Below are 144,179 nucleotides of genomic sequence, written 5' to 3' on the forward strand. Positions count from 1 at the left end.
AACGGCAGTTTCAGGATAGCTGGACCGGAAAATATGGTTTTGTGCAGTCGTTTAACAATATCGTGTGCTTGTTTGCAAAAGTGCTGTAGCCATAATAAAAGAAGAATACATTATAAGGAGACACTATGAAAGTCTGCATTCTACATTTTCAAATCTACCCGAAGAACTACGTAAAGAAAAATATCATTTTTGAAACGAGAATTGACAGGTGAGCAAGTAATGTTTACAAAACCTATTCAAGATTCGGAAATCGCAACAGAAATAAGTTTTTAAATATCTCGCCTTATAGCAAAAAAGTGCCGACCATTTACAGACGGAGATTTCGTTAAAGTTGCCTTGAGATAGCTGCTAAAAGAATTTGTCCTGAATCAGCCAAAAATGTTGAGAAAATTCAGTTAAACAGGATGACTGTGCCAAGAAGGATTACTGCAATGTCGGAAAATGTAAAGGACCAATTGACATCTTATTCAAAGAAATTTGCCTATTTTTCATTAGCTATTGATGAATCAACTGACATTACTTCCACAGCCCAGTTCTTAATATTTGCACGTGGAATAACGCAAGAGTTTGAGGTAGGTGAGGAGGTGATTGGAATGAGTTCACTGTCAGATCAAAAGAAAGGTAATAACATGTTCACTGGGCTTTTGGAACAGTGTCCCAAAATTGATTTAGATCTGACAAAATTATCAGGTATCACGACCGACGGAGCTACTTCCATGATAGGAGCAAATTCTTGATTAGTAACATTATTGAAATAGCATTTGGGACGGCACGACGATGAGTTGATACAATTCCACTGTATAATCCACCAGGAGAGCTTGTGCCCTAAGAAATTTGGATTTGAACATGTCATGATAATTGTGGTTTCAACGATTAATTTTATAAAATCCCGTGGCCTTAATCACCGACAATTTAAAAAGTTTCTTGAAGACATCGAAAGTGAATGTGGTGACTTAATTTTTTACACAGAAGTGAGGTGGCTAAGTCGTGGACAAACATTGGAGCGGTTCCTAAATTTAATTGATAAAATCGAAATCTTCATGACTGAAAAAAACAAAGACGTCTCTGACATAAAAAATCCGGATTGGTTATGCGACTTAGTCTTTCTGGTTGACATTACTAATCATTTAAATACGTTAAATACGCGACTTCAGAGCAAAGATCAATTGGTTACTCAACTTTACGGCCACATTTTGTCTTTTCAGTGCAAGTTAAATCTATTTCAAATCCAACTGAAGTCAGGGAATTACATCCATTCTCCTAATTATAAGAAAGTTTCTGAAAAGTTCAATGTCAACTTCAAAACTGTGTATGTTGAAAACATTGATAACTTGATATCACCCTTCAAGGATCGGTTTTCTGATTTTAAAAAAGTGAAACCGTTGCTAGATTTATTTAGCAATCCTTTTGCCATTTTGCCCGTAAATGCATCCGAATCAGCACAGCTTGAACTCATCGACATTCAAAACGATGAGAGCCTGCGAAATAAATTTAACGAAGTCAATTTATTGAACTTCTATCGTTGTGTCGATAAAAACAATTATAAATGGTTGCTAGATAATGCATTAAAATGCGCAAGCCTCTTTGGCTCAACATATATTTGTGAACAAACTTTTTCAGTCATGAATATTAACAAATCGAAAAATAGGAACCGCTTGACTGATGAAAATTTAGAATCAGTTTTGCGGTTGGCTACTACAAAACTCGAACCAAATATCAAAACAATTGTCAAATCAATGCAATGTCACGCATCAAATTAAATTCACTTAATTTTTATTACCTTTTTTGTAACAATTATGATAGGTATGAATAAAATAAACAATTTATGGTAGATAACTTTCAAGTTTTTTTTTTTTGGTGACCCTCCCATAAGTAACAGTGGAACTATGCGGCCCTCGGCCTTAACAAGTTTGTGCATCCCTGCTTCAGAACAATTAAAATAAAAAGTAATGCGAAACCAAAAGTAGAGTAGATATATGTTTGACGAGGAGCTGGAAAGATCGAAAAAAAATGCTACAAACTACAAAAGTTTGCAGTCTATTAAAGAAGAAAATATTAAAAAATATCTTCCATATTGTCCACAACTAATCTCTCGTAGTCATATATAAATATATCTCCATATACACGGTGCCTGTTACTTATCCAAAAGAATATTCTCCAAAGTCTCCAAAAGTTAGATTGAACTAAAACGGCCTTGTCTTATACGGGAATAAAACAAAAAATACTTTAGTTGATTCTTTTTTTTTGTTTATGATTTTGCAAATGGGAATAGATATGAAGATAATCTCATGAATAGTGGCGGCTGAGAGACAGACTTCAGGCAGTAGTATAAGATGAAGTGGAATCTAAGAGAATCAGGGTGACTGTTGAAGTATCTCATTTCACGGGTCTGTAGTAAGGCCACTACTCTTTAATAATAAATAATCTATGTCATTGATACACAGTGATTATATCTCCCCTCCCTTATCCGCGGGGGATACATTCCGAGGCACCCCGCGGATAGTACCGAACCTTCTATATACTATGCTTTTTCTATACATATACAAAGGTGGTCTGAAAAGCTCACAGCCTAACAATGATAAAACGAATTTATAATTTCAAAATTATTTTTATTTTTCAACATAATAAGACTAATATGACTAATACATTTATTCTAGCGATGCTCCAGCGCAATCAGCCCGTCCCTGTAGTGATTTTCAGGAAGATCTGCAAAATACCCTCTTCAGCTGTAATCACCTCTTGATTCGAAGTAAAACGCTGACCAGCGAGGAAAAGTTTTAGTTTTGGGAAGAGATAGAAGTCAGAGGGAGCCAAATCTTGGAGGAATAGGGTGATGTTCCAATATTTCATAGTGCAGATCCCTTAATTTTCACATTGCGAAACATTTGTGGACAGGTGCATTGCCCTGATGAAAGATGATTTTTTTTTCTTCTGCACACCGGGTCTTTACTCACGAATTTTTCATCTAGTCTGGTTAAAAGATCGTAATAACATACTCCCGTTATTGTTTTACCCTTTTCAAGATAATTAATAAACAAAATGCCTTTAGCATCCCAAAACACCGATGCCATGACCTTTCTTGCTGATGGAACCGACTTTGTCTTCTTCGGCGCTGAACAACCGGCTTCTCTACACTGTGTTGACTACTGTTTGGATTCTGGTGTGCAATGGTGAATCCAAATCTCATCCATAGTAATAAATCAACGCACAAAATCAATTTTATTCTTGTTAAAACGCTCCAAGTACTGTTCAGAGATTTTCATGTGAGTGCGTTCTTGATCTGCTGTGAGCAAGTGCGGATCCCATCTTGAGCAAAGCTTTTTCATTTGCAATTCTTCATGCAAAATATATCGCGTTCTTTTCAAATGCCTATAGGCTCACATTCTTTTGAAATGCTAATAGTCTCAGTAATTTCATATGCTTTGATTCGCCTGTCATCCAATACCATATCGTGCTGCTGATCAATGATTTCTGGTGTTGTTACACTTTTTGGACGTCCTTCACGTGGATCATCTTCAAGGCTGGTACAGCCAACGTTTAAATTCGGTAGCCCATTTATTAATTGTCGAAAACGAAGGAGAAGAGTGCCATAAACTTTGAATGAATTTCTGTTGGCGTTAAACTTTTTTTTTACAAAGAATTTTATAACCGCACGATACTCAAGTTTATCCATTTCAAGGGATACAAACAACACTTTTGCTTCAGGTAGCTGTATAAAACAAACTACTTGATAGAATGACTTGCAATTTCACATGGACGCTTACGACAGATGTATCAACTTAAAAAAAAATCGTGCCGATAGTGTTGCCATGTATGGTCGTCGTAAAGTTTAATTTACAAATTATTCACAGTAAGAGATTAACAACAATAACTAACAATAAAATGAATCAATTATAACCATATACTGTAATAAAAGTTATCTGAATGTGAGCGTACGTTTCTTTTATTTATTTTTATTTAAAATGTCCAGAACTTTGCCCTTTTTCACTTAAAAGGATGCACTTTACTGCTTCTCTTTGATATCACTACTCATGCGCTTTGGGGTCATTATTAAGTAAAATAAGGGTTACTTATATGACAGTCAATCTGATATACCGACAACTGCTCAGAACGGCGCTCATTTTTTAAAAACTTATGAATTCTCAAAGAATACTAAAAGAAAGAGCAATACGGTTTCTCTTCGGCGATGTAAAATTACATCGGCAAAGTGCATGTTAGATCCAACATTATTTCAAAGCCGAATGTTTGTCGAAACTATGAAAGTTGACCTGAGAGCTTACGAGAATATAATCCTCTGCTTCCCAGTTGCCTTAGCTTGCACTACTTGACTTAAGTAATTAAAACAACTGAGGAATGCTGAGGATTGTATTATCGAGAGCTCTCAGGTCAACTTACGATATTTTCATAGTTTCGGCAAACATTCGGCTTTGAAATAATGTTGGATCTGATATCTACGTTGCCGATGTAATTATATATTTTTTAATTTCTATAATTTCCTATTTAATACTTTCGGACCGGGGTTGACCGCGGTTAACTGAAACCACTGATCGGTGGGGGTGGGGAGTGGACGACGGTAAAGATTTAAGAAGAGATATTCCATGGTTTGCTGATAACGCAAAGCTGTAGAGATCATAGTTGATAAAGGTGATGTAGATATCGTGCAAGGTGATATCAATACATTAACATTCTGTGGAAAAGAATGATGATTCTCAATTTAGATTTGCAAATTTAAAGGTTATGCACTTCAGTAGCAAGGCAGGCACTTCTGACCAGATCAAGATCAAGTTAAGATAAGGAATCGTGACATGATTGGTTGTTCAGATGATGATGTCATTGTGTGAGTGACGTCATGGATTTGGAATGTCTGGAATTTTTCTGGGGAATATCTGTGACGTCACGTTGTTTGTTTTGTTCGCGTATGGAATTAGGGTTGATGGTTAGAGATAAGGATTCGTGTCGTGATTGGTGGGGCATTTTAAACCAAATAAGGATAGGGTGAATGAGAAAAGTGATGTTAGTGTCATGGATGTGTGTTGTTATCAGATGAAGATAAGTGACATCATTTGTTAGTTGTAAATAAGTGACATTGTTTTAAATGGAAAAAGAAGATATATTAGTGGATAAGGATTCGTGTCGTGATTGGTGGGACACTTTAAGCCAAATAGGGGTAGGGTGAATGGGGGAAGCATTATGAGTTGTAGATAAGTAAATGGTTTGCGTATGGCATTATGTGTGATTGTTAGTGACAAGACAATGTTTGGAATTTTGCTGGGGTCCGTCTTCTGTCAGAGACATTACGTGGTGTGTTTGGTGCGCATCGCATTGTTGGTGATGTTTAGAGATAAGGAATTGTGCGTTACGTGTTTGGAAATTTCTGGGTAACATATGTCTCTGACATAATGTGATGTTTTGCCTATGGAATTGTGAGCGATGTTTTTGAGATAAGATATCTTGGAATCTTCCCAGGGTGACACACACACACACACACACACACACACACACACACACACACACACACACACACACACACACACACACACACACACACACACACACACACACACACACACACACACACACACACACGTTTTATTGTCAATAGATGAGTATGGGTATTCTTAGTTTAGAGGCAAGATAGCACCAGATTTTAGGCATTCCTGAATAATTTAATTATATGCAGGGGTCCCCTCAAACACACACTTTTTTTTTCTCATATTCATAATTCATCCGAATATTTTGATTTGTCTACATTTAAGATATTAATTTTCATTATTTTCTAATCCTTTTTTACAAAATGTATGGCTAATTGTGTTTTTAATTTACAGTCAAGAGAAAAACCAAATGGCATTTAAAAAAAATTAATTAAAATAATCGAAAAGACTTAAATTGATTATAATCAGTTATTCTGATTAGAATTTGATATTTAAATCCATAACTATATACCTTAATGCAATTCTGTTTAATTATTGTAAAAAAATCACTACTGTGAAATTAATGCCAGGAATGGGGAAAAAGTGGTGAAAACTGATATCCATGTAATTAATTATTTTAGAAATTGTCTAATGCTACCTATTGACATTGTTTGAGTTATCTGAAAACAATTCGTTCACATAATCGAAAATCTGAACTCTTAGAATTTGGTGATTTTATAGAGAGACAGCAGATAATTTAACCCAAAAACGTGACTTAAACTCTTAAAGTTTGGCATAGAAAAAATATTTGTACTCTCCAGATAACACAAATACAAATTTTACCTTTCCCCACACAAAGTAAGATAAAAACACATCAACAGTATATCCAGCAGCATGCAAAAATGCAAATGGTTCATTTTTGAAGGAACGATCAGGATAGGGTTAGGTAAGGTAAAGAGTACTATAAGGAAAAACAATCAAGTTGAATGACTTTGGACTTAAGGTAATCATTCATCCACTGCAGCTGCTCTATTGTGTTGTGGTGTTTTGTGTCTGGTAATGTAAAAATAATGGGTGAGCCACAAAATTCTTTGAAAGTTTCTTTGGGAAAAGTTCTAATTGTTTAGAATTTTGTAACAGAAAATTAACATAAAATATAAGATCAGAGCTAATAAGCAGTGAAATAATAATAATAATAAATACCTATTTATTTGTGGTACTATATGAAGTAATTTAAGAAGAATGAAGGAAAACGAATATGAAAAATCAACAGCAGTGAAAAATACCACTTTTCAGTTATCATTGGTATAATTGATTGTCAAATTCTTTTGAATAAGACTTCAAATTTATTTCCTAAAGAAATTTGTTTATTTATTTATTTATATTTATCAAATTTATTTCCTAAAGAAATTTGTATTTCTGGTGGAATTAATTTAAGATATGCATTGACAAAATCACCTTGTAGTTGGAATGAATTACCTGAAAGAGTTAAAAACAAAATTCTTGGTTAATAAAATCTAACTATCAACTGAAGTGGGAAATTGGTTCACTATCTCTGGACAAACTGAGAAATTGGATGATAGAATCAACATGCAAATATCAAATATTACTTACCAAAGGAAGAGAAAAAATCAAAAACATTAATGAGGTTAATAGGGAGGCCTGTTCTTGATTTCAATGAAATTGGATGCCCAAAACGTGAAAACATAACGTGTACTTTTAAATGCTTTTGGAAACATAATGCAAGATTCTGTGCTTTTAATAATGCTCAGAAATACATGTATTGGTGTAAAAAAATAAATATGCAACCCTTAATTTTACTACAGTAACAAATTCCCAATGATCACCAAATGAAAGTAAACTTTCAGATGACAGTCACATTGTCAAAAACCACATGATGGCAATTCCACAAGCATGGGAAGAAGCTTTGAACAAAAGTGCAAATTTAACAATAAGAAGATTAAGGAACAAAAAAACAGATTGTATTTTTCACTTTATTTATTTCTATATGTTAGATTCAGTAAATACAATTTGTAAATAATATTTCATTCAAATAAAATATGTAAATTTAAATGAACAAATTGGGTGTCATTGATATATTATACAATTTAAGTAAGACCATTTTTTTCCTTGTGAAATTTCATGGCACAAACTAACCAGAGACTTCCTTTTTTTTGAAAATCCACTCAGTGAATTAAAAGTCTTATTTGTTCATGGAAGCTCTCAAATATTTCAAGAAACTGTGTCAACTCTGGGAAGCAAAAGGAATCGGGTATTAAATTAATAGCCAGAATTTTAGTGGAGAATATTTCACCTGAAAAGTGACAATTTTGTTACTATATCTGTAGATACCTCCAATAGACTAGAAAAAACTCTCATACTTAAAGTATGACTGTTTGAATATCGTTATTTTACAGAGAGACATTAGATATTTTAATCCACCACGTTACTAAAACTCTTAAAAAGATTGCTGTAGAAAAAAGGTATCATAGTTTGCAGATAAAATCAAGTGACTTGAGTGTGAGTCGAAACTTATTTCACAACTTTACCACCCATACATTCTAGTGTTGGGGAAATTAAAAACAGAGACCAAAGCAAACAATGAAATTGTAGTTTTGTGAATAAAGTACAAATGAACTGAAAAGTGACAACTTTGTTAATATATCTATAGACACCTTCACCAGACTAGGAAAAAACAGTCGTACCAAATTCCAACAATACGACTGTTAGAATTTGGTTATTTACAGAGACACATTATATATTTTAACCCATCAAGTTACTAAACTCTTAAAAAGTTTGTTGTAGAAAATAAAAAGGTATCGTAGCATGCAGATAACAAGTGAATCGACATGCATGTATCAAATAATACTCGCCATTGGAAGAGAAAAATCAAAAAACATTAACAAACTTAATAGCCAGACACGTTCTTCATTTAAATGATACCAAATGGTGAAAACAATATGTGCATGAATTTCAAAATTTTGAAAAGCTGATGAATTTCTTGCTTGCTGTGATCATAAATATTTATTTGAAGGTAAACATTTTATTTTTCTTTCTTTGTTTTTTCTTTTCTTTTCTTTTTTTTTGATGGTTGACATTGTTGCATATTGTTTGCAAGAAATATTGTAACCCTGCTTTCAGACACTTGTTAAGTTTAATGTCTTTATTTTTGTTTAGTTAGGAATGCGAAAAAACCTTGTTTGTCTCATTTTCATTACTTAACTTACTAATGCTAAAGAAAGAAAGATAAAAAAAATTCGGTTACATAAGTAAGTAAGTTCAGAGCTTTGGAATTAAAGTGTGACTGTTAGCATTTGGTGATTTAATATTTGAGCAATATAAAATATAAAATATGCATTTGTAACTTAATGAACAAAGATGTGTGCTGTTGTTGCATTGATTCACGTAAAATTTATTTATTTATTAATTTTCCTCAGTTATTCTGTTAGAATATGTAGGGAACTGAATTTAAAAGTAAAATAGAGGAAATACAACCAACCAGCATAGCGAATGTTAATGACACAGTTTAAGATAACACATTTGAAAAATCTACAATCAAGAAATTCACACAATTTATTTATTGATTAGAATTATATGCATTGGTTTAAAAAAAGAAAAAAAATTGTGTAGTGTAATAGAAATTAACAAACTATATTACAGAGCTAATATTCATTTGAAATAATAAGAAATAACTATTTATTTATTTGTGGTGGCAATAAGAAAATGCTAACAGAGAATTCCAAACCTAATCAGAGGATGTCACATGTATAGACAACAAAATTGACAGGAAATGAGTCAGGTTAAGATAACACATGAAATATCTACAATTGGGGAAAATAAATTCACACACACACATTTTATTTATTTATTTTACTCAGTTATTCTGGTTATAATATGTAGTTAACTGAATTTTAAAAGTAAAATAGAAAAAACAACCAATCATTTGAAAAAAAAGAATCATATAAAAAAATCCACATTGACAGATGCAAAATTACTGATCGCTGGTGGATATCAGTCAGGAAAAGACAGTTTGAGCTTACACTCACCACTGTGGGAATAAAAACATAGTATGACCTCAGTGTGAAGGAATTAATAGACTACCTAATGGACAGAAAATCTAAGGGAATAAAAGATAAATAGCTTTTCAGGTTATTTACAAAAATTTTCGTTCTTTCAAGCTTGTGTGTGTTGTGCTGTGCTGTGGATATATGCTTTAATTCAACTAAGTTTGGAATATCTATTCGCATTAAGAAGAGTCATTCTGGAAAGACTGTAAGTAATTTAAATTATCATTAGAATTTCTAGACTACATACAAAAGTTGTTATAATCCATTTAAATCTTAATTTATTTTAATTAATTAATTTTTTTTAAATGCCGTTTGGTTTTTCTCTTGACTGTAAACTAAAAACACCATTAGCCATACATTTTGTAAAAAAACATAACATTAATTAGAAAAGTAATGAAATTTAAGATCTTAAATGTAGATAAATCAAAATATTCGGGGATACCAGCATATAATTAAATTATTCAGAAAAGCCTAAAAACTGGCACCATCTCACCTCTAAACTAAGAATACCTATACTCATTTATTGACAAGAAAAACACATGTGTGTGTGTGTGTCAACCTGGGAAAATTCCCAGAGATCTTATCTCAAAAGCATCACCCACAATTCCATAGGGAAACCAAAACATCACGTTATGTCAGAGAGACATATTTTACCCAGAAATTTCCAAACACATAACGTCACGATTCCTTATCTCTAAACATCACCCACAACGCTTTATGCAAATCAAACACACAACATGATGTCCCAGACAGAAGAGGTGCCACCAGCGAAATTCCAAACATTCCAAACTCTTTTTTATCACTAAGAATCAACCATAATGCCATACACAAACCATTTACTTGTCTACAACTCATAACAACACACATCCAAGACAGTGACATTGCTTCTCCCATTCATCCTACCCCTGTTTGGTTTAAAGTGTCTCACCAATCATGACACGAATCCTTATCCACTAATATATCTTCCTTTTCCATTTAAAACAATAACGTCACTTATTTACAACTAACAAATGATGTCACTTATCTTCATCTGATAACAACACACATCCATGACATTAACATCACTTCCCCCCTTCATCCTACCTTATTTGGTTTAAAATGCCCCACCAATCAAGACACAAATACTTATCTCTAACCATCAACCATAATTCCATATGCGAACAAAAACGATGTCTTATCTTATCTTGATAAGATAAGACATCGTTTTATTTGTGTCGTGATTGGTGGGGCACCAATCACGACACAAATCCTTATCTCTAACCGTTTTCTCTAACCGAAATCCTTATCTCTCACCCATAATTCCATACGCAAACAAAACAAACAATGTGATGTCACACACACAAATGTTCCCCAGAAAAATTCCAACCATTCCAAACCCATGACGTCACTCACACAATGACGTTATAATCTTAACAACCAATCACGTCACGATTCCTTATCTTATCTCGATCTTGATCAGGTCGGAAGTGCCTGCCATACTACCCACTTCGGGTTGAATAGGTTGCAACATTAAAATGACCAGGCATTTCATGCTAATGGTGAAGAGAAATGGAGTTCACAGGGAATATTACAAAATTTCGTAAATTGGCTCAGAGGATTACTTGGATATTAAAAATCATGTTAACAAGTAAAGACTGGATGTTGTTTACCCTCTTCTTAAGGCTACAATTTCACATTTTGACTATCAGTGTATATATTTAGTCACATGAGTTTAGTAGGGATCAGGAGGTGGTAGAGGGTATTCAGCCACGAATGACTCAGCTGGTGAAAGGTTCGTGGACTGCCCCGACGAGGACAGATTGCAGATAAAAAGTTTAGTTGATACGTGAAAAAGAGGGGACATGATAGAATCTTACAAGATATTAAAGAGGATTTCAAAGACTGATGTCAAATATATATGATTTAAAAAAAAAAAAAAATATATATATATATATATATATATATATATATATATATGTATATATATATATATATATATATGTATATATATATATGTATATATATATATATATATATGAAGATGCACTTTGGGGAGAAAGATCTTGATTCGAATCGGTGTAGGAAATCAAAAATCTTTATAAGAGTTTTCTCATTAGAATTTGAGTTAGTGAGGTTCTTCTTCAGAAATTCATCCTGCAGAAAGGAAAAAAATACCTCTGACACGGTTGCAGTATATTCAGATGCGGAAAGAATTAAATTATTAACTGTCCTATCACAAGCATTAAGCAGCTTCCAAAGAATTGGAATTACTTCACCGTAACAGGACAAAAAGATAAGTTGTTGAAGTGGTAAAGGAAAATTTGGGAGAAAACATACAATGCTTGGTAGGAAGTCAGCAAAAAAAAAACTATGGCTCCCAACATAGTAAGATGCAGTGCCTGCTTAGACTGTGATCACTGCAGAAATCCTACGGGGCATAATTTCCACAATCGACACGATTGTGGAAATTATGCCCCATAGGGTAGCGAAGAATGTTGAGCCATTCTTCCTGTAGTTATGTAAAGAGGTCCAGGACTGTTGTTGGGCAGATATCCTTGGACCCCACTCGATGTCTACAGGTGTAAACATCCCACAAATGTTTAACAGGTTTGAGATTAAGGCAATGTTGGAAGCAAGTAAAATGTGATGATGTTCAAGCAGCATTACGACACAGTACATTATCTTGTTGAAATAGAGAATGGTCATTTCCATAAAATTGCCACCAAGTAGGATGGATTTCATTATACAGGAAGTTCAGATTCCTCGCGGAGTTCAAATTTGTGGAACCACAAACAGAGGTCCTAGTCCAAACCAGGAAAATAGGACCATTCCATCACACAGCCACCTCCGGATTTCATAGTTCGGGTTTCATAGTTTAACATTCTGAAATCCCAACTTTGCACAAACTATGGTGTGTAAAAGTTTTACACCTTTACACAGAAGTGATCTGCCACACCCACATAAATTGTTGACATGGGAAAGAAAAGTTGAGAGCCTCTTCGACCATTCTCAGTTTCTCGTTGTTCTCCTGGTTTCCTAGTGAAAAGAACTAGATCGTTGTTTACTCAAATAAAGATGCAGCTGACATTAAATATTACCATGCTGTACCATCATATTATTTGAATTTAAGCCAAAAATACAATTTAATCAGATAAATTCCAAATTGCTAACCCATCTGTGCAAAATGAGCAATCGACCATAATATTTGTCACTATTCACCATTTTCTATTGCTTCATAAACAGAGGTTTTCAGAAAAGCAAGACAAGATTGGCTTCATAAATGAATAAATAATTTAATTTAAAAAAATAAAAATGTTTACATTTTTCAAAAGATTTCTGTGATTTGATAAGACGGATATGGTCTTGATGTCCCAAAATGCGTCTTACTATGGACAGACAGATAGATCTGTAGATTCATAAACGCATTTCTAAATATTAAGACCATATCCGTCTTATCAAGCCGCAGAAATCTGGCCTCGCGCAACACGGAGTTGAAAACCCTAGGGAAAGGTTTTCAACTAGGTGACATGGGAAAGGAGAGCCATGGACAGACAGTTCTGTAAAATCTTGGAAAGGCCTTCGTACAGCAGTGGATCGACAATGGCTGATAATGATGACGATGAATGTTTAGTTTATATATGTAAATATGTAGATATAAAATTATATCAATGGATATACAGTTCATGTAAATATGGATGTTAACTTGTAAATATATACATATAGCTGTCAAAATATAAACTTAAATATGAATGTTTATATAAAAATGTAAACGTTAATCAGTTATTTACAAGCGCCATGTAAAATGTACATTGTATGCAAACGGGTGCGTGTACACACACCAATTTCAGATAAATCAACAAAAGTTCAACAGGCTTTAACGCCTAATAGCCATATGAATAATTAATGGCAATAGGACAATATCTTTAGAAACAGATTGCGTTGTCTAACGGCAATCTATCTATAAATGGAACAATTCTGTCGTATATGTGAAGTCACTTCCAGAAGATAGAAGGGAAATGCTACATTGATCCAAACCGCATTGACCCATTGCACGCAATAAGTGACCTCCAACACTTAAGGAAAGGCAACGCTTTGAAAGTAAAGAGTACCGGATATACACGTAGTACACACGCAGAAGGAAAGTTTATTATTATTTCATAGGTTGTGTAAGCATGATTTGCATTTAATATAAGATAGCATGGGATGAGGATTGCAGTATGTACAAATTTAGTATACTGTGTAGAAACGAAATTTCCCGCAAAGGGTTTACGCAATTATATGGCAAAATGTAGCTGAACTTAATAATAATAAGCATCGCTTGAACTTTTACAATCTGCACTTGCCACACAGTTTCATGAAACTCAAATTATTTAAATACGCAAACATTATTTAAGATTCTTATATCTTTCTTTCATAAGAATAATTTTAATCAGAACACAGCATCCACATTATTAATTATACATTTGCTTGCCAAATCTGATTGCACTCTTATTGTAAATATAAAAAATACATCAAAAATCCCGGGTTTTTCAGAAAAGTTCACCTACCTCTTGCATCATCAATAATTCTCCCACATCTCTCAAACCCCACTTTCCAGACCCTCTTCCGTTCATCCATACTTCCTTCTTTCAACAACGAATGTATTCGTCATACGGCGGGATGCCACAGAAAAAAAAAAAAAAAAAAGACAGCCATCAACATGCCACAAAGGGATGTCCGGTTTTTTCTTCCTATATATTCTTCATATATCTGTCCATATAAAACATCAGTAATTCCCTACAATTTGTGTAAAAAGCCAATGACATTATAAAAAAAAGGGGTACTCCTAAACAAAAATAGGCTAAAATAGCCATAAAAATAATATTTACTTAGAGGAGTAACATGAGAATTTTCCCCCAAAATAATATCTATAAATTTTAACATTTAATGGGATGATATATAATTTTAATGCGTGATGTAGTGCTGCTAAATTGAACATCCACTTTCTTCAAAAGTGGATTTAATTATCCGTTAAAAATCAGAAACAAAATGCTTTTATTTAAAAGTCCCATTGGAAGGCACTGTTCTTGATTTTTTTTTTTTTTTTTTTTTAGAACAGTGTGTTTTTCCAGCAGATACCACTAGAGGTCGCACGGTATACAAATAATTTCTACCAAATCTGGAATGCACTTGTTTTGTACGTGGTTTCAGATTCCTTTAACAATTAAACCACGTGGAGAAGGGAATTCTAAAATAGACGGAAGAATAAAAATGAATCTGCAGGTTACTGAAAAGTTGGATATTGCTTATTTCTACAAAAACTTGTTGGAAATTATGTTGAAACTATGAATCCTGTCATAGTTTCATTCCCATTTTTGGTGCAGGTGTACTGAAGAATGCTTTAAATCACAATGATGTGGCGTGTGTGTCATGGATATTTGAGGAATGTTCCTAAAAGAAGGCAGAAGAGTTTGTCCTACATATTTTTTATGTTTCAATATGATTTATTATAATTTCCTACAAAAATCTAAAGATTATTTGTGCCTATGGTCCCACAGAAGGTTCTACTAAGCTAGAGGTGGAGGAATTTTTTAAGGCTTTAGAAAAAGCAACTGACACAATGAAAAAGGAAAAGTTGGTCCTTGTTGGGGATCTAAATAGCAGAGTAGGAAATGATTGTCAGACATACAAAAATATTTTGGGAAAATTTGGAGAAAAGAGCAAAGCTGATAATAATGGCGAATACTTGTTGGATTTCTGCTGAGGACATGGACTGGTTATTACTAACACCATATTCCAACATAAAAATGTGCACAAATTCACATGGAGGGAAGAGGCAATGAATAAGAAAAGTCTCATTGACTATGTTATTGTTGATAGTGATGTTTTCTCCCTGGCGCAGGACACCAGAGTGTACAGAGGATTTGAAATTGGAAGTGATCACTATCTAGTTTTGAGCAAGATAAAATTGAATTTCATATTGAAAAGAAGAACATGTAAGAAAGTTTTAAAGCAAATCAAAGTTGAGCAGCTCTCAGATGTGAACTGTAGACTAAAATACACAAAGATTATTGAAGAAAAAATGAAAGAGTTTGAGAACAGGAATCAAACCTTGGAGATTCAGTGGCAAGCCTTGAAGAAAACCCTGATTGATTCAGCCAGAGAGGCATGTGGTGAGGTTGTTTGCAAGGATAGAAAAATTAGAACTCCATGGTGAACACAGGAAGTTAAAGAGGCAGTGAAGGAAAACGAAGAAAGCATATCAAAAGTTCCTTTAAATAAGTCAGCTTGTGCTCTTAGAGAATATAGACAAATGCAAGAAAGCTAAACACTGTGTAAAACTAGCTAAACAAAAGTCATTGGAGAACTTTGGCAAGAATATAGAAAATAAATATCAAGAAGGTAGCAAAATATTCTGGAGGTTGTTGAAGAAGCTTAGGAATGGAGGAAAGAGTGCTGTTAAAGGAGTCAGAGATGATAAAGGTGACATGAAAACGGGAGAAAAAGATATCCTTGAAGTATGGAGTAATTACTTTGAAAAACTGCTAAATGAAACAAGCAGTGATGACAGCACAGTAGTAAAAAACACTGACCTGGCATGCAGTCAGGAATATATATCCATACTTGAAGTAGAAAAAGCCATCAAAGGCTTGAAATGTGGAAAGGCAGCAGGAGTAGATGATATTCGACCAGAAATGCTGAAGTATGGTGGTATAAGGGTCTTACAGTGGCTGCACGGCATAGTTCAGAAAGCCTGGACAGAGGGACGAATTCCCGATGAATGGAGTAGAGCTCTCATAGTACCCATATATAAAAAGGGAAATAAAACTGAATGTGAGAATTACAGAGGTATTTCCCTACTGAGTGTTCCTGGCAAGATCTGTGCAAGTATACTTGAGAAACGGTTGAGAAGAATTGTGGAAGAAAAGCTTGGTGAAGAACAAGCTGGATTCAGGCCAAATAGAGGCTGTCAGGATCTGGAAAAGGCATATGACAAGGTGCCAAGAGAGAATCTATTCAATATACTGCAGATATATGGTGTCAATGGGGCATTATATCAAGCAATACGTAGTCTTTTTTTGAGTTGTAAGTCAGCAGTTAGAATTGAAGGAAGTATATAAAGATGGTTTAATGTTAAATCTGGTGTGAGACAAGGATGTACATTATCCCCTCTGTTATTCATTATCTATATGGATCACATTATGAAGGAAAGTGGTATTAAACATGATATCAAAATTGGAGATATTAATGTCAGCTCTTTGCTTTATGCGGATGATGTTATACTTCTAAATAAATCCGCTACAAGTCTGCAAGATTCTCTGACTAAATTGAATAGCTGTTGTAATAGATATGGTATGAAGGTCAGCAATAAAAAGACAAAGACAATGAAAATAGGCAGAATCATTGAAAATGTCAACTGTGTTGTGAATGGAGAACCTGTGGAACAAGTAAATCATTTCACCTACTTTGGCACGATTTTTACTGAAGATGGTAAATTCAATATAGAAATAGACAACAGAATCAGCAAAGCTGGTATGGTAGGAAGTCAATTGAATAAATATATATGGAATAAGAGAGAAATCAGTCGGAACACTAAATTAGGCTGTATACAAGACCAGTTCTAACTTATGGATCTGAGAGCTGGGTCTGAAGTAAAGCACTTAACCAAAGACTAGAGACTGCAGATATGAGAGTCCTGAGAAAGATTAGAGGCATGAACAGATGGCATCAATGGAAATATCATATTAAAAACAAGGATATTAGGAAAGAACTTGACATTGTCAGCATCCAGGAATGTGTTAGCAGAGCTAATCTCAGGTGGTATGGTCACTTAAACAGAATGGGCAAAGAAAGATTATCAAAACAAGTGTTCTCTGCCAGGTTGGCAGGGAAAAGACCCAGAGTAAGACCAAGATATAGGTGGATTGATATAGAAGACAGAACTATAAGATCTGATAATGTTGGAGTCTTGACAGATAACAGACTGATTTGGAGGAAAATTGTAGATAGGAAGTTAGTAATGATGTAATTTTTTTCATGTAGTACTATCATATCCTGTACACCCCTCGAGGGTACATGGCAGGAATTTGATGATGATGATGATGATGATGAAAATCTAAAGAAAATTAAATAAATCTGAACAAAATTATATTATTAAATAATATTACTGAACTGTCTTCAATGGAAAGAGGATTATTTGTTCCTAGTACTACAAAAACTTTTTTATTGTATTGATGTTTTAATCCTGTACCTAAAGGGTGAGTAAAAAGTTTGCTCGAAGTATCTTCATGACTGGTCTACTTGTAGGCTGTCTGAGGCAATTGATGTGGCGTCAGCAGCTTCCATGACCAAACACAACAATCGTAAAGATGCTTCACGTGCCAAATCTGCTTGCTTACGTAAATGACTATACGGGAAATGCTTATTTCATATTATGCACCTCGACATTCACGTGCAGTACCTGTAACTTTGATCCATCGTAACAAAGGGTATAGTCTAATCACATAAGCGAGAGCTGTCGTTGGAAGACTGCCAAGAGGAGTCAATTCATGTTGAAGGGGAAAAAGAAATAAGACGATGTACGATTTGGTCACCAACACGCGAAATCACGTGCATTATACGTAAAATCTTCCAACTGTTATACAAGCAAAATAGTTACCATTTTAAAAACTACAATGATTAGAAAAGAGAAGTTAATTTTCCGACGTGTAATAATAAACAACTCATCCCAGAAGACGGGTAATCAATCCGTCTTCTGGGATGAAGACAGGTAATCAATCGGAATGGATTCTCCTTCTTTTGACATGCGCACAAGTGTCGAAGGGTCTCGTATCTGTGGGCGCTATAACATTTGTTACCAAAATATTCTAAAGAATTATGGTGGGGTGACACTTAATAGCAAATCCGCGATTAGTTTGTAAAACACTACATTCAGCACGAGCCATTAAGTCAGACGGGTTGAAATAACCCTTTAAACGGGATCGTGGACAGTGAAGACACAAGAGTACACTTTTCCATATCACCTTTGAGTGGTATCCCCATTTGGCCTAATCCACGATGTGATAAAATCAATTTGATATTGGTAGAAAAGAAGTAAAGGTAGGTTTCATATATTCGAAACTTATAAATACCCATCTCTTTAGGGTTTTTTTTTTTTTTCAATCCTCAGTTTGAGTTTTCCTGTTCTAAATAAGCTAGATGTGGTATCGCGACAGCTATGTCGTTCGTACGCGACAGCGTACGAACATACAGGTTCTTATAAGCTCTCCTGATATTGAGATGACTTACGCAAAAGTGCAGTATACAGTGTATGCGTATCTTGAATGCTTCTTGACTTTGTTGTAAGAAATGAATTTCCTTGTGTATTGTAGCTAATGCTGTTAGTCAGTCGAGTGTGGTGATTTGGTTGTCAACAACTTCGTTTTCATTATTATCAACGGTCAGAAAATCCTGATCACGTACTTCAGTGTCCACAATGAAGGAATTAGGAGTCCGTTGGTCAGTGCAGCAATGAAATTTTCTTCGTCAAATGTTCCTCTCCATGAGATAAACGTGCCTTTTAGGACCTACGAACTATGGCAATTGGATTATATATTCTTCTTTAGGAGTTTACATGAAACTCGAATTTACAGGAGAAAGTCCTTCACTTTTTTTACAACCTCAAAATCACCGAAAAATAAGAAACCGGTTTATTGCAGATTATTGTTCAATTCATTTAGAAGTTACTTTTTAGAGAAATTAATTGAATTACTGAGCTCGTGTTTGATCATTTTACTTCCCGAAAATCATCGTCCACTATTCCTTCTATGGTTTTCTCACCGAATTTCACTGCATCAAGTATTTCGTTCCGCTATCCTTCACTGAAAGTATGCTGTTACATCAGGAAATGGTTTATTAAATTCCTTTTCATTTAAAAAAAAGTGCCTCTTCGAAGATGCTGTTCCATTCATAAACGAATAATAAAATGGTACCATTCTGCAAACAATTTTAAACGCTTTTCTGAACTGTCATCAATATTCCCTAATACTCTTTACAGTAAGTGTTTATTTGCTGCGATATCAGCTGTTGGTCTGAAGTTAAACTTCTCAGTTCGATTCAGTCACGTTATAGCAGAGTAGGCGGCAGTATTACTCGAACAGCACTCAACTTCGCCATGAAGAGGATTCACATCGTTTCACTATTTGCTTTCATTCGACTTTCTATAACGTCCGTCTTTGATTGAGATGTTCGCCACTGTTTTCTAGGTAGGAATAAATTCTTTCCTTCAACGAATGTGCGCAGCGAACTTCCACTCGTTTCGTTTTCCCCTGGTGTCCATATTTTAATTCAGATGCGTTCGCAGGACTTGTAGCATATTTCGTTTTCGGCAGAAGAGTCAGAAGCATTTTAATACTATTGACATTCAGAGATGTTGTTGTTCATTAAACGGTCGTCTTATTTCTTCCTATTTGCAAACCTTTTCTTTGGTTTCTTTCATGTAAAGTGCTTCCATCTATCTGCTTCACTTTCACGCAATCACAGAATTACTTTCTCCTTATATTAAGCAATTTTCATGGTTAAAACTTTTGACCACTTAATCAGTTCTTTCTCTTTTCCAGGAAATGCTAGTATAGACCTCCCGTCCACTAGTAAATGCCTCCTGTTGCTATATTAAATCTAAACCTGGCGCATCTAATTTCAGTATAATTTAAATGCTATTAAGAATAAGGCAACTTTAAAAAAAATTCATAAGCAAGGCGGAGAGAGAGAGAAAGAGATATTAGTTATTATTTGTCTGTTATTATTATTAGAGATATTTCTCTCCGATGAGAGAAATAGCCTCTCATCGGAGGTTTCTCTTACTAAGACTTTAGTTGCTTCGAAGGTAGAATTCAGAAATGATAAAATCTTTCAGGAATGGAGAACAGGAATTGGGAATTTTTTGGGGGTGATTGAGTTGAACATGAAATATTTGAGTAATGAATCCAGATAAGACGCATGCATCCTTAGCTCTACCTGAACAGTAATCGCATTTTATTTTCACAGTCAATCCGATCTACCCCTAATGTCACAAAGAATGCTAACGACTTTTACTTCCTCCTTTGTCTGTGTCCTTTATGACGTGTAACGTTCCAAACCCTTCGAATTGTAAATATTTTCATTTTCATATGAAAAATTATTTACAGAATAGAAGAGAGAGAGAGAGAGAGAGAGAGAGAGAGAGAGAGAGAGAGAGAGAGAGAGAGAGAGAGAGAGAGAGATCACGTTGGTGAGTGAAGTATATGGAAGAAGACAGGCAGAAATAAGGCCCCCGTGTGGCGAGCGCACACAATCAGGAATTGTGTTCCCATTTTATCCGTGATTATTGAATAATGAAAATACAAAGTTAATCATATATTGTAGAATAAATAAATGATTCTTGGAATCTACTGATTTGAATATGAAAGAGAAAGCAACTGAGAAGTATACGAAAAACATGTGTGCGCGTTTCTGGACCAATTTTAACAGCAATTACTTTGTTTGTTTGTTTTTTTTTTCACCGGCAGGATGATGTGCTGGCAAGATTCCATCGAGAACAAATGTTTTTAATCCTCCGATGTCTCTCTACACGTACAGAATATGTTGACTGTTGAATGTATGCTGTTAGTAAACAAGCTATTTTGAAAGTAAATAATGAATGAATAAATAATAACCAGAAGTCTACAAAGTCATGTACGAGTATGATGTATCAAAAAATGAATATGGTAGAAAGAAAATGACAAAAATTGGATACTCGTGACCAGTAACACATCGAGTTGATTTGTGTCCGACCGTCTCTTGCTGAGAATTCATGAAACCACTGCCATAAAGACAGAAGGGAAACACACGGAAATGAGTATTTGAGAATTGGATATTAAAATAAAAATAAAACATTCTGAAATATATTCAAGATGCTTAATAAAGCATCTTTGGATTTCTCTATACAGAAATCACTTTAAAATTAATAGCTCTTTGATCTGCTGGTAAGAATCCATCTAGGAGTACTTCTCAGAGGTTTGTATTCTTGATTAATAGAATTGAATAACTGAGAAGATGTCAGATGGAACAAGAAAGAGATTTTTTTTTTGAAAGAAGGGAATGCACTTCGAATAGAAATATCTTTGAAAATAAAAAGAAACAACAAAATGGAATATTAAGGAAGATCCGTACCGTTTACTCGAAATGGAAGATAGAAGGATTGTAACTTGCTGTAATGGTTTAATATTGCTGTTGTACTCGTATGTAGAGCACCCGATCTGAGTTTATGAGTATCTCTCAGGTGAGTGAATCCAATTTTTGAAATTGACTAGCTTTTTGCATCCACACGAAACTGACAGATTGATGCAAAATAAAATCGAAGAAGAAATGATGATGAAGAACGGTAGTGGAATTGAAGAATCTTTTTTTTTTCTCCTCCTAAGAAGAAGAAGAAATTCATTCATTTCATTCATGAGCTTTTTCTTTCTTCTTTCTCTCCTTCACCTGTTTGGTTAATATTGGGGACAAAACGTTTATCTAAAATGAGCACATCGGGATAAAAACACGAATGAATAAAGTTGATTGTATGATGAATGCAGAATTTCAAAGAGATTTCCGAGTGATAAGAGGAATTAAAGGTCATTGTCTTTCTTAATATCTTAGTCAGTTCCTTTAAGAAAGATGGGAGCCATTGCTCAATGCTTTTATGTTTTCGGTTAATAACTTGCTGATTTTAAGATGAAGGTTACTCAAAGTCGCTCTTACAAAAGAACCTCAATTCTGCAGGGAAAACATCACCCTCATCATATTTGTTAATTATATACCGTAAATAATTTTATATTTATTATTCCTAATGAATATTAACTGCATTACCACTTACGATGTTGTTCATTCCAATTTTGAATTTTCAGAACGGGGCTAAAACGATTTACGCACCAAAAGGCGATTTGAAGAATCTTTAAATGTGTTAAAATATCTTCTGTTTGTAATCTAACCTACTGTCGAATTTATATAACAGACTTAAGCAAATATTTTTTTCGTATAAAAATGACAACATATTTTACTAAAATACTTCCCAGAAGATTTTTTTATTTGGATTTACTTTTAATATAATTACAGCCATTTACCACTTACAAAACAAAACATGTTTATTTGAAATTTTAACGCTGAAAGTTAAGGTGATACGTTTTCTTTATTTCTTTAAATATTTTCAATTTGAAGATTTAGGTGACATTCATTCCTCTCCCTAAAACACAAGCCTGTCTTTTAACACGTTCATTGCCAAGCTGAAAATTGGAATTTCGTGTGGTTGGTGGCCAAATTTTTTTTATTTTTTTATTTAGTTAGCGACGCCCACGCGATAACACGCGACCGGCCGCCCGGTGAGAACTTGCATCACGCGATATCGCGTGATTGACAATGAACGTGTTAACACGTGAAGTTAAGAATTAATTGCCTTTGTTCAATGATTGGTTAATTACTTCATTAATGAAACAGCAATAGCAGACACAAATTAATAATAATAATTTTAATAAATTTAAAGATTTTTTAGGCGTAGACTTCTGTGGCTTATTTGTTCAAAACATATATTTCGGTGATTACACCACATTTTTTATTATTCAGTTATACAAAATACTGAAATAATAGTTCCCGACAAGTGTCGTAAATCGTAGGATTTACATCTTCAGGGGTAAATAGTAAAACTTAAAGTTTAAACAAGAGAATTAATAAATCCAAATCATAACCGTCTGGCTATTCATAAACTCAAATAACAGAATGCAGATATATAACGTTATTGACGTTGAACAATACTGGACGATGTCACGTGTTCTTGTTCTCGTTCTTACAGTCCGAGCTCAGATTGAGATAGATTTTTTATTAGAGCTGACCACACCTGATGGAGAATTAAACCTTGATTTTTATTGCATTGGGTTGGGTTTTTCAGCATATTAGCAGCTTCTTTAAATTTTCTTATATAACTGTTGTTTTCTATGTATGACATCGTCGTTTTTTGCCAGAGTACATCGTGTCCAGTGGAAGTGGTATTGAAAGCAAATCTGGGAACAAAAAGAAGGATTGGCCATTGGTTCATCATTATCACCGGTATTAGAAAACCTATTTATAGAAAAATTTGAAAACAATGCTCTTAAGAATTACCATAAAAAACCAAAAATATGGCTACGCTATGTGGACGATATTTTCATCATATTCAGTGGAACAACAGATGAACTTATCAATTTCAAATATTGCCTCAACAATTTGCACAACACCATAAAATTCACTTTAGAACAAGAAAAAAAATAAAAATCTTCCTTTTCTGGATATTCTATTAGAAATTAATGAAGAAAGTAAACTATCCTTCTCAGTATATAGGAAGCCGACAAACACTGGAAGATTTCTAAATGCAACCTCACACCACCATCCCTCACAAAAAATAAGCTTAATTAAAACTCTTCGAGACAGAGCATACAATATCTCCAGCACACAAGAAAGATGTAATGAAGAACTAAAATACTTAACACAAATCCTCCAACAGAATGGATATGAAACAAAAAACCATCAAGAGAATCCTTAAAATGCCTCCAGCTAACAACACAATAAAACAGGATTACAAAAATGCAATCTCGCTTCCTTATATCAAAAATGTTACAGATAAGCTAGTCAAATTATTGAACAAACACAACGTAAAAGTAGCCTTCCTTCCTATGGAAAAAATCTCAAGATTCCTACATCCACGAAAACCACCTCATCATCCTCTTAAAAAACCAGGAGTCTACAAAATCCATTGCTCTTGCGGGATTTGTTACGTAGGACAGACAGGAAGATCTGAAGAAATACGCATGGCTAAACACCAAAAAGACGTACAATACAAAAGAGAACAAAAAACGGATCTTGCTTTCCATACCACTTCCACTGGACACGATGTACTCTGGCAAAAAACGACGACGTCATACATAGAAAACAACAGTTATATAAGAAAATTTAAAGAAGCTGCTAATATGCTGAAAAACCCAACCCAATGCAATAAAAATCAAGGTTTAATTCTCCATCAAGGGTGGTCATCTCTAATAAAAAAATCTATCTCAATCTGAACTCGGACTGTATGAACGAGAACAAGAACACGTGACATCGTCCAGTATTGTTCAACGTCAATAACGTTTTACATCTGAATTCTGTGATTTGAGTTTATGAATAGCCAGACGGTTATGATTTGGATTTATTAATTCTCCTGTTTAAACTTTAAGTTATACTATTTACCCCCTGAAGATGTAAATCCTACGATTTACGAAACTTGTCGGGAACTATTATTTCAGTATTTTGTATAACTGAATAATAAAAAATGTGGTGTAATCACCGAAATATATGTTTTGATATTTTTGCTGTCATTAGAGGAAATCAATTCATCACTAGAAGAATCCTTTATGCTCTACAATGTACTATCCTTCCCAGTATCATTAATGTACAGATTGAATAACATTGGACCAAAGACTGATCCTTGAGGTACACCACTGGTTATCTTGAATCCTGCAGATTCACTCCTCCACATATACACTTTGATATCTGTCAGTTATCCATCCATCCTCTTATCCATCCACCCCCCCCCCCCCCCACCCCCCCCCCCCCCCACCCCCCCCCCCCCCCACCCCCCCCCCCCCCCACCCCCCCCCCCCCCCACCCCCCCCCCCCCCCACCCCCCCCCCCCCCCACCCCCCCCCCCCCCCACCCCCCCCCCCCCCCACCCCCCCCCCCCCCCACCCCCCCCCCCCCCCACCCCCCCCCCCCCCCACCCCCCCCCCCCCCCACCCCCCCCCCCCCCCACCCCCCCCCCCCCCCACCCCCCCCCCCCCCCACCCCCCCCCCCCCCCACCCCCCCCCCCCCCCACCCCCCCCCCCCCCCACCCCCCCCCCCCCCCACCCCCCCCCCCCCCCACCCCCCCCCCCCCCCACCCCCCCCCCCCCCCACCCCCCCCCCCCCCCACCCCCCCCCCCCCCCACCCCCCCCCCCCCCCACCCCCCCCCCCCCCCACCCCCCCCCCCCCCCACCCCCCCCCCCCCCCACCCCCCCCCCCCCCCACCCCCCCCCCCCCCCAATGAAGTGAAAAATATAAAATTCATATATATATATATATATGGATTTTTCGGACGATAAGACGCATCCCAATTTTAAGTCGATTTTTCTATGTAGAAAGGTGCGTCTTATGGTCCGAAAAATAAGGTGATTTATTTATTTATTAGTCCAATTGTAACAACCTAGCAAAAGAGTTGGACACATTGTATATAACAATTTCACTTGTGAAAGAAGTAATTCAGATTCTATCCAAGAATCTTGGAATAATCTGTCAGGTCGTTGCACCTAATAGCCTTTTCAAAAAATTGTACAGGGACTAATATTCAAAATAAAAATCATGACAGCTGAAAAATAAGTTTTTCATAAAATAAAACAATATTCCCAATTTTGTTAATAAAACGTTTGTATTAGAATACATTTCCTTTCAGCATATCACAATACACCCAAAAACGTTCTTTCAATATGTTTCAAGCAACACAAGTTGTGAGTAGTTACCCATATACGTTACATGTAATCAGAAGTACAGAAGTAATCAGAAGTACATATACGTTACATGTAATCTGAGTACTTCTGATTACATGTAATGTATATGTACTTCTGATTACATATACGTTACATGTAATTAGAAGTACTCAATTTAGCAATAAACGTATTTATTTACTGTTCTATTATTAAACGCAGAAGGTAATTCCATTGCAAAGAAGTGAGCAATGAAACTTTACATTCGATAATAGCAAGCACTCAAAGCAAAAAGATTCAAAGCTTGTTTTATACTAAGGGATGTCAAAATTTTCTTCTCTTGGAAACTCGATTTTATGCGAAACAGGCATTCGGCCAAACACATACTTAAAATTAACAACCATGAGGCACGGTCTCATGGCCTTAGTTTCCTGTTCTATAAATCCAAACAACCACTCTCTCTCTCTCTCTCTCTCTCTCTCTCTCTCACCAGTCAGTATAAATTTATGTGGAGCACAATCAACACTGATATAATTCAAAAAAAAAGTTTCTCTGTTTTTTTCCTAAGATCATAAAAAGGCAGAATTATCTTAACTACCTCTCCATAATCAAACCACGCTGTGCTGTTCTTCTAAACTTTGGCTATTTTTACGTATTTTTTTATTACTTTGTTATTAACATCTTAATAATTTAACTATTAGTCTGTTATAGACAAAGTAAAATAAAAAATTTTAGAAATCGTATTCAGGAATAGGAATACATATTAATTTTTATATATGCTTTACTTTATATGATGCACAATATTTGAATTGAAATAATTCTTATAAAATTATATTCGTTGGGAGCTGCTCTCAATTTTAGTAAACCTGTGATGAAAAGGGTGTTCATTAACGCACTTTTCATCACAGGTTTTAAAAAAAAATGTGTTCATTAATACCGATATTCGTCTGTTTATAGCAAAGGAGAGAAATCATCCAAACTCCAACACTTTCTATTTCTACTTATGTGAAGATATCGGATATTTACTTTCCCTGTTTTATATCATTCGTTACATCTTCCCTATTAAGCAATATTTTCTCTCCTGTCTGATCAGTGCTCACACTTTCGCTTGAAAAATGCTCATCAAATTCTTCTGCATAACAGCTAGATCCTAAAATAATGGACGGAAAAGAACTTTGATTTATCTATTCGTATAAAAGCCTCTCGGATAGTCATGTATAATGTTAGCATTCTACGCAGTTTGGAACGGATTCCACAAGATGATAAATTCATCTACGTACGAAAAACAACCGATCAACAACAGTCCTTTAACTGGATTTTACTGAGGACATTGCTCCTTGGTCCGTTATTGCAACATATCCCCAACATTTTCAATATTTTTCAGTTATAGGCTTTATCAACGTTTAAATACTCCTTGGATGACATCCAACTTCCAGCAATATCGGGGAGCCTTCTCGTACCAAAATAATATGCCCCGCACATGACACCACTTCCAGAATTTTCAGCTGCTGTCTGTAAAGAACAAGGTTTATCTAATCCTCAGCTACATAACTATTTTCCAGTATCCAGTGACGGTGTTCCTGACACCACTGTAGACGAAGTTTCCACTTCATTGCAAAACTCAGTGGTTTCGTATACGCATCCGACTGACAGTAGCTATCCTCTTCTCCCTGCGCTTAGTTCGGTGACATATGGATCTGAATAGTCTTCATTAAATGCTTCGGCCCTTTATCGTGTTCCTGAGAGACTTCATTATAGCCACAGTTGCGTGTTTTAGAAAAGCAATGTGTTTTTTTTTCGACTGATTTAACATTCGGATTATCTTATGTTTTGTGAAGCAAGTCAGCTCAGTTGTAATTGAAATCATAGTTCCAGCAGACGGGCTGCCACAATAAGTCCTTTATCGAAGTCCGAAAGAACCTTTGTTTTTCCCTTTGTGATCAAGATAATTGAAGATTAATCACCAGCAGAATTTTTAAATACTCTCCTAGCACGTGCTGATGCAATTGACTAAGTAAATTGCATAGTCGCTGCGTAAGTGACCTTTACGTAAATCTGCATAAAGGATCCAAGTTCTCTGACTGGTATGTTTATTTTACCTAATAATGATTATGTAAGATCGATGACCCTTCCTTTCCTATTTCGTATGATATATTTATAAGAACCTTGAATTCATCCCCTTTACTACAAAGTTATGGTGATTAAATCTAGAATAACACGACATTATTCTAGAAAGATCCTGCCGATTGTGTTGTCAGTTCTTTCATTTTTCCATTCAGTATCTCCAGTGTTAAAATCCCACGTTAATGATACAATAGTTCCCCTCTTCCCTTATCCACGGTTCCGCTTTCATTTAACCGCGATCAACCCTGATCGGAAAATGTTAAATAGAAAATTGGTCAAAAATAGATACCGTATTTTTTGGACCATAAGAACCACCTTTTTTACATAGAAAAATCGACTTAAAATTGGGGTGCGTTAAAATTTTTATCTTAAAATTAGAAAAAATGAGTGTAAAACAAAAACGACTTTCATATATCGTGAGACATAAATTAAATGTGATAAATTATGCAAAAAAATATGGAAAGAGCAGCAGAAAGACATTTCGGTCCACCACCAACAGACAAAATGGTTGGTGAGTGGAGAAAACAAGAGGAACAATCAAAACTGCTATGTAAACACAAGAAAACATTCCGTTCGCACCTAGAAAAATGGCCAGAATTAGAAGTACAAATGAAAAATTGGGTAACAAATCATTGAAACATGGGAATATCTGTTTCTATGAAAATGATAATTTTTGAAGCGAAACGATGGGCAACTGCTAATGGAATTTTAGATTTTACCGGATCACCGTCTTGGTGCTTTAGATTTATGAAAAGACACGGGTTATACATGCATACAAAAACCACTCTAGCCCAAAAAATGCTGGCTAACTATGAAGCTAAAATTATAGAATTCCATAGATTTGTGATATCAGCGAGAGGGAAATTTAACTTTGAGCTTAATCAAATTGCGAACATGGATGAGGTGCCTGTAACTTTTGATGTTCCTTCAAATCGGACAGTAGATTCAAAAGGCACCAAATCAATAGTGATCAAAACAACAGGTCACGAAAAAACTCACTACGCTGTAGTATTAGCTTGTTGCGCGGAAACAAAACTACCCCCATGTTAATCTTCAAGGGAAAAACGTTACCGAGAGATGAAATTTCTTGTGGCATTATTATCCACGTTCAAGATAAAGGCTGGATGGACGAAACAGGAATGAAATTATGGATACAAAAGATATGGGCAAAACGGCCTGGTGCGTTTTTTAAAAAGCCTGCGATGTTAGTGTGGGATCCATTCAGAGCGCATAAAACAGAATCAACAAAGAAGCTTCTAAAAGAAATGAACACAGAATTAGCTGTCATTCCTGGAGGCGTTACAAGTCAATTACAACCCTTGGACGGATCTATTAATAAACCATTTAAAAATTATGTTACAGCAACGGCCAGCAATTTCAGAAGTGTGTACCTGGGTGAAAAATTCATGGGAAGCTGTAAAAGAAGAGAATTATAAAGTCATTTAAGAAATGTGGGATAAGTAATGCGATGGATGGTACCGAAGATGACGCAGTTTTTGAAGGGAGTGACAACAATAGTTCAGACGAAAGTAATACGAACGGTGACATTAACGAGACCAGTGATAGTACCGAGAGTGAAGATGAACCGAATATTGCTAATACAAATGATTGTAACAATTAATAAAAATTTGGAATTTGTAAATATCTTTATTTAATAAAATATTTTTTCCTAAAAATCGTCTCATAAATTTGGGGTGCGTCTTATCGTCCGAAAAATACGGTAATTCATATTTTAAATCTCGCGCCGTTCCATCCTTAACGTGCATCATGCGTTTGTGATGCGTAATCACACTGCACGCTACCCGCCCTTTGGTCACAAAGTCTCGATTATAAAACAGATTGTCTCGGTATTGCAGTGCTTGTGTTCAATAATCCCTTAATTTACTTAATATGGCTCAAAGCGCAAGAAAAGTGATGGTGACAGTTCGGTGATGCCAAAAAGAAGCCGAAATTTGCTTGCCTTTAAATGAAAAGGTGAAAGTTCTTGATTTTATAAGGTATTTCGTATTCCGAGGTTGCTAAGATATTCGGTAGGAACGAATCTTCTTCTGCCCATGAAATTGTGATGAAGGAAGAATAAATTCGTCCTACTTTTTTTTGTCGCACTTCAAACCGCAAAAGTTGCTGCCACAGTGTGCGTGAAAAATACTTAGTTAAGACGGCAAAAGCCATGAAATTTTTGGGAGGAAGTATTGAACAGAAAAGTGTTGCGCAAAACTTCACAAAGGATCACCTGAAACGAGTGACACCAAGCCAATTAGTGCAAGTAAGGGCCTTTTTCATTTGTTTTTCTTTCTTTCTTTCTGTCCAGCTTATTCTATTGATTTTTCTTAGGAATTTCATTTCAAAAGCATTGAGTTTATCCATTTCTGTATTCCTTAAGATCCAGCATTCTGAGCAGTAGAGTACTGTGGGAATTTTCACTGCTTTATGTATCTTTAATTTGAGTTCTTCTTTGCTTAATCTTTTATTGTTCCACGTTTTTTGTAGTCTGCCCATTGTTATACGTCCATTATTGATTCTGTATTTCATGGTTTCGAAATAGTTTAGATCTTCAGTGATTATTGATCTTAAGTAATTGAATTTCTTTACTGGAGGTCCCCGGGTCACAGACGACCAGAAGTACGGCTTTCCGTGCTTACGAACGGGCTTCCAAAGCTCCCCATAAGGATAATTAATAATTAAATTAATAATTCGGGAACTAGATTCTACCGCGCATGTAAACAAACCCGCATTGCGTAAGCGGTTCGTTGGAGCAGCATCTTTATGCTAGCGGCTAGTCTCGTTGTTTATACGGTCACTTATGCACAGCATCACTTTCGTCTTAACTTTTGTATTCGATTTTGTGAGTCGGTGATTACTAATTACCATGCCTCCAAAGCAGAATTCCACTGCAAGTCCAGGTGAGCCTGCAGCAACGAGAAAGGTGATTACAATGGAAACTAAAGTATTAATAATTAAGCGTAACTTCGGACAGGCCAGACGCCATCATTTATTCGGAAAGCATTAGGCTTCAGTCGCTCGACTATTGAAACATTTATAAAAGGTACCATCAAAAACATTGCTGATTCTTGGGAGGAAGTGAAGTAATCAACAATGAAAGGGAGTGTGGAACAAATTGTGCACTCAATTCTGTGATGATTTTCGTGTCTCAGTAGTATACCAGGCACTCTGAACCAGATCAAGATCAAGATAAGATAAGGAATTGTGACGTCATTGGTTGTTCATTTGATGACGTCATTGTGGGCGTGACGTCATGAGATTGGAATGTTAGGAATTTCCCTGGGGGGCATATGTGTCAGTGACGTGAGTTCTTGTGTTTTGGTTCGCGTATGGAATTATGGGTGATGGTAGAGATAAGGATTCGTGTTGTGATTGGTAGTGCACTTCTAAAAAGATCAAGATCAAGATAAGATATGGAATTGTGTCGTGGGTGTGTGTGTGTGTGTTGTTTTCAGATGTAGAAAAGCGACGTCATTTGTAAATAAGTAACGTCATTTGTTAGTTGTAAATAAGCGACGTTGTTTTGAATGGAAAGGGAGATATATTAGTGTATAATGAATCGTGTCGTGATTGGTGGGACACTTTTAACCAGATCAAGATCAAGATAAGATAAGGAATCGTGACGTGAATGTTTGTTGTTATTGAGTTTGGAATGTTTGGAATTTCGCTGGGGCCCTCGTCTGTCAGGGACATCACCTGGTGTTTTCGCTTATTGCATTGTAGTTGTATTTAGAGATAAAAATCGTGACGTTAAGTGTTTGGAAATTTCTGGGGAACACATGTCTCTCTGTGATATCACATGGTATTTTAGTTTGGCTATGGAATTGTGGGCTATGTTTTTGAGATAAGATATCTTGGAATTTTCCCAGGGTGACACACATCCGTCATTGTCGTCATGTTTTGTTTGGTTGTCTATAGATGGGTGTACTAATTTTCCAATACATTATGGGGTAGGTATTTCTTTCCTGATAAAGGGTGCGAATTCTTAGAGTAGAGTCGTGATGGCGGCAGTCTTTCGAGCTTTTCTGAATAATTTAATTATATGCTAATATCACTCAAACATACAGTTTTTTTTCTTTTCTATAGATGGCTGTACTAATTTTCCAATACATTTTTGGGTATTTCTTTCCTGTTAATTGGTGGAAATTATTAGAGAAAGTCGTGATGGCTGCCGTGTTTCGAGTTTCTGAATAATTTAATTATATACTGGTGTCCCTTAAACACAAACTTTTTTTTATTTTCCCATAGCTCATCCGTATTTTCTTCTATATTCATATTCTAATTCAAGTTCATATTTTATTCATAATTCATCCAAATATTTTGAGGATCGTGTTTGGAAATATTTGTATGGAACCCAATAGGAGACTACTAAACCAAAATTTCAAGTAGGTGATAGTGTGGTTTTAAGTGATGATACCCAAAAATTTAGAAAAGGGTATTGGGGTAACTGGACACAAGAATTGTTCACTATTTCTCAGATTATTAATAGGAACCCTGTAGTATATCGAGTTCGCAGTCGGAACGGAGAGAGATAGTGGAGGGAACTTTCTATGAACCTCAACTGCAAAAGGCTGATATACCCAATGAACTTCCGGAAGACATGTATCTAATCGAACAAGTACTTAAACACCTCAAACAGAAAGGAAAGCTTCAGTATTTTGTTAAATGGCTCGGTTATCCCTCATCGTATAATTCTTGGGTTGGTAGTGAAGATGTTTTACTTAACCCTTCCCAGTAACGCCAGTATGAAAATGTTTTCTACTAACACGCAAACGAAATTTCAAGTGGAATTACCACACGAGATCAGACTTAAAGGTAAATGGGAAGTGGCTCTTGCCGAAATTCATTTTCCGGGAGAATTTAATAACATCGATTCCGGTTTCGATCAGTTTCATATGATACGTGCAGTTGGAGGAGGAGTCAACACTATCGAAAACAACAACAACAACATCACAGGAAATAAAGTTTTCGAAAAGTCTGAAGAAGGATTTTACAAAGTGTACAAGATTCCCCATGGCAGTTACAATTGACCCTCTGAACTTCTTCAAGCTGTGTTTGATGTGAGTTCTGTGATTACTGGAAAAAATAATCCAAACAACATTATTTCTCTGACAGTCCCAAAAGATTACAATCTGTTGTTTCCCAAGGAGGCCTCGGGTTTGGGCCTTCTACAGGGTTTTAATCAGATTGGTGTTAAACTGAAAGGTACAATCACAGGGAAATATCCAATTGATATAAAGAGGGGTGTAGCCGTATATTTTGTTTATTCTGATTTAATCCTAAAACAGTTAGTGGGTGATATATGCACCATTGTTACGAGTTGTTCAGTGGAGCACCAAGTGTTCCTTCATTTTTGCTCAACCTGATTATTATCCGTTACGAAAACAAACATTTCAGTCAATTAGCATTGAAATTCGTTCTGACAGCCGCGAGTTGTCCCACTTTCGTTGCGGCAAGACAATTGTTAAATTACACTTCCGAGAAATGAAGGATGACTGATTATCTCAGATATTACACATTGCAGGCAGGTGGGGCTCAAATGTTTACGGGGCCCCTAATACAGCGTGGGTACGGATTAGGTAGCATTTTCAGAAGTGCCTTCTCCTTTCCACTTTTCAAGTCCACTTTTAAAACCTGCAGCTCAATTTGTCAGCCGTCAAGCCTTAAAAGCCGGTCAGCATATGATAGGAGATGTATTGGAAGGGGTACCTGTACGTCGAGCCTTTATAAACAGAGCATCACAAGCTGGGAAAAAGATTGCTGAAAAGGCTCAGAGCCGATTACTTCAGAGGTCAAGGAAGCAAGAAGAAAAAAACGAATACTAAAAAACGCAAGCGAGATGACATCTTTTGCTGAGGATACGATGTCAGAGTTAGATCTTTTTTCCCACCCTCGTGTCAACATGTGTGTGGAAAGAAGTTCTTATGTCACCTACCAACCAATATCCAGTACTGACAGTGGAGGTCCTGTCGAATTTTGCATACCAGGTACATCTGAAGAATACTTGGATTTGGGAAAATCATACCTACGCGTTCGTGTGCGCATCACTGACAATGATATCGAAGATTCTTCTGTTGGTGTTGTGAATAATTTTTTCCATTCCCTATTCAGTCAAATTGACTTTTTTCTCGAAGATAAACTAGTGAACGTGGCATCAGACACGTATCCTTATAGGGCTTATATTGAAAACCTACTAAATTATGACAGAGATGCTAAAAACAGCCAACTGCAAATGAACTATTTGTTAAAGAAGATGTGGTTAATGTTAGTGATATGTTTACAAAAAGTGAATGTGGGATGCGTAGACGACAAACTCGAATTAACCAATCGAAAAGTATCGAGATGCTTGGGCGAATACACGCTGACATCATGCATCAAGACAGGTACTTGATAAACAACGTTTCTGTTCGTGTTCGTATGGTTTGCAGTCCTCCCGAATTTTGTTTACTGACTGCAAATGCTGATGCTAAGGCTAAAGTGCAAATTGAAGAGGCTACACTTTTTGTCCGCAAAGTCAAATAAATCCAAAGATTCAACTGGCTCACCTTACTGTGTTAGAGAAGTCAAACATGGTATATCCCATCAATCGTGAGCGAGTGTGTTATTATTCGATTCCCAAGGGTATGTCAGATGCCACACGAGACAATCTGTATCTAGGTGAAATACCATCTAGATTAATTATTGGACTGGTTGTGATGGAGTTAATGGCATTTTCAACAGAAATCCATTTAATTTTCATCATTTCAATCTGAAGTTTCTTGTGGTGACAGCTGACGGTATTTAGTATCCCTCACAACCGTTGACTCCGAACTTCAAAGAAAGGCATTACAACAGATGTTACATGTCACTGTTCACATCGTTAGGCAAATGGAGCAGAGACTGTGGTAATGACATTCTTATGAGGAATACGTAAAGGGAAACGTTCTCCATGGATTTGACTTATCGCCAGATCAAAATGCCGTTGCCCCCCCATGTGACCCTATTAAGAAGAGGAAGTGTGCAACTCGTAGTCAAATTTGCTCAACCTCTTCCTGAAAACATCACAGTGGTTCTTTATGCAGAATTTGAGTGTACGTTATCCGTAACAAAGTATCGTTCTGTGTTACTGGACTATGAACACTGAACAATTAGTAAGCATACTAGAGTTAGAACCCACCACGAGAAAAGTGGGTTTAGGAGTTTGTGCTCGTGATGAATTGCCACAACATCTGATCAGAAAACAACAATCGATGTTCGTCGTGAACAAAGATCCGACCTGGTTGCCAGGACAACATTGGTCAAGCTATCTATATTAAAGACAAACACGGTGATTTTTTCGATAGCTTCGGTCGTCCACCCGAAAACTATATTGTTAACTTTCTGAATATCAAGACTAATAAATGGCATTATAATCCTGTAGCTGTACAAGCTAAGGAATCTTTCGCGTGTGGTTTGCATTGTGTATATTTTTTAATATTGAGATGTCGTGGTCTTTCTATGCAAAATATTATTAGCAAATGTTATTCTAAGGATTTGTGGTTAAATGATATTGTAGTAACTTATGCTGCTACAGATCATTTGCTGAAAATAAAAAATAATTTTAAAAAAATTGTTTTTTTCACTTACCATTTTTCCACACCAGTTTGTTATTCCCGCGCAGCTTTCGGGGAGATAGAGAGATGAATTTGGTACTCCTTCTTCGAGCTCTCTTGCGGGGAGGGATTGGAGTGGAAGCATTTTCCTCACTGGGACTGCCTGGTGTTGATGGTTGATGGGAATGGTTCTAGGTATTCGGTTTGTTCAGTGAAGGTTCTGGATGTGACAGTCTATGTTCCTGTTGCTCTCCTTCTGTGTGAGCCAATTGGTTTTTCAAACGTAAATACTTTTGCAGAACATTTAAATATGTTTTTACGTTTTCATCTGCGTGTTTATTTCTTATTTTTAAAATGGCACTCATTTCATCATCTAGTGTGTACAGTTCACGCTCCTCTAGTGATCAGAGTAGTGTAAACTTTTTAAACATATTCATTTTCTAATAAGTGGACCCAATAAAGGAACAATGATACTGCCTAATAATGGGAACAGTGCTCCCCCGTGCTGTAAAACCAGTTTTCTTCTAGTAATGAAGGGAAGCGATTTGTTACTTAGTGCTCTTATAATTTTTTTTTCTTCGTAGGCGTGACTTCTATTTGTTTTTTAGTGGAATATTTCCACAAAAAACATTTTTGCAGATTTCACAGAGTGTGGTGATTTGGCTGGAAGTGCAGTGTTTTAAAGCATCATTTGCTTGTTTGGGAGAGGAATGGGATAAGTACTTGATGAGATATTCTTAGCGTTTGAGTCTATCAGCCATTCAGGGATAAATACTGTGTTGGGTTCTCCTGGCAAAATCCGTGACCTTAAGCGTAAAATATCAGGTGTTTCCTGTCTAAAGTCTAAAACTAAATATGAATGGGGGTTCCCGTGTTGCATCTTTATAAATTTGAACTAATACCTTCGTTTGTCCTGGAAATACTTGGGAAGCTAAATGAGAAAACTGTAAAGAGTCTCGGGGATTTTTAAAAGCAATAACATAATGGCTATTGAGAGAAATTGTACGAAAATGTGTACCTTTACAAAATAAATTTTGTGTCAGTAGAATGACACTGAGTTACGGTGATGTGAACCCTTTATGAAAACATCTGCTATTTCCGTGCTGTCCTTAGCCTGGTGAACCAAATCATCGATTATGAATAAATTTCTCACATTAGAATCAAATTCAGGTAACTTCAAACCATTCAGGAATTCTATATTGGTAAATTTCTTAAATTTATCTTGATTTTCACTGTGTTACAGTGAAACGATTCACTCTCCGGTGGTGGATTGATTAGTTGATTACAATGTTTTATGGGAGACAACACGAATGTTGTTTTTCCTGACTGAATAGCTCCCGAAATAATGCATGTATGAACATATCGAAAACGATAACATAATTAGACTGTGATTATTTTTATATAATCAGAGATCATTTAAAACAAATAGATACTTGCTTTTAATATCAAAAAATCTCCCTATTAAGATTTTTTTTTATCACAGTCACCATGTAATCATGCCAAGACGAATTTTTTCTTTTTAAATTCTAAGAAAGAAAAAAATGCTATTGTGGAACAATAGTAACAATAACAGTGATGTGAAAACTGTACAAGAGAAGGGCGACACTGCAAATTATCGTGTTGGGAATCAACCATGGATTTTTACCTACCAGGTAGAATGTTGTTTAGTTTTCTGTTCCATAGATGGCATCTTTTGCTTATGGGGGTATGTGAGTGTAAGGAATTATCCTTTAAAATACCCATAGAGAAAAGTGCATGTGTCTGTTGACACTATACGCTTCGCAAAATTGTATCCAAATCTTTTGTTACGGAGGTCGTTTTGAGTTGACAGCTCCATTTGTCTCTATGGACAGAAAATGGTACAGGAATTTGGATGTTTTGTGGCTCACCCCTTACTGCTGCTATCATAGATTCCAGATTAATCTCTGTGGCCGCGCGAGAATTTAAGGTAATGCCTTTGCATTTGGTCACAATCTTACCCCCCCCCCCCCGCGTTCTGTAGGAATAAGATTTGGGGGCCTGTGGTAACAAACTCAACTATAAAGTCACCGTTGAGTTTGTCGTCTAGCTCTCCAAGGTGACCACTGGACGGTGAGTAATCGTCCGGTTTTTCACTGAAAATGACAGAATCAGTATCTGTGTATAAAAGCCGTCTTTGCAAAGGTTCCATGACCTCATATAACTTTATCCTACCGTAAGCAGCTACAAATGAGTAGATGACAGCATTCCCTTTCCTATTTTCAGGCTCAGTGCCTTCAATAGGAGAGTAGGCAACCATCATCTGCTCTTCTGAAACTAACCTGGCATCTTGGATAACTTTACTGTTATCTAAAAAAGTTCTACGAGGTCTTCATAAGAGGAAATCACCTGGGTCTCAGTTCTTATCATTCTCATGCCAAGCCTTACCCATAGAGAATTCAAACGAAGCTTAGCAATTGAACGTTTACCAGGGTTTTTACTAATGTGTTCAATATTTAACATAACACCTTCCCTTAGCAAAAACTCGTCCAGATAAGCCTGTCGGTTTTGACCTTCAGACCATCCAGATACTTCCTGTTTCAGCTTCAGAAAGGTATCAATGTAGTGAGCAAAGAAGTTTTCTTCCAATTCAAATTTTTGAGGAAAATGCCGCCCCTAGTAAAATTCTATAACTTTTTAACCGCGAGCACGTGCTAAATCTAATTCTGGAGTGCATCAATAACCTGTAAATGAACGGTCCATATGAGAGCATAATGGGACCATTTCGGAAGCACACTTTCCACACAGGGGGAAGATTAATTTTTCGTTAACTGTAATGGGCAAAACTGGTGAAAAGAGATCAGTAGGTGCTTCCACTTTTGCATGCCAAATACCAAAGTATACTCCAGGAGAATAGTCGAAATTATCGATAATAACTTCGGGATTCCCCATAGGAAATACCTGGTATTTCATTACCCATGGATAAAGGCTATTGAAGTCCAAATAGCGAATAACTTCCCCTTCTGACTGAATTTTGTGATACATTTTGTAGCACTCGGTTTTGCCACCATGCAGAGAACTACGAGGTAAAACGGGACCTGGAATATTAAGAGCAGCAATAAAGTATTTCAAGGCTGTGTTTTCAGAAATTTCTGCATTAAACTGACTTTCCCAAATTGAGATCACATTGAATCTTTGGCTACGAAAATAGTTTTCGCGATCCTTTGTTTGCTCAAAAAGGGTGATCATGTTTGTATTTCTGTATGGTTGGTAAGTATTTGCTCTATAGCAAATTTGACACCCTTCAAATTTTTGAAAGCTTCGAAGAAGAAATCAGAAATGCCTCCCCAAATATTATTATTATATTAGGTATTCACTAAAAAAAATCTGTATAATCGTCACTGTTAATATTGGAACATGTGTTGTAAATGCACAATACGAGGCAGAGTGTTATTAAAATTATTAACTGAAATTCAATGTAGAAAGATTTTGTAAAATTATACTCAAGATAACTATTATATATATATGTGTAAATATTTTAGCAATGAATAAAAATATTTTTTATATAAAATAAATAAATAAAAATATTATTATTATTTACTTTGAAAAAAAATAGTAAACTACAACATTTAATATTATATAACTTGTATAACTCTGAACTATATAATTGTAAATTATTACAGTAATTGTTATTTTAAAAAAATAGCATCAAAAGCTATGTTATCATCATTATTATTGAAATCTCATTATATGTAGCACTTAGTGCTGAACCTTGTCAAATAATATACTGAATGTTACTCAAGATGATCATTGTATATATGTAAATATTTGAGAGATCAAAAAAAATATATTATTATTATTATTATTACCGCATATGTGCTGTTCACCAAGGATCCGAGTTACATACAAATCCGACTTAAAGACGTCCTCTGGAACGTATCTCGTCCGTAACCAGGGGACTGTTTCCCTATTTTCGTTTGGATTGCTTCCCTTTTCCTTTCTATTACCATTAGTTTTGTTTTACTAAAACTAGTTTTCATATCATATTTGTTACTCGTTTGATGCAGCTTGGTCAGGTTATTTTCTACTTTTTCTTGGCTATCTGTAGTGATTACTATATCGTCTGCATACTTTAAATGTATTTAAGCGCTGTAACTACAGCACTTAAATGTAATTTATGGATTTTTTAAAATTTTTTGTTGATCTTGATTGAGATGTAATTTCTCAGCTTTCATCCTGGAAGCTTTTTTTTATTAAGCTTATCTGAGGATAACACTAGTTAGTTATTATTCATTGGTTTGATTGCTGTGTTGGGAAGTAGTCTGATGTTTGCTCGGTTTAATATCCACTACAGCCTTAGGTTGAGAAATTCATTCACACACGCGCGCACACACACACACACACACACACACACACACACACACACACACACACACACACACACACACACACACATGATAATTTTGAATGTCTTGATGAGTCGCTGAACTGGAAAGCCTGGGTAGGATTCGTGTTTCTTGTTCATAGTATGTCCTTAGGGCTCTTCTCAGGCTATTTAGTTTGTAAGGTTCCTGTGTTCAAAAGGTAGTTTATTTAGTCTGGGATGTAGAAGCTTCATTCGTCGTGTCCTTAGTGATTATTATATTTATATGTGATATAAAGAGTTCTGTGAGGTTTTCTTATAAGGTACATATTTCTGGCTGTCCTGGTTGGGGGGGGGGTTGAGACAGCTTTCCCGTGCCCCCCAGCCAGTAGTGTTATCCTGTGGCACATTGCTGGTGCTTCAGACAAAAGAACCAGCAAGATGTCCAACGGCACCAAGCCTCCTGGACCACTTACAGTAACTATTATGAATACAAAACTTAAAAGCTCCATGCCGGCTGGATCGTCGCCCGGAATAACAAAGATCGCGTTGCTTGTTAGGGTGGAGGGCAAACTTCAAAAAATAAGTTACATTCCCCTAAACAACAGTCTCTCAAGATATGTTCCTTTAACATAGAAGGACTATCTAAATCCAAAGCCGAATCATCGGCAAAATAGCCAAAGACAAAGCAATTGAGGTCTTGGCTCTCCAGGTAACCCGTAAAACTGACCGTAAAACCTCAATAGACTAAAGATCCTAGACTTAATTCTGGTGTCCTATAACTGCTGTCCCAAACTTTTCTTATACTAAGGAAAATCAAAATTTTCCACTGTCTAAAACTGGAATTTTTCCGAAACAGGAATCCGGCAAAACACAAACTTGAAATTAACAGCCTTAGTTTCCTTGTCTGTAAATCGAAACAATAACCATTCTCTCTCTTTCTCTTTGTCTCTCTCACCAGTGAGCATGCTCTTATGTGGAGCACAATTAACACTTTGTTATAATTCCAACAGACCATTATGTTGGTCTATTTTCGTCGTAAATTCTTCATAAAAAATCAGTTTATCTTAACTGACTTCCCCATAATGGAACCACGTTGTGGTTTGATTAAGGGGAGGTCGTTCCTATCATCTGTTGCTATTTCTAAGTACGTTTTGTATTACTTTGCTCATAACATCTTAATAATTTCATTATTACTCTGTTATAGACAAAGTAAGATAAAATTAATTAGAAATCGTGTTAAGAATATTATTAACAGGAATTCATATAATCGCTTTACTTTATATCATGACACAACATTTGAGTTGTAATAATTCTTACAAATTTCCATTCACTAGGAACTTTTCTCAACTTTAGTAAACCTCGGATGAAAAGTTCGTTCATTAACACTGACATTCGTCTGTTTCTAGTGAGGAGAGAAATCATCCGAACTCCAGCTCTGTCAATTTCTACTTACGTTATGGTATCGAATATTTACTTGACGTGTATTTTATCATTCGTTACATCTTCTCTTTTAAGCAGTATTTTCTCTCCTGTCAGATCAGTGTCCACACATTCACTTGAAAATTGCTCATCAAATTCCTCTGCATAACAGATAGATCATCCAAAATGGGGGAGAAAGAACATTAAATCGTATCAATTATCCTTACCCCCCTTCCTTCCTATTTATAAAGGTTTCTCGGATACTAATATCTAAAGTTGACATTTTAAGCAGTTTTATTCGAAATTGTTCGTTTATTCTATAATTAGCAGTTCAGTTCTCGTTTTGCATCTACACATACCTGAAACGTTAGAACCAGCCTGGACGCTGGACCTCCTTCAGTTCGAACTGTAGCAAATATATAGTTCGGTAGAGATTCCCCAAGGTCGACGAATTTCATGAATGTATGAAAAATAAGAAACGTTCAATAAACAGTCCTTTAAATGGTTTTTAACGAGGATATTTCTGTTTGTTCCCTTTTTGTAACATATCCCCTCCATTCTCAATAGTGTTCAGATATGGGCTTTATGTCAGGGAAGATGGTGGTGTGTTGTGGCCCATTAAACTACCGACACTTGCTGGATAAACAAACAAGATTGCATGATGGACTTGATGGATAACAACGTTCAGATATTCCTTGGATGCACCGAGCCCACCAGCAATAACCGGGAAGCCGTCTCGTACCAAAATAATATGCGCGACACCATTTCTGAATCTTCATTTATGTTTACAAGGTGTCCTGTTTTTTTTTTTTTTGCTTCATGAGGTTCCCACCAAACTCACTGTCGGTACAGAACAAGGTGTGTCTACTTCTAGGACTGTATAATTCTTTTCCACTATCCAGTGATCCAGTGACGGTGTTCCTAGCAACACCGTAGACGAACTTTCCACTTTGCAAAACTCAGTGGTTTTCGTAGGCATCCTACTGCCAATACCGATCCTCTTCAATTCACAGTGCTTAGTTCGGTGATTTATGGATCATAATAGTTTTCATTAAATGCTTCAACCCTTCATCTTGTTCCTGAAAGACTGCTTTATGACCACAGTTACGCCTTCTGGAAAAGCAAAGTGCTTTATTTTTCTACTGATTGAACATCCTGATTATCTTACTTTTTGAGAGGCACGTCAGCTTTGCTGTATTGAAATCAGGGTACTAGCACACAGGAAGCCACAATAAAGTCTTTATCCAACCCTGATAGATCCTTTTCTGCCTTTGTGATCAACATTATTTATGATTAATCTCCGGCAGTGTTCTTAAATAGTCGTCTAGTACTTGGCGACGCACGTGACCAAGTATTCTGCATATTCGCTGCGTAAGCGACCTTTACATAAATCTGCATAAGGTTTCCTAGTTCTGTGACTGGTATGTTTATTTTACCTAATAATGATATGCAAGATCGATAAACGTTTCTTTACCTTTTTCATACAATATTTTTAACAACCTTATTATTCATCTCTTTAATTCCAAAGTTATTGCGATTAAATCTAGAAAAACACGACGTTATTCTAGAGAGTTCGTAGCGATTGTATTATTAGTTCTTTCATTTTTCCATTTCATATCTCCAATGTTAAAATCCGACCTTAATAATACAGTAGTTCCCCCTCTCCCCTTATCAGCAGTTTCGATTTCTTCGGGTTCAGTTACCCGCGGTCAACTCCGATTGGAAAATATTAAATGGAAACGTTTCCAGGAACGTGTACAGTGCGTCATTCCTCTGTTTTTGTTTCTGTCTAGTTTTTTCTATTGATTTTTCTTAGGAATTTCATTTCAAAAGTTTATTTGAAATGAAATTTTTGAGTTTATTAATTTCTTTTTTTTTTTTAAGTTCAATCATTCTGAGCCATAGAGTACTGTGGCAATTATCATTGTTTTATATATCTTTAATTTGAGTTCTTTGCTTAATCTTTTATTGTTCCATATTTTTTGTCTGCCTATTCTTATCCATCCATTATTGATTCGTATTTTATGGTTTCGAAATAGTCTAGAATCTAGACTCTAGATCTTCAGTGATTATTGATCCATGTTAACTAAATTGCTTTACTTGTTCTATACTACGGTTTCCTATTTTCATTTGGATTACTTCCCTTTTCTTCCTATTACCATTAGTTTTGTTTTACTAAAATTGATTTTCATATCTTATTTGGTACTTGTTTGATGCAGCTTGGTCAGGATATTTTCTAATTTTTCTTGTTGTCTGTTACTATGTCGTCAGCATACTTTAAATGTGTTCTGTTTCTTCCATTTACATTTATGCCTTCACACATCTGTAGTTCTTCGTCTACTACTTCATTTCGGTACAGGTTGAATACATATGGTGACAATGGACAGCCTTGCATTTCTCCTTTTTTAATTGCTGCTTGATCTTCTTCTATGTTTTTGTACTTCACTACTGGATGTATTTCTGAATAGTAATTCTTGACACGATTTAATAGGTATTTGTCAAACCCTCAGTTTTCTAGTATTTTCATGAGTTTGCTTCTGTTTATTAAGCCAAAAGCTTGTTTGAAGTCAAAAAAAACAGAAATAAAGTTTTTTTTGTTTGTTTTTTTGTCTCTCATAAGAGAAACAATATAAATTCGAAAAAGTTGGAAGTGAGAAGATTAAACGTTCTTTAATATTTGGTACCTTTTCTCCTAATCCATTTTATTCCAGGTTTGTAAAAATTAATATTTTAACTACAGAACCTGCAGTATCTAAGCAAGAAAGCATATTAAGAACTTTATAAGAAGAAACAGAAATTAGGAAAATCACCGATCAATAAAATATTACTTTCAGTTTATACCAATAAACATATTGTGACAATTAATATCTAAACATCAATTAAAAGCTAAATAAATAATACATAAGGAAACTATATTTTGATTACGACCCTACAAACAGGTCTTAAATTATTCATTAGCCTATCAGAGAATATGAAATATATAACTATATAAACTTTGCAGTACTATTAATTTCCTAACGGCAACTTTCTTCCCAATTAACTGGTTATTTGAATTATTTTCTGAGATACCAAATAACGAATGAAATGTGTGATTTGTTATAATATATATATAACCCAACGATGAAATTTGCTAAAATCTCAGGTTAATTATAATTTCGAGAATGTATTTTTTTATATTTGTTACGTTCTTTTTTTTAATAAGATATACACCTGCTTCGCAAGTTGACTGCTGTTGCTGCGTATGTTACTGATAACTCTTCAAACACGCTCAGGTCGTGTACATGATATTTGAATTCATTTGGCTTTAATTATTCAGTAGCGCACGTTCGCTATTTCAACATTAACAGAGAGCAAATTTAAGTTTCAGGTTCTGCTCATAGCGCAGTTGAAAGAATGTTGAGACAATGCGGAATTGAATTTCGATGAAATCTCAGCAATATTCTCGTTATGATGGGGAATGTTTACATGAACTTCTTAAACTGAGTTTCGTGTGGAATTTCTTTCCGAAACTCGGGTTTTTCTGAAATAAACGAAACGCGACCACTGAAACCATATAATTAGGAGACAAGGAAATCGATGTGAACTATTGGGTTAAAAATATGTAGTGATGGTTTTAGTGTATACTATGCAGATAATGGATTATAAAGTGTTTGCATGGTAATATTAACAGTGGCTTACTAGTTCAGCACACACTTATGTATCACAGCGGAAATGGCATTTGCAGTGCTTCTGTGCAAGGCTGACAGAAGAAAGACTTAAAGTCATCCTAATCTAATCGCCGGCCAAATTAACTACGTGCGGTTCCCGATTTATTTGATCCGCGGCATGGGCGTGTGGGTTTTGGCCACTAGAAACTCTAGTTTTCCTTCCGTAATCTCAAGAAAATGGACATTAGAACGCAGAATGTTTCAGACAATAACATTTTGTGTTATGTTTCAGGAACACAGAAGACAACATATGCCGATTATAATTAATGAGAGAGTTGGGCCTCTCTCTGATTAATGCCGATGTAGATTGAACGAATGTAAACCTTAGTTATGAATTGTTTGCATTTGATATCCACAGAAGTCTATGGAATACCTTAAAATTACTCCAGGTTAGTTATTTCGACCAATGAACAACAGTAATTTTACTTCAGAAACTTGAATGTATAAAACTGTGGTATATAATAATAATAATTTTTTTTTTTAAAATTGTTCTTTCCAATATTTACATATGTACAATGATCATCTATTCAGTATATTATTTTACAGGGTTCAGCACTTTGTGCTACATATAATGATATTTAAATAGTAATGATGATAACAGTTTTTTTTATATAACAATCATAATAATAATTTACAATTATATTGTTCAGAGTTACATAAGTTGTATAATATTACATGTTGTGGTTTACTATTTTTTTTTTTTTTCAAGTTTGAAAATGTGTGATTATACAACAGTATTTACACATATGCAATCTGAATATTATGTGTCCTTATTTTCACAAACATACGGTGTAAACTCATGGTTTACTTTTAAATAATTTTTTTTTTACATTGCATACATTTGTTACAGTTATTATATACATTACATTCATTTGTTTACATATCATACATTACTTACATTTGTTTACATGTGATATTTACATTACGTACATTGGTTTACATATAATACATACATTGGTTTTCTTGTGATACGTACATTATGATACATCTTGGATGAGAACTAATTTTTTTTTCCTTTTATCCTCGAAGCTTAAATATAAGCTTATCTGAGGATGACACCAGTTGGTTATTATGTATTGTGTTTTTTTTTTTTTTTTGCTATGTTAGGATGCTACGGAATCTATGATTGAGAAATTTGCGCGCGCGCACTCACACACACACACGCGCACCCCCCCCCCCCCACAATAAATTGGAATGTACTGATGCGTCGCTGACTGGAAGCCTGAGCAAATATATTGTGTTTCATTAAGTTTGTAAGGTATTTTGGGTGCGTGTTTCTTGTTCGTAGTATGTCCTTAGAGCTCTTTTCAGGCTATTGTAGTTTGTAAGGTTTCTGTATTCAAAAGGTAATTTGTTTATCATGTCTGGGATGTAGAAGTTTCGCGTGGCCTTTCCGTAGTGATTATTGTATTTATATGTGATATAATTAGTAGTCTGAGGTCTTGTTATAAGGTATGTATTTCTAACTGTCCTGTAGTTGGCATCGAAATAATGTTTTAGCAAGGCTGCATAGTGGCATAAATGTTTTGCTGTCAGTATTTTGTGTTCTGACATTGCAATGTTTATAAGGTGGTGATTTTCTCTTTGTTCCCAAAAGATCAGGTTTGTCATTTTGTACTGTAGCGACATTAATCTATTTAATTTGTAGGGTGCACAGAAAGCATACGTTGTTATAGCGTATCTTAGTATATTTTGGCATAGCGCTTTGTATATTAGTGTTTTTAGGCGTATGGGAACTATGTCTTTTAATCTGTAGAGTTTGCCACTTATTGTTCGGAGTTTGTTGTGTAGATGTTTTATATGGCTATTCCAGTTCATATCTGCATCGAAGTAAATTCCAAGGTATCGTATTGTTTCAACCTGAGTGATTGTAGTGGTTTTGCTGTTCTGTGTGTTTTTTGTGTTGGAAAGTGGATGTTGGATGGTTATATATTTGTTATCAACTGGTTTAGTGAGTGGATTTCTGAATATCATTAATTTTGTCTTTTCTGAGTTTAGGTGTATGGAGTTTTTCGTGAGCCAGTCTATGATCAGATTTATGTCATGTTGCATATTTGTTTGGGCTATGCTTGCGTTATTATGGATGGATATTATTGCTGTATCGTCTGCGTATTGGAATATTTTACCTTTGAGTGGTAACTGATTAATATCGTGCGTGTAAATGTTGAACAGAGTTGGGGAGAGTACAGCTCCCTGTGGCACTCCACAGGTTACTGGTAGCTCTCTGCTTCGGTTTGATCCGATACGTGTGATATACTTTCTATTTTGAAGGTAGTTTGTAAACCACCTGTGAAGAGGCCCGTCTATTCCAACATGCCTCAGCTTTTCTAACAAGGTTTGATGTGTGAGGGTATCGAATGCTTTGGTTAGATCTATAAAGACTACAATGGCTATTTTGTTTTTGTCTAAGGCGGTATTAATTACGTCTGTAAAGTCTTCCAAGAGAGATGTTGTTCCCTTATTTTTCTGAAAACCATATTGTGTTTTGGGGATAATATTAAAGATCTCAGTGTATACTGTGAGTTTCTTCAGTATGATCCGCTCCATAATTTGATTGATAATTGGTAATGTTGTTATGGGTTTGTAATTGCTGATTAAATTTCTTTTTCCTTGTTTGTATATGGGTGTAATTATGGCGGTCTTTAGCATACTTGGTATCTGTCCTGTTTTAAATATTTTATTTATTAGTTTTAGTAGGATAGGACTTAAACTAGTTGCGTGTTGCTTTATATCTTTAGGTCTGATACCATCTATTCCTGGGCCCTTGTTTGGTTCGATTTGATGTATTGCTGAGAGAAGTTCTGCTTCTTTTATGGTTCGGAACCATAATGTCTGTTTTGATCGCGGTCCAAGTGGAGGGTCTCGTTTTGTGATTGGGGGAATATTTCTGTGAAATTCTTGGATGGAGTCTGCAAAGTATTGGTTAAAGTCATTTGCTAGCTGTTGGATAGGTTTTGCGTCTTTCATGAAGCTGTGTTTTATGGTTTCGGAGGCAGTGGTGTTGGGAACAGAATCTAGCATCTCATTAATCAGATGCCAGGTTTGTTTCATGTTGTTTTGTGCGGAGGTTAGTTTGTCTCTATAGTAGCTTCTTTTTGCATTTCTGATTTGTGTTGTAAGGCGATTCCTTGTTATCTTATATTCAGTTTTTAAAGTTGTGTTATTTGGATATCGCTTTAATTCTTTCCATAAAGCGTCCTTTCTGTGTATTTCTAGGATTAAGTTTTGTGTTATCGAAGGATTTTGTGTTGTTTTTGATCGAATTCGGACCTTCTTTGTAGCTTTCTTATATATTTCCTCCAGTGTGAGTTTAATGTTGTTGTATAAGATATCTGCTGAATATGATGCCAGGTGTTCCCAGTCTGTTTTTCTTATTTCGTGGTTGACTATTTCTTCGTCTATTATTTGTGAATACACTTGAACTGAAGGCTATCTTAGGGCACCCTAGCAGCACAGAAGATGCCAGCTTTACTTCCAATGATCTACACAGGCCTTCCTAATTATTATTATAATAATTTTATTATTATACCTAATAATCATAATAATAATGACCTTTCTTCATAATTAAAGTAATCATACTTACAACGGAGTGTAGTTTCGTCATGAGAGTAAATTGTAATGGATGCGTTTTGTGCAGTTCGAGCATTTGGTCAATTGGTTTAATTTTTTTCCTTAATTGGCGGACGTAGTAAGCAAGGCGATAAGCTTTCTGTTATAAACAAGACAACCATACCATGAGATGTCACATAACAATCATAATAAAATAATAACAATAATAAAATATAAAATGACATTGTTACTGTTATTATTAGTGCGCCTAAAGCTCAAGTTTGTTTTACCGAAAACTGCACCCCTGAAATCAGTGAGTTCCACTCTTTATCCTTTAAAATATATTTGATTTATTAGCATTCAATTTTAAGAACAAATCGATGCGTCTTTACGGTATATGAGAAGGGTTGGCAGTTGAAGTAACTGCCATATTGCTGCAACAAGAATATGACGTGGACAGCGACAAGGAGAACTTTCTGCTGATGAAGTCCCGTCCAAAGTTAACGGAGACAGTCAAATTCACTCAAGGAGATGCCCCTCTCCAGTAAGAAACTGAGAACAAAGCTTGTGAACCAATACATTCAAAAGGCACTATCGCACATACTGACTGTAGAGCCAGGTCACCAAACCTTATTCCCATTGAGCGTGTTTATTATTTTCGAAGTATATGTGTTGCTGCACTCAATCTCTTCCCCAAAATCTTGAGGGAGTCAGGAGAACTTTGAAAATCGAAAGATTTTATTACCAGCTGAGATGCTCCTGAATAGGTTTATGAAGTGTGAAACATCGGTGTGAGAGTCGTATTGCTATGGTGGTCAACACTCCTTATTGTAGGCTTTCAGGATGTCATTTTAATCTCTTGTTTTTGAATCTTGTCTTCGTATAGCCATTTGTTACTGAACTAAAATAATTATTTACAGTTTTTGAATATTTTCTTCGAATTACATAAGAGGTTATCCTACAGATTTCTGAGTTATCCTGGTTTTTGTCTTTATCCCTTAATTTTAGGGAAACCACTGTATTGAAAATAGCATTAAACGATCATATCTCATGAAGATATTGTAATATTAGTTATTCCTCCAAGAAAATTCATTAGAATGATTTTAGAAGAATAGAGTAAGACAAGTGTTACTTTATATAATCAAATTGTGCATGGGTCCTCGTGGTTGAGCAAATTACTTTTCATGAACATATACAGGTTCGAATCCATTTCACGCAGGTGCATAATTTGAAAGAGCGCGCCACATGGACAAGACGTTCTTGCTGTATGAGACATGGTTTGACTTTTAACCTCTTATATGGAGTACTGATTAATCATTATCATTATTATTATAGACATTAGTTTTATACATTCGAGTTTCTGAAGTAAAAATACTGGTGTTGGTTGGTTGAAATAACTAACCTTGGGGAGATTTTTTACAGTATTCCACAGACTACTGTGGATATCAAAAAGCAAACAATTCATGTATTTCACAAGTAAGGTTTACATTCGTTCAATCTACATTTGTAGTTAATCAGAGAGAGGCCCAACTCTCTCATTAATTACAATCGGCATGTATTGTCTTCTTGTATTCCAGAAACATAACACAAAATGTTATTGTCTGAAACAGTCGGCGTTCTAATGACCATTTTATTGATATTACGGAAGGAAAACCAGAGTTTCCAGGAGTGAAAACACACTTGCCCATGCCACTGATCAACTAAATCGGGAACCGCATGTAGAAAGGCTTAGGGGTACTTAATCTGGCCAGCGATTAGATTAGATTAGAATCACTTTAAGTCTTTCTTCTGACCTTGCACAGAAATGCTGCATATTCCAATTCCACTGTGATATATAAGTGTGTGCTGGATTAGCAAGCCACTGTTAATCTTAGCATGTAAACACTTCCTAATCCATCATCCACATAATATACACGAAACCTATCACTACACATTATTCCTCCAATAGTTCACACCGATTTCCTTGTCTCCTAATTATATGGGTTCAGTGGTCGATTTTCATTTATTTCGGAAAAACCCTAGTTCCGGAAAGAAATTCCACACGAAACTTTGGTTAAGAAGTTCATATAAACATTCAACTTCATAACGAGAATATATCTAGGATTTTATCCAAATTCAATTCAGCATTGTCTCATCGTTCTGTCAACTGCGCTATTAGCAGAACATGAAACTTAAATTTATTCTTAGTTAGGGATGAAATCGCGAATGTGCGCTTCTGAATAATTAAAGATAACTGAATTCAAATATCACGCACACTCACTATGCGTATTTGAAGAGGTATCAGTAACGTACGCAGCAACAGCAGTTAACTTGCGTAGCAGGTGTATATCTTATATAAAAAAAAATATAAAAAAAAAGAACGCAACAAATATAAAAAAATACATTCCCGAAATTATAATTAACCTGAGACTTTAGCAAATTTCATCGTTGTGTTATAACAAATGCTACATTTCACTGATTATTCGGTATCTCAAAAAATGCACCCAATAACCAGTTAATTGGGAAGAAAAGTTATCGTGAGGAAATTAGTAGTACTGCAAAGTTTATCTACTCTATAATATAAAATAATAAGCTTTTTTGTGTCACGTTTTTTGTCAAGTTATTTGAAACGTTTTGAAATTGAAACTCAGGGGCTACCCTGAGTGTCGAGTCATCAGAATTCAAGGAGAACTAGCTTACCAGTCCGGAACTCAGGGGGGGGGGAGCGCTGTAGTCGTCAGGGAGGGAGCTCCCCAGTATAGTTATATATTTGTTATTCTCTGATAGGCTAATGAATAATTGCAAACCTGTTTGTAGGGTCGTAATCAAAATATAGTTTCCTTATGTATTATTTATTTAGATTTTAATTGATATTTAGATATTAATTTTCACAATATTTTTATTGTTATAAACTGAAAGTAATGTTTTATTGTTCGGTGAGTTTCCTAATTTCTGTTTCTTCTTATAAGTTCTTAATATGCTTTCTTGCTTAGATACTACCGGTTCTGTAGTTAAAATATTAATTTTTACAAACGGAAATATGATGGATAGGGAGAAAAGGAACGAAATATTAAAGAACATTTATTATTCTAACTAACTTCTAACTTTTTCTAATTCATGTTGTTTCTCTTATGAGAGACAAAAAAAAAAAACTCTACTGCTGTTTTATTGACTTCAAGCTTTTGGCTTAATAAACAGAAGCAAACTCATTAAAATTATAGAAAACTGAGGGTTTGACAAATATCTATTAAATCGTGTCAAGAATTGCTATTCAGAAACACAACCAGTAGTGAAGTACAAAAACATAGAAACAGTTGAAATAGCAATTAAAAAAGGAGTTATGCAAGGCTGTCCATTCTCACCATATTTATTCAACCTTCACTACAGACAGCCAAGTAAAATTAGAAAATAACCTGAGCATGCTGCATCAAACAAGTTCCAAATAAGATATGAAAATTAATTTTAGTAAAACACAACTAATGTTAATAGCATGAAAATGGAAGTAATCCAAATGAAAATATGAAATAGTAGTATAGAACATGTAAAGCAATTTAATTAACTTGGATCAATGATCACTGAAGATCGAGACTATTTCGAAACTATAAAATGCAGAATCAATAACAACCACTAATGGAATTGATGTTACGCATCCATTCCATTAATGGATAGGTAACAATGGGCAAACTACAGAAAATATGAATCGATAAAAGATTAAGATAAGAACTCAAATTAACGATATATAAAACAATGATAATTGCCACAGTGGCTCAGAATGCTTGAACTTAATAAAAAAAAAGAAAGAAATTAGTAAACTCGATGCTTTCGAAATGAAATTCCTAAGAAAAATCAACAGAACAAACTGGATAGAAACAAAAACAGAGGGATGATGCACTGTACACGTTTCTGGAAAATTTTCCATTTAATATTCTGCAATCGGGCTTGACCGTGCGTAACTGAACCCGAAGAAATCGAAACCCCGGTAAAGAGGGGGAGGGGGGGGCTACTGTTTTATTAACGTCCGATTTTAATGTTGGAGATATTAAATAGAAAAATGAAAGAACTAATAATACAACCGGTAGGAACTTTCTAGAATAACGTCATGTTATTCTGGACTTAATCGCCATAACTTTGGAGTAAAAGAGATGAATAATAAGGTTCTTAAAAATATATCGCACGAAAAAAGGTAAGGAAAGGTTATTGATCTTACATATCATTATTAGGTAAAATAAACATACCAATCACAGAACTAGAAAATTTTATAGATATTTACATAAAGGTCGCTTACGCAGCGAATATGCAGAATACTTGATCACGTGGGTCACCAGTGCTAGGCGACTATTTAAGAATAGTGCTGGTGATTAATCTTCAATAATGATCACAAAGGCAGAAATAAAGGATCTATCGGAGTTCAATAAAGAATTTTTTGTGGCTGCCCGTCTATCGGTACCGTGATTTCAATACAGCAAAGCTGACGTGCCTCTCAAAACGTAAAATAATCAGGATGTTCAATCAGTGGAAAAATAACTTTGCTTTTCTAAAAGGCGTAACTGTGGTCATAAGGAAGTCTTTCAGGCACAAGATCAAGGGTCGAAGATTTAATGAAAACTATTCTGATCCATAAATCACCGAACTAAGCGCAGGGAATTAAAGAGGATTGGTATTGGCAGTCGGATTACTATATTAAAAACACTGAGTTTTGCAAAGAAGTGGAAAATTCGTCTATGGTGTTGCTAGGAACACCATCACTGGATAGAGGAAAAGATCTATACAGCCCTAGGAGTAGACACACCTTGTTCTGTACCGACAGAGAGTTTGGTGGGAACCTCACGAAGCAATAAACCCAGGTCATCTTGTAAACATAAATAAAAATTCAGAATTGGTGTCGGGCATATTCGTTTGGTACGAGACGACTTCCCGGTTATTGCTAGTGGGCTCGGTGCATCCAAGGAATATCTGAACGTTGTTATCCATCAAGTCCATTATGCAATGTTATTTTTTTATCCAGCACGTGACGGTTGTTTAATGGGCAACAACGCTACCACCATCTTCCCTGACATAAGCCCATATCTCAACACTATTGAGAATGCAGGGAATATGTTAAGAAAATGGATCCAAGAGCAATGTTCTCGTTTCAGTTAAAGGAGTTTTTGTTGAACGTTTCGTATTTTTCATGAAATTCACCGACCTTGTGGAATCTCTGGCGAACTATATATTTACTACAATTCGGACTAAAGGAGGTCTGGTCTGTACTAATGTTCCAGGTATGTGTAGATGGAAAGGTAGAACTTAACTGCTAATTACAGATTATACTACAATTTTGATTAAAACTGCACAAAATATTAACTTTATACATTAGTATCCGAGAAACTTTTATAAATACATGAGAAGAAATTGATGAGCATTTTCCAAGCGAAAGTGCGAACACTCATCTGAGGAGAGAAAATACTGCTTAAAACAGAAGATATAACGAATGATATAATACAGGGGAGTAACTATTTGATACCTTAACATACGTAGGAAATTAAAGTGTTCGAGTTAGGATGATTTCTCTCATTTCTATGAAGAGAGGAATGTCGGGGTTAATGAATACAGTTTTTATCAGAGGTTTACTAAAATTAAGCAATGTTCCTAGTAAATGGAAGTTTGTAAGAGTTATTGCAATTCAAATGTTATGTCATCAGAGAATGTAAGATATTTATATGAGTTCCTGTTAAGAATATCATGAAAGCGATTTCTAATTAATTTTTATTTTAGTTTGTCTATAACAGAGTAATAATGAAATTATTAAGATGTTGTGAGCAAAGTTATACACAAATTACGTAGAAATAGCCACATATGACAAGAACGACCTCCCACACAATGGAACCCCAACGTGGTTCCATTTTAGGGAGGTCGGTTAAGATAATTCTGCTTTTTTATGAAGAATTTGCGACGAAAATAGACCAACATAATGGTTTGTTGGAAATATAACCAAGTGTTGATTTTGTCTCACATAAGTGCATGCTCACTGGTGAGAGAGACAGAGAGCGGTTTGCTGTTTGGATTTATAGACAAGGAAACTAAGGCCATGAGACATTGTTTCATGGTTGTTAATTTTAAGTGTGTGTTTTTCCTGATGCCGATTTTGTAGAAATTCTAGTTTCCGAGAAAAGGAAATTTTGACTTCCCACAGCATAAGACAAGTTTGGAATCTCCTTGCTTTGAATACTTGCTACTACTGAATGTAAAATTTCATTGCTCACTTCTTTGCAATGGAATTACCTTCTGCGTTTAATAATAGAACAGTAAATAAAAAGTTTATTGTTAAAATCAGGAGTTTTGAATAGTGGAACACCATATCAGGATTTATTTGAAACATATTGAAAGAACTTTTTAGGTGTATAGTGATATGCATGAGATTAAATGTATTCCAATACAAACATTTGAATGACAAACTACCTATATTGGCTAACTGATTCTTCAGCTGTCATCATTCTTGTTTTGAATATCAGCCGCTGTACGATTTTTTGAAAAGGCTATTAAGACAGACTATTACAAGATTCTTGGGTAAAATCTGAATTACTTCTTTCAGAAGAGAAATTGCTATAAACAATGTCTCTCGTTTATTATTTTATGATTGGGCTAATAAATCAATAATAATAATAATAATAATAATAATAATAACAGTAACATTCCAATAAAAATTAAATTGATATATATATATATATATATATATATATATATATATATATATATATATTGTTGTGTCCCCTTTTTACCATTCTATAATTGTTAATTACTCTTACAAGCTTAATTTTTTTTCTTGTTTGTAGCAAATATTTTACAATACGTGATATCACCCAAATACAAGGTATCTAAGCTTTGCTCCCCTTAGTGTTCCTAAGACATTTATATTTTTAGCTGCGCCATTTAGGACATTTAGTTTATAAAAAGAATCAAAACAAGAAGCAATTTCTTAAATGTGTTTAGGTGTGAAACAATTACCAAATTTTTCTAAGAATTGACACAAACTTATAATCCCTTGTTTCAAAATTATAATCCTTTGTATAACAACGAGTCTTTACATGCAAAATTCTTATGACCAATATTCTGTAAGTTAATTATCTTATTTTCATCATATTACAACAAATTTTCTTATATGAGTTAACAAATATTCTCAGTTGTATTTCACACTTAGATGCAATTATATTTTTCCTTTTCGTTAAAGGTTCTACTTGTGAAATTGTGATCAAAATAAATTCCTTTATTAACTTTATTCATGACAAACTTTACCAATATATATATATATATATATATATATATATATGTGTGTGAATTTTACATATTTCAATTGATTAGAATTGCTAAATTAAATCTCAGTTCTTTTAATTTCAAGCAAATGTAATCGTCAATTTGGATGTGGTAATAATTTATATGTAAAAGTTATTAATTATATAATTCTGTTATTATCTGGTTATTGTTATTATTATTATTATGAATAGACTCCTCCAGATAGTCAGGAACGTTTCGAGGGACACCACATATTACACGCACCACCCATCATATTCATTGAATTCATTCGCACTGATACACTCACATCATCCAAAGACAATCAATTCCAATAACCAACCACCTTATGAGAGAAAAATATAGTGCTCACCCTTTCTTAGCTTTATTCATTCTCAGCTTGCAAGGTTGACCTCTAGTCGTTTTCTCACCCTCCATCAACTGAAATCCTGTATGACTCTTTCAGAAGTTTGTAAGTCTCGATCATATCACCCTCTTTCCCCCGTTCGTTAGTGTCTGCAGTCTACAATTTCTCAATCTGTCTCCATAATTAGTATTCCACAATGCTGATATCATTTTAACACTCTCCAGGCGTATATCAGATCAGAATCACAATGGAAACCACACCTGTGCCCAATAGTCCAAGTGAGGTCTTATGAAGGTCTCGTAAAGATGCAAAATTGGTATCCTTATCTTTACATGTGAATGTTTGTTTCAGCATTGGGACCATGTTTTGAATTCTATTTTCAGTCTTTGCTACGTTGCCCCCTGAACTTCAACATCCTAATTACTAACACTCCAAGATCCCTAACCTCATCAGCATGTAGCATAATCCAACCAATATAATTCGACATTGGATATCTAGTCAGGCAGTAGTTAATGACTTTTATGTCCTTTATTTATGTCAGTAGTGTATGAATTTATTGACAGCCATATTCCCATGCCACAATTCCAGCCTATTCAAATCATTCTGCAAGTACTGCATATCAGCAGCATTTGTGATTACCCGCCCTATCTTTGCATTATTAGCATATAGCTGTATATCGCTTGTCAAACCGTTCCCAATATAATTAATGTACAGATTGAATAACACTGAACCAAACAATGATTTGGTTCACCACTTGTTACCTTAACTCTTGAAATGCACATTTCCCGTGTAATACTTGATATCTGTCAGTCAGCCATCCTCTTATCCTAATATCCTATAACCTAAACCCTCTTCTCCTCACTACTACGTATTAAGCCTACTGACCTGTTACAGAGCTATCTTTAGTCCTAAGTCGTATTCTTCCCGAATATAAGGTGACTAGCCCTATGCCACACGGTATTGTTTATGGCTCCAGCTGTGTGTGATCACGGGGTCTGTTTGCCTGCTTGTGAGAGGAAAAACCCTAGATAAACTGGGAAGAAAAACCCTGCTGTCCACGTCAACTAACCTCACACGACCGGCTAACTTAGCTATGTTTGAGAATGATCCTTAAGCTCCTCACGTCGGCGACTGGAATCGAACCTAGGACACTCCTTTCCCAGGCATATGGTTGGGAAGCGCATAGCCACTAGGCTAACCTCTCGGACAACCCTAACCCATATTCTCCAATTTATCCAACAGTCTGCCATAGTGTATTCTATCAAAAGCCTTAGTAAAATGCAAACGTACTATGATATATCCATTCCCCTTGTCTCGTTCAACGTATAAAATGTGAGCAAGTTGCTAAAACATGACATTCCTAAACCCATGTTTCACATTACAAAGTAGAGACACACTCTCAACCCATTTCTGAATGCGATTCGTGACCAGTTTTCCAAGACCACAAACACCAATCATGAGATACTATTTGGACGATAGTTGGATAAATCGGTCTTTGCACCACCCTTATACAATGGAACTACCATACATTCTTTCATTCCTGCAGAACCTTCCCTATTCTGAGACTCATATTAAACAGCCACATTTAAGGAATAGCCAGTTCAAGTGTGCAATAGTTTAGCACACGTGCTGATATCCCATTAGTTTCTATTGCTGAATTCTTCTTCAATTTCTGAAACAGCTTTAATACCTCGTCCTCATACACCTAAGCTTCTTCACCCAGTGAAAAGATAGTTTTAACAAAATTGTACGCATTAGTTGAACAACCTCTTCTGGACTGTAACCTTCATGCCATCCGCATTTAAAATATTTATTTTTCCATATTCACTTTTTCTTTTCTTGCAGAATATCGATAGAATTCTTGTGAGTTGTCTTTAGCACGCACAGCCAGTTCCTTCTCATACTCAGACTTTGCTTTCTGTACAACAGTTGTGACTATTCTAGCCTGCTGCTTATACTTTTCAGAACGGACATCATCCTTATGCAGACGCTATTCCTTCCTCATCATACTTTTATTACGAATCTCTTTCTTGACAATAGAGGAACATCTTCCAAGCCTATCTTCTACCGGTTCCCCAGTTAGTCGATGTCTGGAACAGGAAAGCGGGTTTTTTCTCCCTAAAACTGTGGTCTTTCGTTCCGTAAACTCAAGAAATACGACTTTACAGCCCACATTATTTCAGACAGCAACATATCCTCTTAGGGTTAGGTACCAAAAGATGGCAGCACTTGTTTGCTCGTCTCTTCATCCGTGCACCTATAATTAGTGATAGACATGAGCCAGCTATCTCTGATTGGCCAATGGTGGAGATTAAACTGGCCACTCAATCTCGAAAGTTTTAAAAGGCATCGCCTACTTCCTATAAAGTAACAAAATGTGTTAGCTTCTTATTATCATTAGAATACGACTGCAAAGATCCCAAGAACTCATTGTGGGAGATAATTCTACTCCTGTCGCAGTCTCTCCTCTACTTAATCTGCCATCTGTGCAAAACACCATCTACTAAAGAACAACAGTAATATAACTTTTCTGTTTGAAAATTGGATGATTTTTCTCATATGATTTTATTAAGCATAGAATTATCCTCCAGGTATCAGAGCAATTTTCAATATAACTAAAATTTCATCAGTAGAACAGAAACCAAAAGTCTCATCAATTAAAATGCACGACTCACAAGTATGAGACAGAGAGTAGAAGTGTAATATATGTAATGTCAATCTTATTTCTGTTCAGAATAGCACAACTTTCATTGTATATAAGGTATTTGTTTTGCTGAAGGATCTTATTCTTCTCAAAGATTCCGCGTTCGTTTGTTTGAGATAGCGTGTTCCACAAGTCCTGTGTGTTTGGACAATAGAAAATGCGGATAATGAAGGGGCGCGTTATCTATTTCTTGAGGATAATATTATGTATTTTGAACTGTGATATTTTGTTAATATTTGGTAGGATAATGATATGTACTGGTAAGTTATCCCATCAAAACATCCATTCTTTTTAAAATCGATAAGATTTTCTTCATACACTTAACTCTAATTATATATCTGTGAGCAATATAGAGCTGTAAGGACAAGATAATATTATAAACATATACTTAGAATATTTCTTTCTAATTCTGGTTGATTTGAACACCAGCATAAATAGTACATTTAGTGAACACTTACTTTTATCACATACTCTTATTATTATTATGTCTCCACGAAAACAGAAGGAATATTGAACTAAAATAACCAATCTAAACACATCTATCGTATTTTGCTTTCAACTAATTCACTGTCAAGACAGTGGCCGTTGTCCATCCATAAAGGTCTCCGCCATATCGCTTCTTTTCTTACTGTGAATCATACGTTGTAACACCTTGGGTCAATCCTCATAGGGGAGAGACGACCGTCAGTTTTTCTCAGGATCCTCTTCGCGTCCTTCCAATCTTGAAGCAAACAGGTGACAAAATATGAGCTCAGTATTGAAGGAGCGACCGAGTCGTAATATCCGTACGTAATTCTTAAGGGAGTCCAAAGGCATTCCAGGAAGCACTCTGCACCATACTATTCTCCGAAAAGTATATCTGGTAAAGAATTCAGAATTTTTTAAACAAATGTTTTGGACCTAAACATGTAATGTTGGTATCCGTGAAACCGACGAGTATATTTACGTGGTTATTGTTTAATTAGTTTTACCCTTTGTAATATCATGAATTATACTACTTAAATTTACTTCACATCACAATACCAAAGTTAGCGAAATCGCTTTATGTGGCAAACAAATTCCGTTTTACAAATTGTTCCACGTTAATATGAATGATCATGCAGGTGGGTAATTCTCCGTTAGCTTAATACGAGACTTTTTATTCAAAGAAATATCTTAAGAAAATTGGTAAATTATAAATAAAGATACCATACAAAACTAACCCTTGATTAAAGTTACTTCCTTGGAATTCTAACTAAACCCACAGAGGTTTACAACTGATAATTCTAGAAAAGTTACACATTCAGCTGGTAAAATTTTATTTTTATCCACAGAAAACTCTACATTTAACATCAAAAAGTAGTACCGTATTTCAGAGAATATTAAAATGTATGACTGCACATTTCGAAAATTTTGCTATCAGATATCTTAAGAGAAAGATATTTGTTGTATAATAGCTATGAAGTGATTTCTGGGTCTGTAATGATCTGAAGTATTTTTCGTAGATTTCGAAAACAAAAATAAGTTTTGATTATGAATCCTTCATTTTGAAGGATGTAATCATATAATTTTGTCAGCACATTTTTACTCTGGACATGCTTCTGCTGTCCGCGACATATGAAGTGAAGTTTGAAAACTAATCCCATCTGAATATTGCTTTCAACAGAAAGGAAAGCTGAAATCTTCAACTTTTCTCAAAAATCAGTTCTCCGAATATATTTCCAGGAAATATTTGAAGCGGTTCGCTCCAAACTTCTTGTTTTTTTGGAATTTAACATACTTTCTTCTGTAAGTATTTCTTTTCCCTCGAAAAGAGTATTCCGAGAGTGTTCTGAACCGCGTTATTTTTAATATATCAGAAGCGAACGAGTATCACAAGAATGAATCCAATAATTCCGACTATCAACTATGAGGTGCTTTGTGAGACTGCATAATATGCAAATTTCGTTTCGCAATCTATATAAATGAAGGGGTCTCATGACTACGAGCTTTCAAGTGCTGCTTCAGTTTGGAGCTGTTTGAAAATTTCTTCTCGCAGACTACACAAATGAAGGGTTTCTCATGAGTGTGAGTCTTTAAGTGCTCTTTCAGATTGGAGATTATTGAAAAAAACTTCTTCTCACACACTTTACAAGTGAACGGTTTCTCGCCAGAATGAACTCTGAAGTGCTGGTTGAGAATGCCTCTTTCCGAAAATTTCTTCTCACAAACTTCACAAGTGAACGGTTTCTCGCCAGAATGAACTCTCCTCAAGTGATTTTTGAGAACAACTCTTAGTGAAAATGTCTTATCACATACTTCACAATTGAAGGGTTTCTCACCAGAATGAACTCTCAAGTGCTGTTTCAGTTTAGAGTTGTTTGAAAATTTCTTCTCACAGACTACACAAATGAAGGGTTTCTCATGAGTGTGTGTTTTTAAGTGCTTTTTCAGATTGGAGATTATTGAAAATTTCTTCTCACAAACTTCGCAGTTGAAAGGTTTCTCACCAGTATGAACTCTAAAGTGCTTTTTGAGATCGCCGCTTTCCGAAAATTTTTTCTCACAGACTTCACAAGTGAACGGTTTCTCACCAGTATGAACTCTCAAGTGCTGCTTGAGATTGCCTCTTTCCGAAAATTTCTTCTCACATACTTCACAATTGAAGGGTTTCTCACCAGAATGAACTCTCAAGTGCTGTTTCAGTTTAGAGATGTTTGAAAATTTCTTCTCACAGACTTCACAGTTGAAAGGTTACTCACCAGTGTGAACTCTAAAGTGCTTTTTGAGATCGCCTCTTTCCAAAAATTTCTTCTCACAGACTTCACAAGTGAAGGGTTTCTCACCCGAATGAACTCTCAAGTGATTTCTGCGATCGCATCTTTCTAAAAATTTCTTTACAGGCTTCATTTTCGAAAGGTTTACCATGAGAATGAATCTTGAAATGCAGACTGGGTGTCTCAATGTTCTCGCTGTCTATATGTCTATTGTGCTAAGAACAGCAAATCCTTGGGAATGAAATCGTGATCTGTACAGTATTGCTATATATTTTCCACACATCTTTTTTAATGACCAATTTCTATTATTAAACTTGCTTGTGTTTCTGTAATATGACTTCTAACTTTCCAGGAACTTCTCTGCAATAAACAATAAAAAACAGAAAATATAATGAAAACATTTGGTTTTTGTGACACACAACTTTACGTAAATGTAATCCATAATTTAATTCATAATAATAACGAGACTTGTAAATTATTACACAGTTCACACATATGGTGTTCCATTAAATGCCTTCGTTTCGCAGTGCTTAGATGTGTCGAAACGTTTACTCTCTTTAATTGAAACGATTGGACTCGGTTCTCGTCTAGAATTTGCTTGGACCGTAATTATTCGGCTATATGGAAAAATTTAATAAGAATCCCCAAAGATAAATAATAGAAAACAATATAGACGTCTGTTGATTTCAAATGGTGTTTATACCAATATGGAATATAATAGAAATTTCAGTGGAATATTGGCAACTACTGTTTGGCGGTGATAGACGACGGGCTAATATTTTAAATTCGCATTTTGATTTTTCATTAATTGCACTAAATAAATCTGATGGAAATTATTTGTGTTATATTCATGTCTTTGCCCTTCCCTGTGTTAGGCTCACTAATGGTCTGTTACAATCAAGTAAACTGCAATAAGCCGTCACTTTTCTTGTCATGATCTACGATGATAAATAATGTAGGTACTTCCAACAAAATTATAATACAAAACAAAATTCCCTTTCTTTAATATATAAAAAGGCTGCTTTGATATATGAAAATGCATATATAAAATTTCTCTTTTATATGAAAAAGTTGTTAAAATACCATTTTGTTTTTATATAGCTATATGAGAATTAATTTACATGCGTTCATACTGCTCCTTCACCTATAGTATATGTAAACTCTTAGGGCTACGAACCAGATATTGAACAGGATAAAAGTTTATTTCATGACTGTAATCATATGAACCTGTTGCGAAATAAAGCAGATTTCTAAAAGAAGTAATTTATATTCGATAATATATTTAATACATTTTATTTACTTTTGTAATTAATACGATAAGAGTTCATTGATAATCATGCAAAGCCAAGACGGGCAGTCTAATATATGATGACTTTACGGCGATTTGAATGAATTAGAATTATATAGAGGGGAAATTTATGAAAGAATAATATGGCCCAAGTAAGAATGTATTTATATAAAGCGATAGCAGAAATGCCTTCCAGAGATTAAGAAAATTTGAAACGAGGAGTGATATTTGACAAGCAGCTTATATTCAGGAGAAAGTGAATGTAGTAGTAAGACATAGACTATCTATTATGTTGGCAAAGTGAAGACGAATAAGAAAAGGAAGTTCTTGTTTCTTGTTATAATATCTTGAAGCGAATGTACACCTAGTATCAAGAATTTCATGAAGATGAATCATTGAATAAGAGGAAGGGGAGATGTAATAGAGATTTAATTAGTGAAGTGAAAAGATGGGATAAGTAATAACTCATAAAATCATTTCAGTGAATACTCCGAATTCACAGTAACAGTGTACAAGGAATACCTCATGATAAAAACGCATTACAATTATCCCGATAATCACATAAAAAAGAAGCATCCGAAAAAATAAGGAAATACGGCATAATTTAGTCTCATAATTGTCGCTGCAAAAGTTCTAGAAATAGATCTGATAAACTGAATGATGCACTTTGTCTATTGAGACATCCAATTATGCAGTAATCAGTATGAACTCAGATACCTCAATCGAGTGAAGTAGATGCTATTATGAAATTTAAAAAGCTCTATCGAGACAGATCTACCAGCAAAAAAGAAAAAAAAGGGGTACTATTGATCTCACTCGATCTTCGAGGCGACTTCGATGCCAGCCATAATTACTAAATTAAGAGATATTAAGAGTTTAAAAGAGCTTATTAAAATTTCAGAATGGCCACTTGAAAAGAAAGTTACTTTCCACAGCCATGTCTAAAATGCTCCATACCTGTCTTAAATGATACAAACAACCTATAACGGTCTTCCTACACGGAAAGATCTAGAGCTAGCTAATAAATTAAAATAATTAGAAATATCAACAGAAAACAAATAAAACTTCAACAAGCACATCATATTTGTTGCAGGAAAAAGCTTAAAAATTTCATTCCTTGTAGCTACGTCGACATGGATAAAGTGGGGTTCAGTTCTACGAGTATAAAAACAATATATATCACTATTGATATCTTGTGACGTAATACTTGGGAATATGAAATGAAATCTAATAAAAACCAACAAATGTTAAACAGAGTTCAAAGCGCTATAATCATATCAATAATTAAAGGATATAGGACAATATATTTCGAGGCAACTGCGTTATTGCTGGTCTGCCACCGATATGCGTGAAGATGAAAGGGTTCTTTCTGATATATGAAGTGACTTCCGGAATAAATAACGGAAATGCCACAACCAACTTCCACAATGTCGGTTGTTCCCTCCTAGTATATTACAGGTAGTCCATTATATACAACGCAGTCTTTGGCTGCTTTCCTTCTGTTTAAACAATACAACAGAACAACTGGCAATAGTTTATTCACTCTCATATCTCCAGGAGTTAAAATTAAACACCTCTTATCAAAACACATCACTATTGACTGACTAAAGAGACACTATTGACGACGTAAAAACAAGAGCAACCACCTAGCGTTAATAGACCAGACAAGAAAAACGGAGATGACTATCTGGTTAAATAAACGGCTATAAACGAACGGTTAGTAATAAGATGCCAAAAGACCGAAAATGAGCTACAAACATTGGCAGAAGAAACAATTTATTCTTGTGGGAAGAAGAAAAAAACAAAAACGGATCAACAACAAAAAAATTCTTTCCAAGTATGAGATGGAGACTGTCAGAAAACAAACGCCATCTCTCCAGATTTAACACTCTGCTAACGGGAAAATATTTAGAAAATTAAGATATATTCTAAATAAAATCTATATTCTGGAATCGCCATTTTGCATGTTTTCCACACCTTCAAGTAATTGCTCATCAGTTGCTCTCAGCTACGGGACTCCATTCGGAAGCCCTTAATGCAACACGTCATCATGTCAAGAGAATATTGACCAGTAGTATTCAAAATTAATTAATTTTGCGAATAGAGTCAACTTTCAATCGTGATTAATTAAAATAACTACTCAAAACCTTTCGATTATATATGTAAATATGGATGTTAACTTGTGAATATATACATATAGCTGTAAAACTATAAATGAAAATATGAAAGTTAATACGTACAAAGCTATAAATGTAAATATTAATCCGTTTTTTACAAGCTTCATAATATATCTATTGTATGTAAATCAGAGGTTAAAAAGTTTTAATATGCACTTCGCATCCAAGTAAACATGGATGCGAAGTGCATATTAAAATTACAATACTATTGATATTACATTGAAATATGTGATGGATACGAAGCGTAATGAGTATTAGATCCATAATGGCCGGTAAGGTGGTTAAACAGCAAAGTAGAACTAGCTGTAGTTTATTCATTCACATGTTATCTTGCATTTGAACTCCACAAATCTCATCATCAAAAGATCTCAGCAATTTACAGTGACAGTACAAGCTGTCAAGGCGATAATAAAAACCAAAACACCCACTTATTTAATACAGAATACAAGAAATCTAGTAGACAATTTAAAATTAAGCTGCTGGGTGAAGGTGCATAGTTGAAGTAGCAGGAAACCAGAAAGGATGGCTTAATTGCCTGAAAAAGCGGCTATGAGCGATCATCTCGAAACAACTTACTAAAAGAGTTAAAATCAGCCATAAAAACACTTTCAATAAAAATGAGCCTAAAATAGTGGAAAGAAAATGGAAAACATCGAAAAACAGATCAGTAATAAATTAATATGCACCATGCATCAGAAACGGTCCAGTTGACAAGATACGGCAACTCTATCATTTTAACCACGATATTAATGAGACATGAAAAATCAAGACACTGTCTACATAGATTATATAACATTTTCATAACTAATTTAACAGATAATTATATAACAAATCAAAATTTATCTGAACACGGAATAATTTGATGTTATCAACATTGTAGGATTTTACTAACAATCGTAACCACACTATTAAGTTAATATCCAACCACAGATGCAAAATCTCTGGCTTGCACAGTGCCAAGAGTCAATTCATGTTGAAGAAAAGAAAGAAACAAGGCTACCTACAAATTCGCCACCAACACGCGAAATCACGTACTTTATGCGTCAAATTTTCCAACTGTCGTAAAAGCAAAACAGCTACCACTTTTAAAACAAGAATGTTCATAAAAGAAAAATTAATTTTTTCTACCAATAATAATAATAAACACTCGTCATTGATTATCCTATTATCGCAATGGATTCGCCTTCTTCTGCCATGTACAGAAGTGTCGAGAGATCTCGCACAGTAATTGTTCTAATGTAAAATTTATAAGAAATCATCACGAACCGAACATTATTGAGCGTATATTACATTGCAGATTAGTAAATCAAGCTCGTATGCCATGCCACAAAAGAACGTTAAATTAGCATTCATTAATTTGGCCCAATAACTGCAAAATATGATATTTAAAACACAAATAAAACCGGTTAAATATTTATTATTAAGTTCAAGACGGGAATGTATTCACTTTCAGTTAAATATAAATATATGTTCAGAATGATGACAACAGGAAATTCTACAACTTTAGTTTCGAATCCATCTTCAACTTTGTATTTTACGTAATATTAGAAGTAATTTTACATATAATTATATAACCCGGGAACTTTCCGCGAAGTGTTTACACAAATATCACGAAAATAATAATAAGAATTGCTTCAATTTTAAAATCTGCTCTTCCACACACTATTACGAAACTCAATTTGTGTGAAATCTTAAAACATTACTGAAGTTTCTTATAACTTTCTTTCTTTCATAAGAATAATTTCAATCAGGACACAGCATCCACATTATTAATTATACACGTGCTTGCTAAATCTGATTGCAGCACGCTGTACTAATATCGTAAATATTTGTACAGTGCGAGAAATATAATTAAGAAAATAATGAGGCAAAATCTTATGCTTACTTTAACTCAGTAACAGATTATTTTTCTTATTTGAAAGGAAAATTGCCTTGCTTCGTCTTAAACCACAGAGAAAATAAACGTCTACTAACCTTAAAAGAACTTTAACTGACCAATGATTAAAAATCCCACACCGCGGAAACCTCACTTCAAGTACTAATTAGAGGGCGCTTCTAATAAACAAATGCATTATATAAAGTACAAATGTCTTTAAAGCAGCGCCCTCTATATTGAATATGAAAAAACGAAAATTCCTGTATATAATTGATTTGAAGTTACTGTTTTATTCATTAAATTCATTATAGTTTTTATAGTATTTTATAGTATACTGGTGTACGGTTTAGTTATTCATTATTTTATAATGTATTTTATTAAGATATTTCTATAATAAATTAAAGTTTAAAATCGCGCTAAAAACGCAAGAGAAACGTAAAGCTAAGAAGGGCACTGGAGGCGAGAACAAGAAAGCTAGCTGGTTCACGAGGTTATTGGAGATGTGGAGGAGGTTAAAGAAAATGACTTAATTTCCCAAATAGAAAATTAAAGCCGATCATAAGAGAAATGACGCAGGAATTACAAAATGTCGAAAGGAAGGCGTTTAAAAGAATATAGGGGGGAAAATAGCAGAAAATAAGAAACAAGAAAGCACAAAAACATTTAAGACAGGAATTAACAGAAATCAGGTAAGTGACTTTGTTTGTAGAAAGAAAGGTGTTATTTGATATGGTGACTCTACAAAGAAAACATGCTATTGATGAGCGAGTTATCACTTCGAATTTTGCCATAGCGAAAATTAAGAATGTAAAGGAAGCAATTCAAAAACAGAAAAGAAAAGTAAACGAGATCGCAGTTGTAGTGGTTACTAACGACTTACCTCGCGACAATTTCCGTATGAGAGAGGACATGAAAGGATTGTTGGAAGAGGCGAGAGGGAACAGTGACAAATTGAAAATCGTCAGTATTTTACGTCGCTATGATAAAAGTGAAGAAGAAGGGCGATGATGGCAAACAATTCGATGGGGAGAATGTGAGTGTAAGAGCGAGAATGTTGAATGATGGGAATGGGCTTTGTCATAGAGATGTTGACGTAAAGTGAATGATTTAGACTTTGTGTACGTCCGGATCGGACCCATTAAAAGATTTCTACATGTATAAGGCTTTAGGGAAGAATAGAGATCTGCATGATGTCCAACAGTGTCATGCAGACAAGAGTATACAAAAGAACATGCAGGTAGGTTAATATGTCTGTATACCAATGCTAGGAGTATCAGAAACAAAGGTGTAGAGTTTGTTGCTTTCGTCTTTATGTTGGGACATCAAGTAGACATTAGTGAGACCTGGCTATCATAATTCAGAATCAGCCATATTGTCTGGTATCGAGTGTAAAGGGTACAGTATTTTTTGGAAGGATAGAGAGGAGGGGCGTGCTGCTAATGATATCGGATGACTTGAATCCAGTTAGAGTTGAGACCTATGATTGTAGTACTACTACTACTACTACTACTAACAATATTTCGTGTGGAAGAGAAGCTCAAGCCATCTGGTGTGAGGTGGAATCTAACAAGATTAATTACTTAGTGGGGTGTTGTTGCAGGTCTGGTGGATCAGTAGCTAGTAATGAAGAAATGCATCAACATAAAAAAAAGATCAGTGCGAAAAGAGTTATCATAATGGGAGACTTTAAGTATCCAATATTGAATGGGTAGCATTAGAATCTCATGAGATGCATAATAATGAATTTATTGAGCTGTTGCGGAATAACGTCCTCAACAGCATGTGATAGAAGATACTCGAGAAGTGTTAATTTTGAGTTTAGTGTCAGAGGGTGTTTCAGTTAAAGACGTAACTATTCTGACTCCGGTTAATGACAGCGAGCATGCGGTAATCACATGGAAAGTGACTAAATTTATAAATGTTCCATTCAAAAAAGGTTACATTTTTGGAAATTTTTTGAAAAAAGATATTCCAAAATAAAATACCCATCAAAACGACAAAAGTTGTGTGCAATCACACGAATCTTTTCATATTTTGGTTTGACAGTCCGAAGGATCCTACCATCTCGATCCCGTTTCATGATATTCTTGAGAGAAAACAACTCGTCTAGGAACTCACCCACACACACAGTTTTCACCCCAGAAATTGCGTTCGTGACTACCGAAATCAGCTATACATAATACTGGAACATGACGATCATTTTTAGCAATAGTTTCTGCGTCAAAAAAAATCATAGAAACTTGCCTTGCTTATTTGAGACCTTGCACAAATTACAACTGTTTTGGGTGAACTAACTTGCAGTGGCTGCAGAAATTTTCAGTTGGACAGACATGGCTTTTATCTGTAGAGAAAGTAGCCAAAGCTGTCTGCAACAATGATACTTTGGACAAATATTATTTTGTATGTGCAAATTCAGCCATTCATTGCAGTAGAAAAATCTATTGCATGACTCACAAAAAAAGAAGGTTCTGCATACTATGACTGGCATTTGCAGCAGCGGATGCACACATTTTTACATTGATGCATATGAATTTGATAGTCTTTGAATGTTCGAAATAATAGATAATATTTTTTTGATATTATTATAGATATTATTTGGGGGCAATAATAGATACCCCCCAAACAGAGCTAGCACACTATTCACAAAATCATAATGAGACTTGCGGTATAAAAGACAGATCTGTTTTTTGCATTTGGTCCCCGAAACACCACAGAAAAATCAGCATCTGCCAAAAAAATTACAATTTGGTATTCCGCAGTCAAATGCTTTTGAAAGAGACCTGCTTCTGGAATAAAAGACGCAAATGCTGTAATTGAAACCATCACAACCAACAGTATAAAGGAAACAAATCAGCTCCTATACAGCACAGCCTATATCATTTCAGTGAAGCTTAGTTGCTTAGAGCAAAAGCTGAGGATGAAACCCCCCCCCCCCCCCACCCCCCCCCCCCCCCACCCCCCCCCCCCCCCACCCCCCCCCCCCCCCACCCCCCCCCCCCCCCACCCCCCCCCCCCCCCACCCCCCCCCCCCCCCACCCCCCCCCCCCCCCACCCCCCCCCCCCCCCACCCCCCCCCCCCCCCACCCCCCCCCCCCCCCACCCCCCCCCCCCCCCACCCCCCCCCCCCCCCACCCCCCCCCCCCCCCACCCCCCCCCCCCCCCACCCCCCCCCCCCCCCACCCCCCCCCCCCCCCACCCCCCCCCCCCCCCACCCCCCCCCCCCCCCACCCCCCCCCCCCCCCACCCCCCCCCCCCCCCACCCCCCCCCCCCCCCACCCCCCCCCCCCCCCACCCCCCCCCCCCCCCACCCCCCCCCCCCCCCACCCCCCCCCCCCCCCACCCCCCCCCCCCCCCACCCCCCCCCCCCCCCACCCCCCCCCCCCCCCACCCCCCCCCCCCCCCACCCCCCCCCCCCCCCACCCCAATAAAATAGCGACTGTGTCGGAAAACGAAACAGTAAAAATTCTCTGGGACTTTAGAATACAAACTGATCGGAATTTGGAACACAATAAACCTGACATCACAATTATCGAACATCCACAGGTTTGGATTATTTATATCGCAGTACCCAGTGATGACAACATTAATAACGAAGAACTGGAAAAAATTAGTAAATATCGAGATCTGGCGATCGAAGTTGGCCGACTGTGGCTTAAACACACAAATCGGTGTGTTTAAGCCACATAGGTATCGGTGCACTTTGTGCAACTTCAAAGAAGCTATCCAACAATTTACAGCAATTACACATGAACGAAATGACCCCATATGATCTACAAAAAACAGCATTACTTGGAACAGTCCATATTTTACAACCTGACCTGACGGACTATTCTTAGATTCTTGGATAGAATCTGAATTGTTCTCTATCACCAGTCAAATTATTGTTTAAATGATATCTTGTTTTGACTGTATATCAGTTATGTGAATAAAATAATAATAATAATAATAATAATAATAATAATAATAATAATAATAATAATAATAATAATAATAATAATAATAATAATAATAATAATAATAATAATAATAATAATAATAATAATAATTTTTTAACTTTATTATGTCTTGCATACATACAATAATTGCATTATAAAATTATAGAAATTACAAAATTTAAAAATTACATACATATGATAATAATATTTTTTTTTAATTCAATGATTTTTTTATTAAAGTTATGATAGCATATTATGCATTTACAAATAATGGTGTTCTAGTTTTTTTTTTTTACAGTGAATATCATACAAATTTTTCCGTTTTTTGTATAAATGCCATATAGTTACTATATGTTACTATAGATGGTAATTTATAGTTTTCAATTGGAGAAGATTACATTTTTTTAACAGCAAATATCGTATAACAGTAAGTTATATATATTTTACAATTTTTTTCTTTTAATGTTTTTAACCGTTGTAACTACAGCACTTCAATGTAATAAATAATTCTTTCTTTTTTTCCTTCTATTGATCTTGGTTGAGATATAATTTCTCAGCTTGCATCCTCGAAGCTTTTAATAAGTTTATCTGAGGATGACACCGGTTAGATATTTTTTTATTGATTTGATTGAAATCAATAAAAAGCTTTCCGAAACTCGGGTTATTCATTGGAAATACAGGAAAATCGACCACCGAACACAAGATTAAGAGAGAAAGAAATTGGGGTGAACTATTGGGGGAATAATGTGTACTGATGGTTTGTATTGTATATTTTGTGGACGAGGGATTATGGAGTATTTACATGGTAAGATTAAGTAACGTAAAAAGTGGATTATCTAGTTCCGCACAATCTGTAGATCTTAGTGGAAATAACGTTTGCAGCTTTTCTGTGCAAAGCTACCAGAAGAAACACTTAAATTCATTCTAGTTTAATGGCCAGACAGAATAACTACCTCTTAGCTTTCTTCGTATAGCTCCCGATTTAGATTGGCAAGTAGGTTTTGGTCCCTGGAAACTTTCGTTTTTCTTCCATAAGCTCAACAAAATGGACATTACACATTCTGAAAGTCCACCAATAAGGAGTGTTGAACTCATAACAATACGACTCTCCCAACGATGTTTCATACTTTTACAAACCTGTTTCAGGAGCAGCTCAGCTGGAAATAAAGTCCTTTGTTTCTACAAAGTTCTCCTGAGTCCCTCAAGATTTTAAGGAAGGGGTTGAGTGCAGAACATATCTACTTTGAGAATACTAGACACGCACAATATGAATAAGGTTTGGAGACCTGGCTCTGCAATCCATAAGTACGATAGTCTCTTATTATATTTATTGGCTCAAAACTTTGCTCGACGAGGACGAGAGATATCGTTTTGTATATTACGTCTTCCACATACGGACGAACACAGCGGTCCAGGTAAAGATTCTTTGCACTTAGAGAAATGCGCAGCTTTAATTTTTAACTTCATTCTCAGTTTGGATGCCCTCACCTCCTCATCCCCTTCATAAAATTAAAACTTTCATCTAGTGATGTCTCAAATTAGCTTTTGAGAAGTTTCAATTTCTTTATGATATCACCTTTCATTCTCCTGTTTAGAGTGTCTACACTCCAGAGATCCTCAATCTGTCCTCATAATCTACATTCCGCAGTTGTTACTCTCCTTTGCACTCCCTCTCATCTTTCAGTCTGCTTTGGAACTCGGGAAATCTGAATTGCGGAATAACCCTGTTGAGGTCATATCATGGCTTTGTAAAAGGGAAAATTGTGAAAGATAATCACTTCCTTTCCGTTATTATCCTTTGAGTTTTGACCGGAGTATTTACAATGTGGTCCATTTATTTTAACTTAATATCTATTAACATTCCAATCTCCCTAACCTGATTAGTCTATTCTGGCCTAATCCAAATAAATTAACACTCCTTTGGAAACCTCATTACACAGAAATGCATAACTTTTCATTTTCTGACGTTGAACAGACAGCTGTTTTCTCATATATTTAAAAACAAAAAGGGTTATAAGGCCAACACAATGGTATTCCGCTCTTATGAACCCGATGCTTCGAAGTCTTTCTTCTCAAAGTTCTTCCTATGGGATAACCCTTAACCAAAGAACAGAATCCCAACCGTAATGACAGAAGCCTAACGAGGCTGGCCTAAAGGTTCTTGCTGTGCATCAAGTTTCTGGAACAGACATTAATACTAGCTATTACGATTTCCTTTCATTACTGAAACACAAAAGACAGAGATTAGTGGATGATGTCATAATTATTCGAGCACGCCATGGCTTACAGTAAGAAGTAGCTGTCAATGAAGAACTTTTTAAAATTTCAGAAAGGCCGCGTGAAAAGAAGTTACATTCAAAAGCACCAAGACTAAAATGCTTCAGACCTGTCTTAAACGATGGAAACAATCTATATAGACTTCTTAAATGGAGAAGATATGGAGTAGCCAGGCCAGTGAGTTACAATACGTAGAAATAACAACAGACAAACAAATTAAACTTCAACAAGCACATCATATTTGTTGCAGGAAAAAGCTTACAAATTTCAATCCTTGTAGCTAAGCCACACCAGATAAGGTGTGGCTTAGTTCAATGAGCGATAAAAGCAATATACAGGGTGTTCGGGATAAATTTGACAGTTTCGTAAGGAAAAAGAAAATCTTCTTTGTATCTATTAAATTTAATGAATTGACAAAAAAACATTACAGGCAGAGTTAATTACAATACTATCAACAAGATTTACTCAAAATAACCACCATTAGCATCGATCACAGCTTCAATTCTGCTTCGGAACCTCGAACAAGCTGATGCTACAGTCTCCCTGGGAAGGGCCGCAAAAACTGTTTTAATTTTATCCATTAACTGGGCTTTTGTATTACTGGAAGTGCGATTGGTGTCTTTTTCAACTGCGCCCCATACAAAATAATCCATGGGGTTAAGGTCTGGGGAGTTTGGAGGCCAAACATTTGGACTGGTGAAGTCGTAGAAATTTTCAGACAACCATTTTTGACTTTTCCCAGAGGTGTGGCAAGGGGCCGAATCCTGCTGCCATACATACGGCCTACCATTGGCTACCCTTGTTATCCAGGGCTTGACTACAGTTAGCAACTCCACGAACAAAGCCCGAATTCCAATGCCAGGGTTCTTCAACACCTGTTCCTGCAGATTTGCGAGGAATTCTGCTGTACGAACGCAATCAGATCGTCTGCTAGGGATCTTTCTTCCTGCTACATCCTCGTAGTCACCATTGCAAGTCTCTAGTTCATGCCTGATTGTTTTTACTGTATTCAGGGAGCATTGGGCAGCAGTCGTAATATCCTTATTTTGATGGCGGGCACGAATCATCATGATACAAGTTATTCTCTTCCATGATTCAGGTGGGTTCCAGCTATCCATCCTTTCTGACATCTTGTATATGAATGAAGAAGGGTCCAAACTTTTAAATGAAGAGAAGTGTGTGTTAATACATGTAACTTACGGAAAAATATAATTAATTATAAATATGTCAAATTTATCCCGAACACCCTGTATGTCACTATTGATATCTTGTGACGTACTACTTGGGAATATGCAATGAACTCGAAGTAAAACCAACAAAATTTAAACAGTTCAATGCGCTATATTCATACCAATAATTAAAGGACAACACCTTTCTAGGCAGTTTGCGTTATTGCTGATGTACCACCGATTTGCCTGAAGATGAAAGGGTTCTGTCAACTATATCAAGTCACTTCCGTAATATATAAAGAAAATGCTACTACCATCTTTATCTTCATTATATTAAGGGGGCTTCACCCAGAAACATATCTTAAACAGAAAGAAAGCGTTGAGAATGACGAAATCACATATACACACTGAGGGAAGTAGAATAGGTGGAAATGTCGATTGTTTCCTCCTAGTATATTACAGGCAGTCCATTATAAACAACGCTGTATTAGGTTGCTTTACCTTTGTCAAACAACAAAAGAGAACAACTGGCAATAGTTTATTCACTCACATATCTCCGGGAATTAAAATTAAACACCTCTTATCAAAAGATATCACTATTCACTGACTAAAGAGGCACTATTGACGACGTAAAAAATAAAAACAAGAACAACCACCTAGCATTAATACTTCAGACACAAAATATGGTGAACAATCCGAGTCTAGATCGGAGGGAAGTGGAGTTCTGTTGGATGAGGGTGCATACTGGAGTAACAGGAAAAGAAGAGCCGACGATCTGGTTAAATAAGCGGCTATAAACGAAGGGTCAGTAATAAGGTAGCGAAAGTACCGAAAACCGAGAATACACAAAGATTGGCAGAATAAATAATTTAAGCTTGTGGGAAGAAAAAGAAAACATATAAAAACGGATCACCAACAAAAAAAATTCCTTTAAAGTAATTGATGGAGACACTCTGCTAACAGGACGTGGAAAATTAAGACATTAACTAAACAGAATCCATATTCTGAAAATCGCCATTTTGCATCGCTAAGAGATTGTCTATCACGTACTGTCAGCTACTCGACTCCATCCCGATGCCTCTAACGCAACACATCGTCACGTGAAGAGATAAGTGACCAGTAGTACTCAAAATTATTTAATTTTGCGAATAGAGTCGACTTCCAGTTCGTGACTATTTAATATGACTACTTATGTTTGGGTTGTGTTGTAGATATCAAATTATAGAAATGTAAATACAGTAACGCAAATATGGATGTTCACTTTTAAATATGTGCCTATAGCTATAAATATATAAATGAAAATATGAATATAAATGTTAGTCACTTATTTAGAAGCTCCATGTATTACATGCATTGTATGTAAAGCGTACCCGTGTGTGTGTGTGTGTGCGTGCGCCCGCACACGTATGCACCCACACACACATGATAAATCAACAAAAGTTCAACAAACAGATTTTAACTCCTAATAGCCATATGAATAATTAACAATTATAGGGCAATATCTTTAGAAGCAGATTGCGCTGTCTAACGCCAATCTATCTATAAATGGAACAATTCTGTCGTATATGTGAAGTCACTTCAAGAAGTTACAACGGAAATGCAACACTGATCCAAATCACGTTGACCCATGCACGCAATAAGTGGCGTCCAACACTTAAGGACAAGCAACGCTTTGAAAATAAGGAGTACAAGGATATACACGTAGTAGGAAATGTTGATGATTATTTCATAGTATATTACATGTAATACATTACACCTGAAAGCTTATTTAGGCTGCAATTACTTCTGTTTAAGCAGTCAGGTAGAACTAACTATAGTTTATTCATTCACCTATTATCGTGCATTAGAACTCAAGAAATTTCATAAAAAGATCGCAAAAATGTACGGTGTCATCAGAAGCTGTCAGGCAATATTAAAAACATAAATACCCACTTGGCGTTAATACAGATTACAAGAAATCTGGTAAGCAATTAGAAATTAAACTCTACTGGGTGAAGGTGCATACTGAAGTAGAAGAAAACTAGAAAGGGAGGATGGATTGCCTAAAGAAGTGGTTATGAACGAACAGCTAAAAACAGGTTATCAAAACTATTGAACAACAGCGATAAAAACATTTGCAAAGAAATGTGCCTAAACTTGTGGAAATAAGAATGGAAAGCATCAAAAAAACGAATCAATAATAAAATAATATGTACTACGTATCAGGAACAGTAAGGCTGAAAATGGACGGCATCTCTGTCTAGTTTTAACCACGATATTAATGAGACATGACAAATTAAGACACTGTCTATATAGCTTATATAAAATGTTTATAAATAATTTAACAAATAATTATATAGCAAATGATAATTTTTCTGAACCCTGTTAACTCAGTATAATTTGATGTTAACTACTTTGCAGAATTTCATTAACAATCGTAACCACACGATTAAGTTAATATCCGACCAGAGATGCAAGAATCCTGGCTGGAAAAGTGCCAAGAAGAGTTCACTCATGTTGAAGGGGAGAAAGAAATAAGATTACGTACAAATACGTACAAGAGGTGGAAAATTATAAGTATAATTTTTCAGCAGTTGTATAAACAAAATAGTTACCACTTTAACAACAAGTATTTTCATCATAGAAAAGTTAATTTTCCTATGTATAATAATAAACACTCATCACTGACTACCCTATTGTCGGAATTGATTCGCCTTCTGCCATGAGCAAGTGTCGAGAGTAATCGTATTTGTGATCGGACAGTAATTGTTCTAATGTAAAATGTATAAGAAATCATCACGAACTGAACATTATTCAGTTTACATTACACTGCAGAGAGGTAATTCATGCTCGCACGCCATGCAACAACAGAACGCTAATTTAGCTTTCCTTAATTTTGGCACGCTATCTCCGAAATATGAAATTTAAAACACAAATAAAAACGGCTAAATATTTATTATTAACTTTAGGAAATGTATTCACTTTCTATTAAATATAAATAATGTTCCGAATGATGGCAACAGGATGTAAATTCTACAGAGTTACTTTCGAATTCATCTTGAAATTTGTATTTTACGTAATACCAGAAGAGTTAAATGAGAAAACACATATATTAATTTATCTTCGAAAGTATTGCTTAGGTTGTATATAGACGGTTTCCATTTAATTGAAGACAGCTCGAGCAGAAGATTGCCGTATGTACAAATTTAGTATACTGTGAAGAAACGAAATACATGTCTGACTTTCCCGCGAAATGTTTACATAAATATCACAAAACGTAGCTGAATTTAATAATAATAAGCTTCGCTTGTACATGTAAAATCTGATCAAATTGAAATACCCAAACACTTTTGAAATGGATAATTTGATTCTTTTATCAATTAAGTTTCTTATATCTTTCTTTCATAAGAATAATTTTAATCAGTACACAGCAGACACATTATACATGTGTCTAAATCTGATTGCACACGTATCGTAAATAACGGTACAGCGTGAAAAATATCATTAGGAAAATAATGAGGCAGAATATTTACCTTAACTCAGTAATAGACTGCTTTCTTCTTTAAAAGGGAAATTTCTTTGCTTCGTTTTCAACAAAAGAGTAAATCAAGATCGACACCATTAAATGAACGTTATCAAACCATTAATTAAAAATCTCACACAGCCAAAAGCTCTACTGAAATACTAAATAGAGGGCGCTTCTCATACACTAATGCACTATATGAACGACATTTGTTTTTAACGCCATTTATTTTGCAGTCTATGAAAGAAAAAATTATAGTAAAATAATTGATTGGTTCTAGGATAGATTGGGGTTGGTCAGTGACATTAGAGATGTAAAATTGATGATATTGTGTTTTTTCTTCCTTAACAAATTAGTATTTTATAACATATTTTTTAAGATATTGCAATCATAAATGTTTAAAATGGCGCGAAAAACATAGAAGAAAATTCATGCTAAGAAGAGCACCACGCGATAACACATTTCCAGTCCCGCTGACGAGATTATTGGAGATGTGGATGAGGTGAATACAAATGAAGTAACTTCCAAAATAAAAATAAAAAATTAAACAGATTATCAGAGCGGGAATTACTAAAAGTCGAGAGGCGTTTAAATGAACATATATCGCAAGTCTATAATAAAACATGCTATTGATGAGCGAATTACGACTTCGAGTTGATCTTGAGCGAAATTTAAGAATATAAAGAAAGCATTTTAAAATGAGAAAACAAAAGTAAACAAGATCGTAATTGTAGTGGGTCTGACGACTTAACTACCGATAAATTCAGTAACAGAGAGAGGAAATGAAAGGATTGTTGGAAGAGGCAAGTGTGAAGAGTGAGAAAGTAAAAATCCTCATTAATTTACCTCAATATGATAAAAACGAATTATGAAGAAGGTCTATGATGGCAAAACTATGTGAAGCAAGGACTTGTAGAAGGAATGGATGCGATATTATGGACGTGTGGAATGAGTTTCAGGGAAGATGGATTTGTATAACAGGACTTCCTATACCTGAATGAGTTTGGTATCGGGATTCAAGAAAAACTAATAACTGGTATGAGACCTAACACAGGGAGTTAGGGAAACTAAATTATAAAGGAAGGAATATCAGAATGTCAGTGAAAGAGTTACAATGTCAAATGACAGGAATGGGGTTGTCATGTAAATAGTGATGAGGAGTGAAAGATTTCGAGTCAGGTAAACAGTACTATAAGGAAAAACAAACGAGTCAAGTGTCTTTGCAGTTACGGCAATTCGTTCGTCAAGTGCAGGTATCGTATTATGTTGTGGTGTTTGGTATCCAGGAAAGTAAAGTAAAATAATGGGTGAGTGACAAAAGTAGTTGAAATTTTCTTTCTTCAGGAAAATACCATGAGACAAAACTCTTCACTTAGCTCTAAAAGATGGAAACCGATTATTATTTTAGAAGACACATACATTGTGATTTATTTATCCAGGACTACTTGGGAAAAGTTATGCAGGAAGTGGTCTGATATCCTCGGCTACTTGCAGAGAAGAGTTGACCACGAAATGACCACAGTGAGTGTTATATTCTGAAATGCCAAGATGCATAACTAATACTTGATGATACAGGAGGTGATGGAAGTAAAGTTTTCCCTATTAGTTGTGAAGAAGCTGAGTGATTTTCACCAAAAATGTACGACATTGATAATCATTTACTATTTTTGGAAACTGAATTACCAGTTATTCGTATCATGGGGGAAATTTCATTTAAATTCAACAATGGTAAAATTAGACTTTCAAGATTTTATCCAATTCGATAAAGATTCTTTATCTTGAGACATTTAAGAACATTTTATGAAAACTGTTTGTGTATATTTGGTGACAAAAGAATACACATAATGTTTAGGGAAGCATGGTGTCATTTCCAGACTGAAACAATATCAAATGTATGGATCTGTGGTTACCATGGGATCTGATTTAAAAACTCTTTTGTGTGACCCGCTATTTTGATGTAATATAACCAAGAAACAGTGAGTAACAAACATTTCATTCATTGAACTCTTTGTAAAATGTTAAGAGTGTAAACTAAATATTGTGAAATATTTTTAGGTAATTACATTTTCGATTTTTTCTCAGTGAATATACTTGTAAATAGTAGTTCAGCTAAATAAAATATGCATTTGTAAACTTAAATGAACAAATACGTGTGCTTTTGTTGTTGTGTTTTTCCACAGTGCATTTTTACTCAGTTATTCTGATTAGAAGTTGATATTTAAATCCACAACTTTATACCTTAATGTAATTCTGTATAATTATATAAAAAAAATCACCAATGTGAAATTAATGCCAGGAACAGGCGAAAAAAGTGTTGAAAACTGATATCCATGTAATTGATTATTTTAGAAATTGTCTAATGTTACCTATTGACATTGTTTGAGTTATCTGAAAACAATTCGTTCACATAATCGAAAATCCAAACTGTTAGAATTTGGTTGTTTTACAGAGAGCGTGCAGATAATTAACCCAAAAATGTGACTTAAACTCATAAATTTGATATAGAAAAAATATTTGCTCTCCAGATAACACATTTACAAATTTTACCTTTCCCAACACAAAGTAAGATAAAAACACACCTACAGTATATCAAACAGCATGCAAAAATATGTCATTGAGTCATCTACGCAAAAGGTTAATTTTTGAAGGAATGGTCAGGGTAGGGCATATAGTAAGGTTAAACAATACTATAAGAAAAAACCATAGAGTTCCGTGACTTTGGACTTAAGGTAATCGTTCATCCACTGAAGCTGCTGTTTTGTGTTGTAGTGTTTTGTATTTCGTAATGTAAATATAATGGGTGAGCCACAAACTTTTTTGAAAGTTTCTTTGTGAAAAGTTTTAATTGTTTAGAATTTTGTAACAGAAAGTTAACACAAAATATAAGATCAGAGCTAATAATCAGTGAAATAATAATAATAAATAACTATTTATTTGTGGTGCCATATGAAGTAAACTGAGAAGAATGAGGGAAAACGAATATGAAAATCGACAGTGGGTACAAAATACAAATTTTCAGTTATCATTGCTATAATTGATTGTCAATTTCTTTTGAATAAGACTTAAAATTTATTTCCTAAAGAAATTTGTATTTCTGGTGGAATTAATTTAAGATATGCATTGACAAAATCACCTTGTAGTTGGAAAGAATTACCTGAAAGAGTTAAAAAACAGAATTCTTGGTTAATAAAATATAACCATCAGCTGAAGTGGGAAATTGGTTCACTATCTCTGGACAAACTGAGAAATTGGATGATAGAATCAACATGCAAATATCAAATATTGCTCGCCAAAGGAAGAGAAAAATCAAAAACATTAATGAGGTTAATAGGGAGGCCTGTTCTTGGTTTAAATGAAATTGGATGTCCAAAACGTGGAAACATAATGTGTACTTTTAAATGCTTTTGGAAACATATCGAAAGATTCTGTGCTTTTAATAATGTTCAGAAGTATATATATTGGTTTCAAAAAAATAAATATGCAACCCTTAATTTTACTACAGTAATAAATTCCCAATGGTCAACAAATGAAAATTAACTTTCTGATGAGAGTCACATTGTTAAAAACCACATGATGGCAATTCCACAAGCATGGGAAGAACCTTTGATGTATTTTTCAATTTATTTATTTTCTGTATGTTAGATTCAGTAAGTACAATTTGTAAATAATATTTCATTCAAATAAAATGTGTAAATTTAAATGAACAAATTGGGTGTCATTGATGTGTTATACAAATTTAAGTAAGACCATAACATTTTTTTTCTTTGTGAAATTTCATGCCACAAACTAACCAGAGAGTTTTGTTTTTGACTCAGTGAATTAAAAGTCTTATTCGTTCATGCAAGCACTCAAATATTTCATGAAACTGTCAACTCTTGGAAGCAAACGTAATACTTGGGTATTAAATTGATAGCCAGAATTTTAGTGGAGAAGATTTCACTTGAAAAGTTACAATACTGTTAGAATTCGGTTATTTTACAGAGCCATTAGATATTTTAAACCAACACATTACTAAAACTCTTAAAAACATTGCTGTATAAAAATGCTGCGGAAAGTTCAAAACCTTTTTCGTCTCGTATCCGTTACTTAAAATTACTAATGCTAAAGAAAAAATAAATGAAATAAATAAATTTCAGTTACAGAAATACGTTAAGAGCACAAGGAATCAAAGATAAAATTAATAGTCATATTGGTTTAAAAAATAAATGTAAGCATTAATTTACTACAGCAATAATTTCCCATGGGAACAAAGAGTTCCAACCTAAACACACGATTTCTCACCTACGTACAACAATTTGGTGACCGGATAAGAGAGATATCTTTAAGATAAGACTTAATGAGAAATCTACAGTGTTGGAAAATAAATTCACATACATTTTATTTATTTATTAAGTTTGCTCAGTTCTTCTGTTGGAATATGTAGTTAAACTGAATTTTAAAAGTAAACTACAGAAAATGACCATTCAATTTGAAAACAAAAACAAAAAAATAATAATTTCACTTGTCAGAATTCCATACTCTAACAGCACTTAGAATTCGAAACCGGAAATAACACTTACCCTAAACAAAAAGGCACATTGACTTTCCCACCAAGCTTAGGAAAACATAGCATGAGCAACTGTGGGAAGGAATTAAACAGAGAACCAATCAGATAGTAATCTAAATTAAGTAGTCAACTAGCGTTTCTGGTTGTTTACAGAAATATCTTTCAACTCCTTTGTTTTGTAAGTTTTTGTGCTGTGAATATATGTTAGCCCCAGTAACCTATAATGAAAAAGTCAACTGCATTTTCAAACTTGTGTCTGTGTTCTCTGCTGTGAACATATGTTGAAAATCAACAATTTGGAATATTCAGAAAATCTAGATAGTACCAAGATGTTCCCATTCTGTAAAGAAATGTAAGTTATTTTTTTTAACTTAAACATAACAATTGATAATTGTAATTTCAATAATCACTGCTCGTATGTTTTCGTAAGCGTAATTCTAATACTGAATATTTTTTATGCAATGGTGATATCTGTAAATTCCTATTTCTGCATATTGCATTGTAAATAATATCTGTGAAATAAATATGTAAACTTAAAAGAACAAACAGTGTCGTTGATTTGTTATGTATGTTTAAGTAAGACCACTTATGAAGTCACCGTGAATTCACACACGATTGTTTATTTATTGAACTTTAAGATCTTAATTTTAGACAAATCAAAATATTCAGATGAATTACGAATAAAATATAAATTTGAATTAGAATATGAATATAGAAGAAATTACGGATGAGCTATGGGAAAAAAAGTGTGTGTTTGAGGGACACCAGTATATAATTAAATTATTCAGAAAAGCTCGAAACACTGCCCCCATCACGACGTTCTCTAATAATTTCCACCAATTAACAGGAAAGAAATACCCCAAAATGTATTGGAAAATTAGTAGAGTCATCTATAGAAGGGGAAAAAACTGTATATTTGAGTGACATTAGCATATAATTACATTATTCAGAAAATTCTAAACATATCCGCCATCACGACTCTACTCTACTGTAAGAATTCCCATCCTTTAACCACCTCACCGGCCATTACGGATCAAATATGCATCCTCATATGCTTCGTATCCATCATATATTTCAATGTAATATCAATGGTATTATAATATTAATATTGACTTCGCATACACGATAACTTTGACGTCTATAGACGTCTTGGCCAGTAGCGTGGTTTAAACAGGAAAGAAATGCTCCAAAATGTATTGGACAATTAGTACAGCCATCAATAGACAACCAATGACAGAACATAACGACAGATAGTGATACATGTGTGTCACCCTGGGAAAATTCCAAGATATCTTAACTCAAAAACATCGGCCACAATTCCATAGCCAAACCAAAACACCATGTGATATCACAGAGAGACATATGTTCCCCAGAAATTTCCAAACACATAACGTCAAGATTTTTATCTCTAAATACCACCCACAATGATATAAGTGAACCAAACATACCACTTGATGTCCCTGACAGACGAGGGCCCCAGCGAAATTCCAAACTCAATAACAACAAACATTTACGTCACAATTCCTTATCTTATCTTGATGACATCAACTAACAAATGACGTCACTTATTTTCATCTGATAACAACAAACATTCAATTCACGATTCCTTATCTTATCTTGATCTTGATCTGGTTAAAAGTGTCCCACCAATCACGACACGATTCATTATACACTAATATATCTCCCTTTCCATTCAAAACAACAACGTCACTTATTTACAACTAACAAATGACATCACTTATTTACAAATGACGTTGCTTTTCTACATCTGAAAACATCACACCACCCAAGACACGATTCCTTATCTTATATTGATCTTGATCTGGTTAGAAGTGCACCACCAATCACAACACGAATCCTTTTCTCTACCATCACCCATAATTCCATACGCAAAACCAAAACACAAGAACTGACGTCACTGACACATATGCCCCTGAGAAATTTCAAACATTCCAATCCCATTACGTCACACAAAATGACGTCATCAAATGAACAACCAATCACGTCACCATTCCTTATCTTATCTTGATCTTGATCTGGTTCAATGTGCCTACCCTACTACTGAAGTCTTCTTTTTGATCTAATTAAGAGTATTTGTTTCACTGTAGTAGCCTATCAACATCTTCCGAGGTTTTGATTTGTATCGAATTTGAAGTTTGTGATTTCCTAAAGAATATCTTGCTGTCAGTGATCCACAGAAATGCTAAGATTTTCTGTTTTTGCTTTTCTTGCTTGGTACAACAGGTCCAGGTTGAATGATGTTAAATACTCAGATAGAAAGAGTGGTGTACCGTCTTGTGATGCATTTAAGTCCTTGGCAACTGTTTTTTCACTTTGGGGCATTTTGTTTTGTGTTTTCTGGACTTGCTTGTCAGAGGAAATGACTAATCGGTGGTGGCATTCCTTGATTTTTGTTCTTCCTGGGAATGCGATTTATGGGCTGAATGTCGCTATGCTGTATGGGGATGGCAATTGCGTGCTCTAACTTTAAACGACGTCTCTGATATTTTCTGTGGATGCAGTTTCAGGAAGACAGCTTTCACGAAGACCGGAAGACCGATTGTTGCTGATTTAAATGTTCGTATTGTAATTTTAAGGAATTAAGTTCATGACGGAGTTCGGATGTCACTTTCATCAAAATATGCTGCCTCTCAATTAGTACGTTAAAACTGATTTTAATGTCTTTTACCGTGAGCAATTCTTCTTCCACTGCTGAATTATTATATTTAAGAAACTCCTGATATTCGCTAAATTTTTGTGTTATTTTTTCGTTCTGCATATCAAAGAGTTCTTGGACAAGATCTTCTAAACTTTTATAGTCTCTAAACCTTTTTGGAGTAATACATTTATGGAAATTCAAATGATAAGACTCAACTCTATTTTTTGTTTGTTCATTTCTTCGCCTGATTCTTCCTCCGATGTAATCGGCTGCGCCGTGGGTGGCGGCATTTCTTTGTTCTCCCTGAAGTATAGGCACTACAATTCCTCTCGTTTTCCATTGGATTTACGTTGTCAAGCTCTTTCTGAAATTCCAGAACATGCAAAGTGAAGATTCCTAAGGCATTTACTACAGGTTTCATGATTTCCGTCGGACGATAATTCCTTCAGGCATTTCTTGAACTTCATGACTCACCTTTCTTGCCTGGAGTAACTTTAGGTGACAGTAAACATGGCGAAGTCCTTTGTTCTTTGCTCGTCGGTGACCACGGTGAACGCTGTTCAAATTTCAGACCTCAAAATTTGGGTTGTACTTAGCCAATTTCGGTTAAGTATATATCTCTGTCTTAAGCGTGACAAGTAGAATTACTTTGCGGCACTTTTAAGTTTAAAACAGCAGTTAACATCACTTTAAAACTATAAAAACGGGAGCAGTGATATCACCGTTTAGTCGTTCGTATGCCTTCACAGTGCCCTTTATTTTTAATTTTTTTAAAAAAATTGATTTCTAAAATATTTACACAATTACAATAATCATCTTTAGTGACATTCCAAGTTGTAATTTTAAAAATTCAGCACTAAGTGCTGCATACGTAATTAATTTTCTACATTGCATTTCAATTAAAATTTTTATAATAATAGTTTTGGCATCTATATTTGCAACACGTGTTCTTCTAATATTAGCGATGAAGATTACACGGAATATTTGAATGGATGATAATAATATGATAACGTTTTAGATAAATTACATACATATATTAATAGTAATAATTTTTATATATATGTAGTCTGTTCAATAAGTAATAAGACTATATTTATACAGAAAACAGATTACCTTTAATCGTCATCATTTACACGGTCTTTTCCGAAGTAACTACCGTGAGACGCGAAGCATTTGTCCCAACGTTGCGTCCACTTCTTAAACACATGTGACAGTCCGTTTTTTGAGAGTTCTTTCAAAATCGCCTCCGCAGCTTTTACACATGCTTTGTTGCTTTCGAAATGGCGGCCTCTTAATGGTTTCTTGAGGTGAGGAAACAGCCAGAAATCGCATGGTGCGAGATCAGGACTGTATGGAGGCTGTGGAAGGATATCTGTGTTGTTCTTCTGCAAAACGTCCACTACACAACCAGCAATATGTGGCCTTGCATTATCGTGGTGCAATAAGAAGCCATTTTTCAGTAATGGACGCTTCCTTTTGACATGCTTGATGATAATCGCTGCTGTGTTGATCATTGTCTCTGTGATGGACGTTGAAGGTCTTCCCTCACGTTTAAGATCTTCCACATTTTGCCTGTCTTCCTTAAAACTTTTATGTCAGCGAAAAACACTTGCCCTCGACATTGCTTCATCGTGGAAAGCTTTGCGTATCATGTTAAAAGCGTCCGATGCCGACTTTTGCAAACGCACACAAAATTTAATCGCATAACGCTGTTCCAAGGAAGCTTCCATTTCGAAGACTGGTCGCGTCTCGTAGGCGCGCCGATGAACACTTGCGTTTAGTCACATGACACTCTGGCACATCAGCCCGTATACGCCATCTATCAACCTGTTTTGTTAATACAGACAGCAACATTTCTTAATTCCACAGAAATTAATATTGTGATGAGTAGTTTCACCACAGTAAAATTAGTCTTATTACTTATTGAACAGCCCACGTATATGTATATAGCAGTGGTGTTCAACCCGTCGATCTCTTGTTTATTCCTCCTTACTTACAAATTTAATTAAAATTGAAAACATAATATTTTATTTATCATTATTTTGTATTATTTTTTAATTCTCTTTAAGTGTATTCTTCTTTCACTACGCGTTATTCCCGCTTCCTATCGTCTGGTCTGCCGCTGAGGGTGGGGGGGGATATATTTTTGACTATAGAGGCATATGTTCACAGGGCCGGTTTGCCTGCTTGCGGGATGAAAAACACGAGATAAACTGGCGGAAAAAAAACCCTACTGTCCGGCCCCTAAGAACGGCTAACTAAGCTATGGTTGAGGAAGATCGTCAAATTCCCACGTTTTCGATGGGAATCGAACCTAGGACACTCCTTCCCCAGTCATATGGTTGCGAAGCGCACAGCCACCAGGATAATCGCGCGGGCACAGGCAGATGATGATAGGGAACTTCTGTTGTACAATAAAGTTCGCTGGCTCAGCTGAAGAAAATTTTTAGAAAGATTTCTTGTATTAATTAACGATATAAAAATTTTTTCTTGATGAAAAAGGAAATATTTATCCACAATTGAGCGATAAAAGATGGTTGTTACATTTATCATTTTTAGTAGATTTCTGTACGAAATTAAGCAATTTAAATTTAGAGTTACAAGGTAGAGATAAAAATTTAATTGACATGTTGTCAATAAAAACTTTCCAACAATACTTACTTTTATTAAAGAAAAATATAAATGACAGCGAATTTAGACATCGCCCATATTTATTAAAAATTTTTGAACAAAATTAAGAAATGCTTCGCTGTGATTTAAAAGAATTTATTCGTGAAATAGAATTAGTTGAGGAAGAAATAAATTCAAGATTTAAAGATTTTAATAAAACTGTAGTTTCTTTTATCAATAATCCATTTCAAGAAAACTTGAACATCACCGAAATTTCAAATAAAATTAGTGGGCTGTTGAATATACACCAAGCTGAAGTAGAACTTGAGAAAATAAACATTCAGAATAGTTTACATTTAAAATCAATAAACAATGAAGTCGTTTGGAAGTATGCACATGAAAAATTCCCAATATTAACTGATATTGCGCGAAAAATTCTGTCGTGTTTCGGATCGACGTACTTGTCAGAATCCGCTTTTTCAAATATGACCGTCATAAAAAATCAATTAAGAAACCAAATTACAAATAATCATTTGGATGATTGTCTGCGATTGGCCACTTCTTCATATCAACCTGACTATGAAAATATTGCGAGGTCCAAACAATGCCAAATTTCACATTAACTTTTTTTTAATCAACCAGCATTTCCTGTAACTTGTGAGTTTGTAATCAATCTGCTGTTTTTTCTAACTTTGGTTTTCCAAAATAGAGAAATAAATATTTTATTCCAATATATTTGTTTTATTTGTTGTATTAAAATAATTAAAAGTGATAAATAAATTTTTAAATACAGAAATAAAGTTTTCAGTTTCTTTAAAATTTTTAGGGCTGGGAGAGTGGGTCCTCCGAAGTGAGGGAGCGCATTTAATTGCATAGTTGTGCGTAATCAGATATCAGGTTGTGGAAACGTGATCTATATAAGAGAGTAGATCGCCGATTAACTTAGTATAGAAAAGTAGCTCGCATAGTAAAAAAGGTTGAACACCACTGATATATATTAATAATACAGGGTGGCCATAAAATAACTTTGCCTCTTTGGAGGCATCTATACCTGAACCAATAAACGGAATGAGACCAAATTTTATATTGGAACTTTTTGAAGGCAAGGGGAGATGATTTCGGCGAAAAAAAGAATTAGTACCAAAAGTCGCCGGTAGGGCAAATTTTGGCGCTGGCGGAGCCGAAAACAAGCAGATAATTACATTAAAGGCAGATAAAATGGAATAATAACATTTCAACAGTGTAAGCGACAGCCGCGTCACTCATTCCAGCTGGATATATGGTGCGGTACAATGATAATAATAATAATAATAATTAAACTAAATCAACAACTTGTGAGAGACACAGAAATTAATGTAGTGATTGAACTAAGAGGAAATAATGTTTTATTCATAAGAATCAGTATCCGCTGGACCACATGCATGATTTTCAATGTGCTGACCTTTCTTGCACTGCTTTCCGTCCTCTGCCAGGTCTAACTCCTAGTGATCCAGTTTCTTCAAACTTCTTAATCATAGCTCTCAGTGCTGCAGCTGACATAGGTCCTGTACGCAGGTTCCGAAGCCGTCTAAATTCCCAAAGGGCCGCTACGGCATTCCACTGTTTAAGGTAAAACAACTTAACAAGCAAAGCATGCTGAGGCAAGGTAGGATGCATATTGAGCACAATTCGTCAGTCATTATAATAACTGCCTGAACGTTCCCAATCCATTTTAAGTGGAATTGGTGGCGCTTCTGTCACGTATGCACAGAAAAATTTGCATAATCCTTTTTACCCTCGTTTACTGCAAATATTTGACTGCATTCGACTCCGCCCAAATTTCCCCTATCGGCGAGTTTTGGTACTAAATCTTTTTTCGCGGAAATCATCTCCCCATGCCTTCAAAAGTGTCAATATAAAATTTGGTCTCATTCCGTTTATTGCTTTTAGCTACAGATGCCTCTAAAGAGGGAAAGTTATTTTATGGCCGCCCTGTACATTACACGAATACAATTGTTCATATCAGATATGTGCACGTACATAGTATTTTTTAAATAATAATAATTGTTTACATATATTATTATAATATTAACATTGATGATTACAGCAGACATTTTTTGCATGTTTACACATTATGAATAAATAGCAATTTTTCTATTTTCGTCGTTCAGAGTATTCAAATATTTACAATTAATGCATATTACACTTGATGCTCTGTACAATAATATGTACGCAGTTTACGGCGCATTATTTCTTTTCAATATTTTTTTCTTTAGATACAAATTCATATATTTTTTATATCAGTATCTTCATTATTATTATACACCATGCTGACTGTTTTATTACATAATTTGCAGTCTTTGATTATGAGGATTAGATGTAGATGAATGAGGCGTATTAATCCCACCTACTTCGAAGCTTGGGTTAGCTTTTCTGAAGAGAGTGGGATTAGACTTCACTATTTATGTCGCTGCTACTCTTTATGGATGGGATGTAGGTATTTGATGCTGGAGATTTGTGATGTGTTTATTAGTGTTAATGGTGTATTAAATTTGTTGGTATATTTTCGAGAGTTCGAGTTTCAATGTTTTGTAGTTGTCTATGTGTTTTAAATTTCTTGGTAGGTTGTTGAGTAGCGCGGGTATCAGATGTGATCTCACAAAAGAACCGTATGAGTTTTGGAGGGTGTAGAGAATTATTGTGGGTCCTGTTATACGATATGTGTCTCTGTTGTTTCGATAATGATGTTGAAGTAATTCCTTAGTAATATTATGTAGTGCTTCAGACTTTTGATGCTAAGGATTTCTGTGTATCGCCATGTACTGGTCGGATATTGGTTGTTGTGTGTAAGGTATCCAAATCACTGTTGTCACAATTTTCTTATTTAATATTTCTAATTTTGTTAGGTGACTGTTTGATGTGTTTGCATAGACTGTTATACCGTACCTGAGAAGGGTTTCGCAGATACCGTGATATAGCAGTTTTTTTTATATTAGATGGAATAATGTCTTTTATTTGGAAGAGTTTTGCTGCGACGATGCGGAGTTTGGTGTGTAGGTATTCTATATGTTTGGTATTCTATATGTTTTGTCCATTTAAGGTGGCAATATGTGAAGACCAAGGTATTTTGCATGTGTTACAGGTTTGAATTTGTGATATTAGCAGGTTGTTTTGTTTTTAATACAGGGGTATGTATGACAGTGTATCGATAGCGATGCGGGGCGCATGATATTCGGGTTGTGTATTATTAACGTCTGTTTTGGTGCCGGTGGTTACAATTGCGTTTTGGTAGAAGCATGTTGTGATTTCATTTAGGTCTTGTTGTGCTCTGGCGAGAGTCGTGTGTTGATGTGTGTGAACTGCTAGTAGTAGTAGTAGTAATAGCAGTAGCGCGGTGTGACTTGAGTACTGAAATATATGACTTCTTATCACCATGTTATGAACATCGTTAATGTATATGTTGAATTGAGTGGATAATAATATGGCGTCTTGAGGGACACCGTGTTTTATTTGATTACCCCGGCTGTGACATGTACCTATTTTTGTTACCCATGTTCCGTTTGAGAGATAGTTCCGAAATCAGGTATACAGTGTTCTTCTTATGCCTATCAAGTATTGTTTGGTGGTAATATGGCATGCTCAAGTGTATCAAATGCTTTGGTTAAGTCAAGCAGTATAACTACAGGATACTTGTTTTTATCGAGAGCTTTGTTTATCGTCGGCGATGTCTTCTAATAAAGTGATGGTACTTTTTGTTTTCTGAAAGTCATATTGATTTTCTGAGATGATGTTGTACTTCTGTAAATAGTTCTGTAGTCTGGTGCGAGTTATTTTTTCTAGAAGTTTTGAGATGACTGATAGGGGTAGTTATTGATCTATAGTTCTGAGTATCGTTTCTTTTACCATGTTTGTAAATTGGCGTAATTATTGCAGTTTGTAGTTGTTGTGGAATAATGCCAGTGTTGAATATTATGTTGAAGAGTCTCAAAATATTGGATTTATACTTTCAAAGAGTGGTAAAAGGTCTGTGAGTCTTATTTTGTCTATTCCTGGATTGGTCTTTTGTTTTAGCTGTAAAAGGGCTTCTTTTAGTTCCTGTTTTGTCACAGATGGAAAATACATAGTTTGTGTTGACTTTGTATCGGTAGTTTTTTGTTGATCGTTGGTAGTTTTTCTTTTTTGAGTTTGTGATGTTCTTTGTAAAGATATGGGTGAATTATCTGCTAGTTCCTCCTGGTCGGTATCCTGACCGAAACGTTTTTTAATAAAATCTTGTGCTGAAGTTTCTTTTTCGAGTTACTAATTCGTTAAGTGTAGATCATGTTTGCTTCATGTTTTCGTTATATTCCATGAATGTTTAGAAGTAGTAGTGTCTTTTGTTCGAATTTTTGTTCTTACCTGATTTCTCGTGTTTTAGAATAATGTTGAAATTCAACTCTAGTTGAAGTTCGTTTTTTCTTTCGTTTTGTAGCATGTACTCCATTTGACACTTGACTGTGTTTACCACTTCTTTCCGCAATTCTTCATATTCGGGCTTGAGTGGTTTTGTGTTTCTATCGCAACCGTTAATATTGTCCTTAATTCTCGCACAGTCTCTTACATTTCTTCAATGGCCATGTTATTGTACTGTATGTAATGTTCATGCTCCTCGAATTTTTTGTTAATTTGTTGCATCCGTGTAGTTGGCAAATCTTTAACCATAAGATTGAATGAATCTGTCAGAAATTTTAGGATCAGGAAGAGACTTACTTTGATGTGCGTCGTTGCTTTTCTTCGGAGTCTGTTCCTTGTTCTTCATTTTCTCACGGCATTGCAGACAGCGCCATTCGGTTCGTTAGCGGCTCCTTTTGCTTTCCACATGCTTTCTGAGATCCCTGAGCACTACCGATGCTCAGGGATCTCAGAAACATTTTTGGCCACATCCGGACCAATGCGGCCCGTCCCTTTTTTCGCTTACAGACTTATTGCACTTGTTACAGCTCATTGTGGTTCACTTCGCTGTCTCGGTGACCTTTGGATTTTCTTCTCTTTAGCGACTGCAGTACGACATCCTTTGATCTGTTGTTGGTGACAGCAGTTTACTCTATAACCTTCAGCACACAATATTACTTAGCCGAGTTTGATGATTTAAACGTACCTGACTTCAGCGTGACTAGTAGAATTAAATAACAGCACTTTCAAATTAAAAACATGAGTTAAATCCACTTTAAACTTATAAAAACGGGAGCGAGCAGCGATAACAGCGTGCTTGCATCCGACTGCCTACACAGCGCCCTATATAATAATAATAATAATAATAATAATAATAATAATAATGTGCTAAGAGGTCTTTTAGTCTGATTTTTTCAGTTTGTGACTGGTCTTTCGCTTTATGAGATGGCGTCTATCAGTTCCAATATGGATAATGGAGAGAGGTACACGGTTTCCTGTTGATGATGCGATTACAATTTTGTACTGGACTAATGGGAATGTTATTTGTCAACGAGTAGGTGAAAGACTGTATGACTTTTGTTTATTATCTTGACAGAAATTTTGGTGACGAAATCTTGAGGGAAGGACCCCCTTATCAGCTTAATAGCTCACTTAGCTTAGGCCATGTTTGTCTGTTGTCTCACTGGTACTAAACTCTGCATTTTATATGAAGTAGTCTGTTCTACGGATCAGAATGCTTTTTACTATGACAGTTTTTGCGGTTTATCTGTGCATGTATACAGCATGTGGAGGGAGCTGTAAAGGTGGTTTTGCTGAATCGAGTTGCAATAAAGTAGCGTCCAGCTAGTTTATTGGAGTTTATTGATGACATGTGAGTGTCTGAGAATAGCGCGAACGTTGTTGTAGCCTATGCATCACTGTGTTGTGAGTAGTTGGGTATTTCGTCTCTTGTTGGAGGAGTTCATGGTCAGGTATATGTTTTTATTGGCTGGCTTAATACGTCAAGATATGTGATACTGGTAGGATATTTATACTAATATCACCTATTAGGATAGGTGTATCAGACGTGCCATATTTGATGTCATTTAGCCATTTTCTAATTCCTGAAGGAAGTTGAGTGCGTTTCTCTCTTTGGCCTATATATTGTTTTTCGTGTATTTGTGGCGGTGATTATCATTAGTCGTGATTTACCAGAGCAATATTTGTTCACGTTAGAATGTGGTTAAGATTTTCGTCTCACTGTGCTTTTCATATTCAAAGACAACAATGCCGCCTTCTGGTTTTCGGAGAATGAAAATGGTGTAGTATTGTAATTGTTAATGTTATATAGCAGACTCTTCAGTATAAAATATCGAAACCTCGGACAAGATTAGAATATCGATATTTGTCATGATGTTACTGTATTGAGGGTGTAAACCAGGATTTCTTTATACTTCTTATACGGCTTTATTTATACGTGTGTTGTATGGGGAGTTCGGAATTTGTATAAATATGCCTATCTAATTTTTTAAAGATTCGAAAAGTTGACACAGTTGACATTTTCTTGTTGAATATCTTGGGCGGGATTTATTGTAGCGATTTTTCAGTGATAAATGGTGTTAAATTTGCTCTCTATAGAACTCACGGCGTTAATCACTACTTAGGAGACTGATGAGATCGGTTTCACATAAGATTTCGTCTTTTTTGCATAAAGATCTAGAATCATTAGCCTAGAATCTCAGTTTCAATATTTTTTTCTTCTGCTTCATTTCTCCCTGCTGGGTACAATAGTATTTTGTGATGTAGGATTCAGTGTGCTATTTTGTAATTTAGAAGTGAGGGTTGCGTATTTGTTCTCTTTGCCTTCTTGCTTTCAACTAGTATGCGACCTCTGATGCTTTTACTGGTGAAGAGTGCGACCATTGTGGAGGTTTTATTTCTGTGGTCCGTGATGGATGGAGGCTTGTCTGTGGTTGTGACTGGTACGCTGATTGTTCGAGTGACCGATTGCATTACAGGGTTCAGATCTCCACCCTACTTTAGGTGTATCATCAATTTCCAGTCCTTTTTTAAGTTTTTTCAGCGAGACATTTTCAATCTGAGATTGATAGTTTTCACTTAATTTTTCAGTTCTTGCCGAACTTAAGAGTTTGTTCCTCTTCCATTACGACTAACAGGTAAGATTTCTGAACGCTCAGAGATCCAAGAATTTCTATGCTGACATTGTTGTATTGTAGAGCCTACGTACCCTTTAAATGATTTGCTCCACATGAGAATTAAGCCTTTCATTTACGATGTGTTTAAGGGAATGTAATTTATCACAAACACTGAGATCAGTAAGGAACTTGCTTGCCTATTTTTCGCTGCATTTTCCGGTGATTGTTTTTTACATTTCACTTTTACGTTTAGTTATTCTTTTTGCCATTCTGGTGCTTTCCCAAATTCCGGAACCTGTTAGTGTAGATCTGTCAACAGTTTGTAAATTTCTATCAGTCAAATTACGGAGTGGATCGTACTGAAGAAACTCACAGCATATACAGAGACCTTTCATATTATCCCCAAAACACAATATGGTTTTCAGAAAAATAAGGGAACAACATCTCTCTTGGAAGACTTTACAGACGTAATTAATTCCGCCTTAGACAAAAACAAAATTGCTATGGTAGTCTTTATTGATCTAACTAAAGCATTTGATACACTCCTACATCAAACCTTGTTATTAAAGCTGAGGAATGTTGGAATAGACGGGCCTCTGCAGAGGTGGTTTACAAACTACCTCCAAAATAGAAAGCATATCACACGTATCGGGTCAAACTGAAGTAGAGAGCTACCAGTAACCTGTGGAGTGCCACAGGGAACTGTACTCTCCCCAACTCTATACAACATTTACACGCACGATATTAATCAGCTACCTCTCAAAGGTAAGATACTCCAATACGCAGACGATACAGCTATAATATCCATCCATAATAACGCAAGCATAGCTCAAACAAATATGCAACATGACATAAATCAGATCACAGACTGGCCCACGAAAAACTCCATACACCTAAACTCAGATAAGACAAAATTAATGATATTTAGAAATCCACTGACTCGACCAGTTGATAACAAATATATGACCATCCAAATAAAAAGCACACAGTAAACCACTACAATCACTCATATTGAAACAATACGATACCTTGGAATTTACTTCGATGCAGATATGAACTGGAATAGCCACATAAATTATCTACACTACAAACTCCGAACAATAACTGTAAACTCTACAGGTTAAAAGACATAGTTCCCACGCCTAAACACACTAATATACAAAGAACTATGCCAAAATATACTAAGATACGCTACAACAACGTATGCTTTCTGTGCACCCTACAATCTAAATAGATTAATACTATTTTAGCACAAAATGATAAAACTGATCTTTTGGGAACAATAACGACTTTATATACACTGCAAGTGTCAGATCACAAAATACTGACAGCAAAACATTTATTTCACTATGCAGCTTTGCTAAAACATTATTTCGATGCCAACTACAAGACAGTCAGAAATAGATACCGTATAACACGACCTCAGACAACTAATTATATCACATATAAATATGATAATCTACGGAAAAGCTACATGAAACTTCTACATCCCAGACATTCCACCAATGTGGTATACTGCTGCTAATATTTTCACCCCAAAATGCATAACCTTATGCTTTGCCACATTGATAAACAAATTACCTTTTGAATACAGAAACCTTGCAAACTACAATAGCCTGAAAAGTGCTCTAAGGACATGAACAAGAAAAACGCACCCAAAATACCATACAAACTTAATGAAACACAATATATTCGTTCAGGCTTCCAGTTCAGCGACGCATCAATATATTCTAAGTCATCGTGTGTGTGTGTGTGTGTGTGTGTGTGTGTGTGTGTGTGTGTGTGTGTGTGTGTGTGTGTGTGTGTGTGTGTGTGTGTGTGTGTGTGTGTGTGTGTGTGTGTGTGTGTGTGCGTGCGTGCGTGTGCGCGCGTGCATGCGAATTTCACAATCATAGATTTCGTAGCTCCCTAACTCAGCAAACAAACCAATAAATAATAACCAACTGGCTCATTTTCAGATAAGCTTACAAATAAGCTTCGTGGATGAAAGTGGAGAAATTACATCTCATCCAAGACAAAAAAAAGGTATGTGTCATATGTAACCAAATGCATGTAAAGTACATATCACATGAAAAGTAATGTATGTGATGTATGTATTATAAGTAAACAAATGAACGCAATGTAAGTATCATATATAAACAAATGTAAATAATGTTGTATCATATGTAAACAAATGTATGTAATAACTGTAAGAAATGTAATGTAATACAAAATGTAAATTTGTATTATTATTATTATTATTTGTTGTTAATTTTTGAAATAGAAATGTAATACATAAAATGTTGTATTTATACAAATTTAATCCATAACCAATATTGCCAAAATGAAAGAGATAACTCTTAGCATATTATATTAATCATTGTAAATATGTATGTGAAAAACGTAAAATACAGTGTTATTATTAATAAAAAAATATTATTAATATTATTTTGAATATAAAAATAGCATTGTGAAAAAGGGAAATGAATCCATTCAGCATTCCCTGCTGATATCAAAAAAGAAACTATGAATATAATTTGAGAATTACTTGAACTGCAGATGGAAATAAAAATGTAAATAACAAAATGCTGAAAAAAAAGTATGTATATTTATCTAAAAAAAATATAAATATATATATATATATTCCACAACCAATATCGTTAATATGAAATATCTCTCTCTCTTAATCCATGAAATGAATAATTGTAAATATGTATGGAAAAATGGAAAATACATTGTTAGTTATTATTATTTATATATTTAAATAAGATCTTCACTTAACATTAAATACTGAATATTTGTAGTGAACAAAAATGTAATAGTAATACTTCAATTGTATATTTGCAAATATTTTGTATATATGAAGAGGATAATAAACTTTGTTAAAAAAAAAACATTATGCGACAACTGTAAGAAGTCCAAGAAATCATTCTAGGAGGGTATCCAAATCCTCTCGTATTCTTTCCAGTGCTTAATCCTCCAATTACAAACAACTACTATCAGAACAACGCCATCTTCTGAAGAACACCAACAGTATTTTCGTGTTTAAAATTGGATGATTTTTCTCCTCTGCTTGTATTAAGCAAAGAATTATCCTCAACGTATCAACCATTTTCTGAACGACTAATATTTCATTAGTAGAACAGAAACCGAAAGACGCATAAATGAAAATCCAGGAATTACACGTACGTAATACAGAGTGGTAATAATATAAAGTTTACAATATTAAAAAAATAACCATTGTCTACGGAATGTGGGAAGTACTATTTCCAGTAATTGGTATAACGTCAATCCATCATTTCTGTGAAGTAAAATAGGACGCGTATAATAAGGTTTCACAACTTTCATTGCACATACATATTGCATAAAATATTTGCGTTGCTGAAGGATCTTATTCTTCTAAAGGATTCCACGTTCGTTCGTTTGTTTGAGATAGCGTGTTCACAAGTTCTGTTTGTTCAGACTATAGAAATTGCATATAATGAAGAGGAATCTTTACTATTTCTTTAGAGAACAATATCATGATTTTAAACTGTGGCCTTTTGTCAACATTTAGTAGGACACTGATATGTACTGGTAAGTTTTCCTATCAAAAATAAGGATTTCTCTTTTTGAAATTCGATAACATTTTCTTCATGTCACACAGTATACGCTTATATCTAGTCTTTACAGCTGTATAAGGACAACATAATACGATAAACATATGCTTATCATATTTCATTCTAATTCTGGCTGAATATGCCGATAAAGGGATGAATCTATTTATACTGGTGTTGACTTGAACACCAGTATAAATAGTTGTTCTAAGTAGGTTAATACAAATTACGTACGTTACGTTTACTGAACACATACCTTTATTACGGGAGTCTCCAAGAAGACCGAAGGCAAACTGAAAGAGAAAAAATAAACCCACACAAAAGTAGTTTGGCATTATAACAGTGCCAAATGGAACAGCCTCCGACTCTACTATGCTTCATTTCCACGGTTGGACAATTGTTTCCAGTCTTCCAATCCAAACATATGCATCGAAAGTATCACAAAAGTAATACTCACTGGCTTGAAAACATACATTCCGAACACTTGTCTGAACCACCGTTCCCTATTCTAAACCCGTTCTTCAAAAGATGTGCTAAGGCTGTACATATGAAAAATGAGAAATACCACAACTTGATCAAATCAAGAACGCCACCCTCCTTCAGTGCCTATACTGAAGGCCGAAACAGATGCAAGAAAATTATCAATGGTTCCAAGAATTTACGGGCAAAATGCAGGAAACTTGCATCCTGTACTAGGAGGAGCCATACCTTTTGGTCTTTTGCCAAAGCAATCGGTCACAACTTTTGCTCTACATTAATCCCACTGATATCATACCCAATTGGCTCAATTGCAACATCACCCACAAAAAAAGCTAATCTCCCGGCTTCACACTTTGCCTCCAATGCACGCATAAATGACAATGGCAAACCTCGCCTATTGATTTCAACTACCCTACATATAATGCCCCTGTATCCTTTTACCAGAAAGAGATCATGAACCTGTTATCAAAATTAGACACAAAAACCGTTCTTGGCCCTAATGGCACAAGGTTCAGTTTCTCTCACCGACCCTCTTCCTGCTGTATATCAATGATCTATTTCAGTTGACCTCCAACCCAATACACAATTTTGCAGATGACAGCACAATGCACTCCTCCCTTTCCTTTGCTAAACCTTACACTATACAACTCGTTCCAACCCACAGAACATCAACCACAACTTACCTTCAACTATTAAAACCCATTTGTCTCTTACATCGCACAAAAAAAGATCCATTTTCCCCCAGTACTGTTTTTGATAACACTCAAATTCGCAGACAACATGAGATTTCTCTTCTTGGAATTACCCCGACATCAAGCCTATCCTAGCATAAACACATCACACGCAATGCATCCACAGCTTCTAAAAAATTAGGATTTCTCTTTCGCTCGAGACGTTACTTCACCTCAAAACAGTTTATTAACGTTATACAAATCACAAGTCCTCCCAGCTATCGAATACTATTCTCTCATTTGCAGTGCGGCTCCTAAAATCTCACTCAAAATGCTTGACTCAATACAGAGGAGAGCAATTAGACTTTTAACTCTTACCAACTCACTCCCCCATCACTTTCACATAGACGTTTGTGAAACTCTGCAATTTGCATATTCTATAAATATTTCCATGGAAAATGTTCATTTGAAACAGCATCAATAATTTACCCACTCTGTACTAAGCCGATTAGAACAGGTACGGCTGACGCCCAACATACTTTCACAGTATGCCTTGAAACCCACGGAACAAGTTTCTTTTCCTCCTCCATCATCGCTTCTACTGCTGTACTGTGGAAAAGACTTGACTGATGTATTTTCCAAGGAATACAATATGCAGGATTTCAAATCGAATGTCAACAAGTGTGTTTCTTTCCCATCCCACTGCCCATATACGGTACTAAAGTACTATAGGTTGACCAGCCAACCTCTCGTATATGGACCAAACATAAAAAAAAACTAAGCGGTATACTCGTAATCACAACACCTATCGTATTTTGCTTTCAGCTAATTCACAGTCAAAGCACTAGCGGTTACCCTGGGAAATCCACTCAGTCATTTGCCACACTAGAAGAGATACAATTCTTAAACAGCTTTCAGGAATAGTCACTACTTCTCTATCAAAAATTTCTGTCCGTAAAGGTCTCCATCCTTTCGCCTCTTTTTCTTCTGTTAACCACACGTTTTAAATGAAATATCTTGAGTCTATCCGCATATGATAGACGGCGATTTGTAACTCGTTTTCAGGACCCTCTTTGCCACCTCCCAATCTCGAAGTGATCAGGTGAAGAAATATGTGCTCAGTATTCAAGGAGCGGCCGAATAATCGAAACAAATGGATATTAGTAATTCTTCATGGAGTGCAAAGGCATTCCAGGAAGAACACTACGGTTTTCAGAATAGAGGGAATCGGAGAAAATGAAACCTGGCAAAGCACTAAGAGTTTTTTAGACAAATGTTTAAAACATGTAACTTTGGTATCTGTCCTAAAAAGAAGGTATTTAGGAAGACATTATTTCATTAGTTTCATCCTTTGTAATACCATGAAGTACACTACTTAATCTCACAATATCAACCTTGCTGAAATCGTTTCATGTGGCAAACAAATTCAGTTTTACAAAGGATTCGATTTGTATATTAATGATCACACAGGTGGTTAATTATCCTTTATTATAATACAACCAGATGTTTCAATTCAAAGAAATATTTTAATGAAATTGATAAAAAATACATGAAACATAGGATTCACAAACAGCACTTGATTAAAGTTATTTCCTAGCAAAAATTATTTTTAACTAAAGATAAACGCGTTATATTTAACTTGAAAAGGTAGTACTGTACTTCACCGAAGATCAAAACGTACAAATTTCCCATTTTCTAACTTTTGTTGTTGGTTATCTTAAAAGAAAAAAAATTTTTGTTGGGTACGAGGTATGAAGTGATTTCTGGTACTAGAATGATCTAAAACATTTTTCATATACTTCAGAACTAAAAATATGTTGATGATTATGAATCCTACATTTTGAAGAATGTAATTATATGAAATATGTTTTTTGCACATTTTCTCTAAGGAAACGAGTGAAACATGAAATAATTTTGAAAACTAATATCATCTGAAAATTGCTTTTAACAGAAAGGAAATATGAGACTTCAACTTTTCTCTGAAGATTCTTCAGAATACATTTCCAGGAAATATTTCAAGTAGTTCGCTGAAAAATTCTTTTTTGAATTTTAACATTTCATATTTCTTTAAGCTTCTTTCGAAAGGAGCATTCCAAAACTTCAAAACTGAGTTACTTTTAAGATCACAAGCTAACGAGTTTTACAAATGTGAATCGAATAATACAGGGTATTAAGTACAAAGTGCACTGTGAGACTGCATATTTTGAAAATTTCTTTTCACAATCTACACAAGTGAAAGATTCTCATGACGGCGAACTTTCAAGTGCTGCTTCAGTTTGGAGCTGTTTGAAAATTTCTTCTCGTAGACTACACAAATGAAGGGTTTCTCATGAGTGTGAGTCTTTAAGTGCGCTTTCAGATTGGAGACTATTGAAAATTTCTTTTCAGAGACTTCACAGTTGAACGGTTTCTCACCAGAGAGAACTGTTAAGTGCTTTTTGAGATTGCCGCTTTCCGAAACTTTCTTCTCACAGATTTCAAAAGTGAACGGTTTCTCGCCAGAATGAACTCTCCTCAAGTGCTTTTTGAGAACACCCTTCTGAAAATTTCTTATCACAGACTTCATAATTGAAGGGTTTCTCACCAGAATGAACTCTCCAATGCCGTTTAAGACTTGAGCTGGATGAAACTTTGTTCTCACAGACTTCACAAATGAAGGGTTTCTCATGAGTGTGTCTTTTAGTGCTCTTTCAGATTGGAGATTATTGAAATTTCTTCACACAAACTTCACAGTTGAAGGGTTTCTCACCAGTGTGAACTCTCAAGTGCTTTTTGAGATTGCCTCTGCGAAAATTTCTTCTCATAGACTTCACAAGTGAACGGTTTCTCGCCAGAATGAACTCTCAAGTGCTTTTTGAGAACATCTCTTACTGATTGAAGGGTTTCTCACCAGAATGAACTCTCAAATGCCGTTTAAGACTTGAGCTTCATGAAACTTTTTTGTCACAGACTTCACAATTGAAGGGTTTCTCTCCAGAATGAACTCTCAAGTGCTGTTTCAGTTTGGAGCTGTTTGAAAATTTCTTCTCGCAGACTACACAAATGGAGGGTTTCTCATGAGTGTGAGTCTTTAAGTGCTTTTTCAGATTGGAGATTATTGAAAATTTCTTCTCACAGACTTCACAGTTGAAAGGTTTCTCACCAGTATGAACTCTAAAATGCTTTTTGAGATCGCCGTTTTCCGAAACTTTCTTCTCACAGACTTCACAAGTGAACGTTTTCGCGCCAGAATGAACTCTCAAGTGCTGCTTGAGATTGCCTCTTTCCGAAAATTTCTTCTCGCACACTTCACAATTGAAGGGTTTTTCACCAGAATGAACTCTCAAGTGCTGTTTCAGTTTGGAGCTGTTTGAAAATTTCTTCTCGCAGACTACACAAATGAAGGGTTTCTCATGAGTGTGAGTGTTTAAGTGCTTTTTCAGATTGGAGATTATTGAAAATTTCTTCTCACAGACTTCACAGTTGAAAGGTTTCTCACCAGTATGAACTCTAAAGTGATTTTTGAGCTCGCCGCTTTCCGAAAATTTCTTCTCACAGACGTCACAAGAGAACGTTTTCTCGCCAGAATGAACTCTCCTCAAGTGCTTTTTGAGAACATCTCTTACTGAAAATTTCTTATTACAGACTCCACAATTGAAGGGTTTCTCACCAGAATGAACTCTCAAGTGCTGTTTCAGTTTGGAGTTGTTTGAAAATTTCTTCTCGCAGACTTCACAATTGAAGGATTTCTGACCAGAGTTAACACTGAAGTGCTTTTTGAGATCGCATCTTTCTAAAAATTTCTTTTCAGGTTTCATTTTCGAAAGCTTTATCAAGATTACGAATTTTGAAATGCATACTGGGCCTTTGTTCTTGCTGACTATTTATATGTATATTCTGCTAAGAACAGAAAATCCTTGGGAAAGTAATCGTGATCTGTACGATATTGCTATATATTTTAGCCACACATTTTCTTTTATTGAATAATTTCTATTATTAAACTTGCTTATTTTTCTTTTTTGACTTCTATCTTTCCAGGAATTTTCTGCAATAAAGAATGAAAAACAGAAAATATAATGAAAACAATTGGCTTTTGTGATGCACAAATTTAAGTAAATGTTATCCATAATTTCATTCATAATAATTACGAGATTTTTGAATTATTCCACAGTTCACACGTATGGCGTTCCATTAAATGCCTCGGTATCGCAGTGCGTGGATGTGTCGAAAAGTTTACTCTTTAATTGGAACGATTGGAATCAATTGTCGTCTAGAATTTTCTTTCCCCGTGATCGGAATTTACCTAAAATTCAATAGGAATCTCCAAATTTAATTAATAAAAAATAAAATAATAAACGTCTATTGATTTGAAATGGCGTTTACAGAAATACGGAATATAATAAAAATTAAAGTGGAATCTTAGCAACTACTGTTTGTCGGTGATAGTCGACGGTCTAAAATTTTAAATTCGCAATTTGATTTTTCATTAATTGCAAGAAATAAATCTGATGGAAATTATTTGTTGTATTCATGTCTTTGCCCTTCCCTGTAGTAGGCTCACTAATGGTCTGTTACAGTCAAGTAAACTGAAATAAACCATCACTTTTGTTGTCATGATCTAGGATGAAAAATAATGTAGGTACTTTCACGGAATTATAATACAAAACAAAAAAAATTCCCTTTCTTTTATACATAAAAATGCTGCTGTTATATATGAAAATGCATATATAAAATTTATTTTATATATGAAAAAAGTGGTTAAAACACCATTATGTTTTTATATAGCTATATGAGAATTAATTTATATGCGTTCATACTGCTCCTTCACCTATAGTATTGTAAACTCTTAGGGCTACGAACAGGATAAAAGTTCGTTTCATGACTGTAATCACGTGAACCTGTTGCGAAATAAAGCAGATTTCTAAAAGAAGTAATTTATATTCGATAATATATTTAATACATTTCATTTACTTTTGCAATTAACACGATACGAATACATTGATAATCATGCAAAGCCAAGAAGGGCAGTCTGACATATGATCAATTTACGGCGATTTGAATGAATTAGAATTATATAGAGGGGAAACGGTTGCAACAATAATATGGCCCTAGAAAGAATGTATTTACATAAAGCGATAGCAGAAATGCCCTTCGGAGATTAAGAAAATTTGAAACGAGGAATGATATTTGACAAGCAGCTCATATTCAGGAGAAACTGAATGTAGTAGTAAGACATAGAGCACCTGTTGTGTTGGGAAAGTGAAGACGAATAAGTAAAGGAAGTTCTTGTTTCTCATTATAATATCTTGACGCGAATATACACCTAGTATCAAGAATTTAATGAAGAATCATTGAATAAGAGAAAGAGGAGATGTAATAAAGACTTAATTAGTGATGTAATAAGATGGGATAAGTAATAACACACTCATAAAATCATTTCAGTGAATACTCCGAATTCACAATAACAGTGTACAAGGGATACCTCATGATAGAAACGCATTAGTTATCCCGATAATCAAATAATAAAAGAAGCATCCGAAGAAATTAGGAAATAAGGCATAATTTAGTCTCATAATTGTCTAGAAAAGTTCTAGAAATAGATCTGATAAACTGAATGATGCACATTGTCTATTGAGTCATCCAGTTATGCAGTAATCAGTATGAACTATCTCAATGGAGTGAAGTAGATGCTATTATGAAATTACAAACGCTCTAACGAGACAGATCTACCAGCAAAAAAGAAAAAAGAGGTACTTTTGATCTCATTCGATCTTCAAGGCGACTTTGAAGTCGCCTTGAAGATCGACATGGTGACAGCCATAATTACTAAATTAAGAGATATTAAGATATTAAACGATGCTAAGAGATTGAGAAATGTTAAGAGATTAAAAGAACATTTTAAAATTTCAGAATGGGCTCTTGAAAAGAAAGTTACTTTCCACAGCATCACGTCTAAAATGCTTTATACCTGTCTTAAATGATACAAACAATCTATAACGGTCTTCTAAACGGAGAAGATCTAGAGCTTGCCAATAAATTAAAATAATTAGAAATATTAATAGACAACAAATAAAACTTCAACAAGCACATCTTATTTGTTGCAGGAAAAAGCTTAAAAATTTCAATCCTCGTATCTACGCTGACAAGGAGAAAGTGGGGTTTAGTTCAACGAGACTAAAAGCAATATATATATCACTATTGATATCTTGTAACGTTCTAGTTGGGAATATGAAATGAAATCTAAGAAACCAACAAAAGTTAAACAGAGTTCAACGAGTTATATTCATACCAATTATTAAAGGATACAGGACCATATCCTTCGGGGACGCTTACGTTATTGCTGGTCTGCCATCGATATGCGTGAAGATGAAAGGGTTCTTTCTAATACATGAAGTCACTTCCGAAATATATACCGGAAATGCCACAACCAACTTCCACTTCATTATAGTAAGTGGCCTCACCCAGAAACATATCGTAAACAAAAAGAAAGAAAGTTTTGAAAATGAAGAATACCACATATACACACTGAGGGGACGAAAACAGGTGGAAATACCAGTTGTTCCCTCCTAGTATATTACAGGCAGCCCATTATAAACAACGCTGTCTTTGGCTGCTTTCCCTCTGTTCAAACAACATAAGGGAACAGCTGGAATAGTTTATTCACTCACATATCTCCGGGAAATAAAATTAAACACATCTTATTAAAAGACAGCACTACTAACTGAATAAGAGACACTAGTGACGATGGAAAAAACAAGAACAACCACCCAGCAATAATAGACCACAGGGGAAAAATAGATCCGACGATCTGGTTAAATAAACGGCTATAAACGAACAGTTAGTAATAAGATGCCAAAAGACCGAAAATCAGCTACAAATTGGTAGAAGAAACAACTTATTCTTGTGGGAAGAAGAAGAAAACATAAAAAAGGATCAACAACAACAAAAAAATTCTTTCCAAGTATGAGATGGAGACTATCAGAAAACAAACGCCATCTCTCCAGGTTTAAACACTCTGCTAACGGAAAAATATTTAGAAAATTAAGACATATTCTAAATAAAATCTATATTCTGGAATCGCAATTTTGCATCTGTTTTCCGCACCTTCAAGTGGCTGCCCATCAGTTGCTCTCAGCTACTGGACTCCATTCGGAAGCCCTTAATTCACGTCAAGAGATTATTGACCAGTAGTATTCAAAATATTTAATTTTGCGAATAGAGTCAACTTTCAATAGTGATTAATTAAAATAACTACTCAAACCCTTTGGATTATATATGTAAATATGGATGTTAACTTGTGAATATGTATGTACATATTGCTGTAAAAATATAAATGAAACTATGAACGTTAATACGTACAAAGCTATAAATGTAAATGTTAATCAGTTATTTAGAAGCTTCATGTAATATATTCATTGCATGTAAATCTTGGCCGGGCACGCACGCGCACGCACGCACGCACGCACACACACACACACACACACACACACACACACACACACACACACACACACACACACACACACACACACACACACACACACACACACACACACACACACACACACACACACACACACACACACACACACACACACACACACAATTTAAATAAATCAACAAAAGTTCAACAAACTTTGACGCCTAATAGCGATATGAATAGTTAAAGGTATATGGCAATATCTTTAGAGAGAGAGAGAGAGAGAGAGAGAGAGAGAAAATATATATTAAGGAGAAGAAACGCTTTGAAAGTAAGGAGTACCGGATATACAGGTAGTACACAAGCAGAAGGAAATGTTGATGATTATTTCATAGTACGTTACATATAGGTCCGCGCAGTTAGCCTAGTGGCTGAGCGCTTTACAACCATATGTCTCAAGAAGGAGTGTCCTAAGTTCGATTCCCATCGTCTACCTGACGAACTGCCGGATGGCAGTCATAGCCAAGTTAACCCGTCTTGAGCGTGGAAAGTAGAGATTTCTCCCTAGTTTATCCTTTTTTTTTTTTTTTTTTTCATTCCGCAAAGCAGGCAATTCGACCTTGAGAACTCAACACTCAACGGACATAGGATTAACCGGGGCGTAGGGCTGACCACCACATCCTGTGAACGGTTTGAGGTCCGACGATTAATAAACCCTCGATACCGCAAGGTAAAAGAGGCAAAAGGAAGATAAGATGAGATGAGATATTACGTATAGCACATCATACCAGAAAGCTTCTTTATTCTGCAATTACCTCTGTTTAAAGAGCAAAGAGAACTAGCTGTAGTTTATTCATTCACATGTTATCTTGCATTTGAACTCCACAGATCTCATCAAAAGATCACAGCAATTTACATGACAGTAGAAGCCGTCTGGGCGATAATAAAAACCAAAACACCCACTTAGTTAATACAGAATACAGGAAATCTGGTAGACAATTTAAAATTAAGCTGTACTGGGTGAAGGTGCAGAGTTGAAGTAGCAGGAAACTAGAAAAGATGGCTTAATTGCCTGAAAAAGCGGCTATGAACGATCATCTCGAAACAACTGGCCAAAAGAGTTAAAATCAGCCATAAAAACACTTTCAATAAAAATGAGCCTAACCTAGTGGAAAGAAAATGGAAAACATCGAAAAACAGATCAGTAATAAATTAATATGCACCATGTATCAGAAACAGTCCAGCTGACAAGATACGGCAACTCTATCATTTTAACCACGATATTAATGAGACATGAAAAATTAAGACACTGTCTACATAGATTATATAACATTTTCGTAACTAATTTAAGAAATAATTATATAACAAATCAAAATTTATCTGAACACTGTTAACACAGCATAATTTGATATTAACAACATTATATGATTTTATGAATAATCGTAACCACACTATTAAGTTAATATCCAACCACAGATGCAAACACTCTGGCTTGCACAGTGCCAAGAAGAGTCAATTCATGTTGAAGAAAAGAAAGAAATAAGGCTACGTACAAATTCGTCGCCAACACGCAAAATCACGTACTTTATACTTCAAATTTTCCAACTGTCGTAAAAGCAAAATAGTTACCATTGTTAAAACAAGAATTTTCATAAAAGAAAAGTTAATTTTTTCGACCAATAATAATAATAAACACTCGTCATTGATTACCCTACTTATCGCAATGGATTCTCCTTCTTCTGCCATATGCAGAAGTATCGAGAGATCTCACACACTAATTGTTCTAATGTAAAATTTATAAGAAATCATCACGAACCGAACATTATTGAGCGTATATTACATTGCAGATTAGTAAATCATGCTCGTATGCCATGCCACAAAAGAACGTTAAATTAGCATTCATTAATTTTGGCCCAATAACTCTGTAATTCAAAACACAAATAAAACCGTTATATTAAGGTGCCAGAAAACTAGCCTTTTGGCTTTTTATCTTTATTCAAATAAAACCGGTTAAATATTTATTATTAAGTTCAGGAAGGGAATGTATTCACTTTCTGTTAAATATAAATATATGTTCAGAATGATGACAACAGGATTTAATTCTGCAGCGTTACTTTCGAATCCATATTGAAATTTGTATTTTACGTAATACCAGAAGCGTTAAATGAGTAAAACGCATATATTAATTTATATTTAAAATTATTCCATAGGTTGTGTAAACGCAGTTTGCATTTAATTTAAAATAGCATGGGCTGAGGATTATGAAATGTACAATTTTAGTGCATTGTGAAGAAACGAAACACATAAGTCTGACTTTTCCTCGAAGTGTTTACACAAACATCACGAAAATAATAAGAAGAATTGCTTCAATTTTAAAATCTGCACTTCCACACACTATTACGAAACTCAATTTGATTGAAATATGCAAACATTATTGAAGTTTTTTATAACTTTCTTTCTTTCATAAGAATAATTTTAATCAGGACACAGCATCCACATTATTATTTATACACGTGCTTGCTAAATCTGATTGCAGCACGCTGTACCAATATCGTAAATATTTGTACAGCGCGAGAAATATAATTAAGAAAATAATGAGGCAAAATCTTATACTTACCTTAACTCAGTAACAGAGTATTTTTATTATTTGAAAGGGAAATTTCCTTGCTTCGTCTTAAACAACAGAGAAAATAAACATCGACTAACCTTAAAAGAACTTTAACTGACCAATGATTAGAAATCCCACACAACGGAAACCTCACTTCAAGTACTAATTAGAGGGCGCTTCTCATAAATAAATGCATTATATAGAGGACAAATGTTTTTAAAGCAGCGCCCTCTATAATGCAGAATATGAAAAAACAAAAATTCCTGTATATAATTGATTTGAAGTTACAGTTTTATTCTTTATTATCATTTTTATAGTGTTTTATAGTACGTTTTAGTGTATTTAGTATTTTATAAGGTATTTTTATTAAGATATTTCAATAATAAATTAAAGTTTAAAATGGCGCTAGAAACGCAAGAGAAACGTAAATCTAAGAAGGACACTGCAAGCGAGAATAAGAAGGCTAGCCCCGCAACCAAGCTTATAGGAGATGTGGAGAAGGTTAAAGAAAATGAACTCCCTACAAAATAGCAAAATTAAAGCAGATCATCAGAGAAATGACGCAGGAATTACAAAAAGTCGAGACGGAGGCGATTAAAGGAACATAGGGGAAAAAGCAGAAAATAAGAAATATAAAAAAAGAAAGCAGAGAAACAGTTAAGACAGGAAGTAACAGAAATCATGTAAGTGACTTTGTTTGTAAAAAGAAAGATGTTATTTGGTATGTTGACTCTACAATCAAACATGCTATTGACGAGCGAGTTATAACTTCGTGTTTTCCCAGAGCGAAAATTAAGAATGTAAAAGAAGCAATTTAAAAGAAAAGTAAACGAGATCGCAGTTGTAGTAGGCACTAACGACTTACCTCGCGATAAGTTCAATATCGCGAGGAAGGACATGAAAGGATTGTTGGGAGAGGGGAGGGGAAAGAGTGAGAAAGTGAAAATCATCAGTATTTTACGTCGCTATAATAAAAGTAAATTAAGAATAAAGGCGATGATGGCAAAAAAATTCGATGGGGAGAATGTGAGTGTAAGAGCGAGAATGTTGAATGACGGGAATGGGCTTTGTGATGGAGATGTTGACGTAAAGTGAATGCTTTATACTTTGAGTACGTCCGGTTCGGACACATCAAAAGATTTCTACTTGTATAAAGCATTAGGGAAGAACAGAGATCTGCATGTTTCCCAACAGTGTCATGCAGAACAAGAGTATACAAAAGAACATGCAGGTAGGTTAATATGTCTGTAACGAATGCTAGGAGTATCATAAAAAAAGGTGTAGAGTTTGTTACTTTCGTCAATATGTTAGGACCTCAAATTGTAGACTACTTGAGACCTAGCTCTCAAATCAGACATATTATCTGGTATCGAGCGATTAATGTACAGTATTCTTAGGAAGGATGGGAGAGGAGGGGGCGTGCTGCTAATGATATCGGATGACTTGAATCCAGTTAGAGTTGAGACTTATGATTGTAGTACTACTACTAACAATATTTCGTGTGGCAGCGAGCTCAAGCCATCTGATGCGAGTTGAAATCTAACAAGATCAATTACATAGTAGGGTGTTGTTGCAGATCTGGTGTATCGGTAGCTAGTAATGAAGAAATGCACCAACAAATAGAAAAGATCAGCGCGAAAATAGTTATCGTTATGGGAGATTTTAATTATCCAAATATTGAATGGGTAGCAGTAGAATCTCATGAGACGCATGATAATTAATGTATTGAGCTGTTGCGGAATAACGTCCTCAACAGCATGTGACAGAAGATACTCGAGGAGTGTTAATTTTGAGTTTAGTGTCAGAGGGCCTTTCAGTTAAAGACGTAACTATTCTGACTACGGGTGGTGGCAGCGATCATGCTGTAATCAATTGGAAGGTGACTAAATCTATAAATGTTCCATTCAGAAAAGGTTACACTGTGAAAACTAAAAAGCAGAAAATTGTGTCAACTGAGGACTATATTGATTTCAAGGGAACGGGTTCGGTTTGATGGATGGGAAGTATATCGAAACTGCATGGGAAGCATTTAAACAATGCTTAAATGATGCGCTATCAGAATGTGTCCCAGAGCTCGAAGGATAAAAGCGTTGGGTCAAATGGATGTGTAATCTTACTAAGGAAGAGATTCGCAAGAAAACGATTATGTGCAAGGATGATGTGCACACCATCCATGTGTTTAAGGATGATGTCCTTTATTAAAATTATAAGCAGCAGGTTAGAGTAGTCTCAAGTGTTGTCCGGAAAGCAAAGTCTGAATATGAAAAGAAGGTGGCTCAACATGCTAAAGAAATCCCAAAAGACGTCTATCGATATGCTGGAAGTGAAAGAAAGAAAGAATATGGAAAAATAACTCTTCTAAATTCTGATGGTATGAAGCTTGCAGTTGCACATGGTTTTGTTCAACTATTGAGTGCCTATTTTGTAAAAAACGATCAACCAGATGTGGGCAACATTGAGCTCTCTGCTATCTCTTCACTGGATGAAGAAACTCAGGTGTATGAGGCGACCTACTTAGAGCTGTTAGACAAACTGAATAAGAATTCAGGCAATAGAGACTGATGAGATATCAGCAAATGTGCGAAAAGATTTGTTCCTCTGAACTGGCTATTCCTTTGACCAGGCTGTTTAATATGAGTCTCAGAACAGGAAAGATCCCATATCACAGGAAAGAATGCATGATAATTCCAGTTGCACGAGGGTGGGACAAAAAATGGTGTATCCAACTGTTGAGCAATTAGTATTTCAGGAGTGATAATAAAGGTTTTGGAAAACGTGATTAGGATTTGCATTCAGAAATGGGTTGAAAGTGAATCTCTGCTTTGCAATGAGGAACTTGGGTTTACTAAGGGAAGGTCATGTTTCATCAAATTGCGCACTTTGCCAATACAAGGGGAACGGATACACCTTGATACTTATTGCATTTTGCTAAGGCTTTTGAAAGAATACACAGACAGCATGTTATATAAATGGGAGATTTTGGGTTTGGATTATACAATATAAGTGCGGGTGAGTGGATTAGGATGACTTATAGATATCGAGTGGTACACGGGAGAGGTGTGTCTGCAAGACATAAGTTAACTAGTGATATACCTGCTTGATGAGTGATTGGTCAGCTATCATCCCCCCCCCCCACCCCCCCCCCCCCCCACCCCCCCCCCCCCCCACCCCCCCCCCCCCCCACCCCCCCCCCCCCCCACCCCCCCCCCCCCCCACCCCCCCCCCCCCCCACCCCCCCCCCCCCCCACCCCCCCCCCCCCCCACCCCCCCCCCCCCCCACCCCCCCCCCCCCCCACCCCCCCCCCCCCCCACCCCCCCCCCCCCCCACCCCCCCCCCCCCCCACCCCCCCCCCCCCCCACCCCCCCCCCCCCCCACCCCCCCCCCCCCCCACCCCCCCCCCCCCCCACCCCCCCCCCCCCCCACCCCCCCCCCCCCCCACCCCCCCCCCCCCCCACCCCCCCCCCCCCCCACCCCCCCCCCCCCCCACCCCCCCCCCCCCCCACCCCCCCCCCCCCCCACCCCCCCCCCCCCCCACCCCCCCCCCCCCCCACCCCCCCCCCCCCCCACCCCCCCCCCCCCCCACCCCCCCCCCCCCCCACCCCCCCCCCCCCCCACCCCCCCATTCACCATACTACAGACGTATACATAAAGACGTATAAGAAGTATAAAGAAATCCTGGTTCACACACTCTCAATACAAGAAAACATAATGACAAATATTGATATTCTAATCTTTCCCGAGGTTTCTATATTTCATACTGGAGAGTCTACTATATAATATTAACAATTACCAATCCTACTCCCATGTGCGCGCCGGCAATATGTGCGACGCACAGAGGCACCAGTATAGTAAAGGAGCCGAAGATTTCAGGCGAGGAGGAAATGTTTTAAAAAATATTATACATTAATTATATCCAAATAAATTACATTTTTGTTTAAATTTTAATTATATTTTATAGATTTGTCTTAAACAAATTATTTATAATCACTTATTTGTTATTATTTCTTAAGATCTTATTTTATTCTGATCCTAGTTCTAACAAGTAGTTTAGCGTAAACAAGTAAAAACTTGAACTTGCGTGAGTTTACTGTTTACAGGATGACGCGCGTTTGAATTTGTTCAATCTTGTTCAAACTCGCATTTGCTCTAAAGATATATAAGAAACTCTGCTGCAGTTTTTAACTTTATTCTATATTCTGCTGATTATCAGCTGAATATAGGCAACATCTTGCAATGTACCTGAATCGTCATGACAAAAATTTAAATCATTTGAACAATTACAAAAAATGGACAGATTGAATTAATCCTTAAAAAATAAAACTTGTATTGATCATTAGCAACAGTTTTAGATAATGAAAGGAAACTTTGGTATGAAGTTATAAAAAGAATAATTTTTGTAGTAGACTTTTTAGGCAAAAAATCTAGCTCTTCGTGGTAAAAGTAATAAACTTCACGATCGCAAGAATGGCAATTTTTTAAAATGCACTGAGATGTTAGAAAAGTTTGATCCTTTTATATCGGAACACACGCGACGTGTAGCTAATGATCCTGACCTTAAATATGTGCCCTCCTATTTAGGAGATAAAATTCAAAATGAAATACTCACTTTATTGGAAGAAGGGGTATAGGGGCGTCATTAAAAGTTTTGCATACAGGCGTCGGACACTACTGGCGCGCTCCTACCTACACCATATTAATTCCTCGAAAAAGAGAAGACTGCATTATTGTCTTTGAATATGAAAAGAAAAGTACGGTGAGATGGAAACCTTAACCACATTCAAACGCATATTGCTCTGGTAAATCAGACTAACGATAATCACCACCACAATTACACGAAAAACAATATACATACCCAAGAGAGAAATGCACTCAACTTCCTTCAGGAATTAGAAAATGGCTAAATGACATCAACAATGACACGACAGATAGACTTATCCTAATAGGTGATAGTATAAATATCCTACCAGTATCACACATTTTGACATATTAAGCCAATAAAAACATACACCTGACCAGGAACTCCCCCAACAAGAAAAGAAATACTCAACTACTCACAACACGGTGATGCAAAGGCTGCAACAACGTTCGAACTATTCTCAGACACGTGCATGTCATCAATAGACTCCACTAAACTAGCGGAACACTACTTTATTGCAACTCGATTCAGCAAAACCACCTTTACCCCCCCCCCCACACACACACACATGCTATATACCTGCACAGATAAACCGCAAAAACTATCATAGTAAAAACCCCATTTCTGATCAGTGGAACAGACTACTTCATATAAAATGCAGAGTACAGTACCAGTGTAACAAAGGACAAACATGGCCTACGCTTAGTGAGCTATTAAGCCGATAAGGGAGTCCTTCGCTTAAGATTTCATCACCAAAATTTCTGCAAGATAATAACCAAAAGTACGTTATACAGTCTTTCCCCTACTCGTTCACAAATAACATTTCCATTAGTCCCAGTACAAAACTAGAATCGCAACAGCAGTGTACCTTTTTCCAGTACCCAGATTGGAAATGAAAGACACCATCTCATAAAGCGAAAGACCAGCCACGAACTGACAAAATCAGACTAAAAGACTTCTTAGCACATTATTATTAATATTATTATTATAGAGGGCGCTGTGTAGCAGACGCTGCTCTCGTTTTTATAAGTTTAAAATGCATTTAACTCATGTTTTTAATTTGAAAGTGCTGCTATTTAATTCTATTAGTCACGCAAAAGACGGGGACGTTAAAATCATCAAAATCGGTTAAGTAACATCCAAATTTTGTGTACTGAAAGTCATAAAGTGAACTGCTGTCACCAACCAACAAAGATCAAAAGACGTCGCCATTTTAAAAGTCGCACTGCAGTCGCTAAAGTTAAGAAAGTCCAAAGGTCACTGAGAGCGTTGGTCAAGCACAAGCTGTAACAAGTGCAATAAGCCACTAAGCAACGAAGGGGACGGGCCACATTGGTAATAATGTGGTCAAAGACAACACTACCAATGCTCTGGGATCTCAGAAAACACTTCGAAACAAAAGGAGCCGCGAAATGGACCGAATGGCGCTGTCTGCAATGCCGTGAGAAAATGAAGAACAAAGAACAGACACCAAAGAAAAGCAACGACGCACATCAAAGTAAGTCCCTTTCTGTTCCTAAAATTACAGACAGAGTCATTCAATCTTACGGTTAAAGATTCGCTAAATACACACATGCAACAAATTAACAAAACATTAGAGGAGTATGAACATTACAATAACATAACCATTGAAGAAATGTAAGAGACTGTGCGAGAAATAAGAGAAAAATTAACGGTAGCGATAGAAACACTCAAGCGAGAAAATGAAGAATTGCAGAAAGAAGTACGTAAACATCCTCAAGTGTCAAATGGAGCACATGCTAAAAAAAGAAAAAAAACTTCAAATTCAGAGAATACCAAACGAAAAGACAGATTAAATCAACATAGTGCAATTGATCGGCAGCAAAATTTGCATTCAAGTCGCAACCACAGACATCGCCCCTCTATCAACCGAGGCCCACAAAAAAACAGAGAGACCACAACCAATCATCGCTCGTTTTACCAGAAGAAGTCTGAGAAACTCCATTCTTGCAGCAAGCAAGAAAACAAGGCCAACACCATCGATCCTAACTGAGAAGAAACTCCCAACACCAATCTATATATCTGAACACTGCACTCCAGACTTTAAAAATCTTTTATACTAAGCAAGAAAGACAAAAACAGCGAAAAACTAGAAGTTTCGTTGGACTAAGGATTCACAGATATTTATGACGAAGAATGAAAACACTCGAGTTTATACAATTGCAAGAGACTCCCACTTACACAGCCTACCAATATAAAACATTAACTCTTCACATCCTTAAGTACAAGATGAGAAATCACTTAAAACCATATAATGGAGATCTCAAATATACGCAAACATATCCAGTCAGACAATATAAACTTAAAGGTCTTTGACAGTTTGAAGAAATCGTCAGAAAACATTTCCACCAATGACGACTTTACCGTTATACACACAAACATAAGACGTATAAAAAAACACTGGCTTATATTGATAATACTGCTGAACCACAACTTTACAAACATAAATGCGCAAATTTAGTAAACTTTCAGCAATAAAGAGCTTCAGTAGATCATCAATGCTCCAGGAAATATTAAACGGCATAGCTTTCCTATCAATAGAACATGACCTGGCAATGAAAATTGATTATGACGAGGTGATTAAAGATTTCGCTAACCATAATGTGAGGACGTAGATGAGGCAGATCAGGCAATAAAAATTTAAAAATTCTTTTTATATTATGTTGCCATTTTGTACGGTATGTAATGTATCGATTTTTGAAATTATTGTACACTTTTTTTAAATACAGGTTTAATATTTTATATGACTTTTTATTAAACAAAAGTGATGCACTTTGTTAAGTGGGCCCGGACCACAGGCTTGTCAAGGGCTCGAAAATGTCTCTCGTCTGCCCTACCCGCGCTACTCAGTAACCTACCAAGAAATTTAAAACACATACTCAACTACAGAACATTCAAACACGAACTCTCGAAAATAGTTAATACACCATTAACTAACTTTGTTGGTTAATGGTGTATTAAGCAACAAAGTTAATACACCATTAACACTAATATACTCATCGCAAATCACCAGCATCCAATGCATACATCTCATCCGTAAACAGTAACAACAACATAAATAGTGAAGGTTAATCCCACTCTCTTCATAAAAGCTAACTCAAGCTTCGAAGTAGGTGGGATTAATACGCCTCATTCATCTACACCTAATTCTCATAATCAAAGACTGCAAATTATCTAACAAAACAGTCAGTACGGTGTATAATAATAATGAAAATACTGATATAAAAAATATATGAATTTGTATCCAAAAAAAAAAATATTGGAAAGAAATAATGTGCCGTAAACTGCGTACAGATTATTGTACAGAGCAACAGCCAGAATTTGCATTAATTGTAAATATGTAAATACTCTCTACGATGAAAAAAAAAATCAGCTAACGCCTTTTTGTTCCCATATATAGGGAGTAGGCGAGGCCGTTTTTAAGCCCTATCTAACTTTTGGAGACTGAGTGGGCAGTTCAATCTCCACTGGTTGCCTTTCAGAGATAGCTGGCCCACGGCTATCACTAATTAATCGGCACGCAATGGCTAGTAAATGCCGCCATCTGGTGGTCTCTAGCCCTAACACAATATATTTAATGTCTGAAAAGAGTGTGGGTTCAACGGCCGATTTTATTTACGGACGGAAAACCCTCCACCCCGTGCCAGAGATCGACTAACTCTGGAACCGGTCGAGGAAACGCTTAGAAAAAGTTCATCTAGTCGGCGACTAGACTCGAACGCCTTTTGTTCGTGCAGCCAAGCGCTGTAAAGTGAAAACGCCACTTCTACTGAGCTACCCAGGCTCTGTACGATGATAATAGAAAAATTGTTATTTTATACATAACGTGTAAACATGCAAAAAATGTCTGTAGTAATCGTCAATGTTAATATTATAATAATATACGTTCTAAGCAATTATTATTTAAAAAATATTATGTACGTGCACGTATCTGCTATGAACATTGTATTCATGTAATGTATTATAAATATATATATATATATAGAACGTAAAACCCCGTTTTTACGTTCCCGCAATTTACGTTTTCCTGCCTTTACGTCATTTTCCGTTGGTCCCGTGAGAATAGGTCTTAAGGCCTATTCTCACGATGTATTGTTTTCCTGCCATTAACAACTTGATGTGGACGTTATTTACCGTAATTTGCGTTTTTTTTCTCTGTGGGAATACCGATTTTCGACTCGATTTCAGCGGATCTCAGGTGGCGTTGCTTTCGGCTGTAGTTTCGTTTCCGCCATCACGGTGACTTGCGCGCATGCAGCAGTACTGTAGTGATGAGCGATACCATGATTTTTCAATCACAGCACGAATTGATATTGCAGAATTTCTGCTACGTAATTTAGCATGTGAAAGTTGCTTTCAAGTTGCGGTGGTGGATTTTCCATGTTAGTAACATGGATAAAAAAAAAGACAGAAAATGTATTTCGGTAGAAGCAAAGATGGCAATTCTGCGACGTGTAAATTGGCATGCCGGAACACGTGTGCATTTAGCATAAGATCTTGGACTCTCCGTGTCCACTTTGAACACGATAGTAAAAAAACAGCTCAAGCACTGAACTCAATGCAAAGCAATCTGGCGCTAAGTCAAAAAAAAAAAAATCAACAATTAAAGATTTTTTAAATAGATAAATGTAAGTACATTGTAAATTCATTTATTTTCAGTTATTAAATTTTGTAATCTAGTATGTAGACTCACATACTAGCAGTAAGTCATCCTTTAGCCTTTTTTTAATTTTTTTTTACATTTCCTGCTATTTGCACTTTTTTCCATCAGTCCCCTGAAAAGTGTAAAAAAGGGGTTGTAAAAAAGTTATAAAAAGGGGTTTATATATATTTATATATATAAACCCCTTTATATATATATATTTATATATATATAAAGGGGTTTATATATATATTTATATATTTATATAGAAATTTATATATATATATATTATTTATATATAATAATATATATAAATTATTATACTTTATATATATGTATGTAATTTATCTGAGACATTAATCATATTATTATTATTATTATCCATTATTCAAATATTCCGTGTAATCTTCATTGCTAATATCAGAAGAACACGTGTTGTAAATATAGATGCAAAAAAGTATTATTATCAAAATTTTAATTGAAATGCAATGTAGAAAATGAATCACATATGCAGCACTTAGTGCTGAATTTTGTAAAATTTACAAGTTGGAATGTTACTAAAAATGATTATCGTAATTGCGTAAATATTACAAAAATCAATTTCAAAAAAAAAAAATTAAATAAAGGGCACTGTGATGGCATACGAACGGCTAAACGGTGATATCACTGCCCCCGTTTTTATAGTTTTAAACTGATGTTAACTCCTGTTTTAAACTCAAAAGTTCCCCACAGTAATTCTTCTTGTCATACCTAAGACAGTGATATATAATTCAGCGAAATCGGCTAAGTACAATCCAAATTTTGAGGTCTGAAATTTGATCACAGTTCACCGTGGTCACCAACGAGCAAAGAACAAAGCACATTGCCATCTTTACTGTCACCTAAAGTTACTCTAGGGAAGAAAGGCGAGTCATGAAGTTCAACAAGTGCCTGAAAGATTTATCTTCCGACGGAAATCATGAAACCTATAGTAAATGACTTAGGAATCTTCACGTTGCATGTTCTGGAATTTCAGAAACAACTTGGCAACGTAAATCCAATGCAAAACGAGAGGAATTTAAGTGCCTATACTGCAGGGAGAACAAAGAAACGCCGCCACCCACGACGCAGCCGATTACATCGGAAGAAGAATCAGGCGAAGAAACGAACAAAAAAAAATACAGCTCAGTCTTATCATTTGAATTTCCATAAATTTATTACTCGAAATAGGTTTAGAGACTATAAAAGCCAGTTTAGTAGATCTTGTCCATGAACTCTTTGATAAGCAGAAGGAAAAAAAAAATTAGCGATAATCAGGAGTTTGTTAAATGTAATAATTCAGCAGTGGAAGAAGAATTGCATACGGAAAAATACATTAAAATCAGTATTAACGTGCTAACTGACAGGCAGCATTTTGATGAAAGAGAGATCCAAACTCCGTCATGAACTTAATTCCCTAAAATTAAAATACGAACATTTAAATCAGCAACAATATAAAGAACATCTACTTATAAACGGTCTTCCTGAAACTGCATCCACAGAAAATCTCAGAGACGTCGTTTTAAAGTTAGAGCATGCAACTGACATCCCCCTACAGCATAGCGGCATTCAGACCGTAAATCGGATTCCCCGGAAGAACAAAAAGCAAGGCTTGCCACCACCACCCATTAGTCATGGTTCGTCTGACAAGCAAGTTCACAAAACGCAATCTCATAAAAGTCAGCAGACTGAAAAAAAAACAGTTGCCAAATACTTAAACGCATCACAAGAAGATTCACCAATCTTTCTATCTGAGAATTTAACACCATTCAACCGGGACCTGTTGCACCAAGCAAGAAAAGCAAAAATAGAAAACAATTTTCAATTTCTGAGGATCAGTGACAGCAAGATATTTTTGGGGAATTCACAAGCTTCAAAGTCGATACGAATCAAAACCTCGGAAGATATTGATAGGCTGCCACAGTGAAACAAAAAACTCCTAATTAGTTTAAAAACAAGACTTCAACACAACAAAAATGAATATGAACCATCAGACAGATGGTTCATGTCACCAGAATACGTGAGCAATTTTACTTTTAAATCGTTCGATGTATGAAAACTTCACACTGTACAAACGAGTGATCACTCCATCCTGCATACTAATATCAGAAGCATTAGAAAACATTGGTTAATGCATAGGCTTATCTGAAGCATTACTCTGGTGTTATTGATATATTAGTCCTAACAGAAATATCCATTACTTATGACGAAGCAACTGCCTTCCAAACACCAGGCTTTCAACAAGATAGATCATGCCTCCGAACAAAAAGAGGAAGTGGAATATTAGTATTTACAGAACAGAAATTAATAGCAAAAGAATCTGTTTATCATTTTGAGCATGCTGAAACCATTTGCATTGAAATCATTAATAGACAGCATCCCATAATACTAAATGCTATTTACAGGCCACCAAACTTAACCATGATAAAATTCTTGCACGAACTCAATTGCTGGCTTTCACGCCAAGAATTCCAACCGAATACTTAATGATAATCGGCGATATAAACATAAATATTACAAACGAAAACCAGAACAACACTGTAGAAATCCTAGATATGCTATCAATGTATAACCTAATACCAACCATAACATCATGTGCTAGAGAAGAAATATTCGGAAAGAATATCACTGCTTCCTGCCTAGATCATATAAACATCCAGGCACCACCAAATAGTTACACTGCTGCAGTCATAAAGTGCAAAGTAGCACACCATTACTTCACTGCTCTAAACCAGCACACTAACACATACGTATATCTATGCAATGCTCCACATATGATAAGTAACTCAAAATAATAATAGACGAATAAATAATGAACCACAATATACGAAAAATCGACTGGGAGCACATGGCATCAACCAGATTCAACAGAAATCTTATACAACAATATTAAACTCACACTGGAGGAAATATATAAGAAAACTGCAAAGAAAGTCAGATTTCGTTAAAACAAAACAAGCCAAAATCCTTGGATAAAGCAAAACTTTGATATACACAGAAAGGACACTCCATGGAAACAATGAAAGGGATATCCAAATAACGCAGCTTTAAAAACCGAATATAAGATAACAAGGAATTGCCTTACAACACAAATACTACAGAGACAAATTAACCTCTGCACAAAAAATAGCATTAAACAAACCTGGTATCTGATAAAGTGATGCTAGATTGTGCTCCCAAAACCGCCGCCTCTGAAATCATAAACAAAGCTTCATGAAAGACGCAAAATCTCTCCAACAACTAGCAAATGACTTCAACCAATGCATCGTAGATTCCATCCAAGAATGCACAGAAATATCCCTCCAATCACAAAATGTGATCCTCCACTTGGACCACAATCAAAACAGATATCATAGTTCCCAAACATAAAAGAAGCAGAAGTTCTCTCTGTAATACATCAATTCAAACCAAACAAAGGCCCAGGAATTTATGGTATAAGACGTGAGGATATGAAGCAACACGCAACTAGCCAAGGTCCTATCGTACTAAGTTAATAAATAAAATATTTATACCTGGACAAGTATCAAGTACTTTAAACACTGCCATAGTCACACCCATATAGAAACATGGAAAAATAAATTTAATTAGTAATTACAGACCAATAGCAACACTACCAATTATTAATCAAATTATAGAGCGCATCGTTCTAAGGGAACTCGCAACGCACAGAGAAAGAACTTTCATATTATCCTCAAAACTCAATACGATTTTCATAAAAATAAGGAAACAACATCTCTCTTGGAAGCCTTTATGGACGTAACTGCCTTAGATAAAAACAAAATTGCCATGGTAGTCTTTATTGATTTGATTATAGCATTTAACACACTCACACATCAAACCTTATTAGAAAATATATCAGATTTAGTTTAATCCTTTATCCAAGTGTGAGCAAACAAAGTTTGCGCCTGAAAATATCTTCAAGACTGAATATGGTGTTGTTCTACCTTACTGGGGTAAGGTAGTACAACACCAGGCAACTCGTAGCAAAGGTGGACTAAGCTAACATAACTCCTATCCCAGTATCCCCCATAATGCAAAACACATCTCCTTGCTGATATGTATAATATTATGCATTAAGGGAAGGGCTACTGCTCAGACTAGTTTCGACCTTTATTGAGGTCTCTTCAGTGGGAGCCAGGCCCAGAGATATCAGGCAGAAGCTTCTGCCTGATATCTCTGGGCCTGGCTTAGACTATAATAAACTAAATTTATTATAGTCTAACCAAGTCAAAAATAGACTTTTAACTTATTAGAAAATCTGAGGTGTGTTGGAATAGATGGACCTCTGCACAGGTGGTTTACAAACTACCTTCAAAATAGAAAGCATGTCACACGCATCGGGTCAAACCGAAGTAGAGAACTGCCAGTAACTGCCATGTGGAATGCCACAGGGATATGTTCACTGCCCAACTCTATTCAACATTTATATGCACGATATTAACCTGCTACCTGTCAAAGGCAAGATCTTCCAATAGCTATAATATCCATCCATAATGATGCAAGCATGGCCCAAACAAATATGCAGCATGACATAAATCTACTCATTGACTGGTTCACCAAAACCTCCAGACACTTACACTCAGATAAGACAAAATTAATTATATTTGAGAAATCCACTACACTTGATAATATATATATATATATAACCATCCAACATGCACACTCCAACATAGAGAATACACAGAACAGTAAAACCAATACCATCACTCATTTTGAAACAATAAGATACCTTGGAATTTTCTTCGATGCAGATATGAACTGGAATAGGCACATAAACCATCTACGAAACAAACTCCGAACAATAAATGGTAAACTCTACAAATTAAAAGAAATACTCAATTCCATGTGTTTCCCTTCTGTCTTTATGGCAGTGGTTTCATGAATTCTCAGCAATAGAGTGTCGGACACAGATCAGCTCGAAGTGTTGCTGGTCACGAGTATCTAATTTTTGTCAATTTCTTTCTTTCATAATCATTTTCTGATACATCATACATCACTTTGTACTCTTCTGGCTATTATTTAGTGTTTCATTATTTGCATTCAAATTAGCTTGTTTACTAACAGCATACATTCAACAGTCAACATATTCAGAGTGTGTAAAGAGACATCGGAGGATTAAAAACATTTGTACTCGATGTGATCTTGGCAGCACATCATCCTGCTTGTGAAAATAAAACAAACAAAGCGGTTGCTGTTAAGATTGCTCCAGAGACACACACACACATGCTTTCTTGTATTTCTCACTTGCTTTCTCTTTCATGTTCAGATCAGTAGTTTCGAAGAATCATTTATTTATTCTAAAATATTTGTTTAACTTTGTATTTTCATTATTCAATAATCACAGATACAATGGGAACACAATTCCTGATGGGGTGCACTCGCCACACGGGGGCCTTATTTCTGGCTGTCTTTCCTGCATATATTCACTCACCAATGTGTTTTCTCTCTCTCTCTCTCTCTCTCTCTCTCTCTCTCTCTCTCTCTCTCTCTCTCTCTCTCTCTCTCTCTCTGTCAACTTCTATTCTATAAATATGTTTTTTCCTATGAACATTTTCATTTACAACTCGAAGGGTTCGAAACGGTACACGGTATAAAGGACACACACTAAGAAGGAAGTAAAAGTTGTTGGCATTGTTTGTAATCTTATAGGTAGATCGGCTTGATTATGAAAATAAAATGCGATTACTGTTCAGGTAGTGCTAAGGGTGCATGCGTCTTATGTGGGTTCATTACATTTTTATCATTTCTGAATTCTGCCTTCGAAGCAATTAAAGTCGTAGAAAGAGAAACGGCAGATGAGATTTTATTTATTTCGTTAATTAATATTTCTCTCTCTCTCTCTCTCTTTTGCTTAAGAATCTTTTTTTTTAAAGTTGCGTTATTCTTAATAGCATTTAAGTTATACTGAAATTAGATGCGTCAGTTTTTCAATTTAATAACGAAACGGGAGATCTTTACTAGTAGACAACAGCATTTCATGTAAAAGAGAAAGAACTGATTAAGTGGTCAAAAGTTTTAACCATGAAAATTGCTTAATATAAGGAGGAAGTAATTCGGTGATTGAGTGAAAGTGGAACAGATAGATGGAAGCACTTTACATGAAAGAAACGAAAGAAAATGTTTGCAAATAGGAAGGAATAAGACCACCATTTAATGAACAAAAATCTCTGTATCTCAGTAGTATTAAAATGCTTCTGACTTTTTTTTTTTTTTTTTTTTTGCGGAAAACGAAATACGCTGCAAGTCCTGCGAACGCATCTCAATAAACGTATGGCCATCACCGGAGAACGAGACGAGTGGAATTAGGCCTCGTTGTAGGAAAGAATATATTCTTGCCTGGAAAACATTGGGGAATATCTCTGTCAGCGACAGACCTTACAGAATGTCGAATGAAAGCAAATAGTGAAACTGTATGAATCTATTTCATGGTGACGTTGAGTGTTGTTCGAGTAATAATGCCGCCTACTCTGCTATAACGTGACTCAATCTAACTGAGAAGTTTAACTTCATCCCAACAGCTGATATCGCCGCAAATAAACACCAGCTTGCTGTAAAGAGTATTAGGGAATATTGATGAAAGTACAGAAAAGCGTCATGAATTGTTTGCGGAATGGTACCATTTTATTCTTCGTTCATGAATGGAAAAGCTTCTTCGAAGAGGCACTTTTTGAAACGAAACGAAAGTTAACAAATCGTTTCCTGATGTAACAGCATTCTGTTAACTTGAATGGAGGACAACAAAGCGAAATACTTGATGCGTTGAAATTCGGTGAGAAAACCATAGAGGGAATAGTGGACAATGGTTTTCGGGAAGTTAAATGATGAAGCAGGAGATCAGTAATTCAATTAATTTCTCTAAAAAGAAACTTCTAAATGCATTGATTTAAGAAAAAAGTGGAGGGTTTTCTTCTGTAAAATAATCGAGTTTCATGCAAATTCCTTAAGAAGGATACATAATCCAATTGGCATAGTCATGGGTGCTAAAAAGCACGTTTATCTCGCTGCGGAGAGGAATATTTCATGAAGAAAATTTCATTGTTGTACTGACCAACGGACTCGTAATTCCTTCGTTGTGGACATTGAACTACGTGACCAGGATTTTCTGACAGTCGATAATAATGAAAACGAAGTTGTTGACAACCAAATCACCACACTCGACTGACTAACAGCATTAGCTGCAATATACAAGGATAATTTCTTACAGCAAAGTCGAGAAGCATTCAAGATACACATACACTGCACTTTTGCGTAAGTCATCTCAATATCAGGAAAGCTTATAAGAACCTGTATGTTCCTACGTTGTCGCGTACGAACGACATAGCTGTCGCGACACCACATCTAGCTTATTCAGAAAAGGAAAACTCAAACTGAGGATTGAAAAAAAAAATAAATAAAATAATAAAAACCCTAAAGGGACGAGTATTTAAGTTTCCAATGTATGCAACATATCTTGACTTCATTTCTACCAATATCAAATTGATTTTATCACATCGTCGATTAGTGGATAAGAGTTCATTTTGTGTCTTCGCTGTCCACGATCCCGTTTAAAGATTTATTTTAACCAGTCGGGAAGTAAAATGATGAAGCAGGAGCTCAATAATTCAATTAATTTCTCTAAAAAGAAACTTCTAAATGCATTGATTTAAGAAAAAAGTGGAGGGTTTTCTTCTGTAAAATAATCGAGTTCCATGCAAATTCGATGAATGTCGTGTTTTACAAACTAATCGCGGATTTGCTATTAAGTGTCACCCCACCACAATTCTTTAGAATATTTTGGTAACAAATGTTACTCTTTGTTACAATGGATCAAAGTTACAGGTACTGCGGTACTGCACGTGAATGTTGAGGTGCATAATATGAAATGTGCATTTCCCATGTAGTCGTTTACGTAAGCAAACAGATTTGGCACGTGAGGCATCTTTGAGATTGCTTTCTTTGTATATATATAGAGGCTGCTGACGTCACACCAATCGCCTCAGACAGCCTACAAGTAGACCAGTCATGAAGATACGTCGAGCAAACTCTTCACTCACTCTTTAGGTACAGGATTAAAACATGAATACAATAAAAAAAAAGTTTTTGTAGTACTAGGAACAAATAATCCTCTTGAAATGAAATACAATAAATAAATCTTTCCATTGAAGACAGTTCAGTAATATAATTTAATAATCTAATTTTGTTCAGATTTATTTAATTTCCTTTAGATTTGTGTATGAAATTATAATAATTTATATTGAAACATAAAAAAATATTTAGGACAAACTCTGTTGCTTTCTTTTATGAACATTCCTCAAATATCAAAGACACACACATACACACATATCATTGTGATTTAAAGCATTCTTCAGCAAGCTTGCACCAAAAATGGGGATGAAACTATGACAGAATTCATAGTTTCAACATAATTTCCAAGTTTTTGTAGAAATAAGCAATATCCAACTTTTCACTAACCTGCATATTCATTTTTATTCTTTCGTCTATTTCAGAATTCCCTTCTCCACGTGGTCTAATTGTTAAAGGAATCTGAAACCACGTACGAGGCAAGTGCATTCCAGATTTTGGTAGAAATTATTTGTACCGTGCGACCTCTAGTGGTATCTGCGGGGAAAACGCACTGTTCTGAAACAAATCAAGAACAGTGCCTTTCAATGGGGGCTTTTAAATAAAAGCAATTATTTCTGATTTTTAGCGGAAAATTAAATACACTTTTGAAGAAAGTGGATGTTCAGTTTAGCAACACTATATCACTCATTAAAATTATATATCATCCTATTAAATGTTAAAATTTACAATTTATTATTTTGGGGAAAATTCTCATGTTACTGCTCTAAGTAAATATTATTTTTATGGCTATTTTAGCCTATTTTTGTTTAGGAGTACCCCTTTTTTATAATGTCATTGACTTTTTACACAAATTGTAGGGCATTAGTGATGTTTTATATGGACAGATATATGAAGAATATATAGGAATAAAAAACCGGACATACCGTTGTGGTATGTTGATGGCTGTCTTTTTTTTTTTTTTTTTTTTTTGTGGCATCCCGGCATATGGCGAATGCATGCGTTGTTGAAGGAAGTATGGATGAACGGAAGAAGGTTGGAAAAGTGGGGTTTGAGACATGTGGGAGAATTATTGATGATGCAAGAGGTAGGGTGAACTTTTTTGAAAAACCAGGGATTTTTTATATATTTTATATATTTACAATTAAGGTGTAATCAGATTTGGCAAGCAAATGTATAATTAATAATGTGGCTGCTGTGTCCTGATTAAAATTATTCATATGAAAGAAAGATATAAGAAACTTAAATAATTTGAGTTTTGTAATACTGTGTGGTAAGTGCAGATTTTAAAAGTTCAAGCGATGCTTATTATTATTAAGTTCAGCTACATTTTGTCATATAATTGCGTAAACACTTCGCGGGAAAGTGTTTCGTTTATGTGTTTCGTTTCTTAACAGTGTATACTAAATTTGTACATACGGCAATCTTCTGCTCGAGCTATCGTCAGTTAAATGGAAACCGTCTATATACAACCTAAGCAATAATTTCGAAGATAAATTAATATATGCGTTTTCTCATTTTACGCTTCTGGTATTACGTAAAATACAAATTTCAATATGGATTCGAAAGTAACTGTGTAGAATTTACATTCTGTTGCCATCATTCTGAACATTCGTTTATATTTAACAGAAAGTGAATATATACCCGTCTTGAACTTAATAATAAATATTTAACAGTGTTTATTTGTGTTTTAAATTTCATATTTCGGAGATAATGTGCGAAAATTAATGAATGCTAATTTAACGTTCTGTTGTTGCATGGCGTGCGAGCTTGATTTAGTTATCTGCAAAGTAATATTAAGCTCAATAATGTTCGGTTCGTGATGATCTCTTATAAATTTTAGAACAATTAATGACACAGAGATGCGAGAACTCTCGACACTTCTGCGCATGGTAGAAGTTGAATCAATTCCGATAATAAGGTTATCAATGATGGGTCTTTCTTATTATACGTCGGAAAATTAACTTTTGTTTTATGAAAATAAAATAAAGTTTTAATTTGTAACAATAATTTTCATTTTTTTAATTTTTAATAATTAATAATTTTTAAAGTCGTAACTACTTTGCTTGTACAACAGTCGGAAAATTTGACGTATAAAGTACGTGATTTCTTATGTCGGTGACGAATTCGCACATCGTCTTATTAGTTTCTCCCCTTCAACATGAGTTGACTGTTGGCATGTTGCCAGCCAAAGTTCTCGCATCTGTAGGCGGTAATTAACTAAATAGTGTAGTTACGATTATTAATAAAATTCTGCAAAATTGTTAACATCAAATTATGCCGTGTTAAAGACGTTCGGATGTATTTTGATTTGTTACGTAATTATTTGTTAAATTATTTATGAACAGTTTATACACTGTATGCAGATTGTCTTAATTTTTCATGTCTCATTGATATCTTGGTGAAAATTAGAGAAATGCCGTCCATTTTCAGCCTAACTGTTCCTTATACGTGGTACATATTATTGTATTATTGATCCGTTTTTCAATGTTTTCCATTCTTCTTTCCACGGGATTTGTGAGACACTTTAAACCAAACAGGGGTCGGGTGTCTGGGGGAAGCGACTTCAGTGTCATGGATGTGTGCTTTTATGACCTGTAGATAAGTAAATGGTTTGCGTATGGCATTATGGGTGATGGTTAGTGATAAGATAGAGTTTGGAAAGACTATTAACGCTAAGTGTGTGGTTTGGTTTTTAATATTGCCCTCATATCTTCTACTCTCACTGTAAATTGTTGCGATCTTTTTATGAGATTTGTTGAGTCCTGTGCAAGATAACATGTAAATAAATAAACTATAGCTAGTTCTGCTTGGCTGTGTTTTGTCTGCCATTACCTCTGCTTTGCAGAGGTAATGGCAGACTGAAGAAGCTTCCTGGTGTACTGTACTCTATGTAATATACTATGAAATAATAATAAACTTTCCTTCAGCGTGTGTACTACGTGTATACCCAGTACTCTCTACTTTCAAAGCGTTGCTTCTCCAGTGTTGAAGGCCACTTATTGTGTGCATGGTCCAATACGGTTTGGATCAATGTTGCATTTCCATTCTATCTTCCGGAAGTGACTTCACATATACGACAGAATTGTTCCATTTATAGATAGATTGTCGTTAGACAACGCAATCTGCTTCTAAAGATATTGCCCTATTGCCATTCATTATATGGCTATTAGGCGTTAAAGCCTGTTGAACGTTTGTTGATTTATCTGAAATTGGTGTGTGTGTACATGCACCCGTTTGCATACAATGTACATTTTACATGGCGCTTGTAAATAACTGATTAACGTTTACATTTATATTTTTATATAAACATTCATATTTAAGTTTATATTTTTACAGCTATATGTATATATTTGTAAGTTAATATCCCTATTTACATGAACTGTATATCCATTGATATAATTTTATATCTACATATTTACATATATAAACTAAACATTCATCGTCATCATTATCAGCCATTGTCGATCCACTGCTGTACGGAGGCCTTTCCAAGATTTTACAGAACTGTCTGTCCATGGCTCTCATTTCCCATGTCACCCCTGCAAATCTGATGTTATCATCAATCCACCGTGATTTAAGTCGGCGTCGTTGTCGTTTCTTCTCTCGTGGAATCGAATACAATACTTCTTTTGTCCATTGGTGATCTTGTCTTCGAGCAATATACCCAACCCATTGCCACTTCAGATGTTTCACTCTTCTTATGATGTCTGGGACTTTGATTTGGTTTCTTATCCACGTATTCCTTTTGGAATCCAGTCTCGTGATACCAAGCATTCTTCTTTCCGTAGTAAATTGTGTTGTTCTTAATTTTTGAATTTCCTTTGCATTTAGTGTCCATGTTTCTCAGCCATATATCAATAGGAAGAATACGTTGGTTAAAAACTTTTCTCCTCAGGCATAATGGTAGTTGGCTTTTGAATATTGAATGTAACTTTCCACCCAAGCATCATGCAACTTATAATTTCGTCCATTGTATTTTGTTTCATTGATATCTGTTGTCCGAAGTATATGTAATGATTTACTTGTTTAATTTCCTCATTATTGGTTTTTATTATTTCTTGTTGGGCATAGGTATTAAGAATAACTTGGGTCTTCTTTACATTTATCTTTAGGCCAGCTGTTTTGCTAGAAATTTGGAGTTCATGGATACGAGTCTGTAATTCATGCGCAGTTGAAGTCGAGTTAACTATGTCATCTTCAAAGCGTAAATGGCTTACATATCTTCCATTTATCTTCAGACCTTCCCATTCCATTTCTTCTAGGCACGATGTGAATACTTTTGAAAATATTGTTTCACTCTGTCTTATACCTCTCTGTATATCCACAGTAGAGATGTTTCCAATGAAATTAATTGTTGCTGTGGCATTGGTATATGCTGATTTGATGGTCCAGATGTATAGATCCTCCACTTGTTGGTTTTGTAACGCTTTAAGCATTGCACACGTCTTTAGTGAATTAAAGACTTTCCCGTAATCAATGAAATCAAGACATAATGGTAAATGATATTCATTAGACCGTTCAACAATCTGCTGTACAACTTGAACACGGTGCATTGTACTAAAGCCGCTTCGAAAGCCTGCCTGTTCTTTCGGTTGTGCTGGGTCTAGAGTCATACAAAGCCTATGAGCTAAACCTTTTGTAAACCACTGATAGTAAACTGATGGGTCAATATTTCTTTGTTGTCTTCTACCTCACCTTTTTTATGTAGCAGAATTAGGGTAGCCTTCTTCCATGTTGTACCAATGGAAGAAGGCTATTTTTCTTCAGACATAAAGTAAATAGTTTTGGTAAGAATTTGTAGATTATTTCTCCATTTGTTTTAGAAATTCAGCTACAACTCCATCCTAACCTGCAGCTTTCCAATTTTGCAAGTTGGATGCTCCACATAACTTCTGGTAGAATGTGTGGTACGTTAGTTGTTTCGTAGTTGTCTTCTTTATTTAGTTCATCATCCTGATATAATTTTGAATAAAATTCTTTAATTCTTTTTGCTATAGCATATCTATCTCTGGTGATGGTCCCGTCTTGTAGTTTGACTGCAAACATCAGTTTATTGCTGTTTCGTTTTTTGAGACTACTGTAGTTTTCAATTGTGTGTTGTATGAATTTACAATTGAATTTTTTTCTTATTTCTTCTGTGATACGTTTTCTGATCGTTTTGCACAATTCAGTGTATTCAATTTTATTCTGTAGGTTAATTGATTGCTTCATTTCTCTTTGTTTCTTCAGAAATATTGTCTTGTTTCTGTTCTGTGGTACCAGCTATTTCAAGTGAGCATTGTAAAAGGTATTGGGTAATAATGTCGATATGTTCTGATGGATCAGCACTATCATCTATAATATGATGTTTAATCTATGATGTTAGTGCCTCTTGGAATATATCTTTTTTAATATTTGGTTTGTGTACATCTATGTTTTGCTTTGAGCTTGTAAATATTTTTATTCTTTCTTTTTGACCATTTATTGGAATTTTACTGGATACTATAGGATGGTTACTTCTAATTTTGAAGGTGGTTATAACAGAACAGTCTTGAAAGGAGTTTTTCTTATTGCTGAGGATAAAATCAATTTCACTAGTCCATTTCCTATGTGTTTTTTCTTGAAAAGGGAATTCCTGATGCATAGGTTTTCTTTTTCTGCAAATTCTATTAACCTTGCTCATCTATCGCCTCTTATGACATAATAAAATTTGCCATTGAGATTTCATCTGAATGTTGAGTACAAATTCTAGCATTAAAATCTCCCATTGCAATTCTGAAATGATGTTTTCCTTTATTGTAGATTTGGGATACATCATGATAGAAGGCTTCAATTTCTTCATCAGTATGACTTATTGTTGGTGCATAGACTTGGATGATCTTAAGAGTGTATCTTTTTGAGATTTCAATAATTGCTATTTGATGCAGATATACTGTCAAATTCTATTATGCTGTTCTTCAGTTTTTTGTTGATCATCAATCTAACTCCACTAATTCTTTCCTTATCTTTCCCCTATAATATAGCATATCTCTATTTTTAATTGAAGAATTTCTTCACCATTACATCTAACTTCACACAGTCCAAGAATGTTCTATTTTAGTAGTTTTAGCATTGCAAGTAGTATGGTAGGAGCTTTTAACCAGATCAAGATCAAGATAAGATAAGGAATCGTGACATGATTGGTTGTTCAGATGATGACTTCATTGTGTGTGTGTGTGAGGCCATGAGTTTGGAATTTTTCTGGGGACCATCTGTGTGTGTGACGTCCGTTGTTTGTTTTGTTCGCGTATGGAATTATGGGTGATGGTTAGAGATAACGATTCGTGTCGTGATTGGTGGGGCACTTTGAACAAGATAAAGATAAGATAAGGAATCGTGTCGTGAATGTGTGTTGTTATCAGATGAAGATAAGTGACGTAATTTCTTAGTTGTAAATAAGTGACGTTATTGTTTTGAATGGAAAAGGATGATATATTAGTGTATAAGAAGTCGTGTCGTGATTGGTGGAATACCATGAACAAAATAGGGGTAGGGTGACTGGGGGAAGTGACGTCAGTGTCATGGATGTGTGCTTTTATGACCTGTAGATAAGTAAATGGTTTGCATATGGCATTATGGGTGATGGTTAGTGATAAGATAGAGTTTGAAATGTTTGGAATTTCTCTGGGGGTCCCTTCTGTCAGAAACATTACGTGGTGGGTTTGGTTCACGTGTAGAATTGTGGGTGTGTTGACGAGATAAGAAATCTTGACGTTATGTGTTTGGAAATTTCTGAGTAACATATGTCTCTCTGTGATATTACATGGTGTTTTGGTTTGCCTATGGAATGGTGGGCGATGTTTTTGAGATAAGATATCTTGGAATTTTCCCAGGGTGACACACATTCGCCATTGTCGTAATGTTTTGTCTTTGATTGTCTATAGATGGCTGTACTAATTTTCCAATATCTTTTGGGGTATTACTTTCCTTAACGGTTGGGAATTCTTAGAGTAGAGTTATGATGGCGGCAGCGTATAGGTTTTTCTGAATAATTTAATTATATGCTGGTGTCCCTCAAACACACTTTTTTTTCATAAATCATCCATATTTTATTCTATATTCATATTCTAATTCTAATTCATATTTTATTCATAATTCATCCGAATATTTTGATTTGTCTACAATTCAAGATCTTAAATTTCAATAAATAAATAAATAATTGTGTGTGAATTCACTGTGATTTCAAAAGTGATCTTACTTAAATATGCATAACACATCGATGACACCATTTGTTCATTTAAGTTTACACATTTTATTTCACAGATATTACTTACAATATGATATGCAAAAATAGGAATTTACACACATCACCACTGCCTGTGGTGTTTCTCTTGTAACATTTCTCTGATGAGCGATATGTGATTGGCTGATTTTGATACTGCTTCCCATACGAGAATTCCAAGTTCCAAGTACACTAATATTAGCAACTCTGCTATAAAAGCAAACAACTGGCGCTTTTGCAATGATTCTTGATTTTCACCTGCAAAGAAAAAATTCTTATTGTTAGTGATGGAAAAGTTAACATATTACTATAATCCTAATACAGTACTTAGTTTTGGAAGTATCAAAGCTTTACAGAAACATACAAATTTGCCACATGAAACTGTGAAAGGTTGGTTAGCAACACAGCCTACTTATGTGAGACATAAACCCATTAGAAGAAAGTTTAAGCGCAATCAAATCAAAGTCCCGACACTTTTACACACTTTTCAATGTGATTTGGCAGATATGTCATCCCATGTAAAAGAGAATGGGGGTGTGTGTTTCCTTCTTGTATGCATTGATTGTTTTTCCCGATTTGCGTGGGTTCGGACACTGAAGAAGAAATCAGCAGACGATGTTGTTAATGCTTTCGAGTCTATTTTTAAAGAGGAAGTGCCATGTTACATAAACACTGATCAAGGAAAAGAGTTTTGCAACCAGAAAGTTCATACAGTGTTTAAAAACCATATTCATTTCTACACGACCAGGAGTGAAATGAAAGCACCCATTGCAGAAAGATTTATCAGAACATTTAAAACAAAGATCTACAAATGGATGACGTATACTAAAAGTAAAAGTTATACGAAAGTTTTGCCGACCCTTGTACATACTTATAACCTCACACCACACCGCACTATCGGTATGGCTCCTTCGGAAGTTAACCTTCACAACGAGGATCGTGTTTGAAAATATTTGTACGGAAACCAAGAGGAGACTACCAAACCAAAATTTCAAGTAGGTGATAGTGTGGTTTTAAGTGATGATACCCAAAAATTTAGAAACGGGTATTGGGGTAACTGGACACGAGAATTGTTCACTATTGCTCAGGTTATTAATAGAAACCCTGTAGTATACAGAGATCGCAGTCGGGATGGAGAGATTGTGGAGGGAACTTTCTATGAACCTCAACTGCAAAAGGCTAATATACCCAATGAACTTCCGGAAGACGTGTATCTAATCGAACAAGTACTTAAACACAAAATGGAAAGATTCAGTATTTTGTTAAGTGGCTCGGTTATCCCTCATCGTATAATTCTTAGGTTCGTAGCGAAGATGTTTTACTTAACCCTTCCAAGTAACGCCAGCTTAAAATTGTTTCCTACAAATACGGAAACGAAATTTCAAGTGGAATTATCACACGAGATCAGACTTAAAGGTAAATGGGAAGTTGCTCTTGTCGAAATTCATCTTCCGGGAGAATTTAATAACATCGATTCCGTTTACGATGAGTTTCATATGATACGTGCAGTTGGAGGAGGAGGAGTCAACAATATCAACAACAACATCACAGGAAATAAAGTTTTCGAAAAGTCTAAAGAAGGATTTTACAAAGTGCACCAGATTCTCCATGGCCCTTACAATTCACCCTCTGAACTTCTTCAAGCAGTGTTTGATGTGAGTTCTGTGATTACTGAAAAAATGAACCCAAACAACACTATTTCTCTGACAGTCCCAAAAGATTACAACCTGTTGTTTCCCAAGGACGCCTCGGGTTTGGGTCTTCTACTGGGTTTTAATCAGATTGGTGTTAAACTGAAAGGTACAATCACAGGGAAATATCCAGTTGATATAAAGAGGGGTCTAGCCGCATATTTTGTTTATTCTGATTTAATCCAAGAGATAGTTGGTGATACATGTGCACCATTGTTACGAGTTGTTTAGTGCAGCACTAAGTGTTTCTTCGTTTTTGTGCAACCTGATTATTATCCGTTACGAAAACAAACATTTCAGTCAATTAACATTGAAATTCGTTCTGACAGCGGCGAGTTGTTTCACTTTCGTGGCGGCAAGACAATAGTTAAGTTACACTTCCGACAAGTGAAGGATGACTGATTATCTCAGATATTACATACTACTGCAGGCAGGTTGGGACTCAAGTATTTACGGGGGCCCCAATACAGCGTGGGTACGGATTAGGTAGAATTTTCAGAAGTGCCTTCTGCTTTCTAAGTCCACTTTTAAAACCTGCAGCTCAATTTGTCGGTTGTCAAGCCTTAAAAGCTGATCACCATATGACAGGAGATGTAATGGAAGCGGTACCTGTACGTCCAGCCTTTATAAACAGAGCATCAGAAGCTGGGAAAACCATTGCTGAAAAAAGCTGAGAGCCGATTACATCGGAGAAGTCAAGGAAGTAAGAAGAAGAATAAAATGAATACTAAAAAAGCTCAAGAGAGATGACATCTTTTGCTGAGGATATAATGTCAGAGTTAGATCTTTTTACCCACCCTCGTGTCAACGTGTGTCTGGAAAGAAGTTCTTATGTCACCTACCAACCAATATCCAATACTGACAGTGAAAGTTCCGTGGAATATTGCATACCAGGTACATCTGAAGAATACTTGATTTGGGAAAATCATACCTACTCGTTCGTATGTGCATCACTGACAATGATGGTAAACCTATTGAAAATTCTTCAGTTGGTGTCATGAACAATTTTTTTCATTCCCTGTTCACTCAAATTGACTTTTTTCTCGAAGATAAACTAGTGAATGTGGCATCAGACACGTATCCTTATAGGACTTATATTGAAAACCTGCGAAATTATGACAGAGATGCTAAAAACAGTCAACTGACAAATGAACCATTTGTTAAAGATGACGTGGCTTTTAGTGATATGTTTACCAAAAGTGAATGTGTGATGCGTAGACGACAAGCTTGAATTAACCAATCGAAAAGTTTCGAGATGCTTGGGCGAATACACGCTGACCTCAAGACCGGTACTTGATCATCAACGTTTCTGTTCGTTTTCGTATGGTTCGTGGTTCTCCCGAATTTTGTTTACTGACTGCAAATGCTGATGCCAAGGCTAAAGTGCAAATTGAGAGGCTACACGTTTTGTCCGCAAACTCAAAATAAACCCAAAGATTCAACTCGCTCACCTGTCTGTGTTAGACAAGTCAAACATGGTATATCCCATCAATCGAGTGCAAGTGTCTTATTTTTCGATTCCCAAGGGTATGTCAGATGCCACACGAGACAACCTGTCTAGGTGGAATACCATCTTGATTAATCATTAGACTGGTCGCTAGTGATGGATTTAATGGCACTTTCAACAGAGATCCATTTAATTTTCATCATTTCAATCTGAATTTTCTTGTGGTGACAGCTGACGGTATTCAGTATCCCTCGCAACCTTTGACTCCGATCAGCAAAGAAAGGCATTACAGCAGATGTATTTTGTCACTGTTCACATCGCTAGGCAAATGGAACAGAGACTGTGGTAATGACATTTCTTATGAGGAATACGTAAAGGGAAACGTTCTCTATGGATTTGACTTATCGCCAGATCAAAATGCCGTTACCCCCTATGTCAGGCTGTTAAGAAGAGGAAGTGTGCGACTGGAAGTTTCATTTGCTCAACGTCTTCCTGAAAACATCACAGTGGTTCTTTATGCAGAATTTGAGTGTACGTTATCCGTAACAAAGGATCGTTCTGTGTTACTGGACTTGCTAATTCTTCAGTGTTCATAGTCCAGTAACACAGATCGGTGGGTTCTAACATACTAGAGTTAGAACCCACCACAAGAAAAGTGGGTTTAGGAGTTTGTGCTCGTCATGAATTGCCACACCATCCGATCAGACAACAACAGTCGATGTTCGTCGTGAAAACAAATCCGACCTGGTTGCCAGGACAACATTGACAACTTCGATCATCCACCCGAAAGCAATATTGTTAACTTTCTGAATATCAACAGTAATAAATGGTATTATAACACTGTAGCTGTACAAGGTAAGGAATCTGTCGCGAGTGGTTTGCACTGTGTATATTTTTTAATATTGAGATGTCGTGGTCTTTCTATGCAAAATATTATTCCCAAATGTTATTTTAATGATTTGTGGTTAAATGATGTTGTAGTCACTTATTCTGTATCAGATCATTTACTAAAAATAATAAAAATTAATTTAAAAAAAAATTGTTTTTCACTTACCATTTTTTCTACACCAGTTTCTTATTGCCACCCATCTTTCGGGGAGATAAAAAGACGAACTTGGTGCTGGTTCTTCAAGTTCTCCTGCGGGCTGGAAGCATTTTCTTCACTGGGACTGGTTGATGTTGATGGTTGACGGGAATGGTTCTGGGTATTCGTTTTTCCTCACTGGGAGTGGCTCTGGGTATTCGGTTTGTTCAGTGAAGGTTCTGGATGTGACAGTCTATGTTCCTGTTGCTCTCCTTCTGTGTGAGCCAATTGGTTTTTCAAACCTAAATACTTCTGCAAAACAACTAAATATGCTGTTACTTTTTCATCTGGATTTTGATTTCTAATTTTTAAAATGGCACTCATTTCATCATCTAGTGTGTACAGTGCACGTTCCTCTGGTGATTGGAGGAGCGTACATTTTTAACATATGATTCATTTTCTAATAAGTGAAGTCAACAAAGGAACAATAATATTGCCTAATAATGGGAACAGTGCTCCCCCATGCTGTAAAACCAGTTTTTTTCTAGTAATGAAGGGAAGCTATTTGTTGCTCAGTGCTCTTATAATTTTTTTTCCTTCGTAGGGGTGACCTCTGGTTGTTTTTTAGTGGAATATTTCCACATAAAACATTTTTGCAGATTTCACAGGGTGTGGTGATTTGGCTGGAAGTGCAGTGTTTTAAAGCATCATTTGTTTGTTTGGGAGAGGAATGAGATAAGTACTTGATGAGATATTCATAGTTTTTGAGTTTATCAGCCATTCAGGGATAAACACTGTGTTGGTTTCTTCTCCTGGCAAGATCTGTGATTGTAAGCATAAAATATCAGGTGTTTCCTGTCTAAAGTCTAAAATTAAATATGAGTGGGATTCCCGAGTTCCATCTTTATAAAGCTCAACTAATACGTTTGTTTGTCCTGGAAATATTTGGGAAGCTATAGATATAGCTTCGAGGAAGTTATAGACCAACTTCACTTACTTCAATTCCAGCCAAATTAATGGAAAAAATTATACTCCAACGTTTGAATTACTATCTAAACAAAAATAGTATACTACACCATTTTCAGGCTGCCTTTAGAAGAAATCACTCAACAACTGATCAACTTTTCTACTTAACCCAGACAATTCAAGATAACTTCCAGACCAAACCTACTGTTACACCTGCCGTCCCCTAACTAAACCGTGGTTCTCCAAAAAATATGCCAAGGCTGTACAAATGAAAAATCAGGCATACCACAACTGGCTCAAATCAAGAACCCCATCCTCATTCAATGCCTACACTGAAGCCCGAAACAAATGCAAGAAAATTATCAGTACTTCTAAAACAGAATTTGAAGGTCTAAAGCAGGAAGCTTGCAGCTTCTCCAAACGGCAGCCGTGCCTTTTGGTCTTTTGCCAAGGGAATTGGCCGTAACTTTTGCCCTACACTATTCCCACCTCTATCACACCCAGATGGCTCAATTGCAACATCACCCATAGAAAAAGCTAATCTCCTGGCATCACACTTTGCCTCCAATGCACACATAACTGACAATGCCAAATACCCTCCAGTCATTCCAACTGCCCAACATACAATGTCCCCTGTATATGTTTGCCAAAAAGACATCACAAACTTGTTGTCTAAATTAGACACAAAAAAGTCTCCTTCCCCTAGTTATCCTGAAGGCCTGTGCATCGAAACTGACTCCTGTCCTATGTCACCTGTACACACTCTCTTACTCCACCGGTATATATATCCCAAAACCTGGAAACTTGCCTATATTCAACCCATTCCCAAAAAGGGCGACAAACCAGCCATCTAACTACCGCCCTATCTCACTCACTCACTTCAGTCCTATCTAAAGTAATGGAGAAAATCATCAACTCTCAACTCCTAATCTACCTTGAAGGTATCCGGCTATTAAGCGACCATTAGTACGGATTCTGTCAAAGCCTTCAGGAAATCTATTCTCAATCATCACCCATCACTGGACGAACACCATGGAGAAATTCGATGAATCCCAAGTAGTTGCACTTGATATCTCCAATGCCTTTGTCCGAGTCTGTTACAAAGGCTTACTAAGTAAACTCCCATCATTTGGACTGCCCCAGGACTTTTGCAGATGGATTACCAGCTTCCTGTCTGGACGCACACTGTGTGTGATGGTAGACGGCGCCCTATCCTTTCGCCATCCAACTAATGTTAGGGTCCCACAAGGTTCAGTTCTCTCTCCGACCCTCTTCCTTCTATATATCAATGACCTACTTCAGTTGACCTCTAACCCAATACACAGTTTTGCAGAAGCCAGCACATTACATTTCTCCTTATCATTTGACAAACCCTACTCTACACAACTCACCTCAACCAACAGAACATCAACCACCACTGCCCTTAATTTCGACCCTAGAACCATCCTCCGATGGGGCTCAGATAACCTCGTCAATTTCAACGCTAGTAATTCCCCCAGCATTGTTTTCGATAGCACTCAAATTCTCAGACAAAATGAAATTTTTCTTCTCGGAATTACCTTGACATCAAGCCTTGCCTGGCATAAACACATCACAACCATTGCATCCTAATAAATGACCCATCCCTCAACAACTCACTCCCCCCACTTTCACATAAACGCTTGGTCTCTGCAATTGGTATATATTCTATAAATATTTCCATGGGAAATGTTCATCTGAAGCAATATCAATAATTTCCCCCACCCTGTACTAAGCCCATTGGAACACGTACAGCTGCCGCCCAACATCCTTTCATAGTACACCTCGAAACCGACAGAACAAGTTTCTTTTCCTCCTCCTTCATCCCTGCTACTGCAGTACTGTGGAACAGTCTTTCCCCAGACGTATTTCCCAAGGAATACAACATACAGGAATTCAAATCAAATGTAAACAAGTTTCTCCTTTCGCAACCCACCACGCATATACGGTACTAACGTACTATAGGTTGACCAGCCAACCTCCTGTATATGGGCCAAACTTAAAAAAAAAAAAAAAAAAAAAAAAAAAAATCAGTGACATATTCGGCATGCAATGTCGCAAACCAAGATGGTACACTTTTGCAAAAGGATCACTAATTATTTTATTTGCTTCTGTTGCTTCTTCACCATATACACTTTTTAAAGTTCTTTTAAAGAACCGCTTAGGATTTCTTTTGAACTCATCAGCTAGCTGCCTTTCATAATTAGCTTTCGCCTTCCTTGCCACACAGGCCACCTTCTTGCCTGCACCTTGTTCACTCATGGATGTGCAGATCAACGTTTTCTTTATACTTCTTCCACAACCTTTTCTTTATCTGCAACTCCTGATCAATGATACTCATCATTCAGCTTACTCAGACTTGATTTCTCCTCCGGAGACTGGGAATTACAGTCTGATGCTGTTTTCCATAAACACCCTTTGATAATCCCCATTCCGCACCTCACCATCATATTCTTTCCGCTTCAGATATTCATCCCATACCACTGTTGAAAGCTGACTTATCTTGTCATAATCACTAGGCTTGAAATTCCACTCACACGCACACAGAAAATTCAGCACTTGTTACAGTCTACAAGGTCAACACCACATGATCAATTTCCACAAGTGGAGAGTGGAACTAAATTGGTTACTGATATGCTTCGATGCTAGGAGCTCTTGTCCCTTCCATTTCATGCTGGCTCAGTTGTCTTAACAAATGTGTAAACTCCATTTACTTCCTGTGTTTTGACCATTTCATCTCCCAGTGTATGTCTCCATAATAATTAGTGGATCTTTTCTTATCATGCCGGTTTGCCAATTCTTACCATTTATATTCGCCTTTATACCCCTTGGATATTGTAACTGAATCATGTAGTTCTCTAACTTATGAATATGATATTCGACTGTGGTGCAATTCCGAAATATCTACAAACCACAATAGGTACACTAATCAGAAATGGCGAAAGAGAAATGACATTCAGAACTAAAGACCTAAAGCTAATTTCTTGTCATCTGTCAGCTTTGTGAAAAAGTAACACACATAAGATTACAGAATTATTTACAGAAATATTACATCCTCTCACAAAAACAGTACCTTAATTGGAATAAACACACAAAATACCTTCATAAAACAAAACTGCGCACTATTGCTGCAAAACTCCTCCAGGCAAAAAACTTGATGCCAAAGAACGTAAAAAGCTCATATTTCAAGGAATTTGTGAAATAATACTAAGGCAAACAGTCACTTATCTAAATTAGAAAAATTCCACCTTAAGAATACACAACTGACAATAACCGAATCCCTAATATTTACTGCGCACAAGTTATTTTCATAAATATAAAATTTCCATTCCTTTACAGTATTCTATGCGTAAGTTACACACACACACACACACACACACACACACACACACACACACACACACACACATTCATCCATGCCCATAGTACGTCTCGAACTTACAATGTAATGATTGAAGCGTGGGGGGACACAATGCATACAACGAACGACGTTGTACTTCTTATTCTAATCCTAGTAGGATTAGAATATGCCTTCTGGGTTCTGTGTTTAAATTCTTTGGTGTCCTTCGAGTGAAGTGTATATAGACATTATTCATTCGCTTCACTTTCTGTATTATACTTTTTCTTTCATTATCAGACTGCTGTGGGTTTATAATAACATGGATTAATAAATAAGTTGTTAATTTAATTCTGTTTTTGAAAGACGGGATTTTAAATTTGTGATGTGTCATCGCACCTCATTAAAGCTAACTGACCACAAAAGTGAAGTCTAGGAATACTGCGCAAGTAGTAAAGATATGATGGACTTATGTTTGTGTCGTTTAGCTGTGAATATTATCTTAATATTCTGATAATGGTTTCCTTTCGTAAATAGGAAATTAAATAAGATAATTAATAAAAAAAAATGCGAACGTCCTTTATTCACCAAAATGGTGTTTGCGACGCTGTTTTTTTTTTTTTTTTATTTTAGTTCGAACTAGCTTTTGATCACGATCTGCACGTTTAGCCATCACTGATAGCTGGCTCACTAAAATTGCAACCGGATAGCTGAAATAATTCACTTACACTTCTGATTTTTAGTTCAGAGTGCAATGGATATTTTCCAAGTTCACATCAAATTGTCTTGCAGTGGTTAATTTATACCAGTTTAACTAACAATCCCGAAAATGTTAAAGAGTATTAAAAAAAAAGACGGTTGAAAAATAATAGCATAAAAATCTAAATCAGAAATACCCATAATTTGGCCAAGGAAACAATTGCTGCAGTTACTGAAGCGTGCACCTGACAAAGACGAACTACGTGGGTTTTGGTTAACACATCCAACCAGTCTGCATGGTCGAATGGAAAAGAGTAAAACTGTTTTTCGCAGTCAGGATCAGTGGAAAACTGGATTATATTTGGGCGTACTTTTCAATTCGTGTGAACCCAAGTAACTATCGTCCAATAGCATTCCTACTAACTCTGCTTAAGCTGTTCACTGTAATCATAGCAAATACCATACACCACTACTTATCAGATATTGGATTGATTCGATTGAACAAAGAATCAATATTTAAAAATCAAGAGGAACAAAATGTCAGGTCTTTGTTGTTAAAATGATTCTCAGAATTTCAAATAATAGGAAAACCTAACTTAAACATGGCATGGATAGAATACAAACAGCTTCGATTAATTCTCGCACTCTTGGATCCTAAAATTCACCACAGCTATTTGGAATTATTAAAAATGTTCCTTTCTTGCTGCTGCTATGAAATCATGGAAAACCTTTCATAGTCTATAATGAACGATTCGAGATATTAGCATTAAACGTGAAATTTCCAAGGTTACTCTTTGTAACGTTAACTTTTAATATTTCTTTGATACCTTTGTCTATGGTTGTGTAAAAAAAAACATCTATATGAAATT

This window comes from Typopeltis vanoorti, chromosome 11 (assembly GCF_054136105.1).
Source record: "Typopeltis vanoorti isolate ZY-2024b chromosome 11, IOZ_Tvanoo_1.0, whole genome shotgun sequence".
In the NCBI taxonomy this organism is placed as follows: Eukaryota; Metazoa; Arthropoda; class Arachnida; order Uropygi; family Thelyphonidae; genus Typopeltis; species Typopeltis vanoorti.